Source organism: Setaria viridis, chromosome 6, assembly GCF_005286985.2.
Source record: "Setaria viridis chromosome 6, Setaria_viridis_v4.0, whole genome shotgun sequence".
NCBI lineage: Eukaryota > Viridiplantae > Streptophyta > Magnoliopsida > Poales > Poaceae > Setaria > Setaria viridis.
Genome location: NC_048268.2, coordinates 24,209,861 through 24,343,420, shown reverse-complemented (window position 1 = coordinate 24,343,420; position 133,560 = coordinate 24,209,861). Strand labels below are relative to the sequence as shown.

Below are 133,560 nucleotides of genomic sequence, written 5' to 3'. Positions count from 1 at the left end.
TTCACTTAAGCGCATGGAAATGTGATGCTAGTTTTGCTAGAAACAACGAGGTAAAAAGTCTATCACGGAAATGTGACAGCACCTCATGAAATGTGAAGGGAAACAAAGAGTCAAATCGTGAAATGCGAAGTTGCACGCAAAAATTGAAGTCGGGCTGATGGGTCACTTCTTGTATTCTCACCAAGGTACAACATGACTTAGAAATCTCCGGTTGAGAAGTCAAATAGAAAATCGGGGGGAGGCGCTTCATGATGAGCAATTTTTTCTCCGATTCACAACATAAGATTTCTTTATTAAAAAAATAAGTTTTATAACAACATCAACAATGTCGTTTGCAGCCGAGCGAAGAAAATTTTCATCAATTATAACACCTGAAAATATAAAGTGAAGAGAATTAATGAAGAGCAAAATTACAACCCGATGCGTTTATTCATGAGAACGCTTGTGAATAAACTCAAAGGTACAATCTTCAACAAAGTCAAGGGGTTCAGGCTTTGCATCAAGCATATTGAATCATCCAACGAACGGATGTCCATGGCTAATGCCATCAAGATGGCGAAGTCCTCTCTCAACATACCAGTGATGGAGAACATAATCATGCTCATGTTGATTACGAGTGAATTCATGGAAGAATGACTTCGCAGATGCATTTCGTTTGTCATGCTTTCGAGTCTTATAAGACCAAAACTCATCAAACGAAGCAGTGTGAAATTTAGTGTGGAATTTGCGCCATAACGAACCAGACATAAAGTAGTCACCATGATTCATAGTCACAAGTAACACACCTTCGGTAACCTGCGCAGGGACCAACTTCGGCACCTGCACAGGAACCATGATTGTTTTAGTACAAAAAGAAGTGACATCCAGCCATAATGTTTACAACATAAAAAGCCCAAATAAAATCCCTCACACCTCTCCTCTATTGTCTAGATCGGTAGAAGTTCCTGTAGGAGCAGCAGCGATGGTGGCGGCATGGGCTCCTTGTGAAGAAGTAGTTGCAGGGTTTGTAGATGTTGTAACGGATGGATCAGCTCTAGTGCTTTGACTTTGTTGCTATAAAAAGGAAACAATATTTAGTTAAGTAAATAAGAACAAAAAGTCACATACAAAGGCAAAACTAAAAAGAAGAGAAAACCTGATGGAAGAGACGTTGTCCTTCTCAACAATAAGAGCATAACCAGCTCATTGAAAGAAACCCCTCATAAATTTCTTCATGATAAACCTTAGATTGCAAGTTTATATTTTGGATGAATTGGATTAGGATTTATTTCTGTGGTATGATATTTAGGACCTGGTCATTCCTTTGTGTAACTATTTCTTGCTAGCCTTTCTGTCCATGCATTGTGACTTTTCTACATTGAAAATTTCGCAAACCTCGCTGGGCATCCAACCAAAAACTCAAATATTTTTTTGTGATTACCCTCCTTGACCACAACCCAATATGAGTATGGAATAAATTCTCGAAGTCAATTTAGAAGATCCATTGGAACCTTTTCATGATAAACAAGATTAATTTGGAGGCCGTCAGCCATGTGTAGGATAAAAATCAAAGGAAAAAGAGGCAAGAAGAGGCTAGGCCGATCGGCCTGTGCGGTTCCCTCCCCTGGAAGCTCCAACTTTTAGCTTGGATGACCTCCCTCAAGAATCAAGATTTATACTTACAACAATAATCATTTTATTCTCTATTTCATGCTCGAGGACGAGCATCGTTCAAGCATGGGGGATGGAGTCATCACATTATCTTAAAAAGAATGAAGAAAAAGAAAAAAATGAGATGAGAAAAAAGAAGAAAAAGAGCAAAAACAAATGAAGAAAAATGAGAATAAAATTGCTCCTCAGTTCTTTAAGCTTTATAAGATTTCTAGTGCTCTAAAATGTTAGTCCATACACATTTTCCAACCTTGTGCAATCCGATAATGAGGACTTCATTTCTACCTCGGGATCATTCATTTGCCACTTGCACATGTCCACCTATCTAAAAAGTGTGTGTTCCATTCTCTCCCTCTCCATAAGCAATTATTTCTCTATGACCTTTTTGACAAGTCTCAGTAAGCCCAATAGAAGTTTTTCCTAGTTTGGTAATATGCTGAATATAATACTTTGCTAGGACTATTTCTACCTACCAAGCTCCAGATAAAGCATTCCACTTATTTATATGAGTAGAATAGGTTGGTAATGTTCTAGCACATGCTTTGAGAGACTTGATCAGCTGAGAGTTTCCATTGAGCAATTGAAAGAATTTTGTTGCTGATGTTGATCTAGCTCCTTTTTGAAAATTGTGCTCTATAAAAAGAAAATTTTGAAGTTGATTTAAATTTGAGAGCACTATTCTAAATTCTTTGTGGCTTGTTCATCATCGAATAATGTCTATCCTCCATAATGATAAGCTGGCTACAACTTGAATATTAATTGAACATCTAAATGGAGCACCATGTCTTGCTATGTATGATTAAGTGCAGGGTTAACACTGAAGGGCAATGCTAATTTCTATTGAGGACTTGCTCGAGGACGAGCAAGGTTTAAGCATAGGGGGATTGTTGACGCTCGTTATTTACACACTTTTATCCCTATTTATCTTCAATATTAGCATACAAATAATATCATAACTATCGATTCTACTCAATAATTGGGCTATTTTCGCATATGCATTTATTTTGGAAGACATTCTATTTTTGCAGACAATTGGACTATAATGGAGTATAATTGGAAAAGGCCCTGGACAAACAACAACCCAGAGAAAGATGAAGGTCAATGGGTCCAAAAAGGGCCTAGGCCGATCGGCCTTGGGTCCCCTAGGCCCCATTCATGCTCATCTTCAGTGAGGACTCCTCCAAGAATACTTAGGGGCTAAGTTTCGCAAGATATGGAAAGTTCACTTCAGGATCAAAGATTGAAGCAAGCAGGACTCTGGAAAGATATCAAGACATATACTTATCCTGAGGCTATCAACGTGCCTAGCCTGCATGCAAGTAAAAATATGTTTCCTAAACATTAGAGAATACTTGGTGACGAAGCTGGATGCGAGGGGGTAAAGGGAAGGGCCAAGCCGATTGGCCTTAACCCCCTTAGGCCAATCGGCCTACCCCTTTCCTTCGCCCGTTTGCCTTCCAATTTAAACCACGGGTCCTCCAGACTATAAATACCCTCATATTTCATCGAGCAACAAGATGGGATTGAAGATTTGAAGCAGAAGGAGCTGAGGAACTTGAGGGACAACCATCTATGGAGAGCTGAAAGCCGTGTAGTTGTTCGGAGGCTAGCTTAGGCTAGGCTCTAGCTGGCGTGATCACCGTCCGAGAAAGATCCATGTGGGAGTTTTGGAGCTAGGATTCACAAGTCGCGGTATGGCCTCGGTGGAGATCATGTGATGAACAATCATTCATGGTAAAGTAATAGATTGGTTCTGATTCAATAGTGATCTATATGTTTCCTTTTATGATTTCTCCTACTATGAGTTTGCTTATTCCAATCTATTTACGTAGTAGATTGCATAGGGTGTTCTTGTAGTCATGTTGACTAGAATTGCATGCCTGATGTATCATAACAGCTAGACGTGTGTTTTATGTTCATGCCCTTAGACTTCCTGTGCTGATAGGTAGGATCATGACAAGATCTGATGTTGTGTAAGGTGGGGGTTTTCGGGAGTCAGATCGGAGTTGGAGGTTTAAAGATGTTTTGAATGAGAACCATATATTTGCTTGTCATCTAGTTAGAACTACAACATATGCAAAGTCTAGGCTTTGCTTTAGATGAGTTACCTCTTGTTCATATCTGCTCATACTTCTTATCGATCCATGTCTATTCATGCCTATTCACAATCACTTTGCAACTCAAATCATGTTTCTTGATGCTTAGTTAATCTAGATCCTGTGACCTTGTTTCCACGGATTGATAAACCTTGGGGAATACTCTAAAGGAAAAGCTATAACTGATCTGTGCACTTGCAGTTCACAAATTGGCACGCTTAATGCCATCAACATTTATTATCCCAACCTATGGCTCTGATACTAGCTGTGGAGAAACTGACCAACTTAAAATAGCTTAAGTGCACCTAATCACTGTCTGAATAGTAATTATCCATAAGTGCACTTAAAACGATTTAAATCCGGTAGTCCGTCAAGTGTCCCCGGGATAACCCCAATTGTCCACGTTCAACTTGAATATTAGCCATACATTAGGATCGCTTCCATGACAGGAAAGCATCAACAAACATTATCTTTTTACATAAATACTAAAGGTATGAATTATTACAACTGTAGATTGAAACAAACTTAAGTGCAAGTCAAACCATTATAAAGAGTTATCAAACTTTAATACAAGCCAGGGACGGTAATGTTATAAAGTAGTTAAACATCTGTGGTCCAACACCAGGGTATTTGTAGACTCATAAAAATACCCTAGTTCTTTGGGTGCTCCTCTTCGAACGACGACTTCAGGCCTTCTGAAAACAAGTTAAAAGGATTCCCTGAGTACGAAGGTACTCAACAAGACTTACTCAACTAACCAGTACAAAAATAACTAAGACTTCAAGGAGTATGAAATCTTTTTGTGGACTGGCTGACTCAACATTTTGCGAAAAGCTTACTACTTGTGGATCCTAGTTTTATTATTTTAACACAATTTAGTTTTTACTTAATCAATCTAGGTGAATAAATTATTTTGCTCAAACAAGTGGTACTAATCATCATACACAATATTAATTCAAGTAAAAACATCATATTCAACTTGTTACTTTTACAATGCTTAAGCGGTGATCAAGTGCATACATAACCAAGAATTGCGGTGATCCGGACCAATTTACATCCTGCACGAGATACCTTATCACCATCCATGCACAACTGCGCGGGTTGTACAAAATGACCTTTCGATTAGTCGTACCCAAAGATTGGAAATATAATTACCCGAACCTAGGAACGCACCCCCACATGAGACCCCACGTCTGGCTTGATCACCATGTCATTTTCAGGCTACGTCCCCACCATACACCCACGCCAAGTAGGGTAAATATATTTCCACCCTATGTGCCAACTAACCTACCGGGCTTGCTAGTTCCCAATGGCAGTAAGCAACCAAGTAAAATCACTTGATCAAAGGTTAAAACAACGAACGGGCCTTAACCTAATTAATCACAGTAGACGGAACTACAGAACTCAAGACTCCTTTCTTTGTCCCATCCAAGCTTCTGTCTACATCTTTCAAAACTAGGCCATTTCATTGTTTTAAAAGTGTATGAACCATATTACCTTAGGTTGCGAAGCAACAAAAGTTACTAAGGAAGGTTGCAAGTCTAAGCAATGATAAGCGTAGGACATTACTAAATATTTTGAACAAGTGGCAAAGATGTCCTATAACAAGGTTGAATTGTGCATAAAATAAGGCTTCAATCAACTCCTAAACGTAATGCATCGATAAAGAAATAACCAATAATTTGGACGCATGAAATATGAATTCATAAAATTTTTGGATACTTCTACAAATTTCGGTGAATAAAATAAGAAAACTGAAATTTAAATCTATTTTTTAAACACCTAAAACCATTTTCACCCGAAACCCCCTAGAGACACTCTTCTCACCGGCACCCTAGCTAGCCATTACTCGCTGACACGCAGGCCCAACCCAACGCACAGTGTGCTCGGCCCAAACTGCGGGTATCCTGGCAGGTAACTGCGACGGCTAGTCGTCGGTGAGGCCTCCGGCGACGATGACACCATGGCTGGACTCCGTACGACCGTGCACACCTACTGGGGTGTTTTTGGGGTGGTTCGACTGGCGAGCGGTGATGGACGGTGGCGACAGTGGATGGAGCGGGCGGCGCTAGGGTTGATGGTGACATGTAGCTCAACGGTGGCTAACCGACGGCCACAAATGTCTCCACCACTACGACCTACACTATCTAGCGCGTCCCCAAACCCGGGCAGACCGTGGCTAGAGTAATGCTCTCCGTTGCGGCGGCCAAGACAGAGGCGTGCGCGTGGCAACGCAGGAGCGCCGGCCCACCAGACCATGCTCCCGGCCAACAGACGATGACTACACCATCTAGGACACCTATGCGACACACTCAAACGCCTAGACATCTACGGCAGGGTAGGACTCATCGGCGGCGGCTTACCTAAAAAAAAATAGAGCAGACGGCCGGTGTTGAAGAAGATAGTGGCGGGTGGCTCTGTGGTGGATGGGACATCTTGACGACTAGAAGAAAGGGGCTAGGATGTTCTGGCGGTGGTTCTGGTGGAGGGAAACGGCAGGTGATGGCCGGATGGCGGCAGATTTCACCGGCGACCGAGGCGCAGCTCTGCTTTTGCTGTGGGGAAAAGAAAGAGAAAGGCTGCTGTGGCTTGGAATTTATAGGCCGGAGGAGGCAGTTGTGACTAGGTTAGCTTGGGCGCGACGCGGAGAAAGGCTTCAGTGGCAAGGCTGTACCTGTGTGGTGGCCACGCGAAGTAGGGTGGTGGTGCCAGCAAGCAGGCAGACAAGCTGCTGACTATGGTGGTTACAGGGCAAGATTGGGTTGGAAACAGGCAAGTTCTTTGATGCAATCTGACCAAACCATCCTACAATTCGCCCCGAGCCTTTAACCAAAATTGAAGATGGTTCCAACGGCTACAAGCAATAGATAGGACTTTTGTTTCCCAGCTCAACAGATTTGGAGATCGAAGCTTCTGAACTTAAACTGAACCCTTTGAACACATTCTTCAGTTAATCAGTCAATACGAAAACAGTGCAAGATTTGAACTTTGAGCTCATAATTAAATACTTAAACCTCCTTTTCCTTGTACAAGAGCTACTGATATTGGTTAACAATAGACTAGAGATTCCATTTCGCATATCTTGTCCAATGTGTTAATGTAAACTTCCTCAAAATAAGTTGAAAACTGCACAACTTTCAAACTTTGAGCCTCAGTTTAAAAGTGAAATCTATCTTTCCTTTATCCAACAATATGTCCAAAATACTCATTGGATACCCAAGATCATTTGTAGTATAAAAACCTCCAAGGTCTCTATGTGATTTTCTTCAGAAAAAAAATCAAAAAATGGTCACTTGATCATATTTTCAGAAAGGAATTTTTCCTGATTTTGTTCAAGTTGACTCTAGTCAACTACTTTGACTATGCCATTGAGGTCCTTATGACTTGAATTTCCTCTCAAACTTGATTCCACTAGATTATAAACACTTTCAACTTAAGATTCCAAATTTTTTCAAATTTGAATCTTTAATTTGAATTTTTGGTCAAATTTTGCTCAAATTGAACTTGTCTCCTAATACCTATTTTTAAACCAAATTTATTTAGTGACCTAACAATGATCTTCTTAGGTCTTAAACACACTTGGTGTTACAGAAAATGCATCGATGCATGGAAGGACGTGCGACATCCAATCTAGATGCAATGAGCGGCGCATTATCAAAGCAGTGGCAGCTGGTGGGATCTCGCGAGCGGCCCCCAGACCTCCCGGATCCTTTTCTCCGACGTGGCGATGCCTCCACCACCAGCGCCAAATCCACAGCCACCAGCTAGCGATGAAGCCCGAGCACTGAGCCGCTAGCCACCAGCCGCGCCGCTGTGGAAGCATGGGCGAGGAGGTGCCGGTCACTAGTTGCGCTGCTGATTCCTACTGCTTGTGCCGGGCGGAGAGGAAATGGAAAATGATGGGGAAGGAGAAAAGATCGAAGGGATACGCCCTCATAAACAGTGGCAAGCGGGTAATTCTAAGGTAAAACTACCCTTCACAGCCGGTAGAAGTATGTCCAGAGCTACTGTGAGAAATGAATGGGGAAAAGCTGCTTTTGTTGTAGAACCTGGTATGCATGCAGCCCATCTCTTTGGTTGGCTTTTGGCTTTTCTTTAAGCAAAAGCAGTTTTGAAAGCCAAACCAAAGGGACCCTAAACCTGACAAACTACACATAGTTACAGAAGTTTATCTCTTTATTTTGTCGACAATTTACAGAAGCTTATGTCTTCATTTCGTGAACAATTCAAAAACTGAGGGAGTTTCGAGGCAGTGTCATTATGAAACATCATAGCTTGTTCTATGTTTTCTAGGATCAATTTAGCACAGTTTCCCTAGAACCTGAAAGTTTGAAAGTACAATGGTGCAGTACTAGCTAGCCTAACACAACTAAAGAAATTTGAAAGTTACCGATTCTAATTATTGGAGTCAAAATCATTTCTAGTGGTAGGCTAAACTCAAATTAAATTAGTTTTTAATTGAATTAGGAACAGCTACATAGAAACTATACATACTGAAATTTAGAAATAAGCTATGTCCTAATCGGATAAATGTAGCATCTGCATTTACGATAGAGTAAAATGCACCAGAGGTCCATCAGTAGGGTGGGAGGCGAAGCGGTAGTGTTCCATGTTGCCGACACCGCCAACATGTTTGGTGAAATGCCAAAGGGAGAGAGAAAGGGACAGAGAGGAAGGTGAGAGGGATGAGAGAGAAGGTACCAAGTTAGTGCTAGATGCTAATGTAGAGGGGTATGGATCTAGAGTCAACAACATAACAAGTTTATGGACCCAAATATGCTCTTTCAGATGAAAATGACAATACATATCTAATAACCATTTTCAATACAACTGCATGTTGAAGATTTCATTTCACAAGTCACGTGATTTTTCACACAAAATATGCGCGCGAGCGATGCATGGGATTCGAACCCACAACCTCTTGCCTCGTGCATAACTTCCTTACCATCTCATTTCTACAACACATCTGATCGAGTAGGGGATGTTTTCCTTTTGTAGTCACCAATGGGAAACCTTCTAGTCCTTTTGTGTTGCGAACCTCGACTAAAGAGGTCTCCAAGGACTATGAAATTTAGACCTGTGGATAATGTCTCTTTAGTTCCGGATCCAATTCATCCGAGACTTTGGTCCAAGAATCGAAGGTGAGTTGTCCACTGGTGTTAGTGTAGTACCATATTTTATTACTTGTCCATGAAATTGTTTGCTAGAACTTCTATTGTAAGTAGAAGAGATTTAGTGGCTACTTTTACACAAACATTCTTGGATTTCCACATAGGTCTCAATTTCCTCCATAACTTTATAATGTTGATAGGGCCTGAAGCTAAGTGCAAGAAACTTTGCGTGCAGATTAAAGCATCTACTGTGGTAGCTGACAATGATGTCCAAATAAATCTACAATTGTTCCTCCTGTACTGAATGTAGATTTTGAAACTACTGTGGAAACAGATATTGCTAAAATGTCTTTTGCCAACTTACGTAATATGCGGTACTTGCTAATATGTGGAAGACGAGGGCGAGTAGGGGCGAGTAGGTGATGTAGGAGGTATGCCCTAGAGGCAATCATAGAGATGATGATATTCCATTTGTATCCATGATTTGTATATTGTGTTCATTGAATATCCATTAAAGGCTACTTGAATTGATTTGCAATTATGTGAATTGTATGTGAAACTCTTTACTTGTATGGTTATTCTAAAAGTTGTCCCTAGTCGGAGTTCATGTGAGGACACACATGAATATTAGACCAGCACATGTATTAGCTGATGACTATGTTTCACAAGTCATGGACATGGAGATGTTGAACTAATAATTTGGACACATGTGGAGACATGTGCTAGGACTGACCCAACACGAGAAGTAGTTCTCTCTTTAAACAACATATACGCTTTGTCCTTAGACCTGAGATTGTCGCATGTATTCTAGATGTGGATCGACCTACTTAGGGGCTATCAAACGCTACGCCGTAATAGGGTAGTTATAAAGGTAGCTTTCGGGTTTGTCAAGAAGCATGCTATGAGACATGGTCAATCAAGATGGGATTTGCCCCTCTCTGATTGAGAGTGATATCTCTGGGCCCCTCGAGTGATCGGATCCGAAAATGCATGGCCATGCTACGTACGGTTAAGAGTTAACCTACAAAGGGATTCCGAATCACAGGATCGAGAAAGAGCGGTCGGCTTGAAGCTAGACCAAATATCGTGAGGCAAAGGGAATAGCATGTATATTATGTTGTGATGGTTCATCTGATATGATCTTCGTGTGCGTATAGGAGTTGGCACGTCTTGCTAGAGGCCGCTACCGACTATTGGGCCGAGTAGGAGTACTCGGGCCATGTCTATACGTATCCGAACCCATAGGGTCACACACTTAAGGGGCTGGAAGCCCAATTCGGATCTGATCCGAGTTGGATTAGGTTTAGGAGTACTAATGGGCCTCGGATCCAGAGGCCCATCAGGAACCTCTATAAATAGAGGGGTGGGGGCGCCCTAGGGTTTACACCTTTTGGCGAAACACACCTGTCGCGCCTCCCACGCCCTCACCTGTTGCAACTCGCGGATCTAGCAGTCCGGCTTGCGACGCTTCCTCCCTGCACGTGTGGATACCTTGGAGGTGTTGCGCCTGCAGCACTTGGACGAGCCATCGACGAGCCGCCGACGAGCCACAACGAGCCGCGGTACCGGAGGCGATCCTGCTGTGCACGTGGACGAGCTGCTGAGGAGCTGCTGGACGTGATCGACTACGTACGACTACGTTGATCGACTACGTACGACTACGTGATCGTCTTCACTGCATCGACGCATATCTACATCTTCCGCACCAGTAGTGCGTCGAGTGGTAATCCCGTGATTCTTATACGACAGTTCTTCCTGGTTATACGCGGTAGAAATTTTGATTTGCGCTAGTGTAGCCTACCTCGTATCCCAACAGGTGAGGGGCTCGGCTTCTTATAGCCCGCGGCGGGTTTGCGATGGAATGGATGGTGGGGACTCATCGGTGTCCGTGCCCTTGACCACGCGGCGCGCATCCGTGAGCGGATGCAGCTACGCGCTATGGTGGTGCGGAGGCAGGTCGAAAAAGGAGGGCATAGCATCGCAAGGGCATCCGAGGCGTGAGGCGGTCAAAGGGGTGTTGGAGGTATGCCCTAGAGGCAATCATAGAGATGATGATATTCCTTTGTATCCATGTTATATATTGTGTTCCTTGAATATCCATTAAAGGCTACTTGAATTGATTTGCAATTATGTGAATTGTGTGTGAAACTCTTTACTTGTATGGTTACTCTAAAAGTTGTGCCTAATCGGAGTTCATGTGAGGACACACATGAATATTAGACTAGCACATGTATTAGTTGATGACTATATTTCACAAGTCATGGACATGGAGATGTCAAACTAATAATGTGGGCACGTGTAGAGACATGTGGTAGGACTGACCCAACACGAGTTACGTAGTTCTCTCTTCACACAACATGTACGCTTTGTCCTTAGACCTGAGACTGTCGCATGTACTCAAGATATGGATCGACATACTTAGGGGCTATCAAACACTACACCGTAACTGGGTAGTCATAAAGGTAGCTTTCAGGTTTGTCAAGAAGCATGCTGTGAGGCATAGTCAGTCAAGATGGCATTTGCCCCTCTCTATTTGAGAGAGATATCTCTAGGCCCCTCGAGTGATCGGAACCAGAAATGCATGGCCATGCTACGTGAGGTTAAGAGTTAACCTAGAAAGGGATTCCGAATCACAACATCGAGAAGAGTGGTTGGCTTGGAGCCAGACCAAATATAGTGAGGCAAAGGGAATAGCATGTACGTGATGTTGTGATGGTTTGTCTGATATGATGTCCGTGTGCGTATAGGAGTTAGTATGTCTTGCTAGAGGCTGCTACTAACTATTGGCTAAGTAGGAGTACTTGGGCCATGTCTATACATATATGAACCTATAGGGTTACACAATTAAAGGGCTAGAAGCCCAATTCAGATGTGATCTGAATTAGATCAGGTTTAGGAGTACTAATGGGCCTTAGACCTAGAGGCCCATTAGGAACCTCTATATATTGAGGGGTGGGGGGTGCCCTAGGGTTTCATCATTTTCGCACCAGTAGCAACCGCGCCTCCCACGCCCTCACCTTGTTGCAACTCGCGGACCTAGCACTTTAGCTTGCGACGCTTCCTCCCAACACGTGTGAATACCTTGGAGGTGTTGCATCTGCAGCACTTGGATGAGCCGCTGCACGAGAGTTTCGACGAGGAACCTGACGAGCTGACAACGAGCCGACGACGAGCCTGACAAGCCGCAACACGAGAAGGGAGTCTGCTGCACGTGGATGAGCTGCTGAGGAGCTGCTCGACGTCAACGTGTTCGACAACACTGCGTCGATGTGAGATCAACTTTGCTGCCCCGATGCGTATCTAGAACTTCCGCACCTGTGCGTCGAGTGTTAATCCCGTCATCTATAACAGCAGTTATTCCTGGTTTACGTGGTAGAAGATTTTTATTTTGCGCTAGCGTAGCCTACCTCATATTCCAACAAGGGGACCTACTTGGTCATGGCGCACTGGCGTGCGAACCACGCGAGGCCGCGGTGGGCCATTCAGCATGACAGAACGGAGAGCAGCAGCACCGGCAAGTGGAAAAGCAGCAGAGCAGCACCGTGCACACGAAGGAGAAAGGGGAACAGGAAGGAGATCGAGGCGTGCGTTGGGCTGATCCACAATGCAGGCCGAGCTGGGCTGGTGCATGCGTGCGGGTCAACAGGCCCTGTGAGCTAGTTGCCGTGCACGCTGGGCTGACTTGCTCATGAAGGGAGCTAGGCTGGATCACATGGTTGATGGGCTCGCGTGAAAGAACAGGGAGAAGCTTGAGCTAGTCTGTGTGTGTTGCATTGATGAATTTATTTTAATTTTATGTATTTTTTTGATTTTGCAGAAATATATAGTCGGATGAAAAAATTACAAATCTAGGCTATTGCCGCTGGCTGGGCCGGCAATAAGGCCTTACAGCCACCTCAGCCGGCGGTAAGGTGCCGACACCGCGGGCGCGTGTCCTTACTGCCGCCTGGGCTGGCAATAAAGCCCTACCACCGCCTGGGCCGGTGGTAAGGACCTGGCCTCCTGCACCGCTGCAATACGACCAGTGCACCCGCCGCCTGGGCCGGCAATAAGGCCCCTTACCGCCACCTGGGCCGGCGGAGGTTCCCCCTATAAACCTCCCCCACCCCCCCAACCAGGCCTCAAGCCTCCCAACTCTTGAGCCAGACCTGTTGTTTTTTAGAGGAACCAGAGAGGGAGAGAAGGAAGAGAAGGAAGAAACAAAGAGAGGAAAGAAGGGAAGAAGCCTCCTAGTCATCAGGTAAGTTTTTCAATGTCGTAGTATAGATCTAAAAATATCTTGTGCTTTTAGATGCTAAAAATCTAGCTTAGCTTGTACAATAGATTCGATATTTAGTTCATAGTTTAGTATTAAGATCTACAGATATGTTGTGTGGTTTTAGATGTTAAAAATGTAGCTTAGTTAGTATAGTAGATTTGGTTTTTAGTTCATAGTTTAGTATTTAGATCTAGAAGTATTTAGTAGTATAGTTTCATGAAATTTTAATATTTTTATTATACAACCGTAGGATGCCAAGGCGTGGAAAAGCTAGGAAACCAAGGTAATCTCAGTACACGTTATTACGTAAACTGCTAGTCATATGATTTAATCTTAGTTGCTTCCGGTTCTTACAATAAAAATGGTAAAGATGGAGTGGTGTTTCATTGATCGGAAATACCTTCAACCCTTTGCCTCTTCCTAGTGGTGTTCGAGTGCCCATGTGCTTTTGTGGCGATCCTAGTAAGGTAGCCAAGTCCGATGAAGAGGACACGTATTGGCAGAGATATTGGATTTTTTCTAACTTTCAATTTGAGCCTACGCTTCGTCAACACCGGATCAACAAGATGGTGAGTATTTGATGCTGTTTGTTAATTTTTTTACTGTCCTATGACATCCTGCATTTTTTTTTGTTTTGTAACTATTCTGTTTGTTGCAGACCCCTCCACCGCTCTGTGATTTTGAGCAGTGGATTGACACTAAGATGAAGCCTGAGGACAAAGAGGAGATGCAGTACATGTTGCGTTGGGCGGCAGAGAACAAGGAGAGGATGGAGAAGAGGCTCAGAGAGGAGGTTGTAGAGGAGGAGCACAAGGAAGAGGAGGAAAGGAGGTGTCTTGCTGCGGAGAGGGAGGAGAGGGAGAGGAAGCTTGAGCGTGCACGCCGAGCGAAAGCAGCGATCGAGGAAAACCCCGATGCCCTGAGGAAGGAAAAGTGGCCTCGTTGTACTCAGTAGGCTCTGTTATTGGCTAGTACTCCGTTGTGTGTGGTTGGACCTTTCATTGTGTTTCCATGGTTTATTCATGGATAATATTGTGTACTGTTGGACCTTTCATTGTGTTGTACTTAGGTCATGTACTCCGTTATTTGCCGCACAATTTTCATTCGTACTGATCGATTATTTTAATTGTGTGCTTTAATTCTTAATTAGGAAATGTTTAGACTTGTATAGTGAGCGCACGCGAACAATGAAAAGCATTTAACTTCTTATCTAGATAGAGCATTCCTTGCACATAAAGATAATCGTACACATCATAATCCTACAAATGATAAAAAAAATAACAAGTCGTCCTACGCACTAAATGCGTCCTCGCTTGAAACGAAGCTCGCCGGCACCACGACCACACCTCGCTACCTGCTGTGCTACTCCGGTCTGCTGCCAGTCGTACGTCCAGGGCTCTGGCGCGTGAACGTTGCGAGTCGGACGTCCTCCCGCTCCCTCCGCAGGTGGTGTCACGAGGTACTGGGTCGCGCCCTGTGTAGGACCCTGTGGTGTCCCGAGGTACTGGGTCGCACCCTGTGTAGGACCCTGCGGGGCGTCTGCCAGCTGGGAGGGATCGAGCAGGTCGAGGTCCACTCTAAAAAGCTCATCGAACCAAGCCTGGCCGGTTGATCTCGCTGCCTCATCATCTGTGTCCTCCTAAACCCATCCCTAGTCTGCGTAGCCTGTTATAATCACAAAGGAAATGGTTTTGTTAGTTTCGTTGCGTACTTAAAATGGAGTATACACAATGTATGCATCACGCACCTGCTAGTCGTATCTCCGGTGCAACTGAAGATGGACAAGAGGACGATGGACAAGAGGACCATGCGGATTGCATCTGCGGGGTAGGTAGCAAGACATTTCGCGGAACGTTCTGCGGGACGGTGGACAGACCTGCTGTGGAGTGCCAAGACGGTGGTGGTGGTGGTGGTGGTGGTGGTGTGGCGTAGGATGTCCCGGCTGCTGGCGGACGAACGGGCGGGTGAGAGGACGTACCAGCCTGCTGTGTAGGAGCTGGAGAGGACGCACAGCGGTAGGGAGCTTGTGGTGGAAGGAAGACATCCCTGTGCCCGCCACGACAGCTGACAGCACTGATAAACCTCCTGCAGATGTCTCTAGCCCTCGTAAGCAACGAACGGTGCTGAACGGCATTCAACACGTCGAAGTGCTCGATGCCGTACGTCAGCTGTGTGTCCAAATCCCCAATAATGTCGAACTGTTGGGGAGCGAAAAAATTTGAAGTTAGTCACACCAAATGATGCAAGTTTAGTAACAACAAAAATTACAGTAGCTTACAGCGTGGTCGTAGCTGACGTCTCTCGTGCGAGGGTACGTCTACGTGACTGGAGCGGTCTCCGTTGGTGGCTTGGCCGGAACGAACAGGACCCACATCCTGGTCCTCAGTAAGAACCAGCGAAGGTATGCTGCGAAAGCATCAACGTCGTGTGCCCGGGCCTCCTGGACCACCTTGTCTAATGCGGTTGCCCACAGGGTGACCCAAGGAACCATCCTCGGAGCCCATAGGACTCCAGGCCCACCACCACCACCACCCTGACGGCTAGCCCTAATGGAACCATCGTTATATGAGTTACATAAACGAAAAATTCTTAATGCAAGGAGAATGAAAATGCTGGATTGTACCTGTGAACGGAAGCCGGAACAGCAGACGTTGCCGGAAGCAGGGAGTGCTGGTACAGCCCGAACTGCCTCATCACATGGTGAACCGCGTAGTCCTCGACATGGATGTCGTAGACTACTAGCTTCCTCGTCCTCTAGTACGCCATGTCTTGATAGCATAGCGAAGACAGGCCATGCGGGGCACGAGCCTCCCCCGTCTCGAAGCATGCAGCAATGACATGGGTGTAAGGCCTGTGAAGCAACCTTGGCTTGTGGCAAGAGCAAACACACCCTTCATTCCTGAGGATGCATTCATGTGTGTGTCTCTCGCGCCTCCCGCCCATTCGAACTTTGTCCCTGCAAATAACTTCGAACTAGCGTTCCACGGCTCCCACTTATTTCACATGATGCAAATGAGCTTTCTTAATTGCTTCCTCCATGTACTATGTCATCTTGTACCCAAATATTATATGGTTGTTGTGCATTGAGTTATCAGCCAATTGATACCTTTCCCTGAAATACTTCATGGTGCGGTAAATGTAAAATTCCATAATACCAACAAGGGGTAGGCCACGAACAACGTGCAGGACCCAATTGTAAACCTCAGCCCAGTTTGTCGTCATTATACCCCACCGTGCACCTCCGTCATCAAAGAGTAATGCCCACTTTTCCTTCGATTCATTCTCAATCCACTGTGAGAAGGTCTTGATGGATCTTCCCCGTCTTCGCCTAACATTTGGACCGTCGAGCCCGACGTCCTCCAGAGACACAGATTGGTCGGCCTCACTATTGACCATCCTCTTCGCTAGTTCCTCACATTTCTTATTTCTGAGATCCTCATGTTTCTTCCACAGTAGGTTGAACTTCTTCTCCTGATTCTGGCTGCACAGGCACTTGAACAATTTCATTAGGGTCTTGTTCTTGAATTGGCTGTGAAAGTTCGCACCCATATGCCTCATGCACCACCTACTCTTCAAGTTCGGCCATATCGGCGCCCTGAAATGCTCTTGACTTCCATTCTGTAGGTCGTCGATTGCTTGTATAATACCTTCGTGCCGATCGTGAATGAGACAGACCCCCTCGACATCCAACACAATCATGTTCTTCACCCTCTCGAGGAACCAGTACTAGCTATCTCCAGACTCCTTCTCCACAAAAGCGATCGCAAGCGGCAACACCTGATTGTTGCCATCGGTCCCAATAGCTATTAATATTGTCCCTTTGTACCTTCCAGTCAGAAATGTGCCATCAATGCAAATGACTGGTCGACAAAGCCGGAAAGCCTGAATGCAAGGACCCAACGCAAGGAATGATCGTTGTAGGACCTGTTTGCCTAGAAACTGAAGAACTGGATATGCTTTCAAGTCGTAGAAGTATAAGCTTCTAGGATTTCTCTAGCAAATGGTGTGCAATAAGGCAGGGAGGTTGTCGTAGGATGCTTCGAACGTACCCCACTTCATCTCAAGCGCCTTCTGCTTAGCACGGTAAGCTTTGTTGTAGCTGATCTTGTACTTGAACTTCTCCTCTATGGCACAGATAATGGACTTGGGCTCGAAGCTTGGATTCTCCACTATCTGAGGGTACATGTATTGAGCAAAAAATTTAGTAGTGAGGTTGCAGTGTGTTCCTTCCAATTCAGCCACCAAGCATTGGTGCTCAACCACTATGGTCATCTCGCAGTAATCCTTCCATTTGCCCTTGTATGCATGCACCCTGAATGGGCAATCATTTCGCACACACCAGACATCATACACCTTCGGGCTACTCTTTTCCACCCTAAACTGACGCTGCAAACACAAAGTGGACGATCTCTTAATAGCCACCTTCACTTCATCCCCACTTTGGTACAAGCCCCCACGCATACCTCATTCTCCCAGTACTCCCAAGGAATATTTTCCCCAACATTGACCTGTAGGGCGGAATGGTCCTAATTTGACCAATTTCGCGGTACAGGATAATCGTCTTCCTCATTGGATGAGCCTTCATCCATGGCACTATTGGCCTCCCCTCCTTCCATCTCCATCTGCTCTACTAACTCAGGAATTTCTTCCCCCTCATCAGCCTCTCCATTTGGTTCCTGAGATGCTACATCATGTTCTGCATCTCCACCTTCTTGTTCTTCGTAATCAAGTTCTTCGTTTCCACCCGCATTACTCTGCACATCTTCTTCCACTTCAACTTCATCACCTCCGACTTATTCTTCAATATGAGTGCTAGGTCCACCCTTCATGAAAAATTGGACATACCATATGATTGGTAAACCTCTTCTCATGAAACCATTTATGTAAGCCCGATACCTCGGAGTTCCTTCAAGCGGAACCAACTCCCAAAAGTTTATGTCGGGCCATCTTTTCACTACAACCCTCACAAACACATCCACTTGATCTCTGTCAACACCTAGGTCCCTACAAAGCCACTTGCATATGCCCCCCCAAGTTCTCTCTCTTGCTCTTGGAACACACTTGGTGAAACTGGAAAATCCACTCAAATCTACCCCTTCTAGACCATATCTAACCTCCCCGGGCCCATAGTACACTTGAATATTTACACTATCCGACATGCCTGGCAACATACATGAAACGGGCGGTCCAAATTAATCTCAGCATTCTACATAAGTTAACTAGAATAACAACCTCAATTGAATATACAAACAACTATGTAACACTAAACCAAGCTTACTAAGTAATTTTATCATAGGCATGCACCACAACAAATAAATCTAATACCGGTACCGAAAAACTATATTGTAATACCTAACCAAAAAATCATAATTTACTAACTACATTTATCACAGTGATTTACCAGAACAAACAAATCCAATATTATTACTGAAAAACTATATTCGAATGCCTAACCAAAAAATCATAATTTACTAACTAGGTTTATCATAGTCATTTACCAGAACAAACAAATCTAATATTGTTACCTAAAAATACAGTTATACTAATTAAGCTACATTTTCCTATATCTAAATACAGCTAAAAGTTTCTAAGCATAAATCTGGATCCACTATTATTTCTAAATCTAGATCTACTAATATTTCTAAATCTCAGATCCACTAATATTTCTAAATCTAGATCTAAACTAAACTAACTATACTATACTATACTTAACTAAACTATGAGATTAAAAAGATTTACCTGAGAAAGACGGAAGAAATTCCTTCCCTCTTCCCCCTCCTCCTCCTCTCTTCCCTCCTCCTCCTCCTTTCTTTCTTTTTTTTTTCTTCCCTCCTCCTCCTCTCCTCTCTTTCTTTTTTTTTCCTTCCCTCCTTTCCTCTTTCTCTTCTCTAGCTCGCGCTGCCTAGCGCTCACTCTGGTGCGGGGGGAGGGGAGGGGCGCGGGTAGCTTTTGTAGGGGCGACTGTCGCCGGCCCAGGCGGCGGAAAGGGTGTTATCGCTAGCTGAGGTGACGGTAAGGGCCTTACCACCGCCTGGGCCGGCGACAGTGCCTCGAATCGCACGCGGTAGTTACGGCGCCTGCTGACGGTTGGGCGGGAGGGCCTTACCACCGGCTGAGGCGGCGGTAAGGCCTTATCGCCGGCCCAGCCGGCGACAATAGCCTAAATTTGCAATTTTTTCATCTGACTATATATTTCTGCAAAATAGAAAAAAAAATATAAAAATATAAAAATTTCCGCATGGATCAACTGGGAGTTAGTAGATCAGGCACAAATTAATTGGTGAGAGAGAAAATATAAAAGAGATTGAACAGAGAGAGATTGTTAGCAGGCCAGGCCGAGCTGATGGGCTAGTGACCACCTCGGGGTGCAAAGTTAGACCAATTAAGTTTGTTACATTATATTATGTTAGCTTTAGTTTGTACTTGATGAAAAATTAGACAACTGCATGATTAATTTTCGAACTAGATTTATCATGATAAGAATAAAACCTAGCATGCAATTCTCGAACATACTAGGCAACAGCAAGCACAACTTGATTATCTCAGAAAACATGCTGAAATAACAGATCGGATCACGGCGTACAAACTCAACGGGTGCAGCCGTGATGACAAGCGGTGATGACGGAACGACAACTGTGTTGTGGACGGAGTGCAGTAGATGACGCCGAAGATGATGAGCTGTCGTACCGCTGGATTAGGACGGAAGACAAGCCATGGTGAAGACCTTGAGTAGTCGTGCGGAGCGCTTCCCAAAAACCTTATTCGCCCTCTCCCGGTGCAGGATCACAAGAGCAAGAGGTTCTGGAGACCTGCTCACCCGTTCACCTGTGCACGCCAGCACTTGGGATAGAGTAGACTACGGTGGTGGCGCAACAGCGAGAAGAGGCAAAAACCCTAGCTCGATTAGATGATTTTTGGTAGAGGCCGATAGGTTGTATATATAGGAGAGCCCATGATCTCATGTCGCGATCGTGATCCAAACTGATTAGGCTTTCATATATATTGCTGACTTAAAGGCTAAGTAACCAAAAAATAAAATAGCAAAAGGAAACCGCGCGCCCCCGCAAGGCGAGGGGCCTGATTTCGGCGGACCATTCACGCAGCTGTCGCATACCCGCGCCATTCACCCCGCCCCGCCCCACATGGCAAAAGGAAACTGCGCACCCCCACAAGGTGAGGGGTTGGATTTTGGCAGACCATTCATGCAGGTGTCGCACACCCGCATTTGCCCCGCCTGGCCCGGCGAGGCGTGACGTGGCGTGGCGAGGTGAGCGAGCGCGCGCGTGTGGAGGTTTCCTTTTCTCCCCACACATATAGCTTGGAGGAGTGGAGACAACCTCCATATTTAAGTTGGCCATCCTCCTCCTCCACTAGTAATGTGGGACTAAAAGTTTGCACCACTCCAACCACTTGCTCATGTCCACATGGGCCTTTGAGATTTATTTAGAATTTGTGAAATTGGAATGGGCCAAGCCTATTATTTCATCAGTACTTTGGATTAGTTCCAAAAATACAATCTCATCTTTGAGATCCAAATAAACTAAATAAAATCCAAATCACTGTGGCGAAATCTTCCGACTTAAACTAACTGAAGTGCGCCTAATCACTGTTGGGACAGCCATTATTCATAATGCAAAATTTGGTAGTCCGTCTAGTGTCCCCAGGACAACCCAAATCATCTACGATTTGAATCTTAGCCATACATCAGGATCGCTTCCATGAAGGGAAAGCATTAAGCTGTTGAGCAAGAAAAGTTACTCCAAGGTGAAGCTAAGCATTGCTAAGCATAGGATAATTACTAATTATTCTAAACAGGTGGCAAAGATGTCCTACGAACGAGGTTGGATTATGTATAAAAGTAAGGTTTCAATCAACTCCTAGACTTAATGTTGGATTATGTATAAAAGTAAGGTTTCAATCAACTCCTAGACTTAATGCATATATAGAGGAAATAACCAATAATTTTGACACATGAATAAGAATTTCTGAAATTAATATGTGTAGATACTCTGCGGCTTGCCTTGGGTCACAAAAAAGTTAGTTCCTTCGGCAGATCCTTCAACAAAAGGAACAACTTCAACAACCTCCTCGAATTCATTCCTAGGGTTATTCAGATAATTCCACGAAATCCACTTAAGGAGCTTCAGGTTCTACGATATGATGCATGCCACAGTTAGAATATGCAAAACCTTTTGAAACACTGACTATACAACTTATCGTCATGATAAAGTTGCAAGCCAACACTAATCTACCCATAAAAGATTAACCCTCAATTATTTTCTTAAGTAACCTAACTTAAGCCTTTTCTTTTATTTAGAAAAGCATTATAAATAATTTCTAATCTTAAAATCTAATTGCTGTGGATTACGAAGCATTTGTAAATAATAAAATATTTGGGATAGCTCCACTCTATGTTTTAGGATAGCTCCACTTTATGTTTTCCAGCTCCACTCCTAAATCTCCTAGCCAAACACCTTTAGATCCACCAACTCAAGCTCCAGAAAAAATATAGATCTGGGGCCAACTCTAGGGATTTTGTTGAGCTTCTCAAGAGGTGCTCTAGAAAACAACAATTCAAATATCCACATGGAGTTGTGGAGTAATTACCCACTAGTACCACTAGTTGCATAGTTTCCGATGTAACTTCGCAAAGGAAAAGAGAACGAGCTCGTCCGCCCTTTCTTCTCCCTCGCGTGTCCCATCGCGTTCTGCCATTGCCGTCACCTTTGGCCTCGTTCGATTGAACTGCTACTAGTCGTCAAAACCAGCGAAACAGATCCCCATTGGCTCTCTCTAGAAGATGCAACCAGGGCAAGACAGGTTATTCCCACCAAATCGTACAATTTGTAGAGCTGGAGTAACATTGACAGCCAAATAGATTGACCAGCTCCATGTTTTTTTGGAGTTGGTATAGTGGAGCTGAAGAAATGTGGAGTTGATGAGGTGGAGCTATTTTTTCTGAAGTAGAGCAATCCCAAACATGCCCTTATTATGACAAGATTCCAAAAATAAGACTGCAATTAAATATGTTTGGATAATTTTTTAAAAAATTGTATGAAGCTAGAACATTTTTACCGGTGTAACTTGAATAATAGGAATAAATGTTTGTTCTTTGCAAACTAAATATTAAATAGAATGTACAAATAATTTAACATCCAGAATAAATTAGTCTACAAAAGTGAAAAATGGCTACACATGCGAATAAGCTGTTTTACATTGAGAACAAACGTGTGAACGTTGCAAACAAAATTATTATCATAGGCGAAAAATTTAGTCCACAAAGTAACATATATTTAATTGCTAAGATCAGACATAAGAACAAACATATATTTGCTAAGATTCAGACATAAGAACAAAGATAAATGATACAAAATTAAGAAAATAAAAGAAATAAGATAGAGAAGAGAAGAGAAAGAAAAAGAAAAGGAAAAAGAAAAGAAAACAAACAGGAAATAGAAAAATAAATAAGATAAAGAAAAAGAAAAAGAAAAAGAAAAGATGTTGGTCAGCTTCGATAAGAGAGAAAAAATAAGAAAATAAGTAGAAAATCTTGGACCAAGTAGACAAATATATAAAACATTCCTTGTGGAATGGAAGTGGCATAACTAAGGGAAATGGCTGACTTGTGGCCTGGAAGCATGCATGTCGGTCTAGGAAGGGGGCCTTGGAATTATGAACGTGAGAACCCAGAACACAGCCTTGCTACTCAAGTTCTTGGATAAGTTCTACAAAAAGGCAAACCTGCCTTGGTGTTCACGCTCGTTATTGATACACTTTTAGTGCTATTTAACTAGTGAAGGACTATAAATACCCTCTCATGGATTACAATGAAGAGGAGTTGGAGAGGAGAGGAAACACCAAGCAAACATCATCCGCCGCCGCCATAAGGTCGGGAAACGGAGAGAAGATTGGATCTATAGGAGGCCACGCGAAGCGAAGCACTAGAGGAGGCAGAAACCTCCCAAGCCAATCGGCTTGGAGGTGCCTAGGCCGACGCCTGGGGCTTTTCTGCTCCCATTTGTCATCGTCTTTGGTTCAGCTGATCTACATGGCATCCTTTACCCCAAATTGTGTCAACATGTGTAAGATCATGGGGTAAAGTCTTTGTTTGACCTCGGGGTTGTATGGAGATCTTTATTTGTAATCGCTTAATCTCTTGTTTAAGATCTATTTGTTATCAATCATATCTTAACTATGCTCTTTCATGTAATGGCTGACCAGCCCTACTTTGGGTTGCTTTATTGCCTACCTAGAAGTATCATCATGCCATGGTCTTATTGTCCGATAGTTGAGGACCCTTGTGTAGTGACAGTATGTGAGAGGAAAAGTTTTGGGCATGGTTCACATCCACTCATGATAACACTTAGATCTAGTTCTTTCATGCATGGCGATTTCATCTTCAGGTGATCCTATATCCCTAGGACCAGCGTTCGACCTATCTTGTTTGCACCCTTTACTCTCTATCTACTTTGATCTAGACTACTTAGTTTTTTTGTTAGCATAACCTTATCCTATACAAAGAGCTTTTGGTTATATAGATTAGTGATTAGTTAAGCATGCAAATCTCTTATTCCATGGATTGAGGGAAAACCTACAACGGATCCATGCGCTTGCGGTTCACAACTTGATGTAATAACTGCCGTCAACACTTTTGCGCACCTGACATGGAACTGCCTTAAGCCACCTGATGCTAGGCATAATGTAGGCTCTTTTTGGTGGAGGTATCTTATGAATCTCTCGGATAACTTCCATATGATTGCCTCCTGCAAAAACCTTGGCAACTCTCTTGTATTTTGGAAAGATCTTTGGGACTTGGGTATACTTCAGTAGAAATTCCCTCAACTTTTCTCCTTTGTCAGAAATCTAAATATCTCAGTTAAAACATTCCTGTCAAATACAATTGGTAGGAATTTTTGGTTGCCTCTCTCGTCCGAGGCTTCAACGCAGATGACTGTTCTCCAGGAGATGATTGAAGGGCTGAATCTTGTTGAGCAACACTTTGATTAGTGGACCTATATTTGGAGCTCTACTGTCTTCACGTCTAAAAAAGCATATGGCAAACTTCGTGGATCATTGCTAGCATCGCCTCTCTTTAAATGGATGTGAAAATCCAAGGTACAAAATAAACACAAATTCTTCTTCTAGCTATTCCTTGTAGATCACGAATATATTGCATCGCAAGCATATGTTCTTGGAACTTTTTGAGTGCAATGTGTGGAACGTGCGGAAGGATCAAGGTTCCACTTATTCGTTGACTGCCCTTTCAGTTAAGCTTGCTGGATTTTTTTGTGAATTCACTGGAATACCTCTCTTGATTCACTAGACATGATTATACAGGCTAGGCAGCAGTTTGGAAATATGATTTTCAGGGAAGTGATCATTATACCTGCTGGTCTATCTGGTACCACAGAAATGCTATCATTTTTTATGGAGAAGTTCTTTCGTTTGCTAGATCACGCCATTTGCTTGAGAAGGAGGTGAAGTTGGTTAGGTGAATTTGATGTTCAGGGATTCCATCTTGGTTTGGCTGAGTAGTCTCTAATGTATATTTTCCTTTTCTTTTAGGTTTAATTCCTGTGTATCACACGCCTGTACATATTCCATCTTTATATATGAAAAAATAGGTAGGGGCTCCCCGGCTAATTCCGTCAAAATAAAAATAAGTAGAAAATGAAAATAGACTAAAAGAAAACAAGTAACGGAGGGAAAAAGAAACTGAAGCAGCAGCATAGCACATCGCAGCAGGCCAGCGGTAGAAGACCGACGCTCGGCTGACACCCACATTGGGCCACCGAACCGATATTAGGTCGAATTAATTCATAACATAGATGCACACGGGAAATCTTCAGGCAACAAAAAATGTTCCAACACATATCCGATGTATAGCCATTACCATAGTCCAAACGTTCATGCCATGCAGAGCGCAATAGGCCAAGACTTGCCCAAGCACCTCGATCAGTCGAAAGGGACAACGACAGCACGCTGGGGACGAAGCGGTCCACTTGCACGACTGTATCTGCTAAGCCAGATTGACCGCCTGGGCTAAGCGTCGCCGTCTGTTGTGGTTGTGGTCACCACCTTGTCATGGCAACCTGTTGTGCCATTGACGGACCAAGTAATTAAGATTACTACGCGCCGCTGCTGAAGTGGCCAAGATCATGCTACAATCCCTGAACCCTGATGCCGACCGCCACAACCTCCTCTATCCGTCGTCCGGCAAGCGCTTTGCAGATATCAAGCACCTTGTATGCATAATCATGAGCACTAGTGATAGGCGTGCATCTATGGTCCGGGCTTTCCACAGCAAAGCCGCCGTCGTGATCCAATGCGTATGATAGCTGCTGGTCTTTCTCTCCTACTTTTTGGGGGAACCATGGGAATGTACTCTACTGGACCAACCTATCAATTTGCAAGAATTGAGTGGAGACAGTGCTTGCAATCATACAACAGAGTAAAAGAAAGGGAGAGGGATGATGCAAACAATGATCGCCTCAATATTTAACTCTGATGACCGTAATGCCCCCAGCAGTAAGCGCTCAACACTCGTGCTGGTTGAAAAACTAGAGTGTGATCAGTAGCTGCCAAAGATAAATGGAAAATAACAACTACTACTGTAAATGATTGTTGATCATCGATTTAAGTCCAGATCAGAGTAGAAAACAGAGTAGTCTAATTCCAAAACAGAGTAGTGCAGTTTCTTTTAGCTCTTACTATTTATGTGACTACGGATTCTGTTGAATTTGTTTTGTGATCTATGCATCTAGGACTGAAACATGACAAAAAAGAAATAAACAAAAGGGCACAAAAAATGCAATGTTGTACGTAGTTTACAGGAGCAGCTATGCTACCAATACCATCGTCGTCGTCAAGAAACCCAGCAACGCGAGTAGCACGAGTGCCGGCGCCGAGACTCTGGCCGTGTCTGCCGCCCGTGAGATCGTCCTGCTTAACGGGGGCGATCCATCGCCGCTACCCTCGCCGGAGCTGGACGGGCCGCCGGCGAGCGCGGGAGGGCTCGCCGCGGCCCCGTCGGAGAGGACCAACTTGCCCCTGGCGGCGAGGTTTTCAGCATCCATGGCGTGTATGTCGGGCGCCCCTCTGGTCACGGAGGACCCGACCTGCCACACGTGGTTCACCACCTTCTTCATCCCCGTGTCCAGCCGCAGCGTGGCGTACAACCGGACCTTCCCGCCAACGCCCACGTCGGCGGCGAGGCCGGTGGCCTGGAACGCGATGGGCGTCGAGGCCTTGCCGAGCGGCGCGTAGCCGGTGATGTTGTAGGTCCTGACGGCCGACGCCGCGGAGGTGGCGGCGTCGCCCGCGAGCACCAGTAGCGCCTGCGCGCCGACCATGCCGCCGCCGCTGGGGTTGATGCCCCACGCCACCCACCCGCCGGGCGCCGCCGGCGCGGCCACGAACGCCAGCGACAGCGAGGGCACGGACGCGTCGTAGGTCCAGTGCAGCGCGGCTCCGAGGGACGGGAGGTCCTCGCACGTCACGTAGGTCCTCCCTGATGGGAAGTGCTCACCGGCGCACGACGCGGACATGGCCGCCGGCAAGGCCACGACGAGGAGGAGCAGCGCGAGCTGCAGCGGCGGCGTTGAAGCCATGTGCAATTGGAGTTGATCCGCTCACTCCTCCAGCCGCCGCCGCCTGTGCTGCTTTGTTGTAGTGTGGAGGATTTGTATCAACTATCAAGGAGTGGACTGAGCTTAATTCTTTTTCTTGGAAGTAGGTGATTAATTTGAATGGATTGGGGGTAATGAACTGTGGCGACAAAAAACGGAACACGAGTGGGGACTCGGTCGCATCAGTTGCAGCTTGCAATGTTCCATCAAAAATCAATGGTTGATGATTCCTGTCAAGGATATGTGGCCAAATTTCCGTGGAAAACGAGCCGGGACGTTGACAGTCACGTCAACGCAAAGCTCGAAAGAGAGCAGATAGATGATGCTCGTTGCAAGCATCTCTGTAGTGAATGTCGAAGAGAATTTTCTATGATGGGTATGTGCAAACGCGGTGCTGGAAACGTGAATATTACATCGAAGCCACTTTTGACCTGTACTTTCCTATTCTATCTTTGCTATTACTAATATATTTTGTTCCTAGTTCATCACATGGATTGTTGTGAATAAAAGAAGTTGGTACCTTAGTCTAAATGATGTAGACAAAACAATAAGAATTAAAAAATCGAAATAAGATCAATTGAATAAATTTATTTCATGTAAAACAAGAGCAAAATTGTTAGTATGAAAACTACCCACGCTATTTGCACGGGGTACTTGCTAGTTATTTTAATACAATAGTGTTAAAAGAAATCATCACGTTCGTCGAGAGGATCTGAAATTACCACATTATAATCGAAAAAGATAAGAATATACACTATTGGATTTTATGAAGTTTTATGAAGATCTAAAGGTCTAGATCAGCCCAACAGTCAATATCCAATACAACTATATAATAATTAATTTCGGAATTAAAATATGATGAATCCCCACATGCATACACCTACCAAATATATTGATCGAACAGTTTAATTGCCGCAATATACAAGATATTGCCTAAACATGAGCTCTCAGTCCGGAGACGAGGCAGAAAGAATTACAGCAAGGCAAAAATAAAATCACGCCAAACACGCAAGTAAGGCTTACAATTCCCAAATCTACACATCCAAGAGTAAATGTCACGCGACCGGCCTAGAGCCAGTGATTAATGGAAGGTAATCTTTCCATTTCAAAAAAGAAGTGTCAATGTCACGGAGGATTCTTCCAATGATCTCAGTAGAAGTAGAGGACCTCTTGTCTAAGATGAGGCTGTTTCGGGCCTTCCAAAGTTGCCAGAGAAAAAGCACCATGACCTCCAAGCGAACTTGATCAGGTAGGGACACAGCTCGGTGCCGAAAATCCAAGGCATGGCGTAGCTTCCATTGCGAACCAAAATACCAAGGTGTTGCCATTTGCCAAACATCCACAGCGATGGGACAAACCGTGAAGATATGATCCGCAGTCTCGAGTTCACCATGACAAACTTCGCAAAAGGATTCTTCAAGGGTGCGAATATTCTTATGGTAAAGAATAGCTCGAGTATTAAGCCGACTGGGATGGAGGAGCCATCGGAAGAACTTAACATTGGTAGGCAGTTTGGTGTTCCAAAAGCGGTTGGCAACTTGGCATCCGGGTCGGGAGGGTCGTCTTGGTGGAGAGTTTTGTATGCATTGCTCGAAGTGACAGGCGTGGATCGGTTCAGGAGGCGAGTGACAGGAGTATTTGAGAGGGCAATAATATTGTGTAAACAGTCCTGAAGCATAGAGCACTCAGCTGCAGCCGCTGAGGAGAGGCGTGGTCGAACAATAAGTATTTGATTCCTATATATGGAGCGGTTGATTTTTGATGATCTAATGGAAAAGATTTTAACTAGAGAGTCCGTGTGGAAATACAGCTATATATTTGATTTCTTTTCATCTCATCAATATCTCCTGCGCTCCATTTCTAGAAGTTTTATTAGGAAAAGATGATTAAAGATGATAAGCCCTAGAAATAATAGCACACAAGTGCTTCCTATTCCCAATGAGTACGTTGGTTTGCAGTGGAAGCACAAAATTTTTCTCTCGAATTCCCCCATTATTTCAGCTGCTACAGAGATTTAAGTCTGTTATCATGATAGCCTCACATGTTTGGCTTACGCAACGTACACGAGTACGGCCTCCCGGTCCGCGAGGAGTTCGCGGAGTTCATCCAGAGTAGACTGTAGAATCCCTGTGCGTGGGCAAGGTGGTGCGTTGCGCTGGTCCAAAATTTTATCGAAGGCGTTGAGTGACTTGAAAGCCTATCTCCACGTGACTCCACGATGACCAAGCCGAATTAACTGCGAGGTGCTAATGTATGCATGCCACCACAAAATCAAAAATAATAAAACAATATTATTTAAAAAGCGGATCAAGCGAGATCAAGCGGATCAAGCAAGATGAAGAACCGGAGTAGTCGCTTGACATGGTCGAATGTTACTCTGACCAGCAGCCTGTTCAAGTATATTCTGTCTCGATCGACGGCTTGATCAGGAGCACTGTGCAGCTTGCCTGGGTGGCCGTGGTCAGCATTTGTGTGTGCGGCTGCAATAAGCAGGATTGAACGAAGGCAGAGTAATACGAACAGAGTCTAAAGGTGTGTTTGGTTGGTTGTATCATTTGATTCATGTATGAAATGATTCAAAATAATAATGATCATTTTGTTTGGTTGGGTGAATTGGACCAACTCATCCAGGATGAGACCATCCCACTTAATACATTATTCTACTAATTAGAGTGAACCATATGGTACAAGTAAATTGGTTGAACCATCCCATCCAAGATCATCCATGCATGCATCATGTGGTGCATGCAACCAAACACACTCTAAAAGAGATGTCAAGACAAGGAACATTAGAACGTGCCTTAAGCCGCTTGCCATCCTTTTGTTTTGATTTTGCTTCGAAATAGCAATTGGCCATGGCCAGCAGCACCACTGTAGATTTGGCAATGATTCAATCTCAAATTTTGCTATTTTATTTTACAACAGATTCCTTTCTTCATAAATAACGCAATCGTTCAAAAAAATAAATTATTCTCCTATAATTACAATTACTAATTGTCTTTACCAAGACATCCCTGCGAGATTGTTTGCTTCCAACATTTACAGATCCAGAGGAAAATAAAAAACAGATTGGCAATACACACAATGATTATACGGAAACTTTGTGCAAATATAAGGGCTGTTTGGAATGCAGGAATACAAAACAGAGTAATGGAAAAAAACGCAGGAATAAGAATGGGGTATTGGTCAAAAACAGGATTGGAAAAATACAGGAAATAGACAGGAAGAGACGCTTGGAATGGATGAATTTGAGACACAGGAACCAGAAAACCTGAAAATCATTCAAGATGGATTGCACTTTTTATACTTTAGTTACAGATCAATTAACAGATGCATTCACGATGGCATAAGGTATTTTATCTCCTCCAACTCTCGCTTACATGCGGGACCTACAGTCCACGGTCTTAGTCCAGCCATAGTTCGTAACATAACATCCTTATCCACTCGTATCGTTCTCCTGTCCATCCCTTTGCTCTGGTCCATGAGTCATCTTCCTTCTCTCTCTCTCTGATCGTCTGTAGCCTCGAGCAGCAGCACTGTCTCGAGCCAACGCGCGACCGAGAAGACATTAGCAGCCACGAGTCGTTGGCCTCGCCACAGGGGCGGGCCCAGGATTTGGAGCATTGGTATTCAAAATGATAACGGGGTAAAAAAAATTTGAACAGTCCTAATCCTAGTTTATGGCATACCTCTATCCAATAAAGAACTAAAATCAGTTGCGAATCTGTTCATGTAAAAATAAAATCACTTAAGTTTCAGGATACTATTTCATGTAATGATCACTGCCTCACAGTCACTGCCATGGTTGACACAAATTCATAGACATTTCTAAATTGCAGCCACTAACATGTTGAAATAAGATGTCAATTTAGCAATATTAACTTACAAATTCACAACTCAGCTAATGGCAGTCCTACAAAATGACCGGCTTGCTGCTGCCGTGCTGGAGGATGGGAGAATGGGATAAGGAGCTGCTTGCCGCCGTGCTGAGTTTCCTCGATGCCGGTCGCTTGCCGGCCTGCTGCGCACTGCCTTAGCGGCCGGTGCCCCCACGGCCGGCGCCCTCGGCCCTTCGCGGCTCCGAAGCTCCACCATGGTGCTCGTCACCTCCAGCCGCTGGCCTACTGAATCTGCCCTCCGCGGCACCGCTTGATACTGCTGCCGCCGGCCGTCTAGGTGTAGGGTTCACCGGTTCGGGATTCGGGGAGTCGGGCCGTCGGGGACGAACGACCGAATGAGAGGGAGTCAGGACTTGGGAGGATTGGAGGATGCAGCGACTCGACGAATGGTGGAGGTGCTGAGAGGCCTCTGAGCTAAATTTAGGCCACGTTTGGGCCTTCGGGAGGGACTGGAAGTGGGCTAGTAAGCTTGGTGAGATGATATGTATTTTTAGAATTTATATATATATGTTATAGACTATATATACAAATGTTTGTAAAAAAATAATGGGTATCCAACTGAATCCCTTGAATACTCTTGAATACATGTAGGCCCACCCCTACTCGTCACAATGTCACAAGAAGCCTTCATTGAGGGAAGAGACGGCCAACAAAGGAGCTTTGGAGGCCATGATGAAATCTGCTCGCCAGCTCTGGAGGACGGCGGTGCGGAAGCAGGTCACCGGCGGCAGTGCTCAACTGCTTCTTCCTGCTTCGTGCAACATAGAGACTCGGCAACAGCTCCAGTCCCTCTCTTCCTTCTCGCTCACCTCGGGCTTCAGCGAAAAAATTGCATTGGAGTGGATGTTTAGAGTCCTGCGTTCTGTGAAGGAGAGCAAAACTTTCCATAGGAACGGGAAGTTGCATTCCTCCATCCCAAACGCACCATGACATCAGCAAAACGCAGGAATGGAATTCCTTCAAAATTCCTTTGAAAAGCCTCCGTTGCAAACAGACCCTAAAATGGTGCATTTACCATCCTGGATTGAAAGCATGCAAGATAATTTCATTCACATCCATAGAATACCAGAAAAGGTGGATGGTCCAATCTCTAGCTGGGTGGGAAGCATGATGCCCCTAATAAAGTTACGACAGACTAAACCTCGGCAACAAGACGGGCCATGTAAATTGCACTAAATATCCTATTAGAGAAGGTGATGATGTTCAAAGTGTCATCAGAGAAGAGGAAAAGCAAACAAGATTGGAAACTCAAACCAGACCTCCTAGACTCTCCATATGAGCTCCAAGAATATTTATAGTAATAAAGTTGCAGGGCAGCTTAATTACCGAAGAAGGAAGAAGAATCTAAGGAGATAAAAATAATGGATAAATTTTTGGGTCTAGGTTAATGGATAAAAATAACTATATTGGAGAGAATCAAAAAAATATTTGACTACTCATTTAAAATTATACTAAAATATCACTAAGATACATATTACAATAATCTTTTTCTAAAATAATATAGTACTATTACAACTAGAATCCTACCGAATCTAGCCGGGTTAGGGAAAGGAGAGGGGGAGAAGGAAGCCGAATGGAGAGAGAAAACAAAGGTACCAATTTCAATGGTCAGTTTGGTAAAAGATCATATTATGATATGAAATAAATTTGTATGGATAGCTATGATAGGACTATCATAATGTGGGAACTTAGATTATATAATCTAAATTATAATTATATACTCTAGATTATAATGTGGACTATTTTTTACTACTTGAGATTATTATATAAGCTTGGTTATACAACCTAGGGTAATCTAGGGTAAAAAAAAAGGCCGTAGTCCATGTACAACCATTTGCGGTGGTCATAGCACAAACACGAGCCATGACTGGGAGATACACTTGAAGTGGCAAAGCAAGCATAGAGTACCCACATTAGGACATTGGCAATGAGGACGCCGGAGAGGTTGGGCGCAAACAATTTTTTAGATATCCTTTTGTCATGAATATATATTTTGTGCCACAAAATATGATGATAAAAGAAGTTGATACCTTGGGCAAATGTAGACAAAACAATGAGAATTAAAAAATCAAAATAAAATCATTTGAATAAATTTACTTCATGTAAAACAAGCTACCCGCGACTATTTGCAGGGCACCTTGCTAGTTAGAGATATCTCAGGAGAAACAGTCACCCGGCGATGTACTGCACCTAGACGAGGCAACGAGTAGAAACTAACGCAAAATGTGGCAGCTCATTTAGCTAGGTTCATGGGATTGGCCCGGATCCAAGTCTGAGTCTTGTTGGTAATCCTACTTTGTTCAGGGTCGTGTCAGGTCTGTTTTTGCTTCCAATAACTTGAGCTCGTGTGCGAGCACGTCTTAGGTAGCCTGATGCATGCGAGAGTTCATGAAGTGGCTTAGATCGTTCCTGTTTTTCAGAGTCCGTAGCGCACGGCATGTGACCATGTCGTGGGATGGCGCGACAAGTTTAGGCAGCATGGCGTGCGTGCGTTCATGGAGTTAGCGGCTACGGCCATTAGTTTGCTTCCTCTATTTAAGCAATGAAAGAGTCAGAAAACGTCGCACGGTTGCGGCACAATAGTTCTTGGCGTTCCAGAGTTGTTCGTGTGTTCCAGGAGTGTTCCTCATCGTCTCCGGCGAGCGTTGCCGGCGGTGAGGGCTAAGTCTTTGGACTCAGAACGGATGCTTATACTTCTAGCTTATTATTATTCATTCATGTGTGTTGACACTTGAGAGTGAGGTCCCGGACACGGTGCCCCCACGAACGCCAGCGACATCGAGGGTCCGAATGCGTCATAGGTCCCGAACAATTGCTACAATAGACACATATTAGGAGGAGAAACAGAGTCACCTGTTGATATACTGCGCCTTGATGAGGAAACACATTGTAACGCAAAACGAGGGCGCGATCATATAGTTAGGTTTTTCATATTTTGAGCCTCATTATCAGGTTTAAGATCTCAACTTAGTACGAGTGCTCATGTTTATGCATATAATTGTTATTTATACCACTCGATCAAAAGATGCATTTTGTGGTGACTTACTAGCACAATCTGTTGAAAATGCTCACATGATAGGTTACGCGTTGACTCATACATTGTGAGCATCTTCGAAGGACACCTAGATATTGCCGCTAAAAGAGTAGCAACGCTAAGAGCACCCATTCTGAGTGTTGAACCCGGTTGAACATCTCTCACCAAAAGGAACACCTAACTAACTGAGCTAAACTCAGTTCACACCTTTGTAGTAATAGGTTTAAAGCAGCTAAGAGCATCCGTGCTGAGTGTTGAACCCGCTTGAAAGTTCTCACAAGAAGGTACACAACTCAGCTCATACCTTTGCAATAGTTTTAAATATAATTACAAAATGGTAAATAACAGAGTCCTCATTATAATTTAGAAATGTCAAACTTTTATAGAAGTTAACCTGGATCGCTGCCTCAGTCACCCATTGTTGCCATCTCAATCACTCTTTGTTTAAAAGTGACGTTAGTAAATGAAGGCAGAAAACAAGTTGGAAAAGTTTCGTTTAAGAATGCTTCTATAGTGACACAGAGCCATCCGTGCTCCTAAAGTCCGAACCGGCGTAAACCCTGTAGAAAACCATGCGCATGGAGAAAACCGGCCGCGTCCTATCCTTCCTGCGCACTGGCATCAACCGACAAGCAAGCAGTATGGCTCCACGTTTCGCTGGTGCAACCTGGTGCGCCTCCGAACAGGGGGCTCTAGTTCGGAGGCTCCTATCTGGCTCACGGAAGCAAGATAAGAGGATGGATTTCACACATCAAACCTATTTCTACATCATCTTCCTCCTCCACGGCTATCCTCCACCCCGTCCTCTCATCCTCCACCCCAGTTGGCGGCTGCCTCGCCATAGCGCTGCCCGCCCACGACCCATCGCTGGCTTTCGACCCAACCCTTCCTAATTTAACTGCTCCTTGCCCCCAGCACCGGCCACTACCCACCGGTTATCCCACCTTACATGGGCCCTGTTTGTATACGCTTTTCTGGAACTCGCTTATCTGGCAAGCAGGCCTGCTGTCTGGAGAATCTGCTGTCTAAATAAGCAGGGTGTTTGGCAATCCTGATTATTTTGTGTCGATTGTCTGTCCTGGTTCGTAAATTGACCGGAATGCCCCTGAGGCTGATAATAGCTCATTTTTATTGTGAATTTGAGGAGAAGACAATAATTCTAATGCCTTTGGAATTTGTTAAATAGAAATTACATTACAATAATATGAAATTCATATGATAGATCGGTCTAGTATGGAAACATCTATCATGGGTACAACAACGAATCACGAAACCATAGCGACAGCAATAGCATCACACAATGCACCCATATCAATGTCATCTCCTAAAGCACAAAAGCAAACAGGGTGCGGCATTAAGAGCAAGTGATGACAATGCAAGCACCAAAGCAACAGTAATCCCCCGATTTTGCACTTCCATAATACTGCAAGAGCAAACAATGAACAAAGAGCAGCAAGACTAGAGTTGCAATTGTCTCGGCGGCAACTGCGGCGACCGACCTGCAATGGAGTCCTGGTGCTCGGTGAGGGTGCGGAGGAAGGTGGGCAGGGGAGGAAGGCGGCGGGGGCCAAGCCGCCAGGGGCCAAGCTTGGCGGATGGGACCCGGCGATGGGATCTGCAGGCGCGGCATCGGTTGCAGGGGCGGCGGCGGTGGACGGGAACTGGCGGCGGACGGGAGCCGGCGGCGGTCGCGAGAGGCGCGGGGGCGGTGGCGGCGGACGGGAACCGAGCGGCGGCGGCGGACGAGAACCGAGCGGCGGCGGCGGCAGGATCGGCAGGCGGACGGGAGCCGGCGATGGGATCTGGTGGCGGACAGGAGCTGGCGGCGAATGGGAGCCGACGGCGGTCGCGGGAGGCGTGGGGGCGGACGGCTGGAGGCGTCGGTGGGTGAGGGTAGCGTGGGAAAAAATGGTTCGCTTGCCCCAGAAGCGCCTCCCGGCCCGCGTACAGGATAAGCCGGACGCTAGTTGTTTCCCAGATTGTGAACTAAGTGGCTTACGTAGTAAGCAGGAAATAATCAAGGCATTTGGGTGGGCTTATGGCTTATTTCCACCGATAAGCGGGAAATAAGCGGATACAAACAAGGCCTATAATCAACTAGGGCCTATAATCAACTGGTTCTCAAGCAAAAAAATCAAATCAATTTGTTCTTAAGCAAAAACAATGTATAATGGGCCCAAGTGAAGTTGTTTTATTTAGTTATGTACACTATTTGCATGTCCCATAATACTATTTATTTTTGCATATTTATTTAGGCTATAGCTTCTCTATGGTGCAAAAGATGCAGAAGCCATCGGCCCCACCATCGCCACTTCCTCCAGTAGCAGAAGCTATCTATGTACAAAAATTCTTACCTTAGCACTGCAGAAGTTGTTCAACTTGAAGACCATGATCATCTTGCGAGCATGTCCTCAATTGGGCCGCACCGCACTTCGTCATGAAAGAGGTTCGATTCTACGGAAAAGGGGACACGGTCACGATGTCCGTATCCACTCTTTCTCGTAGAATCGAACCTCCTTCTTGACATACGTTGCTGCTCGGCGGAGAACATCCTCGCAGAAGATGAACACGTTATGCAAGTTCAACAAGTATGGATTTGAAAAACCATATTGAATTTGATTAGATAAACCGTCTAGACAAGGTAGTATCATTCTTAACCCACTGCAAGAATACATACTATATATGACACATCAATCTCCCTCGCATTCTAGCTCAAAATACCTCTCCATTTTCTACTTCATCACATTCTAGCAAATAAACTTTCCATCTCCAAAGCATAAATCAAAGCGTAACAAGAGGATGAAGTAGCAAACCTTCACAACACTTGTGTTGGCTGAGTGAAATTCCCACGAAAATGAGGGAAAAAAATTCGGGCAGCACCTCCCTTGCTTCGGCACCACCGGAGAGTGGTGAAGCTCAGCTCTCTGTCTATGTGGTGGACTGGCTCGGGCTGAAGGAGAAAGAAAGGCCTCTGTCTTGGTATATAATGGGGATGAGTTTTTATCCCGGTTAAAAACTCCAACCGAGACAAAAAGGAACACCTTTTGTCCCGGTTGAAAGTTTACTCCCAGTTGGAGGCTCCAACCGGGATAAAAGGGTGGCCCTTTTGTCCCGGTTGGAATTACCAACCGAAAGTAAACTTTTTGTCCCGGTTGGTAACACCAACCGGGACAAAAGGGTCACCCTTTTATCCTGGTTGGAGCCTCACACCGGGACAAAAGGGTCACACCACCGACACCCCGGAACTAGCCGTTACAACCGGGACTAAAGGGAGGCCTTTAATCCCGGTTGCAGATACCAACCGGGAGTAAATCTTCCCTCCTTTTTTGCCTACCGTGGCGCACCCCCTTTTGTTCCGGGTCAACTTTAAACCGGGACAAAAGGGGCGCATCGAAAGTTAGTTCTCTACAAGTGATGGTATTTATTTAGGCTATATATAGCTTCTATATAAGCTTGGGCTAAACATTCGTTCCAAGGTTGAAAACTAAAATGGTTTTAGTAGTTGAGGGTTGAAAGTAAACAATTTAGACAATGTTTTCACAAGGCACAAATTCAGACAAATCCATCAAATCAATAAAAGGATCTCAGATCATGCTACGTTGGTCCGACGAATACATATCGTAACCTCCAAATATATAAAAGTAGCAGACAGAATTAGTCAAGGTCCATTCAACCGAAAATCAGGAATGATCACTGAATGATTAGCGAACCCAACCTATTATATTGAGGTGGCTTCTGAGACAAGAAAGCAAACCCGGTCATGTTATTGGCGTGGTATGAAATAAGTTATCAAGAAAGCTGGTTGTACCATCAAAGTGTAGGATGGTTCGTTGGTTAGAGGCTCAGAGCATGTTGTTAATACTTGGATGTGATCATCATGTGAATAGACAATGGAAACAACACCTAAAATACACTAAGCATAGTTTACCCGTCCAACCATCTCGATCATATCTGGATATGAATAGGACAGAGCTAGCCAAGGTTTCTCTTCTCGGTCAAATCCGGCCGGTTGGTGCAACGTCCGCTCATGCACGGAGCCACATTGTGTCCACATCAATAAATTGAAGGGACCTCGAGGGAAAAAGGTACATAGAGACAAAACGTGCATACCAATTCAGCGTAAACTTTCTCGATAAAATCCAGCCTACTATATCCACGTGATGGATATATACAACTAAGGGTTACAAAGAGTTTTTAGACTCTAATCCTCAAAAAAGAGGAGCTCTATCCTGCCCTGCCACGCCTTGGTGCAGTAAACTTTACTGGGTTGCTCTGCGTCGTTTTCAGAACATGCATTAAGGATAACGTCCATTGGTATCGCCTTGGTCGTCGTCCCCTCCGGCGGTTTCGAATTTCTTGCCACTGTCAACTTGTCAAGGAACACAAGGCTCGCCAATTCCACGAAGGAAGACCAGTAGTCGAGAGAATTCATTTTTGCTGTCGCGAAGCCTAAGTTTCTCACCTCAGTCATCAATCATTTGTTATACCATGCCGCCGGTTGAACGGTCCAGCTAGCGTTTGAACGAATAGGGAGCTGCTATATTATCTCAGAAGACAAGAGGCTCCAAAAAGTATACGCATGCTCTTGCATGTGCAATGCAATAATATACTATATGCCTTGATGATATTGTTTATAACGATATCTGCCTTAATATTGGGTTCGCACAGTGTACTTCTCAACGGGTGTTATTCACTGATCTTCCTTCGTGGCTTGACCGGTTCCAGCTTTACACAGTATACTTCTCAACGTGTATCTGTTGATCTCTAGCTTCTGCTCCTCTGAATCAGCTTCAGGCGGCTAGAGAATACTTCCTCCTTCCCAAATAACTATTCGTCTTGGTTTTTCTAGATACATAGTATTACATAGTATTTGATATGCACCTAGATATATATTATGTCTAGATATGTAGTAAAAGTTATGTATCTAGAAAAACCAACACGAATAGTAATTTGGGACGGAGGGAATACAACTGATGTTTGAGAAGAGAAAACTCACTAAACAGTGAAAGGAAAATCATGTTTCAGCAATGTTTGAGAAAAGAAATCGCAAAATATGTAGAGACTAGCCCTAGTGCAGATAATCCAACAATCCATGCATCGGCTGCTACTGCTATCAGGTCTAAGCTCGGAAGCTCGCAGGACGTGAAGGATCGACAACGCCTACCACGTTCCCAGGCTGCGTCGCCATCGTCTTTGTCGCCAAAGAAACAAATACGAACTTGGTTGTCTCGACTAGTCGTCACCACGCTCTACTCCATTGGACAGTAAGGCGCTGCCACTTTCCTTGAACGGCAGCTGGTGCAAGCAGATAGGCATAATTTGTACACTGGAAAATACTGGACCTGCTAATTTTCCACACTTTGTAGGTGATGTTGTCGCACAGCAAATATAGAAGAAGCACATCAATCCATTCATAGTGCAAACGAGATTCGAGCCCTCGCGCAACTGCGCTTAGTAATCCGACATATAATTTTATTTCAACACCATAAGGTTCGTTTACATACTCTGTATCCTGTAAGATAGTAGCACATACAAAAAAAGACACAATTATCGGAAAAAAGGCGGAGACCAGCTCATCAGAAACATGGATCGTACTTCAAATTACCGGATGAAATGAGCCATACGGTACTCATATTTCCCTGGGAATGGCCTTGAGGGGGGTGACTAGAGTCAAGACGACCCCACACTTCTCTTTCATGTCGATCCCGCTCTCCTTGACCTCGGCCGGGAGCTCCCAGTCGAAGCGATGGAGCAGCGTGCCAAGGATGAGGGGTATCATCTTCATCGCAAGCGGCATCCCGGGGCAGATGCGGCGGCCGAGACCGAACGGGATCATGTCAAAATCCTGGCCCACGTGGCTCCTGGTCTCGCCGTCAAGGAACCTCTCCGGGATGAACTTGTGCGGGTCGGGCCATGCCTGGGCGTTGCGGTTGATGGCCCACGCGTTGACGAGCACGTTGGTGTTCTTAGGGATCCTGTAGCCGTTGACCTCGATGTCGGCCTCTGTCTTGCGAGGCATCAATGGCAGCGCCACTCGAAGACGAAGCATCTCCTTGATGACGGCTTGGAGGTATGGGAGCCTGGCGACGTCGGACTCTTCAATGAATGGCTTGTCGCCAAGAACCCTTTTGAGCTCCTCCTTGGCCTTGTGCATTGTCTCTGGGTTCTGAATGAGATCCACCATTCCCCACTCCATGAGAGCCGCGGTCGAGCTTCCTCCGGCGCCGTATATGTCCTACATATAATCAACAAGATCAATTCAGTAATTGTTATATACTTATATATAACATAGTTAATGCATGCATCTGATATGATTATTGAAGTTGAAGGAGCTGAGATAGAGAGAGGTAGAGGACGTACCGAGAGGAGTACTCTGATAACCTCCGGGCTGAGCAGGGACCCCTCCTTCTCCCACTCGCTCTCCTTATCGAGGACGGTGTCCAGCACGTCGTTCTTGCGTGGCTCCCCAGCTTCCCGGCTGCGCCGCCGCAGAACGACCTGCTCGTCGAAGGGGCGGTACACGATGCCTAGCAGGGTCTTGGTCCTGCGGCGAAGGCCCTCGAGGTCGAGGGGGGCGATCGCCGGGAACATGTCGGAGACGTTGCCGGTCCCGAGTATCTCGACGATCTCCTCGATGGTGTCCCTGAACATGGCCCTCTCCTTGGGCTCCAGGTCGATGGAGTAGAGCAGGCCCAGCAGCAGGCTCAGGATGGGGTCCATCACCGCGTTCCTGATCGCGACGGGGGTGCCGCGCGCTGCGTGGTCCGACAGGTCCCGGTACAGCGACTCCACGATCCTGGCCTGCATCATCGCGCCGGCGCCGGCGATCCGCCTGGGCGCGAGCATCTCCGCGGCGGCGAACTTGCGGACGGCGCGCCACTTGTCGTCCAGGCTCGGGAGCGCGAAGATGGTGTGGGAGTCGTGGCCCCAGGCGGTGAGCACGTCCAGGCTCGGGATGCCGGCGATGTTGTCCACCTTCTTGCCGTTTTCCCCGGCGTGGAAGACCGCGCGGAGCGCCTCCGGCGAGGAGACGATCACGTGGGGCACCGAGCCGAAGCGGAGGCACATCAGGTCACCGTAGCGTTCGGAGAGTTTCTGGAAGGTGCGGTGCTGCTGCCCGGGCTCCCCGAGGTCGAGGAGGTCGCCGATGATCGGCTTGGACGGCCAGGGGCCAGGGGGGAGAGGCCGGCGAGAGTCGCGGATCAGCTGGAAGATGTACAGGGAGAAGAGGCCGACGACAAGCCATCCTAGGCCTTCAAGGATGAAGGAAGCCATCTTAGTTGCAGCTAGCTACACTAGGTGCTCGATCTCAAGCAAAATGATTCGTGCTTCGGAATGAGTTGCTTGGGACATACACGCACTTCGACACCTATTTATAGTGCAAAGTAGTTGTTGGAGGATTTCTTGGAAGCAATATGAAAAGGTAGATATCTCCAGTTCATAGACGGAAACAAAGCAGTTGTTGGAGTCCAAGCCTGGATAAGAGACTAGAAAAGTCCATGCATGCATGAAGCTACTTGTATCGACATTTAAGTTCGTTCCTATCGTGTCTTGTAATCATATTGTAACAACTTATTGGCCAAAGAGTCTTGTTGTAGATAGAGTTGTAACTAGGACTCTTTGGCCAGCTCTCCCAGGTTGTTACTTGTGTAAATCTTGTGCCAATTGTGCACCTATATAAACACGAAGGGCGGCTCCTAACGGGCTAAGACATGCTTTCCCTATTGCCCTCTGATTTTACACAACCAACTGAAGGCACCAGGAGGAAAAACATTGTCAGCCATCTTGTGGTGAAACGGAAAAAAATTGGGTAGGGACGGTCCGTAGAGTCCCTTCCGTGCAGCTCGTCCCTGGATTGGTGATGTGTGGCTGCTCGAGGGATCCGACACTTGCGCTCGTCAGCACTCATTTCTACCTGGGAAAGGCTTGCAACTCGGCTTCCTCCGATGCTTGCGGCTCAGGCCATCGGCTCCCATGCGGAATTTGATCTGGCTTCCATCACCGTAATGTCCGGAGCCCTTCACGCCCGCGAGGTCAGGAGAGGACGTATTTGTGCGATCCTAGATAGTGGCAAGGAAGGACAGCCGCCATAGAAGTCTTCAACGAGCATCGTAGCCATAGCAGCCGTCATGGGAGAAGGAGGCTAGGAGTCTGCACTTCATGGCAGGAGAAGCCTCCCCACATGTCATAGCTGCAATGGCGGTAGGAAGCCAGGAGAAGGACAATGTTCTCGACTCATCGCCTATGGTATCGTCTATGCCTGCCCTAGCACACAACGGAATGCAGCCAACGCAAGTACATATTTTTTTTCACATACTTTGATCATCATGAGTTTTCACGTGTGTGTTTGACCATGTTACATGACCTCCACCTCCACTGATTTGTGACCATATATATGCTAGATTGCATAGAACTACTCCGGCAATGACATCAGAGTTTGTTGCATGATAGCTAAAGAAATAGCAGATAAATCACAAGATAAGGTAACTAAATTACAAATAATTTATTTAACTAAGAGCATAATATTTCGTACCGTAAAGGTAAGTAACATTAATTCTCGACTTAATGTACAACAGATGGCTGATGAAGTTGTGCAACCTATGATCGTTACTGAAGTTCGAATGGCTTTCGAATCAGAGGATAAAGCTTATGAGATGTACAACACCTATGCTGGAAAGATTGGGTTTAGTATTAGAAAGAGCCATACAAAGCAACAAGGAGATAGGACAGATTGGGTTTAGTATTAGAAAGAGCCATACAAAGCAACGAGGAGATAGGACTCTACGTCAGAAATATTTGGTTTGTAGTAACAAAGGTCATCGAGAAACTGAGTCATCAAGGGACACTACAAGGACACGATTGCGATGCTCGTGTTCAGTTTAGTATTTCGATAATGAAAAAGGTTGCACTTGATCACAACCATTATCTTGCTAGTTCAAATAAAAGGGAGAAGCTGAGGTCCCAACAAAGTGTTCAAGAAGTGGACAGGAAGCTAATTGGGCAGATAAGGGAATCCGGGATGAAGCCAGCCCAAGTTTTTGAGTTTTTGAAGGAATTTTATGGAGGAGTGGACAAAGTGCCATTATCACAAATGGATTGCAATAATGAGATTGGCCATGAGCGCATGAAGTACTTGGAATCCAATGACGCGGAAACACTACTAGAATACTTGAAGTATAAGCAGATAGAGGATCCAATATTTTTTATGCCATGCAAATAGACAAGAAAGATGGTCGGATAGCTAATTTCTTTTGGGAAAATAGCCAATCTATCATGGATTATGCATGCTTTGGTGATGCTGTGTCATTTGACATAACATTTCAGACTAATAAGTTTGAAATGCCTTTTGCTCCATTCCTCGAAACCAACCATCACAAGCAAACTATAATTTTTGGGGCTGCATTGATGTTTAACGAGACTATACCATCATTTGTTTGGTTCTTTGAAACCTTTCTAACAGCAATGTCAAGCAAACATCCTAGCACAATCTTCATTGATCAAGATGCGGCCATGGCAGGAGCAATTGCTTATGTATTTCCAAACACAAATCATCGCCTCTGTTTGTGGCATATTTACCTTAATGCTGCTAAATATCTCGGCCACATAATTCAAAAGCATCTTGAGAAATTTCTACCTGATTTTAAGAGATGTGTCTATGAAGACAGATCGGAGTTTTACTTCAAAAAGAAGTGGGATGAATTGTTGCGTGAGTACAATCTTGAGGACAACAAATGGATGGCAAATCTATATGATTTGAGGGCGAAATGGGCTACCGTGTATCATGACTCATTTACAGCTGATATGAACTCGACCCAAAGGAGCAAAAGTATGAATAATGTACTCAAGAAAAGATTTCATAGAAAACTAGGTCTTTCGGAACTCCTTGAAGAATGTGAGAAGGTTCCAGTAGTCCTCGTAATAATAAGTTGGATGAAGATTTTAATTCACGTCGAAAGAGCCCAGTTACTCATATTCCTCTGTTGAAGACCGCAGCTGAGTCATATACAGGGAAGATGTATAAAGAGTTTGAGGAAGAATTTAACAAACATTTTTCATTCTCTTATAAGTTGTTGCAAACCGAAGGCTCAATTTTGACATATACGGTTACGTATATGCATTCTGATTATGGAGCAACTGTCATATTCAACAAAGCAGATAGTACCATTACATGTGCTTGCAAGAAGTATGAATCCATAGGTACGTATATATACAAATTTGAAATTACAATAATACAGCATCTAATACAAATTGATGAAACATGGCATCCATATCTGATAAGTATATTTTGCAAGCATGCCTTCAAAGTCTTCAATGTGAACGATGTTTTCATTTTGCCTTCGCAATATATACTGCATAGATGGACAAAATATGCAAAGAGAGGATTTTATATTAAGAAATAAGGACCTGAGGAGGAAAATTTAAAAACGCATGCCGCACGTATCTCATGGAAGGCAACATCTATTGCATTGAAGTGTTCAAAGTCAAAAGAACTTCTTGATCTTTTGGAGAAATCCATGGATAAGTTGGATTTGGATGCAGATAATTCTCTAAGCAAGATGGAAGAACAATCCAATGAGGCTCCTCTTGTTTCAGCTGACTTCGCAACAGATACATTTAAATGTACAATATCGTTTAGAGTTCCTGAGGTGGTAAAAGGTGCACAGAGTAAACGAGGGACCACCTCCCTTGAAAAGAATACAGGCAAGAAGAAGAAAGTGCTAAAAAGAAAGGTTTTTATTGTACCAATTCTAGCATTATTTTTTATTCTATGCTTGTATTATTAACTTTATGTGTTTGACTACAGGAGAAGAATCAAAGAACGTAGCGGAAAATAGTTATGAAGGTGCTGGTCCAAAGAAATTTATTGTTAGACTTTTGACTTCGACTGCATTCATTTTTCATATTATTTGCTTACATGCTATTTTTATGAACATTTTCATATTGTATGACAGGATCTAAATGATGGTAGCATTGATGCTAATAGTACAATGCCACACTTGGCAACTGATGCCTATGGGAAGACTTAGACTGTGGCTGCTCCATTGATCGAAGATATATTTGCTAATACCACAATGCCACACTTCAATAGGTATGGGAATTCTTCTTTTATGAGTGTTCCATATATTAGAGGAGGATACACAAGTCTCTTACTTGGGGTTGATCAAGCTGCTACACTGCTGTTGCCTGCTAGGAAATTGAATTTTGATGGACCGACAAATAAAGAAAATATGTAACCTTATTGTGTTACAGCAGAAATTTGTTTTTACTGATGCTTATTTTTCATCTAAGTTGTGTCGGTTGGAACATGTGAACTTATCTATATTGTTTTAGAAGAACCAGCTATTTAAGGGACCATATAATCTATATCGTTTGCCATTTATTAATTTTTGTCATGAACCGGTCATTCGCAATGTTATTCTTTTGCCATGAAGGAATCAACAATTTCTGAAAAAAAAATTCAGATTACCATATTCCACTCTATTATGAATCTATCATTTTTCTTTTTTTATACCACATAAGAGGATTACTGAACCAGATTCACACTTTAAGGTAGTATATATTTTTTTCAACACATCCAAATAAGGCATGCATGTTTATATTTTGCAAAAAAGTTAGAGATCATTTTTTTTAACATAGCCATCACATTCCAGAATTTGAAACATCCATATATATTTCATATCAAAAGAAAAGGTGATACATTGATCATGTCAAACCATCTACATATCATTGCACAGATCCTACATGGACACTTGATCTTGTCAACAAAAAATCTCTATACATCTGTGATTACTACAAAGTACAAACTACAACATCAAACATTTACACTCCGGATTGCTCCAAGAACATGACTTCCAACTAGGTAGTGATCTTGATCTCGTCGAGGACCTCTTTGGGCAGTTGGATATTTCTCTTTTTCTCTTCCTCTGCAGCTTCCAAAAGGCTCTAGCAGTGCGAGCCAATCACCAGGACGAAATAAACTGACATATACTCTAATGTCCATATGCATTGTAAATGTATTGCCACCGGTCCACCACGATTCACTGCATCGGCGAAATCAACTAGATCCCCACAGTCTACTCTCTGCGTCTCTTGTGCTCAGGAAAAAATTCAGTCACGGGAGGGTCATAACCTGAAGCATCAAAACGAGAATATAAAATTTAGAGTAAAAACAATATCGATTGACCAGACATTGGTACCTGTAATCTCCTGAGGGGCTCATTGATTAGTCATTGCTTCATTTTTCACTAGCCCCATACCCTGCAAAACCAGCATCTTTCATCTTGATTCAAGAAGTGAACAGGTTATATCTAACTGATTGCAAAGGGAGCAAGCAACTAATAAGGGATAAGTGGATTGATGCGAGACTTATGTTTGAAGCAAAGAATCGAACCGATACGGGCTGTTGCACTCAAGATTGGAACCGCGATTGATAGGACCTTTCGGCAGCACGCGGAGGCCAGAGATGCCTGCAGATGGTGGCATCAAAGCGGACAGGAAAAAGGAGAAGCGAGAGAGATGAATGGAGAGGGTATGAGCACGAGTGGTGGCCCCTCGCGGAGGAGGGGGACAATGGAGGGCGGCGGCGGCCGGCGGGCTCGACCACAAGTCCACGAGTGGATAAAGGATGTGTTTCTGCGCTGGAAGCCAAGCTGCGGTGTGGCCGGTGTTCATCTCGCCTGGAGCCAGTTCACGTTTATCGGAGGAAGCCGAGCTGCAAGCCTTTCCCAGGTGGAAACGAGTGCTGACAAGCGCAAGCGTCGGATCCCTCGAGCAGTCACGCGTCGCCAATCCAGGGATGGGCCGCATGGAAGGGACTCTATGGACCATCCCCACCCAATTTTTTTCCGGTGAAACAGGCATACCAATTCAGATTCGCCGCTTCCTACTTGACAAGTGAAAAGTCAGAGTTCGGAGTTGGTTGTGGTTGAATATTTATTTTCCACCGGGTGTTCATTTTTCTTTTTTTTATATAGTCGATGGCAGAATGAAAATAATACTGGCGCAGTTTGTCTATGCAAAAAAAGTCCAAACCGAAAAGAAAAGAAAAGAACTGTTGGACTAATCAGCCGATCTTGAATTCGCGACTATTCCTTCAAGTACACCTAAAGCAATCTACAATAATCTGCTTATGCGTCATACCTCATAAAGAATGAAATTCTGTGAAGAAAAGAGAGGAAAATATAGGGTTAATTATGCCTGTACGTGCCACCAAATTTCTGGGGTGGGCGTATGAACATGTTGCCACCAATAAGCTAAGGTACTGCAGGATTGTTTCTCACAGTCAGCGTTGACAGTGCATGGATACGGACAGGGGATCAAGACGGCCAGCTAGCCATAGTCTAATTTCTCGGCCACTACGTCTTTATGGTAATACTCCCTCCATCCCAAATTATAGGTTCGTTTCAACTTTTCTTAATATATGGATATTTTTATACATCTAGGCATATGGTACATCTGTGCATAACAAACTCTATAAATTTAAAAAAACTAAAACAACCTATAATTTGGAACGGAGGGAGTAGTATACAATCTTGCTGATAAATTTTTTATTTGGCATGAGATGTACACTGTATATGTTACGAGTATTAATTAGAACAAAAAATGTAAAAATTTGCTTTAAAAGAAAACATGTAACAGGAGTCTAGCGGACCCCGAAGAATCAGTTTGATGCTCAGTACGTATCAGTCAGCCTTATACTCGATAGCATGTAACAATTTAAAACAGGAGCACGCATACCATGTTCATGAACGGAAGAAAAAAAAGGTTGTTGGGAGTCAAATTCCATTGGTAGAGACCCAGACTGAAGCATACTAAAAAGAGTATATCTATGAAGCTAATACTACCAGCATGTTATCAGTTGAAGGAAAATGGGCGTAGAAAAAACGCCGTGTGCTGACCAAACATGCAGACCAATTCAGAGTCCACTTTCCCCTTGGTAAAAGAGAATTTTAGAGTTCAGTCACTGATCTACCTAATTATATTTAAAAAGGCCAACCATTTTGTATAATAGTAGTGTAAAATTCTACTCATGCAAACAGTTTCTATATATCTCTACCTATAATAATTGGAGGTTCTTTGAGAAATCCCATGTGCTGAGTACTGAAGAACACCTATTAACAAAGGGTTTAAATTTAAAGCGTGGGAAAATAGGGTGGTTACAAATCAATGCTGACCTAGAAACACAAATCCTTAAATCACCTACCCTGGTCATTAGATGTATGTTCCGACGGTTTATTGGTCCACTTCACTCCAGACTAATCACACACTATTTCTAGAAACACACCCTATATTTCACTAGCTTGCAAAAGTGATAAACCATTTATTCCCATTTCCTTGAGGTTTAGATTTTTCACTATAATTCTAGAAAATGACAGTCGTGCATAGTTGTATTTAAAATTAGAATCAACTGGTTCTGAAGGGGGGAAAAGCAATATCAAATCAATTTGTTGTGAAGCAAAAACAATGTATAATGGGGCCATGTGAGTTGTTTTATATCTAGTTCTGTGCACTAGTTGGATGTCCGATCATGCTATTTTTGCATATTTATTTAGGTTATAGCTTCTCTATAGTGCAACTGATGGTATTTCAGTTTTTCTTAAGATTGATTTTAAAAAAAAATTGATAAGTCGATAACTATCATGGATGGAGAAAGTTGTTGGAGTCCAAGCGTGGATCAGACTATTAGAAGTCCATATGCATTGAGCTAATACGCAATCAATTGAAGGCACGAGGACTCCAAATTAATATCAAGTAGAAAGCGGACACTGAATAATTAATTAAATCTTATCTCCAAAATACAAGCTATATTAGTAGGCAAAAAAATAAATGAATCATTTACCATCCTATCCGATTATCTATGTTTAGATATGCCATGGTAGCGTATTAGATGGATGGTAGGCTAGCTAGTTAATCCAACACACAACATGCCTACACTTGGATTTGGTTATTTTGTTGAATATTTATTTTTCAGGGTTTTGATTTCTGCTCTCTAGAACACGTCGGTGTGTTATTTATTGAGCTAATTTTTCAACGTGGATAGGAGTGTATATAGTAGTAGACTATCACAATGTGGAAATACTGATGCAGTATTTTTTTCGACAAAATACTGATGCAGTTTGTCTATGCAAACACTGCTCAGCTGATGAATGCTAATCCTTGTAGTAGACCTTGAAGAAACTCATGATAATCAGTTGATGTCATCCCTCATAAAGAAAGAAATCCAGTAAAGAAATAGTAAGGAAAATAGGGTTATGCCTGTGCCACCATGTTTCTCGGGTGGGTGTTTCAAAAAAAAAAGTTTCTGGGGTGGGCGTACGAGCATGTTGCCACCAATAAGTTACCGTAGGATTGTTTCTCCATCAGTGTACATATATGGATGTGGACAGAAGACGGCCAGGACGTCCAACTAACCATGGTTTAATTTCTCAGTCAAAACGTCTCTATAATAATATACATTATTTCTGCTGAGGATTTTTTATAGACATGAATGTAAAGTATGTATATTACAATATTACAACAAAACATGACAATTTGCTTCAAAAGAAGACATGTAACAATTACTCTAGCGGATCCTGAAGAATCAGTTTGATGCTCAATATAAGGCACCTTTACACCTGATAACATGTAACAATTAAAAACAGGAGCATGCATCATGAACGGGAGAGAGAAAAGTTTTTGGAAGTCACTCTATTGGTGGAGACCAAGCCTGAATTAATCATACTATAAAATTATGGCAAAATCTAGAGGGAGAGGCCTCTCGATTTTGGCTTAAATTGAGAGTCCGTCCCGCATGTATATCGCTTCAGCAAAATAAAAGTACCTTCTTCCTCTTCTCCTACCTTACTTGAAGATCACTGGCGACAATGGCTGACAGCGGCGGCATAGGGTTCGGGTTTGGGGTTTCAGGTTCGGGTTGGGAAGGGATCTAGTAGCTGCGGGGACTAGAGGGATGGCCCGGGAGGTGGCCGGCCCCGCGGTGGAGGCGAGGCGGCGATGGCGTTGGCGGCTAACGCGGCGGAGGACAACCATTGGACGGTGTTGGGGTGAGGGCATCACGGTAACATCCTGGCGAAACCAGGTTAGCACGGCAGCGGTCGGCAACGGTGGATCTGGTGGTGGAAGCCGCCGGAGACGAAGCAGGTGGGTGGGGCGGGGGCGCTCACTAGAGATGAGGTCTGGACACTGCTGAAGATTAAAACAATGGCAAGAGTGGTGGAGGACGGAGGGGAGGGGGAGGGGATAGAGGAGGGCGGTGCTCGTGGCACCGGCAAGGCAGAGAATGGCCATGGGGGAGGCATCAGCAGCGGATCCGAAGGGAGCGACACAAATGCGAGAAATCGAGAGACGGAGGAGGAGGAAGATAACGAGGGTGGGACCCACGTGTGAATATATTCCTTTTTCGCGGCAGTATGTGCGGACTGCGGAAGGCGGCTGGGCCGGAGGGGTCTCGACGGATCGTTATCCGGAGACCCCTCTCGGGGTAGTTGCCTCCTAAAATTATACTCCCTCCGTCCAAAAAGAATACAATTCTGGAACAGTGTCATGATTTACTGTGTCAAGTTTGACCTATTATAGATGAAAAAATATAAATATATATAATATCAAATAAATATCATTAGATTAATTATGAAATGTATTTTCATAATAAATTAATTTGGAGCCATAAATGTGAATACTATTTACTACAAACCTGGTCAAACGTGAAGCACTTTAAGTGGCACGCATACCATAGTTGCATCCTTTTCAGGACAAAGGGACTATATATGAAGCTAATGGTACCAACATGTTATCAGGTGAAGGCAAGTGGGCAGTGGAAAAACCCATATGTGGTGACGAAACCAAACCTGCATACCAACTCAGAGTCCACTTTGGTTCTCCTTAGTAAAAGAGAATTTAGAGTTCATTCACTAGTGAACCAACTATATTTAGAAAAAAAAGGCCTATCATTTAAGATAAGATTGTAAAATTCTACTCATGCAAGCGATTTTTATCTTTTCTATAATAATTGGACGTTCTTTGACAAATATCCTGAGGTCATTCTATGTTTGTCTGACAGACACGTACGATTCGGCCATATATCATACATACCCTCCAAGTATATAGAAGGTTTCACTATAAAAAACGGTTTCCAGGGCCGTTTAAACAACATTTGCAGGGGCAGGCACGCTACCCACTTCTAGCTTTTGCAGCTACAAATAGCTGTTTGCAGGAGCGAGTAACAGACGTGCCCCTTTCCACATCACCCGCCCCTAGAAACCCCATCTGCAGGAGTGGGTGACGGGGTGACCTGCACCTGCAAATAGCATTTGCAGGGGCAGGTCACCCCGTCACCCGCTCCTACTAATTGATTAAAAAACAAAAAGAGAAAAGAAAAAAAAGAAATTGGAACGCAGGGGTCGGGGCCGCCCGCGCCGGCAGGCATCGCCTGGGCCACGACAGCTGTCCCTACCGTGGAGGTGGAGCCGCCTGCGTCGGCTGGCCTCACTTGGGCCGTGCCGGCCATTCCTGCCATGGAGTTGGAGCCGCTCGCGCCGGCCAGCCTCAACGTCGGGGTTGGGGCCACCCACGCCGGGGTCGAGCCGCCCACGCCGACCGGCCTTGCCTAGGCTGTGCCGTCTGTCGCCGGCGTGGACCTAGAGCCGGCCGGCCACCCGCGCCGCTAGTGGATGCGCCGGCCACCTCCGCCGCTGGAGTCGGGCCGAGTTGGCCACGCCGGCCGCTTCTACTGCCGAAGTCAGGCCAAGGTGGCCGCCGGGGCTCCTCCGCGGGCGGGGGGGGGGCGTCGGAGAGGTGGGAGAGGAGAGAGAGAGGAGAGGTGGGAGAGAAGAGAGAGAGGAGATAGGGCTAGGAGAGAGAGGAGAGGTGGGAGAGAAGAGAGAGGTTGGAGATAAGGTTGGCTGGTTGAGAGGGAAGGGTTGGTGGAGAGTTCGGCCAAAGGAAATGCTCGGTTTCTGAGTTGTGGATCGATGATGTGGCAAATGTGTTTCTTCTCTAAACTTGTAACACATTTTGGGACCACTTAACGATCTTGAATAAAAAAGTTGTCAACTACAAATTTTAAAATCATATCGAGCTCTACAATTTTGATATGAAGTTTGTACTCATTCGAGATTGTATGCAAAAGTTTGTATTAAAAAAAATACAGCCTTTAAACTTAATCATTCCCATCCTTGGATGGCTTTAAATGAAAATTTGTATGTTTGTGACCACTAAATGATCTCAAATAAAAAATTTGTTAACTGCAAAGTTTTAGATCTCATCGAGCTCTACTACTTTGATGTAGAGCTTTTTTACATTTGAGGTCATTTGAAAAATTTTAAAATTCACGATTTCAAAATTAGAGAGCTTAAAATGACATTTTGAACTACAAAATGATTTCAAATGAAAAGTTGTCAACTACAAAATTTTAGATCTGATATAAATCTACAACTTTGATATAAAGTTTGTATTCATCCGAGATCGTATAAAAAAGTTTGTATTCAAAAAAATACATCCTTTAAACTTAATCCTTCCAATCCTCCGATGAAAAACTTGTATATTTGTGACCACATATACTCGCATACTCACGTATATGCTCATTTATTTACTCATATATATTTAGATCTCATTGATAGTTACCACTTTCATATTGAGCTTCTTTTCTATATCGAAGTTATTTGAAAAATTCAAAAAGTGTAGATTTCAAAACTAGAGAAGGTGTAATAACATTTTGAAGTATTAAACCATCTTAAATTGAAAACTTGTCAACTTTAAAATTTTAGGTCTCGTCGAACTCTACAAGTTTGATGTAGATGTAGAGCTTATCTATAGCCCAAGTCATTTGAAAGTTCAAAAATTGTAGATTTCAAAACTAGAGAACGTATAATAACATTTTGAAGCATTAAACAATCTTCAATTGAAAGATCTCATCGAGCTATACAATTTTGATATAAAGTTTATCTTCAGCCAAGATCATATGAAAAAGTTACGAATTTATTTTGACGTGACCATTTTTAGGAGCGGGTCATGCCATCACCCGCCCCCACCCCCATGACCCACCCCTGGAAAAGGATTTCCAGGGGCGAGTAACAGCATCACCCGCCCCTCGAAATGCATCTCCAGGGGCGGGCCGGATTCTACAGTAACCCGTCCCGTTTTGTAGGTGCAGGTGGTAATTTCGCTCGCCCCTAGGGTGTCCCTATTTTTAGTAGTGTTTAGCGGACAGAATTAGTCAGCGTTCATTCAACAAAAGATCAGGAAAGATCGTTGAATGATTGGCCAGCTTATCCTATAATATTTAGGTGGCTTCTGAGACAGGAAGGGCAACCCGTTCCTTTTATTGGCGTGGTTTTTCTGAAAAACATAAGACGTACACCCCATGTGCATTTAGTTTAGATAGGTCATGGTAGCTCAGCTGGTTAGGTATGTACTTAGTCCAGCAAGCAGTATGATCCATGCCTATTCTTGATGATTGTTATTTGTTCACCATATTTTTTCATTTGTTATATATCGTCTATTGAGAATTGAGCCAAGTAAACATTTTTTTGGTGTGGTTTTGTGACCTCTATGATAGAGAACCATTGCAATTCTATTGATCAACCAAAGACCATTGCAATGAAATAAGTTATCCAGAAATTCAGCTGGCCAATTCTAACTCAGAGCTTCCGATCAATCGATGGCATCCCAGTAAGCAAAGAAAATTATAATAGAAATGTGAGAAGCGAGAGGCTATGGCACGGGGTAGCATTTAATTTGTTCATGTAAGTTGAGAATGTAGCCATCCAAGTGTAGGATGGTTCCTCGGTCAGTGCATGTTTCTCGTACTTGGATGTGTGACAATGATATATAGCTGGAACTAGTTATCATGGTTTAGAGGGTGTTTGGATCTTTAGTCTGGACTAAGGGTCTGTTTGGCATGGCTCCACTCCACAACTCCAACAACTCCAGCAAAAAATTTAGCCAAACACCCCAACTCTAAAACTCCATAGAGCTGCTAACTCCATGGAGCTGTAGTGCAAATGGGGGTGGAGTTTTGGAGCACCTCTTTTGCTGCTCCAAAACTCCATCTTTTGAACCTTCTCGTAGAGTTGGTGGGTACGCCACTCGTTACACAAAAATAACGATTCGTTCTTTTCCTCCCGAGATCCTCACGCGCCCCATCTCTCCTCCCGCGCCTATCTTCCTCCCCTACGGACGCCGCCATCTTCCTCCCCCGTGGCCGCCGTCCACCGCCGCCGCCCGTAGCCTTGCCTCCTGCGCATCTGCGCCATGCCTCTTCCCTCAGCGGCTCGCGAGCTCCGCCGTCGGGCATGCCGCCGTGGCCCTACCGCGAGGCGGCCAAGGCGCGCGGCGCGGAACTCCTTGTGTGCGAGGTTCGCGAAGGTGTTGAGCACGAAGGCCTTGACCAGAAGGTCGCAGATCTGGTGAAGGGCAGGCAACCGCTAGCTAGGGAGCCCGACCCGCGCCGCCGTTCCTGTGGGAGCCGCCCACCGGGGAGCCCGCCTACGCGGTCCACCTGCTTTGCCTGGGCCCCACCACCCCTATCAGCGCCGTGCTACAACGCCTCATGCGCGCGTTCCTCCGCGCGGGCCACCTGGAGGACGCGCTGCACCTATCCGTCGAAATGCTCGACGAGGCTTCCATCTGGTCGGACTAGCACACGGTCGCCTGCGCCTTCAAGTCATGCTCCCGGATGTGGTCTCTTTATGCAGGGCGCGGCGTCAAGACTACGCTGTCAAACGTGGGCTCATGGTGCATGATGTTTTTTTTCTCGCTGCTGCCTAGGAATTTGATTCTTTACGCAGCATCTTGTATGTGGTTGGAAATTTAGAGCTGTTATGATGATTGTAAGATCACGAAAACAAAGCTGGGCAACGAAGATGGGATAGGAAGGATGACAAGTGGGGCTTGAATTGGGGGGCAACAATGGCAATCCACACTGAAATCGGTCTTTTTGGAACTGAGAGTACCCATCTAGCCAAACACCCCATTTTATTTCTGGAGTTTTGGAGTGGAGCTGGCTCCACCTAGAGTTCTGGAGGGGAGTAGCTCCACCCAGAGCTAGAGCCATGCCAAAAAGGGTCTAAAATTCATGTCACATCAAATATTCGAAGGCTAATTAGGAGGAGTAAACATGAGCTAATTATAAAACTAATTACACGGATGGAGGCTAATTCCCGAGATGAATTTATTAAGCCTAATTAATCTATCATTAATCTATCATTAGTACATGTTTACTATAGCACCACATTGTCAAATCATGAACTAATTAGGCTTAATAGATTCGTCTCGCAAATTAGCCTCCATCTGTGCAATTTGTTATCTGTGCAATTTGTTTTGTAATTAGTCTATATTTAATACTCCTAATTACTATCTAAACGTTTGATGTGATAGAAATTTTAGGACCTCCTGAAAAACCAATACCTTATATTTTATATATGCGTCCAATCATGCATCTCGATCATATCTTGAATATGAAAAGGACTTCAAGGACACAGAGGTAGCCACGATTTTTCAGTCAAATCCGGGTTGGTGTAGACCATATCTTGAATAGAAAAGTCCGTTCTCGCACGGCGGAGCTACATTGTGCCACATGCAATAAAGTGAAGGGACCTAGAGGAAAAAGGCCATATAACGACAAACACATGCATACCAATGCAGAGTCCAATTTCCCCCTAAGAACAAAGAAAGCATTAGAATTTTAATTTACAGGCTACTCTTGAACGTGAATTTCCAAGAATCTGATCGATGAAATGCATCTTCTGTTTCCTGCCCTGTCAGATTTTACATGACTTGTTTGATGAAAATGATGCATGGTTACTGTGTTGCTCGCTCTTTATTATATGCACCATTACAGAACATGCATTCAGGATAGCGTATCTTCTTGATGGTCATCGTTCTCCAGCAGTTCGGAATTTCCCTTTACCCACTATTTAAGAGAACACGAGGCTCGCAAGTTCCACGAAGGAAGCAGAGTCGGGAGAGTACATTTTTGCTGTCGCCAAGGCTAAGTTTCTCATGCATCTCAGGCATCAAATCATTTGTTGAACCATGCGGCCGGTTCTACGGTCCAGCGTTTGAACGGATGGGTGCCGCGGGCCTGTTCGCTTCAGCTTATAAGCCGGCTGAAAAGCTAAAACGGCTGATTTGTTGTGAAAGGAAAACACTGTTTGGTGATAAGCTGGCTGAATAAGCTGAAGCGAACAGACCCGATCGTTTTCAGAAGACAAAAGGCTCCAAATTCAAATGGTGTATGAAATATCGCATGTGTGAATGCAATATGAATGATATGGACGGGACTCGCCTGCAGTACTGCCCTACAGGTTGGGCCCACCTACAGAGGGCAGTACTGCAGGATGTTTCCAAATGATATGCCTTAATATATTAACATTTGGTTTGCACAGTATACTTCTTATTGGTACAGTTTTCTATAGCCTTCCTTCTTTGACTCGACCGATTCAGACTTTTGAATATGTTTGCGGCCCGTTGATCTTTGTCTAGGATTTGTTTATCTAGCGCATGAGATGATCCCTTGATTCGGCTTCGTCAAGTAAGCGGCTAATTAAAGTTCCAAGTTTAACCTTCCAGGACCGTACTACTCCCAAAATTTACCATGAACGAGGGCAAACTATTTTTTATAAGGACAAACTAGTTAAATACTTAAATAGTATCATTAAGGAACGAAGGGAAAATCATGTTTCAGCATTATTTTAAAAAAAGGAATATAAAATTGTATAGAGACCTAGGCCCCATGCGGATCACGGAGAGACAGTAGTCATCGGCTGCTACTGCAGTCAGGTCCCAGCCCGGCAGCTCGCTGCATGTGAAAGGTTCGACCAGGATGCCCACATGGTCAAAGAAGGAAACAAATATCAACTTGCTGTGTGGACGAGTCAGATCCTAAGTTGAGATTGCTCTTGAAGTTCTCGATCCGGTTGTCAAACAGTGAGCGCCTTCATGAAGCCGTCTGCCACTTGATCGCCTGAAGGAATGAAGTCAATATGTGGAAGATTCTTGTTTACTCAGTTCTCTTGTAAAGTTGAAATCAACCTCAATATGTTATGTGCTAGCATGAAAAACATGATTAGAAGCTAAATACTTAGCATCCATGTTATCACACCAAAAGAGCCATAGGATGACTAGCAACTCTAAGTTCATGTAATAAAGTCTGCACCCACATGATATGAGCGGTAGCATTGGCTAGGGCTTTGTATTCAGATTCAGTGCTCGACCGAGATACTGTAGCTTGTTTCTTTGCATTCCAGGAAACAAGATTAGTTTCTAAAAACAATGCAAAACCACCGGTTGACTTTCTATCATCCATACAACCAGCTCAATCTACATCAGAATATGCACTTACTACCATGGACATTGACTTGCTCAACTTAAGCCCCAGCTTTGTACATGACTTCAAATACCATAGAATTCTCTTGACTGCAGCCCAATGTTTAGTAGTAGGAGCATGTAAATCACATACCTTGTTCACTGGAAAGGCAATATCTGGTCTAGTCAATGTTAAATATTGTAGAGCGCCTACTACACTTCTATATTGAGTTTCATCATTCGGTCCAAGCAAAGATCCTTCATGAAGAAACAATTTCTCACTAGTGGACAAGGGAGAGCTTACTGGTTTGCAATGAGCCATATTTACTTTCTTTAGTAGATCGCACACATACTTCTCTTGTGTCAAAATAATGCCACCATCAGATACTTTAGTTACCTCAATGCCAAGAAAGTAGTGTAGATTCCCAAGTCATTTAGTGCAAAGTCCTTCTGCAAATCTCATAGCAATGTCGTGATAGCTTCTTAACTCAAGCTTGCTACAATTATATCATCTACATAGATGAGAAAAAAAAGATAATTACATTGCCTTGATTATAGAAGAATATGAGGTGTCAGCCTTGGAACCTTTGAAACCAAGACCAACAAATTTCTTGTTTTATCCATCTTGCAAACATAATTAGGAAGAGACTTGCTTTCATATCCAAGTGGTTGCTTCATATACACTTCTTCAAAAATCCTATGAAGGAAGGCATTCTGAACATCTAATTGTCGAAGAACCCAACCCTTGGAAACAGCTATGGAAAGAACAATCCTAATGGTCGCCACCTTAACCACTGGACTGAAGGTGTCCTCATAATCTATGCCATATCTTTGTTTGAACCCCTTTGCAACCAACCGAGCCTTGTATCTATCCAAACTCCCACCCTGTTTCCTTTTAATCTTATAAACTCATTTACAGTCAATAACATTTGTACCTTTTTGTGGTGGAACGAGATGCTAGGTATTGTTTCTTTGCAAGGCCAAGTACTCATCATCCATAGCACTCTTCCAATTATCATCTCCTAGTGCTTCTTCTAGATTATGTGGCTCTCCGATGTGCGTAAGAAAGCCATATTTAATCATACCGTCAGTGTAGACTCGTTCCTTGCGAATGCCATGTTGTAGGCGTGTTACAGGGCGTGAAGGAGCTGGCGGCGGAGCTGCTTGTAATTCTACCGCAGAGGATCCAGGCGCCATAGAAGATCCAGGCAATGCTGGTGTCGAGGAAGATTCTGCCTGCATCCCTGGCGCATGTGGGCTGTCCCCCGCCTGTGTCGGAGCAGGTGAGGACGAACGAGGCGCGGCCGCATGGACACCGGATCGACCCAGTCAGGTGCGGCACGGGTAGTGCGCCGCACATGGTGGACACTGATGCGCCAATGGAGGGATGCAGTGCGGTAGGCTGCGCCGCCACCTGAGCTCGAGATCCCAAGGGCGATCTTGTTGCCGTTGGCGCAGGCAAATCTGCCCCGGGAGCCATGCCTGTTGTTGCTGGTGTAGAGGACGTATTATTGGATGTAGAATCTGCCTGTAAAACGCCTGTTTCTTCAACAAAATCATCAGTAACATTAGGAGAATTAATCACATGATCATTCGGTTGATATACCCCATGGCCAAATGTGTTGGGATTCAGAAGGGAGGGTGGCAAAAGATTGATTTCAGTTTGTAGTCTCCTGCCAGCATTATCATGTAAAGAGGCAAAGGGAAATATAGGCTCGGGCGCAGGAGGGATCTAAACATTTAAACCCTTTATGGGATGGACTATAACCTAAGGTGCATTTTTTTTAACAAAGTTGAAGATTATGAGAGTTGTATGGTCTTAAGTTAGGCCAACATGCACAGCAAAAAAGATGTAAGGAGGAATTCTCTGGCTTTTGATGGAAGAGGCGTCCTAGGGGCGTCTCATATTGGACTAGGTGGCTAGGAGTTCTGTTGATAAGATATACTCCAAAAATGAATGCATCTTCCCAGAATTTTAGGGCCATAGAAGTATGAGCAAGAAGAGAATGCCCGACTTCAACTATGTGACGGTGCTTTCGTTCAGCAGATCCATTATCTGTTGGTGAGCGTATGGGCAAGACACATGGTGTGTTATACCAATTTTGCTAAAAAAGGAGTGGAACCTTTGATACTCGCCTCCTCAGTCAGTCTGCATGGTGAGATTTTTCTGTCAAACAGACGTTCAACTAGATTCTAAAATTCATGAAATTTTTGAAAGACTCCAGATTTAAATTTCAAGATATAAACCCAAGTGAACTTGCTATAATCATCAATAAAACTAATATAATATTTCTTGCTTCCAGTGGAGGTGGGCGCAGGGCCCCAAACATATGAGAATATAAGTTTCAAAGGATGAGATGACATACTTTGGGATCTAAAATAAGGTAACTGATGGCTCTTGGACCTTTGACATGCATCACAGAGTGACTGAACAAGCAAGACTAAAACTACTGATAAATTTTGCGACGATTGTTGCCTAGCCGACTATGCCACGGCTCAAGGGATGGTCAAACAGCTGCATAGGCTTGTTTTATTGGCGATGCAGAAAGTATAGGGTAGAGCCCTTTGCGGCAAGGTCCTTTAAGAAAAGTTTTCTTTGTTTTCTTTGTGGCCTGATCCTTGATAAAAAAAAATCAAGGTGAAATTCTAAAAAAGCAGAGTTACCAGTAGCTAAGCGGTGAACAGATGCTAGATTTTTATTAGCTTTTAGAACATAAAAGATGTTATTTAGACACAAATCACGACTAGGGGTTTTAACAACTGAATGACAAATGTGACTAATCTCCATACTTGCACCACTTGTCGCGTGAACTTGATCTTGCCCTTGTACTTGTCCCGCACAGTCAGCTTCTCCAGATCTCCAGTGAAATGATCAGTGGCACCAGTATCGGTGTACCAATTAGTATCAACTCCATAGGATGTAGTAACTGCGCCTGCATACCTTTCATCAGGAACAAAATTCTCATCAAACCTGTACCAACAGCCCATCACCGTGTGGCCCTTCTTGAGGCACAGCTGGCACTTGGGCCTAGTGTTGGTGTTGTTCCTATTGTCGCCGTAGTTCTAGCGAGGGGCACTGTTGCCACGCCCTTTGCCACCACGGTTGTCGCGGCTTCCTCCATTGTTGCCTCCACAGCCACGCTAACTCCCACATCCCCGACTCGCCATGTTGGTGGAGGAGTGAGAGTCGGTGCCACCGTGAAGCAACTCCATGCGTTGTTCGAAGCTGAGCAGTTGGGCATACACCCCACCCACAGCCACCGGTTCTGCCCGTGCGATCAGGGCGGTCACGATGGGGTTGTAGTCGTCATCGTCGAGGCCGGTCAGGATGTAGGAGACGAGCTCGTCGTTGACGATCAGCTTGCCAGAGTTGGCCATCTCATCTCCCAGCGAGCGCATATTGCCGACGTAGTTGACGATGGAGAGATCGCCTTTCTTCGTTGTGGCGAGGGCGATCCGAGTGTTGATGGAGCGAGCTTTCATGATCAATGAGAACATTTCCTCGACAACAGCAGCCATCCTAGTACTTGCTGATTAGTAGCAGCTCATTCTCCATAGGCTGGGTTAGGAACATCAACTTCTTTATCACCTTGCTTTTCCTTCACCATGAGAGCGGGGCCTTGTTTGCGCCGGTAAGGAATAAGCCCTCCAGATGCGCATCCCTCATCATGGCGATGACTTGCTTTCCATAGCGCGTGATTGGCTTTGATCAGCTTCTCGAAGATCGCCTGGCCGATCCGGGTGTTGACAATGGGAGTGGAGGAGCTTGCCATTGTTGGAAGGTGGATTGGATCTATTTGTGTTTGTGGTAGGCTCTGGTACCATGTGAAAACCGGAGGCTCTCGAAGGTTTGGTGGAATTGTCGTTGCCCTTTCCTGGGTTGACACCTTCGTGTTATACAGGGGCATGGTGGCAACAGCCGCCACCATGGCTTACATTGTTGAGATCCTGAGATAAGGTTGTTGCCAAGATATTTAGGGTTACAACAAACTACAACAACTACTAGATATGCACAGCTAAGATCTACACGGCAACAACCTTATCCTTGACAGCTTGGTTACAGGATCTTGTTACATATCAAGTTTATCTAACATTCTTCAGCTTACCGTGAATGACTTCGTAACCAATGCACTGGCCTGGCTCACCTCCTCAACCTTCTGAACTGATTCCTTCACAAAGTGATGGAGTGCTGCAGTTAACATGGAGTAACACTGTAACAGCATGATCAGATAGATGTATGCACTCAGTAATTACATGTCCTTGGAAACACCTCAGAATCACTTATGGTTATGTTTACCTTTACCTATGTACCGAAACCTTGTCAGGTCCAATGATCAAATATAACCCATGTACTGAAATCTTGCCAGGCCTGAAGATCCTGAGGCTACCAGGGCTGCCATCACCTTCCAGTTGGTACTCTCACTCTTAGAAAACTGAGTATTAATCCTGGTTGGGAAGGACCATATCTCTTCAATGCCCAACCGGGATTAATTTTTTGAGACAAAAGGGGAGGTCCTTTAGTCCTATGTCATCCATGCCCCACGCCCGCCGGCTACCCGCGCTGCCCACCCACCGCCAGCCGCCAGCCGCCTACGGCCGCTCGCCCGCCCGCTTGGCCTCCGCTGCCGCTTGGCCTCCCGCTGCTCAGCTCTGCCTGCTCAGCCTCCGCCGCCGCTTGGCCTCTCGCCCGCCCGCTTGGCCTCCGCCGCCACTCAGCCTCCCGCCCGTGCCCACCCGCTTGGCCGCCCTACCCTCGCCCCGCTGTCGCTCCTCACTCCCAGTGAGGGGTGAGCAGAGGGGGAAGGGGACGGGCAGCAGCAGGGGCGGGCCCACTTAGATTCAATGGTATTCAATTGAATACCCATTATTTTTGCAAAAACATTTCATATATATAGTGTAGTTTAGGTATATGTATGAAAAAATAAAAATATAGAAGTAGCACAGATATTTCACTCAAAAAGGCCCACCGGAGGCCAACTTCGCTCTTTGGCCCAACTGGCCAACTGGCCAATCTGGCCTATCCGCCCCACTCGAGTGCTCCCCCCAGTCCCCCCACGCCTGAGCACGCACACACCAGGCAGCCACCGCTAGGGCTTCATGGCGCGCGAACCCTAGCCTGCGGCGGCGCAGCGCCCGGCAATAAGCGGCGGCTGGGGGCGGAGGCGCATTGGCGGCGGGCCGTGGGCGGCCGGCGCGGTGCGCGCGGCGCGCCTCGACGCCTGGCGCCTGCAGCCCTGCACGCACACGGACCCCGGAGCGGCGGGCCGGCGGCTCCGCGGCGGGCTAGCAGTCGGCGAGCAAGCGGCGGTGGGCACGCTACGGCCTACTGGCCGCCGTCCGACCCGGCACGGGCACGCGGCGACCGGCAAGCCGGCGCCAACAGTACTGCCCCCAAACCTGTGAATCTGTGATTCTGTGAACTGCTGATTGTTTCTGAAATTGAGGTAAGCATTTTCAATTGTTTGTCAAATTGGAATAGCACATCAACTTGCAAAATGTGGATGCTCATGAATTTAGTTCAATGTGAAATTGTAAATATCTGATAACTTGAAATTGTGTAACTTTTAGGTTTGAACCATGAAGAGGAAGGGTAGTGCCGCTACTGATTTGAGGATTTTCATGGCAAGGGCTGCTGCAAAGAAGAGACAACCTGAACCGGAGAATGTTAATGAATCTTGCAATGAAAGTCAAATGCAAGTAGTGTTATTCCAAGGACAAAGTGGTAGTGAAACAAGCACAGTACCACCTGAACCTGTGAGATCTAATCAGCCACCAAAGCACGGTACAACAGAAATTGGTTAATCCATACCCGTGGAAGAAAATGATTCTAGTGATGAAGACAAGAATGATTATGGTATTGAGCATGATCCTGGATTGAGGGCTCCGATCTCAAGCTATGATGTCAATGACCAAGATTCAGTTAGAAGGGCATACATTGCATTGGGGCCATGTCAACCAAAGATGAAGAGGGATGCTTTTCTGCAACATGATTGTGGAGGTATGCGCCGCTTCCAACATAAGTGGTTTGCTGAATTTAAGTGGATTGAGTACAGTGTGGATAAAGATGTTGCATTTTGCTTTGTTTGCTATTTGTTCAAAGATAGCTGCAAATTTCCTGGTGGAGATGCTTTTGTTGTTGAAGGGTTTAGAAATTGGAATATGAAAAGGAGAATTCATAGGCATGTTGGTGCTATCGATAGTGCTCATAGTGAAGCTGAAGAGAAATATAGATTGTTCACGAGACCTAAGGCATCAATCCGTGAATCTATTGCGTCAAACACTGCACAATTCAAGGCTAAGTATCTAGCTCGCTTGACATGGTCACTTAAGTGCATAAGATTTCTGTTGCGTCAAGGGTTGGCTTTTAGGGGTCATGATGAAACAAAGGATTCACTCAACAAGGGGAATTTTTGGGAACTTTTAGCATGGCTAGCAGGAAACTTTGAAGAGGTTAATCTGGTGGTACTAGAGAATGCACCACAAAACTATCAGATGATAGATCACAAGATCCAGAAACAACTTATTGATGCTTGTGCTCATGAAACAACCAAATTTATCATAGACGAACTTGGTGATGAGTGTTTTGCAATTCTTGCTGATGAGTCAAGTGATGCATACCTATTGGAACAATTGGCTCTTTGTTTGCGTTTTGTCAATAAAAAAGGAGAACCAGTTGAGCGGTTTCTAGGTCTTGTCCAAGTTGAAGATACTACATCATTAACTCTTAAAGAAGCAATTCAGTCCTTGCTTATGAAATATCAATTGCCCCTATCCAAGGTACGTGGTCAAGGGTATGATGGAGCTAGTAATATGAAGGGTCATGTTAATGGTTTGAAGAAACTAATTATGGATGAGTCCCCTTCTGCTTATTATGTTCATTGCTTCGTCCATCAACTTCATCTAACACTTGTAGCAGTTGCTAAGGAGAATACTGATTGTGATTGGTTCTTTGGGCAACTTGCTTATTTTTTGAATGTTCTAGGGATGTCTTGTAAAAAGATCCATATGCTTCGCATTGCTCAAGCTGAATACATGATTGAAGCATTGAAATTGGGTGAAATTGAAACTGGGCAAGGATTGAATTAAGAGATGGGCTTAGCAAGGCCAGGTGATACACGATGGGGATCTCACTACAGAACTGTAATGCATGTTATGTTCTTATATCCTTCAATCAACAAAGTTCTCTTTAGGATTGGGAATGAAAGTAAAGGGGGCTGAGGCTAATGGGGCTCAAACTATGCTCACAGTATTTAAGTCCTTTGAGTTTGTTTTCCTGCTACACTTGATGAATGAAATATTTGGATACACCAATGACTTGTGCAATGCTTTGCAAAAGAGGGAGCAAGATATCGTAAATGCAATGGATCTTCTGGAGTTCACAAAGGTAGAACTGGATGTTTTGAGACAAGATTCTAGATGGCAAGAATTTCTTACCAAGGTCACTTCTTTTTGTGAGAAGCACAATGTTAAAGTTGTTGACATGAATGGGAAGTGTATTCCTATGCAAAGATCAAGGCAGTTCTACAGAGGTGCCATTAATTATCACCGGTTTCATGCTGATATGTTTTTGGGTGTCATTGATAGACAAGTTCAAGAGCTCAATAATAGGTTTGATGAGGTAAACACAGAGCTACTTAGATGCATGGCATCATTCAGTCCAGCTAATTCCTTTTCTGCTTTTAATGTTGAGAACTTGGTTAAGCTTGCTGGGTTCTATCCACATGACTTTGAATTTCAAGAAATAAACCAGCTTCATTTTCAGTTGCACCACTATATCAATGATGTCAGAAATGATGAAAACTTCAAAAATTTGAGAAGTCTAGCAGAGTTGTCTATGATGCTAGTTAAAGAAGGAAAGGTTTCTCGGTATGACATTGTTTATAAACTTCTCAAATTGGTGCTTGTTCTCCCTGTTGCAACTGCTGGTGTTGAGAAGGTCTTTTCTATAATGAATTTGATAAAGAACAAGAGAAGAAGTAAGATGGGATAGAAATATTTGAATGGTTGCCTGGTCACATTGATTGAAAGGAAATTCTTCATGCAAGCTAAGGATAAGGACATCATCGCTCATTTTCAAAGCATTGCAGAACGGAAAGTTATCCTATAGCTTGTAAGTTGTAATCTTTGTTACCATTTTACTGTTTTAGCCTCTATTTATTTCACATGTTGCCACTTTGATATGTTGATCATTAGTAGCTGGACAATTTCAATTTCTGATAAATTTTATTAATCAATGATGCTGCTACCACTTAATTATTATGTGTTATAAAACTATAATTTAGTCTGTCATTTTTTTTCTTACCATCTTCAATTTTGAATACCCATAGTCCAAATCCTGCGCCCGCCACTGGGCAGCAGAGGGGGAGGGGGAGGGGGCGGCGCAAGGAGAGGAGGAGAGGGAGAGGGAAGGAGAGGAGGAGATGGAGAAATAAGGGTGAGCAGCTAGCTGCATGGAGAGAAATTAAACTCGGGCTGCGCACGTGGAGGGTCCCTTTTATCCCGGTTGGAGCCACCAACCAGGATAGAAAGGTTTTTCCCGGTTGGAATTACCAACCGGGACAAAAAGGGGGGTGTCGCTGCCAGATCTTTTCAACCGGGACTAAAGCCCCTCCCGCCGGTGTCCTTCCAGTCCCTCATTTTTAACTCGGGACTAAAGGCCCTTTAGTCTCGAATAGTCCCGGGTCCAAAGTCAACCGGGATAAAAGTACTAGATGGAAGGTGAGTTCTCGAGTAGTGTCTGCACCGGTAAGCATGGGGTTATCGTTGCTCACAATCTCATTGGTGGCGAACATCTCCCATGCCTTGCTTGTCGGGATGTTCAGTAGACCTCACCCTGAAGGCTCTTCATCCTACCTGCTCTCAGTGACACTCACATGATGTCTGTTTATACTTAGCGCCACTTGCTATATCGCTGATGTACCTGCATTCTGTTGTGGCATTCACCTGCTTCTTTTATAGTAGCACATGAGCTGCCATTTGGTGAGCACAGTGGTCACAGGGCTATTCATCCTGTAATATTGAAACGTATCCTTGATAAGGATGATCACATTGGGGGTTGGAAAATGAGAGCTTCTCACTGAAGAATCGATTACAATTATTATTATACTCCCTCCGTTCCAAATTATAGATCGTTTTAGCTTTTCTAGGTTTATAGATATTATTATGCATCTAGACATACACTATATCTAGATGCATAATAATATTTATATACCTAGAAAAGCATAAACGACGTACAATTTGGAACGGAAGGGGTATCGAATTACACCCAGATTTTAGCGTCTCTTTTTGATTGCTCAAACACCGAGTGGACTAACCTATCGCAGTAGTTGAAGCTTTATTCTCCACCATGTTCAAGGCCACTGCGAAGAAATCAAGAGTAAGCGAGTAGAAAACTCAAGATTTCTATTTGCTGGCTTTGGCGATGAAAAGGACTACTCGAGGTGGTCCTTAGCTAAGTAGTTCATATGATTTAAGACATCGTGCTGATTTTTCCCCGTAAACAAAGGATCTGTAAAATCTAGTATCTAGTTTTACAAAACATCATGAACCTATTATTGCAATCACTGCCCTAAGAGAAAGATATTATGGCCAATACGACAATGACACGATGAACACAAATTCATATGGAATTGTACTGGGAGATGATGTGAAGTGCATTTGAATCATGTACTGGGAATTGTACTCCCTGTGACTTTTTTGGACCAAATCTACAATTGTGGCTATCATATCTGCAGACTGCAGTAGCCTTATTAATTCAAGCATTGTTTTCAACTGTAGTTTTATGATTTATAAGATGGACTTATTTGTGCTAACATTTCTCCGCTCCATATTCTCTTAGAGATAACAAAACCTCACCTTTTAAACCGTATGGTAATCTAAACAGTTTTTTCTTCGTGAACTTCTTCCTAATACTCTGCTTGAAAATTAAACTTACACACATTTTCCATGTAAACGTATTCAAGCTCAAACATGCTGAGAAAGTTACTTGTGGATATCAAGACGCAATCAAATCTTGGCGCAAATATTATGAAACAAAAAGGGGACAAACGAACAATGAGAAAGGAGCAACAAGTATATGACCTAACCTTTCTCTAAATAGGTCTGGGCAACTAACAGCATTCCAATTTCTCATTGTCAGCTGGTTATGTATATCCCTGCCCATGTGAATTGTCGACGTCCAGCTGATTCTGGTGATAGAAAGGGGATGGAAAGAAGGGAATGCAGGACTTCTCCAAAAAGATCTCTTTTTTAAAAAAAATTATATGTTTTTTTTGAAGCTTCGATGAAAGAATGGAAACACACAATAATCAGTGATACTGACAAGCTTGCTACTACTAACATGTAGTTGGTGCAAACCATGCACCATATTCAGAATTTGTCCAGAGCAGACACAAAAGCACCACATCAATCATAATGAATCCTAATGAACCCTGCAAATGGACAGAAGGTAGCATTTGTTCATCGCACATTTTCCTGATTGTTCATGTGTTCAGCGACTGTCACACCAACTTATATTACATGACCGCTCCCGGCATTCACATAGCTCGGGCATGCTATGATCAGCTGCAGTTGCCTAATTGTCAGACAACGGGTCACCATTTTCACGCTTACATACACCTAGGGAAGTGGGTTTCACCAATATAACCTCCAGCCATCGCCCTCCGGACATTATTCTCAAACTTCTTCGGGTCGTCACGAAGAACAGCAGCTGCGTCATGGTTCAGGGGATCCTCGTCATTAGGTTGCTGCAAATGATATTTGGATTAGCAACCAAGATATCAAATGATGAAGAAAAATAACACAATTAGCTTCTGCTCCATAAAACAAGCGTGGGTAGAAAGAAAACAAGTAATTATCATACAGTCGAGCGAACTATACGCAAACCAGCTTCAAAATGATGCATCATAAGACTTTTATTCACATGAGTATACATGTTAGTAACTCACCGTGAAAAGAAGATTCAAGCCATAGACAATGGTGTTGATGTTCAAGACAGGCTTCCAATCTTCACGCAGAATGTTCAGGCAGACATTTCCCTCCAAGTCAATATTGGGATGGTAAACCTTATACATTACAAATATGAAAATTAGTACAAAGAACTATTACAACTTAGAAGGGTGGGCAGCTAGGTAGCAATGTTATACAGTCATCCGATTAATCACAATTAGTCGCGATTAATCGGGCTTATCACTTTTGCAGCACCGATTAGGCCGAGCGACTAGGCAGGAGCGATTAGGAACCTGATCGTCCAATTACTCATCGCCTAATCATGATTAGACGTCTGATTAGGAGAAAAACGATCAGGTTGAAACATTAGGTTTTGGCTGCCGGTGGGTGGTGGGCTACTGGGCTGCCAATTAGGCCCATTAGGTTTTAGTATATACTCCAGGAGATGCCGTGCCGAGCGCCAGTCTCCAGAAATCGCTCGCCCAAAATTCCCACTGCCGCCCGCCTGGCGCCTGGCCAAAATCGCACCGCCGCCGCCTAGAATCACCCCGCTGCATGCCCAGAGGCGCGTCCGTCAGCACCATCTAGCCACCCAGAAGGATGCCGTTGTCGGGGAGCCACCCAGGAGCTCCATCCCCACCTCCCCTCCCCTCTGCCCAAAGTCCGACATGCGGACACGCCTAGGAGCTCGCTGCTGCCCAGGAGGTTGTGCCGTTTGTGAATCGTGAGCAAGATGAGCTCCTCCGATGGTACGTTTTACCAACTGATCTGCTCAGTGCTCTCCTCTGCTCTGCTCTTGCTGCTCGCCTGCTCTTCTCTTCTCTTGCTCTGCTCTCCTCTGCTGCTGTTCTAATGCTTACATGTTGGCATGTGCAGATGTGGATGTGTATCAGAGGCAGGGAAATGTCGAAGTGCTGATGCCCGACAATGTAGAAGGTGCCACAGGTTCATCAGCTGTTGACACTGCTTCCTCAGCCGCTCCAGATGGTAAATCCATAGCAGAGAAGGCCATAGCTTTACTGCCACCAGAGTTTGCAGAGATGGCTCAAGATCCTAAGAGGAAAGCAAAATCTAATGACCCAGGATGGAAATATGGGTTCTGGTCAGATACTCCTGTGAGGAAGGAGTTTATACAAATTTGTGGTGTTGATGGGTGCTATATACTATGTACTATATAGTATACATATCATATCGGTCCTTGTATATATGGACGACTAGGTCTGACTAGAACCGCTAATCGGGCCTGATCGATGACTAATCACGACAATCACCTTATCGGTGCCATGGTTTGACTAGACGATTAGACGATCGTATAACATTGCTAGGTAGGAACTAAGAGGTGAAATACCAATAGAAGTAGCCTAGTTACCTTAGTCTTGCACTTGACTTTAGGAGGTTCATGAGGATAAGCTGGAGGAACTTGGAAGGTAAAAACAAATTTACCACCCCTGAGAAAAGAATTTGCACATTAGATGCACACTTAGATTTACAGGACTAATCAAGGGGGAAAAAAAGTTTAGAACTAAAAAGAAAAAAGTAGTCCTGAGTTTCACCTCAAAAAATTCTGCTTCAAATTTTGAGTCATGCTAATCTACGGATCAAACATTCTCAAACCCAAACAAAGAGAAAACAACAGAGACAATAGTGTGCGCAAAACAGATCCTCAATTTGCTTTGGCAGGACATTAGCAATGCTTTGCTAGGGAAGTGTTGCAAAAAGGTAAAAGATCTACATTTTCCCTGGCATTTACTTGCAAAACATTATTCACAGCAGAACCTATCCAGCACATCATCATTTATCCCTTTATCTGTATATTTGCCCATGTGGAAATATGTCAAACTTTTTAATGAAAACCACCTGACAGAGTATCTTTCCATGCTAGCAACTCTATCCGCAAACCCATTTCCTACTTATAAATATATATACAAGGCAGATTTACATCTATCATAATTGAATGTTTGTTTAAAATCTGTGGGCAAAATTTTTGATAAGATGGGTAGAGTATTTCTTAATTTCCTTTTTTTTCTCGAATTCGCAGGGAGATCTGTGCATTATTGCATTAAGGAGAAAGTATTCAGAATACAACCCCCACACACACCCAAAAAAAAACCTTGACATATATTAGCAGATTATAATTCAAATATGAATCCTCAGAAACACTTACACATAGTATCCTTCATCAGGCTTAATAGTGGCTTCAAAGTTCATCAGATCATCCTTGCCATTCGGAAAAGAGATCTTGGTGGTCTTGGGAAGGTTGAGTTCAGCAATATCTGACAAAAATAATGTAAAGTGACAGTAGTTAACAACATAGTACAACACAATATGCAGGGCAGCAAGTGAAAGTGACATGATAGATGTGCCAATGAAAGCTAAAAAGAATAGAAGGAAACAAAAAACCCTTCGGTAAGCAATTATGCAGAACCACATTGCAATCGTGTATGCGCAGGAACAAATAAGACACATAATGAAGAGTAGAAAAGGATTGCTTCCAAGATGACAAACCTTTATGGAGACGCAACTCCCCAGGACTTTGCTTCTTGACAGCAGGCTTTCCATTTGCAGTCGCTGCATCATCCTTCTTCTGGCCCTTAATCTTAAAAAGATTTATCATTTTCCCTACAAAAGAAACTAATCAGTTATGACACTCTACACCTACAAATAAGCATGGCTCAGCTTCATCTTAGTTCTCCTGGGTATTCATAATTAATGTACGGAAACCAGTTACTTGAGCATCATGATTTAACAGTTCCATGGTTACGAAAGCATGGTTCTTGAAGTATATCATTACTATCCTTTCCTGGTACTGAAATAATCAAATATCTTCCCCTAAAGTGTGAACTGATATAAATGAAACTTAACTCCGGTGAAACCTGGCAAATGTTCATACAAGCAGCACAAGGGTTATTCAGCACAAAATCTTTTTATGCATCTAAATGGAACTGCAGAGACAATCACCACCCTGAGCCCGCTATGGTTCAGGCAGAACTCCAAAATCATGTCTACATGAGTTCATGATCGGAAAGGGAGGCACAACCAACGCAGGTCTGGGTCAGACAAATCAAAGCCCAATAATCAAAACTACAGACAATAAGCCCTATCAAGTAACACTCAAAACCCTACTTAACAGTTTCACGTCAACAAACACCACATTTAGCTGAGTCCTAGCAAATTCTTTTTCCTTATTGTTCTCCTTCCGCTCAGCACAATAGCATGACATTTTCCTCTCTAATAATGGCTGATTCTTTCAACATGATCACTGCAGATATTTAATCATCCATCACATTTACTACAAGCAAACACAATCAGACAATCTGTGATTCCTAAAGGTCCAACCAAATCTCTGGAATATCAAACGCCTGGGCTTCTGAAGCCCAGGACCCCACCCAGGAGTCCAATCCAACGACCGCATCGAAAACACACTTTAAACTACACTAGATCGGACCCAACGTGGGACATGAGGATTCAATCTAACGAACCCCTAATCTCTGTTTTGGGAAGGGGAGGGGAAAAATTCAACTGTAATCTTCTTCCATGTACAGTGCCCACTGCCCCCTATCCCCCAACAAACAAATCCGCCGCAACCCGCGGATCGGGAATCGAACCACCTATATCCGCGTTCGACAAGGGCTCACATGAAACAAAAGATTCCGCTCGAAATCGAAAACGAACAAACAAACCAATCGTACGAGCGGGCTAGGTTAGGCTTTCCTCACCTCGAGATCGATCGACGCCCGGACGGGTCTCCGCCGAGGGGAGCGAGACCCCCTCGAGGCAGGCGGGCAGCGAGCCCTGCTTCTGCGGCGGGAGGAGGCGGCGCGCGCGTGCTCGGCGGCGGCGAGACCGTGCGGAGGGGATTAGCAGAAGGAAAAGGCTGGGGGAATTTGGACTTTCGGGGTGCGGGCGGCTATTTATGACGGTTGTATAATGTCGCTTTTGGCCTTTTCGTTTTCGAAATTCGAATACGGGAGGGGTGAGGTGAAGTTCCGTTCATCCGGGCCAGCTTTGGATACTTGCCGAGTCCGTCTACTTTCATCCTATTTGGCAGGGCTTTGCATCTGAAAGTAGCTTTAGTGGTTATAAGCCGGATCAGAGCCGCTCATCAAAATGAACTAGGCATCAGGAGCCGATACGATAATATCGTGTTATAAACTGCCGTATATTTACCGAGGATTGATACCAATACGGTGCAAAATACTTATATAAATTCAAGCCAATTATATCTAATATACTAAGCATTTTATTAAATCTTCTATATTATAGTGTGCAACCAAATCGTTTCAAATGTACATGCGAACAAGAACCAAACTTTTTTACTTCTTTCTCTACCCATCGTAATAAACAAAATAATAAACAAAATTATGCATACCATAGAAATATGGGCGGATGAAGTGAAAAGAGAGGAAGGAAAACGGGAAGACAAGCTCCTTGGTTGTGAGTATGGCTCCTAATTTAAATCTACTCCCTTAGTTTCAAATTGTAGTTCATTTTGACTTTTTAGATTCATGAATATTGTTATGCATTTAGATATACACTCTATTTAGATGTATAATAATATCTATAAACCTGAAAAAACTAAAATGACCTACAATTTGGAACTAAGGGAGTTAAATGACCTACAATTTGGAACTGAAGGAGTTGGTATTAAGTATGTAAACCGTAAATGATAGCTTCAGCATCCACCCTCTGCTTCCTCTAAATCACCCACCTCCTCTGTATATCTCTCTTCTCAGATTGGAGGGTGGTGGTGCCTGCTAAGAACTCAGGGTCTGCCTTCATTCATTCATTATAAGGATGTTTTATTCTCCGTCTTTGCTGGTTCAAGTCAAAGCTGGTAATTTCTCTATAGTTTTTTCCTGCAAGTAGACCTCTAATTGGATTGTAATCCAACTTTAACTTACACTAATCCACATCAAGTTAATTTATTTTTTCAACCCAACTCACCCCATATTTATATTATCTAAACCCAAGCCAATCCACCCTACTAGTTGATAGAACCTATGGGTTTGCTATAAAAAACCATAGTTTGCTATATAAACCTATAGGCTCATATAAAAAAACCCGTATATATTTGAAATAAATGTGATTCCGACATGTGGGTCCTACGTCAAGAGCCGGACTCTAAAACTAAAACGTAGTGTTCACACCTTAAAATTTTAGCGAAATTGATCGAAATTTGTTGGAGATGGCAGAGTTTGACTACCCGCTACTTTGTGCTAAATAGTATGGTTAAACATACATTTGGACCCCGCATTAAGAGCTAGACCCTATAATTAAAACCTCACGTTCACACCTTAAAGTTTTAGCGAAATTCATCAAAAATTATTAGAGATGACTTAATTTGACTGCCCACTACTTTGTGTAAAATAGTATGGCTAAACATACATGTGGGTCCCGCGTCAAGAGCCGGACCCTAGAATTAAAACCTCACGTTCACACTTTAAAATTTTAGCAAATTGATCGAAATTTGTTGGAGATGACTCAGTTTAAGTGTCCGCTACTTTGTGCAAAATAGTATAGCTGGACATACATATGGGCCCCACGTCAAGAGTTGGACCCTCGAACTAAAACCTCCCTTTCACACTTTAAAATTTTAATGAAATTGATTGAAATTTGTTGGAGATGATTTAATTTAATAATTAGCTACTTCATACGGAAAAAGTATAGCCCACATTAAGAATCGGATCCTTAAATTGTTTTGTGAATCAACTCAATGCAACCCAACTCTAAACCACTCCCAAATTATTTCCTGTTAGGAAGAATCCAAACCAAACTAAACCATTTGATGAATCAGCTTATTAATAACCAATCTAAACAACTTCCAAAAGAAACCTAATCCATTAAAACCAATAACCCAATCCAATTAGTAAGCCTAGCTGCAAGTGAGTTCTCTCTATTTTTTTAAAGTCACAAAAAATCTCTTACTCCAGCAATAACCCCATATAGAGGATTTCCTATAGACCCAATTCAGGCTTCTCAAAACGAGGAGAGTACATTTTTTAGCTTGGTCCTCTAAATTTAGGGTAGGAGGCTACGTAGAGGTACGTTGAAGTTGCTCTTAGAATTTTAGCTGCATTCTTCTTGCACAGGTACACTATTAATTTATTTTGGAGTAGAGTTTTCTGTCTCCCCGAAACACCTGGGGCTGGTTACGCCAACGGGTGGTCGGGGTGGCGCAGAAAGCATACAAGTATACTGTACGTGTTTTTTCACACGCATTCGTATAGATTTCTTGTGCTTCCTTGGTACTCAGCTTGCGACTAGTTGGGCTTGACTAGCGTTGTTCTCATCACAATCTAAAAGATGTCACTGGTAATCTCCAGAATGCCTCAATTTGTTCCATAGCAAAATATAGTCAAAAGTTTTCAGAAAGCAAAAGTTTTCAGAAAGCAGGTTCGAATAATTCTTTTTTTTCTTTCTTCTTATTCCACGAGTTGACCTTTCCCAGGCATCGTACCAGCTAGGAGAATAGTATCCCCACCTATGTAGCTAGGTCAACCGTATACGTATACATGATCATCAACTGTTCGTCGAGGCTCATGAAAAAATTCAAAATTTAAACACCGTTTCTCCATATTATAGTTACTTCAAAAAAAATCAGAAATCTGAAGGTGTTTCGGAGGGCTACGTTGCCATACTTATACATGTAGAAGTGGTTGAATCTTATTCCCTTCTCTTTCAACAACCCATACAACAAGCATAAAGTGCAGAAAAGGAAATTATTCTAAACAAGAGGACAACTGGAGTCTGACCATTCATACAAGAATAGGGCCGTACAACTCAAGGAACCGTCATAAAAAATATAATGAATGAAATCAAATGCAAAAGGAGAAAGAAGCTAACTATTTATCAGCTGCGAAGATAATCAAATTAACAATAGATTGTGCAAGCGCATTCTCTGGACCGAATATTTCTTTTCATCACTACTTGTGATAAGCACACTCTTTTTTCCAATTTTGTAAGCTCGAGCCCTCCAGTTGTTACTTTAAATGTGAACACAATCCTCAGCTCAAACTTAGGTCAGTCTGGTGGGGGTGCTGGTGGCCCACTATAGGTCACTTTGCAAAGGAGCAAACTATCCCAAAATTCCTATCAGATTGTGTCATCAAAATGGATAGTTGGATGATGTTCCGTATTGGATAAACCAAATGAATGTACCTAAAATCCACGCTATCACTAATGTTTATAATACTACGTAAATCTAAGTCAGGTTTCCTATTTTGCTACATCAGTGTAAAATGAAGTCCATTTTGAAGGATAATGCTTCAATTCTTTGGCATATCCATGCTTCTGAATCTGCAAGGATAATTCCATCAGATGGGAGAAGATTGATATCAGGAAATGTGCAAAAATTAGAAACTGTGACAGCTAAATTATAAACAGGACATGCTAATAGTTAGGAAACTTAAATGCAGAATGTTTGATCGCAATTGCTTCTGCACACTCAAATAATCTTGGAGGAATTTACAAATGAACAAAACAGGGAGCACATGAGATTTTTTCCTTCGAGCTGGATTTTTTGACAAATCAAATTTGTCAAGCACTCAAGCTCCTTATCAGACATTCTATAATAATTAACTCCAATTAAATTTACAAAATTTTGTTTTATGCTTTGAAAAACTATTTAACTGGAGACAGTAAATGAATTTCTTTATCAAAGGCACAAAAGTACTCAAACAAATTGTCAAATGATGATAACAAATTTGGGACTTTTTTATGACAGTAGAAAATAGCCAGCATGATTTTGTACTAAACTGTTCCCTTACCAGGCATAAAGGTGCTGAGTGATCACATGATGTGATCAACTCTCCCAATCCATACATGGCAGCCTCATTGAAGCTGGGAATAATCAGAAGGCCCTCCTTTTCTGGTACCACAGGGTGGTAAGTGATTTTTTGTTTAATCTGGAGATAGAATTCTTCGACAGATATCCTGAGTCTAGAGATGTAATTCTTGGACAGAATATCTGGAGCAATCAACACTACAAGAATGAGGAGTTGTATTCAGCACAATAAGCTGATGGATTCATGTAAGGGAAAAAAGGAAGGTTTGTAAACAACACCTACTTTTGTATCAATGTTGAAATCTTCAAGATATCTTTGGTACCACATAAGTGATATCAAACAAATTGAACACCATCAATTCAGATGGTCAACTATGTGTATTTCCTGTACAGTCATTGGTCAATTGACAGCATCTTTTGTTCCGTACACTTGCATCAGTTGTATTCACCAATAATCTTCACAGGAGCACTTTCCACCCTTAAACTTATGCAAACAATTTGAATCCTTGATCAGTATTTGCCGCTTGTATTTTTCTGAAACAAGTTTGGCAAAGGTGTGGCAATGGCGACACATCCTTACATTTTTTATTATCCGTATGGTTCTGAAAGGAGGGGAATTTGAAATTGCAAATGCAATTGCTAGCTTCTCACAATGTATTGCAGATAATTCTTCCTCCTCTTCTTCAACATCTGGAATCCCGTTGCTGATATTCAGCTTTGAGATTCCAATCTGAATCATAATCAACTTCAGTTCGGCTACTGTACGCTCTAACACAAAATTGTCACCAGTTGAGAACAAATAGACCTTGTTCTTAATTTCAACAGAACAGCTATCAACCTCTTCCAACTCTCTTCCTTTGTTGGATAACATCGTCTGTGGCAAATCAACAAACTTTCCAGCTAGGTCCTGCAGATTATAAACCAGCCTTTGAATTCTAGGGTCGCTGGACTCAATTGACAACAGCTCTCTTGCAGCCAGGTTTGCCAGCCTTACATTTCCATGAACTGTTGCAGCAGTAAGCAATGCCTCCCAGATTGCTAAATTGGGTATGAGTGGCATCTCATCAATAAGCTCATATGCTTCTTCTAATCTCCCTAAGCGGCCAAGAAGATCAACCATAGCTACATAATGATCTAAATCTGGAGTAATGTTGTAATCGTGAGTCATGTTGTAAAATATTCCTTTGGCTTCAGATACCTTTCCCTTGAGGCCATAGGCCTTGATTACGGCAGTCAAGGTTGTATGATCTGGCAGCACACCTTCTTGTTTCATTTGACAGAAGCGATCCAATGCTTCATTTGGAGAACCATGCAACAAGTGTGCAAGAATGATACAATTCCAAGAAATAGTGTTCCTTGATGAGTGCCTATCAAAAACAGCACAAGCACCAGCAAGATCGCCAGATTTTGAATAGGCATGGATGAGTGCATTTTCAATTTTGCCATCCATTTCTAAATTGTGGTGAAAAATGCAGGCATGGATCTCCCGTACTTTCCAAGCTGCAACTAAGTTCGCAAATGCTGGAATGATACTTAGGATTGTAATGTAATCTGGCCTCACCAGAAGTGCTTGCATCTGCCGAAATATTCTTAGGGCTCTATCCAAATGACCATTATGCACTGAACCCGCAATGAGTATGTTCCACGAAGCTGTATCCCTTTTTACTCCACAGCTTTCCATCATCTGGAATAGTTCAAAGGCTCTCTCATCATCCCCATTTCGTATGTATCCTGAGATCATTATATTCCATGTAATCACATTGCGCCGAACACCAAGGCTCTCCATCTTACAGAAAAGCTCATATGCTTTGCCACAATAGCCTGCTTGTGCATACCCTGCAACCATTGAATTCCAGGAGAAGATATCCTTTTCAGGTATCTCATTAAATATTCTCATAGCAGCAACAATTTCTCCACATTTCGCATACATGTCAACCAAGGAGTTCCCCGAGAGCACATTGTTCACACTCCCAACCTTAATTGCATGGCAATGGAGCTCCATTCCCTGACTGAGTAACCTCAAACTTGCACAAGCTGAGATGGCACTTGCAATTGTCATACCATTTGGTTCGACTCCAGCAAGACGCATCCGGATGAAACACTGAAGTGCCTCATCCCCCCTATCACTGTGGACAAATGCAGACACAAGGCTAGTCCAGGTGACAACATCTGGAGCAACTCCAGACTCCTCCATCTGCTCCAGCAGCTCCATGGCCACATCAAGATCCCCAGACCTTGCATAGCTCGAAATCAATGTATTCCACGTGACAACCCCAGGCTCTGTACCTTCACTCCTCATATCATCAAGCAGCCTCCGCGCCTCCTCCCATTCATTGGACCGGCAACACCCAAAAATCATCGAGTTCCATGTGCCCAAGTCCCGCTGCCTCATTTTCTCAAACACCCTACGTGCACGCCCCAATTCTCCGCACTTCACATACATTGCGAGCACCGAGTTACCGACTGGCACATCCCTTACTCTCCCCATGAACCCTTTCCGAATAGCCAGGGAATGCATCGCCATCCCGAGCTCCAAGTCCTCGGTGTACGCACATGCTTGTAAAATCCGGGTAATCAAGAATCTGTCCGGAATGACCCCTTCCCTGACCATAGTCACTGCGAGCGCAATGACCTCGCTGTACATACCCCTGATGGCGTAGGCCCCGATCATGGCCGACCAGGAGAGCAGATCCCGCCGCGCCATTCCGTCGAAAACCATGCGGGCGTCGACCAGACGCCCGGCGCAGGAGTGCATCGTGATGAGCTTCGTATCCGAGACAATCCGGGGCTCGCTGCGAAGTGAAAGACCAGGCGGCGAGTGGGTTCTTGGCTCTTGGGCGGGGGGACGGGTGCTGTGGCGAGGGGCTTGGGAGCTGCTTCTTGCTTCTTGAAGTGGAAACGCGAGGGGAGGAGCTTGCGCGAACGCCATGATGGGTTCTTGGAGGCGGCCATGACGGGGCCTGGAGGCGGGTTGGGGCGGGAATTGATGTGGTCTGGGGAGGACGGAGGGGAGGGGAGCCGGGAGGAGCTCCATGGGAGGGGAAAGGAGAGGACAGGTTCTTGGGAGGGTTGGGTTTTTGCATGTTATCCTCTCGTTTTTCTTTGGCGTCTTCTGTTCTTGTGATTTTTCCAGCAGACTCACAGACGCCCACACGATTTGCCCTTAATCGCGAGATTTGCTTTCACAGGGAGGGTAAATAAGTCTACTAAAAATAGTCAATGACATATAAACAGTTATGCTGATCACGAATATAACTATTTGGGGACTGTACCAAGGAAAAAATATATTTTCATCCTAAAGTATAGTACAAGCGTGACTTTCAATCCTAATGTTATCGATCGGTGCAAATTAATATTTTTTTTAATTTTAACCCCTTTTAATCTAAAATGTTATAAATAATTCCTCCCGATCTATATTTCCAAAAAATAGCCCTTTTGATCGCCCCGAGTTCTGTGACGCGATTCAATTGGTGTGACTAAAATACCATATTAGTGTAACACAAAATTGATTTCCACGTGATGCGGACGTGTCCAAATGAGACGGTGCTGGTCATGCCAAGCAATTTGGCATGACTCACAAAGGAGTCACGCCATGCATCCTGGCGTGACAAGCAACAGTCAGGTTGCTAGCTTAAGTGCACAAAATTTCAGTTAATTAAGTCTTATTCAGTTCTCTGTTTTAACTAGCTAATGAGCTTTTAAATTCTTGAAACTTGACAAATATAATATATATGCGTTTGCACTCTAAAATTTGACGTTGAAAATAAAAAATCTAATTTCAAAATAGGCTAAGTGCTATTGGACTCATACTAATAGCTTGGTTTGTACTAGAATATATGAGACCATATGAAATTACGATTTCAAAACTTGGAGTTTTAAGTGCTCTAAGATGTTATTTTACATGTACAAGTCCATTTTTTACTAGAATATATAATAATTGTCATTTAGAATTTTAGTACATAAAAATACAGATCACTTTGCCAATTTTGTTCCCCATTTTAATTAGCTAATGACCTTGTAAATTCATTACACTTGACAAGTATGATCCATAGAATGCATACGTTCCATTTTAAATGTTTGCACTCCAAAATATAGTGTAATAAATAATAAATAATTTCTAAAAGGCTAATTGTCCGGTTCTTACAAAATTGAGGGATTCTTAGGAAGGAGTTTATCGATACTAGATTCTAATCATGAGCTTACTTCATGAAAACAAAGGAAGACAAGAAATAGGATGGGCACATACCTATATTTGTGAGAGATACATTTCATTAATTTCGTGATGATACAAAATTATAAATACATGGCATGTGAAAATTTTATCTTCTTCCATTTTCAGCATCAATACTTAAGGATATAACTTGTAGAGAATGTCTAGTTTGTCAATTCCTGAGGCTTTCTTCCGTTTTCAGTGTCAATACTTAAGGATATAACTTGTAGAGAATGTCCAGTTTGTCAATCCCTGAGGTCTGTTGGGTGCGTACAGTTATTTACATCCACAAAGTATGTTTGATAAACCTCCAGTTAAGCTGCGTTGGTTGTTACGTTTGTTGTTGTCATCCATATACAATATGGAGCTAGTGTAGATATAATATGGGTGGAACATATGAGTTATCGGTGGCTTTAATTTGCGGAGACCCCGTGACGATAGCGTCATCGCCGTGTCATAGTAAATTATTGCTTTGATATTATTTCGAGTTAATGTTTTGATAGCTGGTGAAGATGCTGATTCAGAGAAACTAACACACATAATTACGAAGATTTCCAGAAGCGGGTCTTAGGCCCTATTTTTGGATCCACCCATCTAAAGTTTGGGGACTTTTTTAGCCAGGTAATGGGTGCTTGGATCCACTATCTAAATGCTAGTTGAAGAGAGATTTATCTATACTACCCCTCCCTCCAACCTCCCACCACTCCTCTCCTCGTTCCCCTGCCCCCTTCCTTGGCTGCTGTTGGCTCACCTCTGCTGGCTCGCCCCTCACCTCCACCGGCCCGTGCCTCTTCCCCTCCGGGCGCAGGCTCCTGTCAAAATTCCTTGTGGCCAAGATGGGCCTCCTGCAGCCGCCCCTCATCCTGCAGTGAGGAGGACACTGTCGCTATGTAGAAATATAGCTATTTAGATCCGAGCATTGTTGCTACAAACGTAGCCGGCTGTCGTTATGAATTGTAACCGTCTACACCTGATGAAACTGATGCTACAAACTGTAAAGATCTACACCTAAGGACACTGTTGCTACGAATTGTAGTCGTCTACACCTAAGGACATTGTTGCATCGAATTGTAGCCATCACCTAAGAAAGATAGCAAGAGCTTGGACGATGTAGGCGTATGTGCGGCATGCGTTTGGACATGGGGTGGTTAACGAGCCGGCTCGGCTCAACTTGATGTGGCTTGTTGTCTAAAAGAGCTAGCTCCATTCGGCTCATTAACGAGCAGAAAAGCTAGTTTGGCTTGGCTCGATCCACCTCGACCACATCAATTTTGTTCAACGTACGATCACATCGACAAATCACAATTCACAAAGATCATTCATACCAACTTAATCCACTACAACTCTTAATTACGATTCACAAGCAATAAATATGATTTCCTTCCCAGTTAAGAACACAAAATACTTCCCAAAAAGATAAAAAAAAATACCAAACAAACACCATGAGATGTTTACAGATGATACAAATGATGTGCACTAGAGCCGTAGAGCGTGGACGAATAACTGAATCAAAGTTTCCATCACTTGATTTTGATCTCTATAGGTACAACTAATAACACTTTGTTTATTTAGAAATTGGATTTCCAAATTTTCACACCATGTTTTGGAGTGCAAACACTTAAAATGGAATGTATGCGCTCTATAGATTATAGTTTGAGTTTAGCGAATTTAGAAGGTCATTAGCTAATAAAAATGGGAGAACGAAATAGGCAAAGTGATATGTATGTTGATGCCCTTGATGGTGCAGGCAGGCAGCTAGCAGCTCAAAGAGCTGGTCACGCCATGTTATCTGGTGTGACCGTGCCTTTAGTCATGCCAGATGGTGTGGTGTGAATAGCTCGCCACATCAACTCTACATTGTAGTCGATTTTTGTTTATGCCATTGTGGCATATTGGTCATGCCATTGCAGGTGGCGTGACCTAAGTATTAGTCGCGATAAAGAGTTTGCGTGACCAAAAGAGCTACTTCTTGGAAATATAGATCAGGAGGGGTTATTTATAAAATTTTAGATTTAAAAGGGTTGAAATAAAATAAAAATTCGCAAATTAACCCCTTAAATAAGTGAATGGATGCACTAGTCATCCCCCACCTCAACTTAACAACAGTTTAGCACTAAGTGAATATAGGTTAGGCTGCGTAATTATTTGACTTATCACTACTTAGCCATGTCATATGCTAACTAATCCACAATGCCATAAACTTGTTAACTTAAATACAAGCCAAAGCTTTTTGACATTTTTTGGTGATTCATTTATCTTTATGTTGGTCTTTTTTGTTAAATCATACATGTGTTTTGATATGTTTGTTAACTCTTTTGTCCAGTACAAAGTGTTTGTTCATACATATTGTTGATTGCTTTGCTATGTAAAACCAAAATAGATGCATTAAATTGACTGTCTTATAAAATTTGAGATTCATGGTAAAATCATGTAGAATTGAAGTGCGTGCATTTGAACAATTCACACGACATGAGGAAGCTATGCCCTCTTATCCCGCACCTAAACCGTTATCATATGGCATTACATCTTTATTTAAGTTGAGATTAAGATGGGATGATTAGTGTACCGATTTAACTAGTCCGGGAATTGATTTGCACCTATTGATATATAAATGATAAAAGTTGTTTTTGCCATACTTAAGGAATGGCCCCCTCACCTTAGCTCTTGTGACATGCTATGTTCCCTTCTTCCATTCTCCACTCAAGGGTGCATCCCATGCGTCAGTTTTTGGATCGCAATTCACGCACTAATTCCTAGAGGTGCATATAGTTGACCAGCCACCCTACCAAAACCAATCATCAAATCATACCCTCGACTTTAGAACGGTACGTGGAGCTTCTGACTTATACAGCTCTAGTGATGAGGTAGGTCCTGTTAAGGTTGTTGTACACGACCTCATTTGAACATTTAGTTAGAGACAGCGATTGCGGGTTCGTTGGATGAGAGGGCGTACCAGTGTACCTTTTCTTTAAGCTATCTTACAAATTTTTTATGATCACCTCATGAATCCTTCTGAACTAGTGTGCAACTCGTGAATGAAAGGAATACTTACTTCTAAATCATTTGAGCTAATTCCTTAAAAATTTGATTTTCCTCTTTGCTCATTGAAAAATCGACCTCTCAATTCCACCACTTGTCCGAAATCCTATTTCATTTCTTCATGTCGGCAGTTGGCAAAACACTCCTGGGATCAAGGACTGTGTTGACAGCTGTTAGCACACCAATTGTGAACCGAAAGCATATGGATCAGTTGTAGCTCTTCCTTTAAAGTATTCCTCCAAGATTTATCAATCCGTGGAACTTATATCACAAGATCTATTTCAACTAGCACTAGTAGAGAAATTGCCTCTAGTACCGGTCCGTAAACCCCCTCTAGTAATGGTTGTGCAACCGGTACTAGCAATCCGATACTAGAGGGGGGTCCTTTAGTACCGGTACTAAAGGGTATTAAAAAATTAAAAAAAACAAATCCCCCCACCGGCTCCCGCCAGCCCCGGCCTCCTTCCACCATCGGCCCCACCATCCTTCTCCGCCTCCTCCGCCCCTTCTCCGCCGCCACCGGCCCCCTCCGCCTTCTCCACCTCCGCCGGCCTCCTCCGCCCCCGCCGCTGGCCTCCACGCCCGCTCCCGCCCACCCGCCGCTGCTCTGACGGCCGCTCCCCGCCACCCTGATGGCCGCCACCACCTCACCTCACCTCGCCCCGATGGCGCGCGGAGGGGGGAGGGGAGGGGAGGCAGAGGGTGGCGCTGCGTCGCACTGCTGCGAGAGAGGAGATGAAGTGTGGGGAGGACAAGGGAGGGGAGCAGACGGGAGAGAGAGAAAGAGAGATAGAGAATGCGCAGATGGGAGCAGCAGGATAAGAATTATTGATGAGAGAGAGGGAGAGAGGGGGGAGGGGCTGGCGGTTTAGTACCGGGTGGTGCCACCCGGTACTAAAGCCTTTAGTACCTGGTGGGAGCTCCACCCGGTACTAAAGGGCCTCCAGGCGATCTCAAATTTGAAGTCGGTACTAATGCTAATATTAGTACCGGGTCCAAATGTGACCGGTACTGAGGTTGTGGATGAGAGGTCATTTTTCTAGTGGTGTAGCATTCTTAGTATTAACTTGTTTATGAGAGATTCAGATCCAATCTACTAAGCATGTACAGACAGATAATAGGGAGAGCCAGATAACCAATATAGAGCAACTTAGACTATGTATATGTTGTAATTCTGAGCATGGATAGCAAAGCAACACAGATATGATCCTAGTAAAAAGCATCTTTAAATCTATACCTCCGGTCCAGATCCCAAAACCCCTCACCTTACACAAGAAAGATCATGTCATGATCACGTCGGCCATACATCTATGGAGCCACCGAAAGGTTTGGACAATCGTATAATACGGGACTGTACACCGAGATGTGTTAGACATGGAGACTAAGGTGCAAGACGGCGTGGTCTATGTGGAGGACAAGAACTAGTCGAGGCTTAGGAAACTACTCGAACGAATTAGAGTAGGACTCTCTAGTCGAATCTGAATAGTATTCTTGTAAACAACCGACCTGTAACCCTACCCCCGGCAATATAAGGTGAGGCAGGGACCCCCTCCAAACAACTTTAATCAATACAATCCAACCAACACACAGGACGTAGGGTATTACGCAACATAAATGGCCCGAACCTGTCTAAATCGTGTATTTGAGTTCACCATCGAGTTCTTGATCTTCAGCGAGCCCCACGCATAAAACACTACCTCGGGTACCCCCTCGGTAGGTTGCTGGGTTTAAACATTGACAGTTGGCGCGCCAGGTAGGGGATCTCGCTAAAGATCCACTGGCGAGCTCGATGGCTCCAGTCATCATCAAGCCCACCATCGCGTTCGAAGCGGGCGTGACATTCATATTTGGCTCCTTGGTTTGCATCGCAAACGGCGTTGGAAGTTTCGAGCGCCACATCGCGTCGACCCCGGAGGAGAAGCAGTCCGACATCAACCTCCATCGCCAAGATCTGGAGGGTTTCATTGAAAAATTCAATGAAATTTTTGACCTCTTTCGAGGATCCAGGGATGAGTTTGAGTACAACTTGGCTTCTCCCAATAGTTGGACTAGTTCCCACGACCGGGCGCTCAGGCCATCGTGTGAATCGGCCTACAACACAAGTCGATTCCCATTAAGACTCCAAAACTCGAGGGCTGTCTACCAAGACACCCTATCCAGATCACAATTCAACTCGAATTTGGTCGAGGACCCCGACTACTACTTGGATCAAGATGAAGAGACTCCTTTATCAGGTCCACAGCAGGGCCTAGTAATTATGTCCACTCTACAAGGCAGATTCATCTACTGGCCCAACATGAAGCCACCTACTCTCACCAAGGATGACAAGTCACGCCTTGTCGCCTACCTCGACACTCTCCTGTACTAGGAAGGAACATCTCTGTCACCTATCTATGAAGAAGATGGCTCCACAAAGGTCATCACATCAAGTTCAGGTAGTTTCTCTCTGGAGCAGGGTCTACTCGCCATCGTTACTGCTCAAGATGGTGACGGCAAAGAACCACCAGAAAGGCACCCATGACGCGAGCACCATCCAGACGACATGTCGGCGGACGAGCTCACTACCAACGTAGAAGGAGAAGAAACTAAAAGTCAAAGGAACTGACGGTGAGCAAGAAACGCGGCACGAGCAGATCGTCGCTGCCGCCTTGCGTCTGACCTACCCATCATGAACTTGGACCATATATTTGAAGCAGTTTAATCGCGTCAACACCATACCCCTCTCGCCACCATCGCTTCCATTGACCTGATTACCCGGGCAATGACACAAGATAAGTACACCAGACAATTGGCCCAGCTGGCGGAGCGTGCGTATGAATAACTCGATCAGTGGAGCCCGATACACTCAGTTCGACACACTTCATCCTATGACGACAGTACTGCCAGACCAAGTCAAAATGAGGTTCCAAGAATCGAGAACCCCAGACCAAGTCAGCACAGGGCTGAAAGTAGTTGGGTAGAACCCTCAAGAGGCCGACGCCATCGTGGGCCCCATCCTGAGCCTGAACTCCCAGCATGTGACCTCTGTTAGAAGCTCAACAACAACCGCGACGCCCGTATAATCATTGAAGGGCTCCGTCGCGAGCGTGAACAAGAAGTTGAACTTGGGAGAAGATTCTAACGGGTTCCCCGCCTTCTCAAGATGAGTATGCAAGATGGTTCTACCTGACAAGTTCAAACCTCTGGGCATCACCAAATATGACGACAAGCAGGACCCAGTCCAATGGCTGTGGTGCTACTTGTTGTCAGTTCAGGCGGCGGGAGGAAACGATGACACCAAAGTCATCTACTTCCCCATCTGCATGGAGGCAGGGCCACTCACATGGCTTGAATCCTTAAAAGGGAACTCCATCAACACATGGAGTCAACTCAAGGCAGCGTTCACAAACAACTTCGCAGGAGCAATGCAGTGTCCTGGCAACAGGATCGACTTGTCTCAAGCCAAACAACAACAAGGCGAGACCTTGCGTAGTTATCTACGCCGTTTCTTCGACAAGAAGGCCACTATCGTGGACATCACGGAACGGGACGCTATAGATTGCTTCCAGAACGGTCTCTATGATCACCGGATGTTCCAAAATTTTGGCAGGAGAAGCCTGGAAGATATCAAGTCTCTAAAGATTATGATACAAGACTAGGCGGATGAAGAAGATAAGGAGATCGAGTGGTTTGAGTCTAGTCGCAACAGAGGCCAGAACAACAACAATCAGAGCAATAGCCAGCGCAATGACAAGACAATCGCCCCAATGACAACTGAGGTAACTACTCCGGTGGTCCAAGTTGCAAAAGAAAGCCAGACAATACTGTCACGGCGATGTCCCAGTCCTCCAAGAAAAGCAATAAGAATTAAGAAAGGACTCCATTCAAGGAGCTCTTGAAAAAGTAGTGCCCATGGCACCCCCACTCTAAGCACTCTGTGATGGATTGCTATAGCCTTCGCAGAGTCATGAAAGATCTGTCGGAACCTTCTGAAGCAAAGGAAAAGGGCAAGGCCAAAGAAGATGAAGACGATGACGACAACGGAAAATTCCAGGACCCGTCCAACACTGTCAACGTCATCTTCGGCGGCACACCGGGTACTGCTACAAAGCGGTCCTAGAAACTAGCCCTCCGGGAGATTATGTCCATTAAACCAGCAACGCCTACATTTCTCAAGTGGTCCGAGTGCCAATCACCTTCTCAAGGCAGGATCAGTGGACTAGTTTCTCAGATCTAGGACGCTACCCTCTCATCCTAGATCCAGTAGTCGCAGGCTCTTGACTCACCAAGGTCCTCATCGATGGCGGTAGTGGTCTTAACTTACTCTTCACCAAGACTTTGAGGAAAATGGGCCTAGACATTACGGATATGCTTACCCCGATCAACTCTCTATTCTATGGTATTGTCCTAGGCAACGCGGTTGTACCCCTTGGTCAGTTGGTTTTGCTAGTTACCTTCAAGACCAAGGAACACTACCGGACAAAGTATATCCATTTTGAGGTAGCTAATTTTGAAACTTCGTATCACGTTATCCTCGGAAGACCTGCATTGCCAAGTTCATGGCCATCCCGCATTATGTGTACTTAGTACTCAAAATGTCGGGACCCAAGGGAGTACTCTCCCTGCGCGGAGACTTGAAAAGATCCTACGACTGCGACACAGAAGCCATGGAGTTGGTAGCGACCACTCAAGTGCGAAATTCCATGATGCAAGTCTTCGCCACCTCCAAGAAACTGTCCCCGACAAAACTCGAGATTCCAGAGAAGAAGTCAGGGGCAACCAAGGTCAAGCCAGCAAATGAAGTCGATCTTAAAGCCATTGACCTTGAGACTGGCGATAGCTCCAAGACCACCCTGATTGGCTTAGGGCTGGACCCCAAATAGGAAGACAAGCTTGTCAGCTTCCTCCGGGGCAATTGAGACATCTTTGCATGGAAGTCATCTGATATGCTGGGGGTACCTAGGGAGTTGATCGAGCATTCACTAAATGTGGATCCCAAAGATACGCCAAAGCAATAATGACTACGTCGATTCGCCCAAGACAGAAGGGATGCAATGAAAAAAGAGTTGGCCAAACTACTCGCGACTGGTTTCATCAAAGAAGTTTATCATCCAGAGTGGCTGGCTAATCCTGACTTGGTGCGGAAGAAAAACAACAACGAGTGGAGGATGTGTGTCGACTACACAGACCTCAACAAGCATTGTCTAAAGGATCACTTCGAGCTCCCTAGGATTGATCAAGTCATCAACTTGATGGCTGGATGCATTCTACTTTGTTTTCTTGATTGCTACTCGGGGTATCACCAGATAGCTCTCAAGGAAGAAGACCAAATCAAGACCGCATTCATCACCCCTTACGGAGCATTCTGCTACACTACAATGTCCTTCGGGTTGAAGAATGTAGGAGCCACATATCAACGAGCCATCCAGGAGTGCTTCAAGAAACAATTCCACTGCAATGTAGAGGCGTATATGGATGATGTGGTCGTAAAGACCAGAAATCACGATGACTTGATTGCAGATCTAAAAGAAACCTTCGCAAGCTTACGAGCATACAGGTGGAAACTGAACCCAACAAAATGCGTGTTCGATGTTCCCTCCGAAAAACTACTTGGGTTCATCATCAGTCATTGAGGAATCGAGGCTAATCCCGAGGAAATCACTGCCATCACAAATTTGCACACCCCATCGTGCATCAAAGACATCTAGAAGCTGACTGGATGCATGGCTTCCCTCAACAGATTCATCTCAAAACTTGGGGAACGAGGACTACCCTTCTTCAAACTACTCAAGCAGCAAGAAAAATTTCAGTGGACCGAGGAGGCAGATCAAGCACTTCAACAACTAAAGGACTTCTTATCAAAGCCACCGGTCCTCATAGCACCTACTCCCAATGAAGACTTGCTGCTCTACATTGCCACGATTACTAATGTCGTTAGCACGGCGATCATGGTCGAAAGACCAGAACCAAGCCATGTATACAAAGTACAGAGGCTCGTCTACTTCGTTAGCAAGGTGTTTTGAGATTCCAAAACTAGATACCCGCTAGTTTAGAAGTTGCTATACGCAATACTACTCATGTCACGGAAGCTACAACACTACTTCTAGGAACACAACATTTTTTGTCATCACAGACTTCCCCTTGGGAGACATCCTCAACAATACAGATGCAACAGGAAGAATTTCCAAGTAAGAAGTAGAACTCAGAGCCTTGTCCTTGGAATTTAAGTTAAGAACTGCCATCAAGTCACAAGCACTAGTTGATTTCATGGCAAAGTGGCGGGAAAATCAAGTACCCACACTGGCAGAATGTCCAGAGGATTGGGTCATGTCCTTTGATGGATCACTCAAGCTCGAGGGCGCTAGTGCAGGAGTACTCTTAATCTCTCCCAAAGGTGAATAACTCAAATATGTGTTGCAAATCTTCTGGGAGGTATCCAACAATGATGCAGAATATGAAGTGCTTCTGCACGGGCTCCGCCTTGAAGTCTCGCTAGAAATCAAGCGGCTGTTGGTCTACAACGACTTGCTGGTAGTCATAAATTAAGTCAATAACGAGTGGGACCACCACAAGGACAACATGGATGTGTACTGCCTAGAAGAACGCAAGCTAGACAACAAGTTCTTTGGTCTAGAGTTTCATCATGTGGCTCGTGATTACAACGTAGCCGCAGATGTCTTATCCAAGCTTGGATCTACTCGTGCTCAAGCCCCAGCTAGGGTCTTCGTCCATGAGCTACACAAGTTATCCATAGTGGAGACGGCGCCACCAAAAACCACCGATTGGGGCAATAATGCGCCAGACCGGGAGGTCATGATGATTGATATAGATTGGAGAAACCCCTTCATCGACTACATCAAGGAGCACAAATTACCTCTAGACAAAATAGAAGCAGAGCAAGTCTCGCGGCGTTACAAGAACTACATTATAGTCGCGGATAAGCTCTACAGATGAGGTGCATCATCAAGAGTACTCATGAAGTGCATCTCACGAGAAGATGGCAAGGTCATACTGGAGGAAATACACAAGGGTATCTGTGGCAACCACGCATCCTCAATAATGATCGTGGGCAAAGCTTTCAAAGCAGGTTTCTACTACCCTACAGCTCTCGCTGACGCCGAAGAACTAGTTCGCCGATGCCAAGGGTGTCAATTCTTCGCCAAGCAACAACACGTCCCTACCTACAAGTTAATCACCATAATACCCTCGTGGCCCTTAGCATGCTAGGGGCTAGACATGATTGGTCCTCTACCTACAACGCCCGAGGACTTCAACTGAGTACTCGTGGCGATTAACAAGTTCACCAAGTGGATCAAGGTAAAGCCGGTGACTTGCCCCAAGGCAGACAAGGTACTCGACTTTCTCGACAAAATTGTCCATCGCTACGACTTTTCAAACCGCATTATCACAGACCTGGGCTCAATTCAACAACCACGAGTTCTGGGAGTATTGTGAGAATAGCAGGATCGACGTCCGGTATGTCTCTATCGCTCATCCATGGGCCAACGGCCAAGTTGAGCGTGCCAACAGGATGTTACTAGAAGCTGTGAAGAAAAGACTATACGACATTGGAAACATCAAGGGTGGAAAATGGCTCAAAGAGCTACCCAACATCCTTTGGGGACTTCGCACACAACCGTGCAAGTCTATAGGGTATTCACCCTGCTTCCTTGTCTACGGATCAAAAGCCGTCCTCCCTGCCAACGTCTTGTGAAAATATCCAGTAGTCGAGCAATACGAGGAGGGTGCGATAGAAGAAACAAGGCGTCTAGACCTAGACAGCCCCGAAGAAGCTCGTTGTGCAGCACTCGTCCAATCAGCAAGGTACCTTGAAGGAATTCGCTGCTATCACGATCACAACATCAAAGAATGTTCGTTCAACACAAGCGACATGGTTCTCAAGCGTATCCAAGACACCAAGGGGCTACACAAACTAAATATGCCTTGGGAGGGTTCCTTCATCGTTTCCAAGGTCACTGGGCCTGGATTGTATAGGCTCCAAACTCTCACTAGTGAAGAAGTCGACAACTCGTGAAACATCGAACACCTGTGTCAATTTTACCCATAGTTTACATATTCATGTAAATTGGCCATCGGCCTTAGTTTTATATTTACAATTCAATAAAGCAGAGTTATTTTTTATTGTAAAATGACTAGTCTCTACGTGATTGCGACTTGCAAAAGTAAGATCATCAAGCTATTCAGCTCCCACGGGTACTTTCGCCCAACTCGCGGCTTGTATTCACAAGTCTACACATATATTTTTCGAGTTATTCAACTCGTTTGGAAAAAAATCGTCCTCATGCAGCCGCACACATCTTTCAGGTTATTCAACCTATTGGATAAGTAGTGACTTGCAAAAAAGCAAGCCTGTACACAAAATCCTAAGCTAACCAGCTCCTGGAACAACTCTCTCCATCGATGGTCTTTGAAAGAAGAAGCTGTTAGTAACTTGGGAGTTATCTATACTACCCAAAATCTTATCTAGACAATTCTATCTAGTCGCAGCTTGTAATAAACAAATCTGTAGTTCTAGGTCTTCGGAGCACAACACCCAAACACTCCAGAGAGGTTGCAAAGGTAGACTCGAGCTAATGAAGTCTTGAAGAGTCTACTCGCCTAAAGAGTCTGACTATTCAGATACTCGAGTACTTGCACTCAGCAAAAAGGGGTTGCATCCTAAGAGTACTCTACATCACGTATCTGAAGAGGCTCACAAGAAGCAGCCTTGTGCGCAGACACTCATGACTACCACACGAGCAACTATCAAGGTAGTTCAGGAGATGCACTAAAACCGAAACTAAAACAAGTTGACAAGCAATAAAATTTGCGACAAGACTTCAAATAATGCAATTTCATTTCAATTATGAGCAACTATCAAGGTAGTTCGGGAGATGCACTAAAACCGAAACTAAAACAAGTCGACAAGCAATAAAATTTGAGACAAGACTTCAAATAATTCAAATTTTATTTCAATTATGATATGTTTATCTTACAATAACTTCATGTTTTTTACATTACAGCTACTCAAGGTCTATCTAACCGGCTACTTCCATAGCGATGGGAGCCATTTCCTCCAGATACTGTTGGAACTGCTCATCAGAGCAGTCCTTTGCAATTCCCTTCGCAATGGGAGCTAAGTTGGCTTGCGGGTAGAAAGACTTAACCATTGACAACAGTTGCTTGGAAATAGACTATGCCATCATCAAAATGTAGCCGGTGATCTTCACGGGTACTTCCTTGAGTAACTTTGCCAAAGGATGGGGCTCCACACCTTCTTTTGGGGGCTCCACCATATCAGCGACAGGCTGAGTGGCTTCTGTTAGCTCCTTCATAGCTAGTTTGGTTGCCGCCAACTCAACTTCTTGTGCTCGGAGTTTCGTCATAAGATCTACCATTTGGACTTCTCCGTCGACGCGCAACTTCTTCTTCTTCTCCAGTTTGTGCTCCAGAGTCTTGTACTGGGCAGTCAACTTGTCGTGTTAATCCATCACTCAGTAGTTCTGCCAGTTCGTGGCGTGACCCTGGAGATCCTCTTTTTCCTTGGTAAGCGCTACAAGAGCAACATAAAGAGAAAGTCGGATTCATCAAGTGCAAATCAGTACTCGAAGATCAGCCGGAGGTGACAACTTACCTTCCAATTGATTCTTCAATTCTTTGTTGCGCTTCCGAAGGTAGTTTTTCTCCTCTGTGACGCTCTGCGTAAGATTCTGGTACTGGGCAGCTTGGCCGTAGTACTTCGTAAGTAGCCTGGAGGAGTACTGCCGCTCCTTGGCTAGCTCATGTTCAAGTGCTTGAGCCCGCATGATGGTATCTCCATAACCTTGGATGATTTTTTACTTTTCGTGGGAGCGCTCGATCAGTTTCTACAAAAACAGAACAACTACTCATATAGGAACGAGTACTAATTTCAAATTTGAAGACAACACAAAAGAAAAAACTTACTTCTGTGAACTCTCCTAGACTGCGATGCATCTCCATGACCGTGGCCTCCATCTCTATGGTGGTCAGAGGGTCAGCTAGCAGCTGGATCTTCTCCAGGTCCACCATGGGAGCAATCCATGTTTCGTCACGCTCCTTGTGCTCCTCAGCATTTAGTGCACCGAGAGGGACCAACACCCGGCTAATCTATGGGCCGGCTTCCGAACACGCAAGGGAGGCTTCATCGCAACTAGTTAGCGGCCCCACCTCAAACAATGGGATGATAGCTAGCACTGGCAGTGCATCGTCGGCATTGACTTTAACTTCTGGTTCGGGGGCTACAGGTGCAGCCTCGACTCCAGTAGTAGTCGCCATCGCTGTCTCGGTCTCTGCCTTCGGCTCGGGGGTTACCAGAGTCGCCACCATTGCGGAAGTAGTCGCCACCACGGGCTCGACCACAGGTGGCTTGGGGGCTGGCACTACAACAACATTAAGCGATGGTATAACATCATGCATAAGGGTTGCGACAAGGGATATTGCACCTAGGGAGATTTCAGGTGTGGGCTACTCTTTTGGCGGTGGAATAATGGGCTTCAGGGCAAGTTCTAGGGCTGAGCGGCTACTGCCATCAGCTCCAGGCTTTGGGCTTAGACCCCCAATGTCCACGCTGGCGGATTTCCTGAAACAAGACAAGTGTCATTGGTATCACAATGTAAAATGATGGCTCACAATTAGTACTCGGGTACTTACTTATTGGACTGCCTTATCTTCAACTTGATCCTTGCCAGCCTTAGCTTCCGTCTCTACTCCTTGAGTAGTCTACGCCACAACAGGGTCGGCCCTGGCAACATGAGGTTCCTCGCTCTCCCTTATTGCTAGCAGCCGCTCCTGCCGCATGACTTCTGTAGTCGTTCTTTCCGCCTTTGTCTCCTCCTCGACTACTTGCAATTCACATGACAGAAAGCAATACAACTTACAAGTACTCGATCGCCAGGATCTTGTCCTTCTTCGAATGTTATTATCAGAGGTGGGACTTCATCAGTGGATGACTTCTTCACCACCCACTTGACGGTGACAGTACGTGCCTTCTTTAGGGGTGGTGCAAATTCAGCTTCCAAGACGTCCTTAGCTTCACACTTGGACGTCCCGGAAGATGATCCCGCCTTGTCCAACAGATGGGGCTTGACAACAAATTTTTTAGCAGCATCTAAATCAGAGCTGCTGAAGGAGGACCAATCCTCTGATTCCTCTTTCTTCTCCTCCTCCTCATGTTCTCATACAATCATCAGGATGCCCCTGACATGCTTGAAGAAGTGCTTCAGCCATGGCATCACTTCATCCGTAGACAAGTCCTGTGACGTCATCTGCGATGAGTCATTGGAACCCGAGTAGTCGTACCCCCATCTGCAGCGCAACTGCAAGGGTTGGACGCCTGCTCATGAAGCTGAAGGCCACAGCGATGCCAGTCAGACCTTTCCTCTTGAGCGTGATAATTTTCTCTATAAGCTTTGGCAGCTGGAAGCTGTCTGCAGTACTCGGCTCGTCCAACCATTGGTTGTTCCAGACTGGATGGTGGCCAGTACTTGGATGTCGAACCATCGTTGCTTCCAGCCCGAGTGGGAGTCTATGAGTTCATAATCCAAGTACTAGCCTTTGATTTGCTCCCACAGCTAGATTCCTACCCCCCCTCCCCCCCGCTCCGGACTACCTCAGTATGGTCCATTTTAGGCTGGAGCTTAACTTTGAAAAACTTCCTAAATAACTGGAAGTGTGGTTGAATGCCAAGGAAATCTTCGCAGAGATGCATGAAAATGGCGACGTGCAAGATGGAATTAGGGTTGAGATGGACTAGTTCCAGATTGTAATACCTCGAGAGCCCACGGAAGAAATCGGATGAGAGGAGAGCTAGACCTCGTTCGATGAAGTGTGCAAAGATGACTGTCTCATTGGAGAAGCTCTCCATGGGCCATGGGTTGCCATGGGCCTCCCTCCAGTAGGTGAAGTTTTGCTCCTGGAGAAGATCAGCACCTACCAAAGCCTGGATGTCTGCCTCCTTCATCACAGATTTCTTCTAGGCGCAAGACTGATTTGACGCTGCCGTTTGGTCGGTTTTGCCGTACTTTGGTGCTGGCAATTGGATCTCCTTCTCCTTCTTCACGGCCTTCCGCTTCTTGGTCTTTGCCGCCTTGCTGGAGGATGCTTTCTTCCCCATTGTCACAAGGGCCTTCTTGTGCATGAGCTCGCGGGCTACGCAATGGGAGACGGTGGCACTCGAGCTCAAGAATGGCAAGCGGCGGCGCTAGGGCTACAGTGAGGAAGATGAAAGGGCACAATGGCTTAGGTAAAATGGAAGGGATGAATTCCTCTATTATTTATAATCACGGCACAATTAATTGCGAGGTGAGATTAATGGGGAATATTCTATTTTTAAAAGCCCACAGTTATCGCTGGACGGTTTCCAATTTTTTCGGAAGAGATAAGGTTACTGTCGGCTAAAAAGTTTTTTCTTTAGGTTTTAAGGTAAAAGAGATGTGAAATTACAAGATTGACCCTCAGCCTAATTCTTCGATTCAACCAAAGGCTCGGGGGCTGAGGGATATGGGTTACCCATGGGTCCCCACCGACCAGGATACTAGCCGATCATGAGAAGTGGGCCGTCTCAATCAGAACGTGCAGGCCAAGGACGTGATGATACTTGGAGCGCAAGTCAAGGAGTCTGGGCGATTCAAATCAGCCCAGATATTGCAGGATACTTGTTGTAATCTGATTTGGATTTCTTTCCATGTGACAACCGACTAGGTTAGATTCAAACCGACTTGTAACCCTAGGTCGTCAGCCTATATAAGGTGGCCAGGGATGCCTCCCAAGGGCATCCCAACTCTTTCATACCATACCAGCAATATAATCCACAATAACACAGGGCGTAGGGTATTACTCTCCGGAGGCCCGAACTTGTCTAAACCTTCATGTTCTCGTGATTACCTTCAAGTTCTTGATCTCGCAATCCTCCCTGCCTACAAATTTACCACTTGGGTAACCCCTTGTTGGACTGCCGGGCTACTAAATTCGACAGTTGGCACGCGAGGTATAGGCGATTGTGAGATCCTCCCTAGTGAGCTCGACGGCATCTCACCCTAGCTTCATCTTCCCCAAGAGCATGAAGGACATCCTCGCAATCTTGATCCAGCTTCACTACAGGACCATGCCGGTGGATCCCGATTCCACCGTTTTCTTCATCGACTCGGCGTCCATTGCCCGCTCGGCATCCGTTGGATCTACACCAGCAGAACAAGACCTCCACCCGAAGACCTTCGTGCCACTCGCCAACAAATCGACGACCTCTCCGTCTCCGAGAGGATTCCCAACATCCCTGCTGCAACCTGCCCACCCACACCCTCCGATCTGATTGTGGAGATAGATCGCATCAGTAACACCATTGTTGAGTGCATCAACCTCTTCGAGAGGGCACTACGCCCAACAAGGTCAGCGTAGGATCCTTACCGCGCCCACTTTGGTCTGAGGAACTTGACTACCGTGTTTTCCACAAAACTCGCGCAGTCTCTTCAGATCCAATCTGAAGGCCCACCAGGACCCGCCCAGTTTCTTGACTGTGGTGAGTTCCAGATCCCCTGCATCATCCTGGCTCTGAATCCTTATGGAAACGATGTTGAGAGCAACTCTACCATGCTAGATCGTGTAGCCCTCATGGTCTCCACCGACGATCCACCCAGGGATGGTGAACCCTCTTCTCAGGAAGAAGGTTGCAACGCCAAGTACTGGGACCGTGCAGTACGACGCCAATGAGCAAGCCAACGCCCAACAACGTCAACAATCTGCTGCTAACATGGGAGCCGAGGCGGTAGGCAACCAGTGCCGACCACTGCCTGCTGCCAACGCTGACCCACCACACGCCAACGATGGTGACAACACCGATCAGGACGGTTTTCGGGGCAGACGCAGGCGCCCTATGCGTGCCTGCAATCTACAAGCTGACCTTGAGGAGGCCGGCCACAACGTCTTCACTACACCCTAGGCTACCCTGGGGGCTGCCTTCACCGATCTGGAAAACCTCCCAAACTCAGAGCCACTTCGGCGGATCTGGGCACGTGTCTGCATCGCTAATGCCCATATCGAAGAGTGGGCCCAAAGCTGGGCAACACACTCCCGGTCCACATCTACCCAGCACTCTCGAAGCTGATCCGCTCATAGCAGATCCGGTCACCACTGAGGCGACTGCAGTAACCACATGGGAGGTCGGCTGAAGCTCATCCATGAAGAGGAGGTGGAGCAACCTGCCAACCCAACCGCCAACAATGCCCATCAACTCGACAACCATGACAACCGCCGCGGTGGTAGGAGAGGCGATGGCAAGAACCGTGGCAGGCAAGATCGGCAATATGACCTCCGCGAACAGTTACGCAACTGCCGTGACCTCCACACTGACCTCAACAACTGCCACCAAGAGTGGGAAGAGGCTGAGCTCTGCTGCCTTGCTGAGTACGACCGCGACTACGATGCTCCTGGACCCGATGGCAGGCTAACTCATGACGCAGAATAGGAGGATCGCCAATGCCAAGAAGAGGAGATGTGTCACCGTGCTGACTATGAACGCATGTACGGCACCCCTGAAGATGCCCACGTCCGACCCTGGCACAACAACAGTGGACGCCCCAGGGTGCCACCCGTCGAATACAACCTCGAGGACGATGACAACACGGCGATCGATGGTTTCGCTCCCTTCACTTCCCACCTCAGGGTCGTTGAGTGGCCTGCCTCGTTCAAGCCGGCTATTAACGAAAAGTACGACAGCCGCTCCGACCCCACTATATGGCTCAAAATGTACAACACCGCGGTGAAAGCCACCAACAGCACCTACGACCAGATGTCCGCCTATTTCCCTGTGGCAATAGGTCCCACCCCTCTCCTGTGGCTAGTGAACCTCTCGCCGAGCAGCATCGACACCTGGGGTCAGCTTGTTAGGGCTTTCACCCAGAACTACCAGGCCACTTACAGCCGACCTGGAAACACAGAGAATCTTGGGCAAGTCTGCCAGCAGAAGAACAAAACTCTCTAAGAGTATGTGAACCGCTTATTCAAGAACCACAATAGGCTGGCTCGCGTCAAGGACCGCGACATCATCTGGTACTTCCGCTCTAGCCTGATGAACCGCAACATGTTCTGCAAGCTATTTAAGGCTGCCCTCATGCCCCTTCCATAAGGATGCACGTCACAATCTCCAGGACTGCACAATCCTCAAGAAAGAGCTCAGCACCCCGATGGAGTACAAGCGACCCCGCCGGAATGACTACCGCTGGGATGACAATCATTGCGACAAATGCTGCCGCGATGAACATGATGACCGCAGCAACCATTGCCGTGACGACTGCCACCTCAACGACCGTGACCACCCTCGTGATGATCGCGACGATTGTGACCACCGCCACGATGATGACCGCGGAAACCGCCAATTCGACGACCACAATGATCAGCACATAGAGGAGCATCTTGACCAGCCAAAGCTAGACACCCACCGGACCGGCACCAACCAGAACGGAGAGTTCCAGTGACCGAATTATCAAGTCAACATCATCATGGGTGGCCCAACGGCGTTCTGCAGCGACCGCAAACATAGGCTGCACCAGCGAGAGGAGCACCATGATCAAATAGCGGGCTGCACTAACTCTAATAATGTCTTGCAAAATTTTTCTAGTTTTTCCCATATGCAACAGGGTAAGACCAAAGAAGGAGAGCATTACCGGTTGTGGCCATGGAGCATGGTCGTCGCTTCGTGCTCCAACATCAAAGCAAGCAACTTAGAATGCCATTGGAGCAAGTCGAGGACGACTTGCAGCCAAGAAGGGGAGAATGATGAGGACATCACATGCTCGGATACAACCATATTGGCATCTTTTGACTCCGAGGTGAAACAATTCTTTATCATAATTATATGTGATACATTTGATGAATTGATGCTGCACCATGATGTGTATTCGTTGTCAATTTCAGAAATACATACATATATCAAAAATAGTGTTAAACACACATGGAAGGCATGGAGGACCAAAGAAGTTGATTGGGGGCCAAGCCCAAGTATTCCTAACGTCCTCCACCAGGCCACCACGTCACTTTTGGTCCAAGAAAAGAAAGAGTTCCAATCCAACACGTTTTGGGGCTGGATTCGGACTGCAGCTCTGTGTCAACTTGCAACGGCCGCCACGACCTCCTCCGGACTCCGTTTTAGGCGTTCAAGTACTCCTTGGAATTCTTATAATATCTATTTTCATATGGATCTGGACTCATATCCATATCTATTCGGAGTCGGCCGCAATCATCAAAATACTACCGAGAGGTTTTCTGTCCAGAGGTGCTGCGTCGACCTATTTTGGCCCGATGGGCCGTGTATCAAGTTGGGTCCATTAGGGACATGTCCTAGGGTTGGAGCACGACCCCAACACCCCCCTGGTCGTCCTCCTAGGTATTAATAAGGATTAGAGCCACCACAAACAGATTGGGTTTTGTTTTGATGAAAGTTTAGCCATTGCTACTTCCTTGTAGACGTGTGTGTCGACTAGACCATCCATTCTACTCGATTCAGAACCCCAACTTTGTGAGTTCAGATTGGTTTCCATCTCTATATTTGCAATTGAGTTGTTTGTTATACTTGTTCTTGCTTGTTCTTCGATTGCTTGCAGGACGAGTGCCCTAGTGGCCGGGTGACGCGCTCCACAAGATCGCGGCAGCCATTGGAGGTGGTGTATCGGTTGCTAAGGCGCAGCTTGGAAGGCTGTAGTCGAGCCGTGAACATCATCTCCATCAACCAATCGAGTTATCCTACGCCTCTCATCGAAAGATCGGGAATCAACCCTAGCGGGTTCATATCACTGGGTCCACATTTCGGATCCCGGGTCCTACCCGTTGGTGGTCTGCCTGACCATAGACCGGGCTCTCCTCCCAAAAGTGCTAATTGAAGGTGGCAGCGGGCTTAACAACATCTTCACCAAAACCCTAAAGCACATGGACTTCAATTTCGACCACCTCCAACCCTGTGAAGACCCCTTCTACGGCATCATGCCCGGCAAAAGATCCTATCCTATCGGCCCAGTTGTTTTGCCAGTTACCATTGGAACGCCCGACAACTACTGTACGGAGCACCTCACCTTCGAGGTGGCCAACTTCAAAACTTCCTACCATGCCATCTTTGGTAGACCCATGCTCGCGAGGTTCATGGCGGTTCCGCATAACACCTACCTCATCCTCAAGATGCCGGCTCCAAACGGTGTCCTCTCCATCTATGGTGACATTGAGACATCATACAAGTGTGACATGGAGGTGGTACAACTTGCTGAAGCCCTGGAGTACTCGACCAATGCCACTGCCATGCTCGCCAAGGCCCAGAAGGTGGGCCAGAACCAACTCATGATCCTAGAGATAGAGCCAATGACCACAACACTACAACCCGAACCAAAGTTCAAGAAGATCTGCCTCGGCCTAGAAGACCCCTCCAAGATGGCCCTCATTGGGTCTGACCTCTCCCCCAAATAGGAACTCGCGCTCACTAGTTTCCTCTGGGACAACTCGGACATATTCGGGTGGAAGCCATCCGATATGTCCGGTGTCCCGCGGGAGCTGGCTGAGCACTCCTTGGAATTGAGCAAGACAGCAAGGCCGGTCAAACAAAAGCTTCGCCGTTTCGCCCAAGATCGCAAGGAGGCCATTAGGGTAGAACTCAATAAGCTCTTAGCTGCTAGTTTCATCCGTGAATGTAAGCACCCCGGTCGACGAGCGCCTAGATGCGCTCCTCCATCATCACAGACTTTACCCAAACTGAGGATGGATATGGTGCCTGTTCTTGGGCCATCTCCTTGGTTTCAATCCCTCACGATTTGGATCTAATGGTCGCTAGGGTTTTGGTTCGCATACGACGGTGCGGCGGCTAACTTGGGTGGCGGCGGAGGGGTACGTGCGAGCAGATTGGAAAGCACGACAGTGCGGCCTAGGGTTCATGGGTGCAGCGGTGGTGTGCTCCGTGGACTGCGACGGCGATGATGCGAGTGTGGCTAACTGAAATGAAAATGGAACCGCACCCCTTTGGCTTTTGAAGACAACGGCGTGACCTAGCGACAGAATCTATGGATTTTCCGTTATTGCGGCACACGCGCTGGACGGAGTCTGCGGGTTTTCTGTTATTGTGGCGCATGCGCTGGACGGAGTCCGTGGGTTTTCCGTTATGTTTTTCACGGTGTGCCTCTATTGCTCCGCTAGTCCTCACGCTCACGCTCGGGGGCTGAGCACCTACTTCAGGTTGGCATGCCTCCGTGGCTCCACAGTTCTCGCGCTCACGCTTGGGGGCTGGGCGCCTATTTTAGGTTGGCGTGCCTCTGTGGCTCCGCCAGTCCTTGTACTCGGGGGCTGACCACCTATTACAGGTCGGTGTGCCTCCGTGGCTCCGCCAGTCCTCATACTCGGGGGTTGGGCGCCTATTTCGGGTCGGCGTGCCTCCGTGGCTTCGCCTATCCTTGTGCTCGGGTACTAGGACTTGCTTCTGGGATCAATTTTTTCTTCATTTTTGACCATTGGACCGATTATACTAATCGGTTCAATGCTCGGGGGCTACTCCATATGGAGTGCATCTTGCGATGCGCTCCATGTCCTTCGCTTTGACTTACTAGATGCTCGCCATCCATCAATTCAGCACTCGACTTCGCTCTGCGTGTATAGCTCTACGTTCACTCGGATTTTCTTCTTTTCGAGAACTGCGTAGCCTCTCCGTCACTATGACACCATCGCAGCTTCAGCCGACCATATTCCAAGTTCACTGCGATGTCCTCAGGTTCCTGTTCACCTTCACATCGCTCGGGGGCTTGAGGGATATGGGTACCCCATGGGTCCCCACCAACCAGAATACTGGCTGGTCCTGACAAGTGAGCCCGCTCGATCAGAATGTGCAGGCCAAGGATGTGAAGATACTTGGAGCGCAAGTCAAGGAGGCTGGACGATTCAAATTAGCCTGGATATTGCAGGATACTTGTTGTAATCCGACTTGGATTGCTTTCCATGTAACAACTGCTAGGTTAGATCCAAACCGACTTGTAACCCTAGTTTGCAGCCTATATAAGGCAGCTAGGGACGCCTCCTAAGGGCATCCCAACTCTCCACATACCATACCAGCAATACAATCCACAATAACATAGGATGTAGGGTATTACTCTCCAGAGGCCCGAACCTATCTAAACCTTAGTGTTCTCGTGATTACCTTCGAGTTCTTGATCTTGCAATCCTTCCTGCCTACAAACCTACTACTTGGGTAACCCCCTGGTGGACTACCGGGCTATTAAATTCGACAGAGGCTACTCCATATGGAGTGCGATTTTCATCGCACTTCCATCTAAGATTCAAGACCAAGTTAAGTGAGGCTTGAGCACATTCTAGCTGCATGGCAGTACTTGATTTCCTTCGAAGACTCAATCCAATGGAGTCCTCAAAGGAGCAGCACAAACTAGTCGGAGACATCTACCGAAGTACTCGGGACTGCTAAATTTGACTAAAAAGTACTCAGGGCTTGTCGGCCATACATATATGGGCCCACCGGCAGGTTTGGACAGTCTTATATTACGGGGTTGTACACTGAGATGTGTTAGACATGGAGGCTATGGTGCAAGACAGCATGGTTTACGTGGATGACAAGAACTAGTTGAGGATTAGGAAACTACTTGTACGACCTGTAACCCTGCCCCCGACAATATAAGGCGAGGCAGGGACCCCGTCCAAACAACTTCAATCAATACAATCCAACCAACACAAAGGACGTAGGGTATTACGCGATATAAACGGTCCAAACCTATCTAAATTGTGTGTTCGATTTCACCTTCGAGTTCCTGATCTTCGGTGAGCTCCACGCATAAAACACTACCCCGGGTACCCCCTCGGTAGGTTGTCGGGTCTAAACACCGATAATCACCTCTATCAGCGCAAGCAGGTTAAAGGCACGATCAAGAGAGCGTTGTGACATCCATAGTGATTAAAAGGATAAACTAAGAGGAATTAAGAAAGAGATTAGAAACAAATCAAATTTGCCAAGTGTCAAATTCAAAAACACTTCAGATTTTTCTAAGTGTTAAAAACACCCCCTAAATGGCACTCACTTGGGCAGGAAAATAAAAATAGATTTTGTATAAAAACTTGAATTTTGGCCAATATAAATGTGGTAGAAATTTGTAAATTGAACAAATTTTATAATTTGCACTTTCTTTGATTTTGAGTGGAAGGCATTCAAAAATTGGGTCAAAGTTGGGTCAAATTCAAATCAAATTCAAAATTAGCTTTGCCCGGTGTTCTACCAAAGTTTACACTATTTTATCTCCAAATCTGTTGCAATTTTCACCCATCAGCCTTTGTAGAAGTTGGAGTCCATAGTTCAAACTCAAACTTTTATATTTGAAGTTTTCATCATTTAGTTCAAAAAGTTGAAGAAAATCTAGCACAAAGATCCTATCTTCGCACGCCACACGCGAACGCACGTGCGCTCGGAGCGCAGTTACCACGCGCGGCGAACATGTCATTGCCACACGGCGCCGCCCATCTGGCTCCGCCCCATCGCCCAACCGCTGGCGGTGAAGAGATAGCACGCGCGCCGCGCTGCCCAACCGAGCGCGCACGCAATCTCCCCCGACGCACGCCTTATTTCGCTCGGCCAACCCCGGTCAGCCTTTGACACCCCTCCGTCGACCTCTTGCCTCCGAGTCACACCGCCACCACGCGAACCCTCCAGAGCGCCACTAGAGCCACATTCCACCTTCCCGAGCCCTCCCTCGGCCTCCTCCGCCATCACCTTCGCCGGAGACGAAGCTCCCGCGGCTGCGCCGCCACTGCCTTGCAGAGCACCACCGCCGGACCTCCTCCGCCCTCGACCCTCACAACCCGATGACCACTGGTGAGCTGCTCGTCGCGCCTGAGCCCTCACCCCACACCCACCTCGCCGGATTTTTCCAGAGCGCTGCCGGCCGAGCCCCCAAGGATGACATTGCAAAGCCAAATATATTCCTAGGGTCTAAGGTGTAAATGCAAGGACCTCGTTGCGAATGTTTAAAAACTTCAAGGGTCGTTCTGTAAAATAGCTGAAACTTGGAAATGCATAGGAAATGGCAGAAAAATGAGAAAAATATGAAACTTGTTTTGCTAGGTTCCTTATGATGTCTAGTTTAATTTAGAAATATTCATGTGCATGTTACTGTCCTATATCTAGCCCTAGAATTTATTTTATATAAAAGCCATTAAATGCTTAATAAATCATAGGATGCTCTGGAAAATATGAAACCACTTTGGTTAGCTTCCTTTGACATGCATGTTTTGGATATGTAATTTGTGTCACTAGAATCCATGATGTTCCTACTGTTTTGAATACAAATGCTTAAATCCTCTCTTTATATTGTTATTTGCATGATAAATAGTGGAAAGTAGATAAAAATGAAAGATAAATTTTGTTAGATTCCTGATGTACTTGTATCACTAGTAAGAATACTTGTTTCTGTAAAGTATGTATTTTCCATTGCTTAAGAAAATACATATTGTTTAATCTCCTTATTACGCAATAAATAGTTTTCATGCTCATAAAACCCTGAACAATTTACAGTAGCATATGTTAGTGTTGGTAACCCTTCTGTAAAATTTGTGGAACCAAACTGAGGATATAACACTAGTTAAAAATCTATCTTCACGTTCTACAATTTAACACTGTTTGATTTTTGGTAAATTTTGTAGATGTCAATTTCATCTCAAATTTTTTACAGTAGATATCTTGTGTAGAGGGAAAGCTCTTGTAAAAATTTCATGATCATATCTTAACAGATGCTTCCTAAAACATTTATTCCTGTTTAGAAGCTAGTTCAATTATTAATAATAATTGCTACTAGGAATGGTAGACTAACAGATGATTAATTATGCTTTTCATCAAAACATGATCACTCCAAAAAAGATGGCTAAACAGTACCACATGACACCACCTTTCTTTTATGAATTCTAAGTTGTTAGAATCTTATATGTGTACACAATCACCATTAGAGTAAAAACCAGGTTTTCTTCACAACCCACCTTGTTTTACGAAGAAAAGATTTGTTAAAGTCTTGTCTAGGTGAATGTGGCCAAAAAGAAAGAAAGGGTTAAAATCTTGTCTAGGTGTATGTGGTCGAAAATGCAACCTATGCTTCTGCAGCGATTCACGAAATGCAACCTACACCATGAAAGCGTGTAATTGAAATCTTATGTATATGCATCTCGTGTAGAAGCTAATCTTGCTGACGGCAAGTATGAGTTGGTTCTGGACGCTGAAGAGGAACACTGGCTACTGCGTTGAACTTGCTTGAGATCGCTCAAGACCCGAGCCAAGCTTCGAAAGAGCCACAGGCTAGTGTATGACAAGAAGGCAAGCCTCGGAGCATAACCTTAGTTTCTAAAATTATGCAATACTTTTGTTACTTATGTTTGTGCATTAAGTTCATAGGAGTTACTTGAAACCTTAGTTGCATGCTCATAGTAACCATGTGTTGAATACTAGCATGATAAGTCGAGTAGTTGCTATGCTAAATAGGGACATGGTAAAAGTCAAGTGATTTCCTATCACTCGCGAGTTATAGGAGTTTCCTATTTAGTTATGTTGGAATCATAAGGTTGACGAGCGGGGCTTGGTAATATGTTTTGCAATTGGTGGATGCCCCATCTGTTTAGAGGAAAACTGCTAAGGTCAAAATGTGTTAGAGTTGTGGTCAAGTGTTTGCATGTACTAGACACATACCGAGTATGGGATCGGGAAGCCTAGTACCTAACTGAACCGGAGCGTGAACATACTCCCCGCTCTCTCTGGAACCAGGTTCCCCTGATGCATCATGTGGGTACAAGTGCAACCTCGGTACAGCGTCATTTCGGAACTGGTGGGGCCTTGTATCCAAGGGAAGTGGGAACTGGACATGTGCCGGGGATCGATGGGGACGGTTGATGTATGTGAACCCGATGTGGTACGTATATGTTGTGTGTTTAGGTCCACCTTGCAAGGTTAATAAACTCGATTCGAATTGTCTGCTTCTCATAGTTTGGGACTATTTGACCGCCTTTCTGCACTGAGTAAGTAGAGGAACAAAGGTTGATGATTAATATGGATGCTTGATTAATTTGCTTGTTTCACCATGCTTTCTTAGAAGAAGTGCTTACCTAGAATGGTTAATCAACTAGAACTTGATGCTAAAACTTGAAAATAAGGATCCACTTTAGAAGCTTTCGGCAAAACAAACCCCTCAGCCAAAAAGCCTCGCATGTCTAGGAGTTGGTGGATTAGATACAACCTGACGGGTAAGTCTTGCGGAGTATTAGTATACTCAGCCTTGTTTGTGGCTATGTTTTCAGGTAATGTTGATTTTGAGGATATGATTGCTAGTGTGATTTGGCCGTCTCATCTCCCTTTGGGTTGGACAGTTGAGTGGGACCCATCCTCAGTCGGCGAGGATCATAGTGAGTGATATCATGGCAGACTTCACCATGGTATTATGTATTGTCGTTAGAACCATTATTTTCTTTTTCCACTGCTATGAACTCTGAACTACTCTTTTATGCAATTGAACACTTGGTTGTAATAACTTAACGTGGGACCTGTAATATGTTATCTGGATTGTTGTAATCTCTGGACTCGTGTTCGTGCGAGCTTTGTATGCTTGTTTTGATAAGAAACACGTGGTTGTATAGGGTGAAACCTGACAAACTACCATTTTAATTCGATGAAAGTGTTTATTCGCATTTGAGACGATGTTGAGAACACTTTAGCCGGGTTAATTTGGATGGTTCTGCCACAAACGTGTCATACTCATCGGTAGATCAGGCATGCAAATCTGGTCACCATGACCACAAGAACACCCTAAGCAATCTATCATCGATTCATATATTGAAAAGCAAGCAAACCCGATAAAACATAAAACCATCAAAAGAGATACTTAGATCGCTAAGAACATGAACACATTTACTACTTCACCAAGAATGATTGTACATCACAACATCACCACTGGGATCCTACCTTGATCTTAATGACTCCTAGCTCCAGAACTCCAATGTGATCTTCCTCGCAGGGTGATCACACCGGTAGAGGTTCAGCTACGCTAACCCATGACAACTGCACGGCCCTCGGCTCTCTGGAGAGGTGTCCCTCAAGCTCATTCTGCTTCTCTACTACTTCACGTCGAGTATGTCATCTTGGATATCGGACTCGGTGGATTTTTGGGGTATTTATAGTCCAGAGAGCGCGTGGTAAAAATTGAAAGGTGAGGGGGCGAAGGAAACCCCCAGGTCGATCGGCCTGGGAGGGTCCAGACTGATCGGCCTGGGAGGGTCCAGACTGATCAGCTTGGGCCTTCCTTTTGCCCTCTCGCATCCTGTTCGTCCCCAAGTCTTCTTAGATGCTCAGAAGTTTTATTTTCACTTGCATGTGGCTTGGCACGTCGGTAGCTTCGGGATGAGATTGATCTTCAATAACTTTGCAAATTTCCGCTTGATCCTCTTTGATCCCAAAGTCATCCTTGCCATATCTTCACAAACATAGTCCTTAAGTCATCTCGGAGGATTGCTTGCCAAAGATGGTCGTCAGGGGGCGCCAGAGGACCCTAGGCCGATTAGCCTGGGCTCCTCTGGGCCGATTAGCCTGGGCTCCTCTGGGCCGATCAGCCTAAGCGCTTCCTGGGCCCGTTAGCTTTCGTCTTTGTCTAGTTCGATGCTCATTTAGTGCTTTATCTAAATGTGCTTTTAGGTCCAATTCCCTATAAAAAGAGAATATTCTCCAAATTAGGTGTGATCATTAGTTTAGGTATTAAATTCTTGTTATTATTTAAAATAAAAGAGGGTAAAAGTGTGTCAATAACGATCGTCAATGGACTGGTAAATACATAGGTGTCCCATATTATTTTCCGTGCTCTACCTTAGTACTCTTATGAAGCCGGAGGAGAGTTAGCCTTTGAGGCTAATTCGATACAAATTAGCACGGGAATGTATATGCCCATCCCTCCTACAATGGCACCGAAGATAGAATAGAGTACCGAATATCCTTGTGGTAGTGGAGAAGAGCCATTGGACCAGATTTTTTTTTTTCGTTTTGAAAACTTTCAAATTATTGGAGAATAACACACTTTTTTCCCTTATTCTAATAAAAATTTTAATTTTGATCAATAATATATGTAAAAAGTCATTTCAATAAAGAGTTACATGTTATGATGTTTTTTTATTACGTTATTAATCTTTACGATTACTTTTGCTATTTATTTATCAAAGTTTAAAATATTTGACAAGAACATTTAAAGTGTTTATTCTTTAAAATATTTTACAAGAACATTTAAAGTGTTTATTCTCGTGGACGGAGGGAGTATTAAATTATAGGAGCTCTCTTGAATGCTCAGTTGATTTCTTTAAAATTTTGACGCACACACGCATTTTATGGAAGTGGTTCCTCTAACTTTGGGGCCTCCACCGAATCTGGGTCCTCATGACAGAATCTAAATCCACGTGACAGGGATTCAAATGTAAAGGTTCAGAGGCAGAGGATCTCATTCCCATTTCATAATGCATACACACATGGCTACTGCTACTCACAAGTCACAAATGCACGCCCAGACGTCCCAACTCCCAATCACGTCTGGCCATGGACAGGCCAAATTTGAATCAACATATTAAAAGTTATTCTAAAGGTTTGTAACCATTTTTTTGACAACCTGATGTACTATTGGCAAGCTCGGCAGCCATCCAAACAGCATGCCCAGCTCCAAATTCTCGCTCGGAAGCTTTGCTGGAGGATCTAAAGGCTTCAGACACAGACAATCTCACATTAATGGCGTTTTCTAATTTATACTCATGGTAAAGGGCGAATTAGTTCTTTGGAACAGAAAGGTACCTAATCAGTTCAAATAAAAAAATGACAGCATAATCTAGCAGAAAATAATTTCCATACATTATGTTGGACATAATACATGCTGAAACGGAAGCAGGCAACCAGAAAACTGCAGACAAACTTCACTAAATATTCTGTCAACAAGCTTCCAATAACTAAAATATGAGAAACAAACGCAGCCAAGTTAGATTTCCAGGGGGTTCGTCCTTTGTTCCAAGAAGCTAGTGCAACAATGCTTCAGTGCAGCTGATGATGAAGACTAGTTCATTGGTTGCCAACATTTCGGCCACCATATCCTCTGCCCCGCCTTTGCTGCTGCTGAACACGTCGCTGCTGGTTGAACTGACACCCAGGGGCAGGATTTGCTTGCTGTTGTGGCACGGTCCTCATGCGTTGCGCCTTCATCTGTGCGAAGAGCGCATCCATCGTCCTTGGTGCTCCCTGGTTCTGTGTCTCTTTGGCCTACAAATAGATTTAGGGGATATGAAGTAATCAGCTTTAGTGACAACTAACAGAATGACAAGAATAATTCAACAAACATTAAACAAGTCAGTTTCATGTAACATGCAAATTATAAAAACAAATATGAATATAACCATGCAAGTTCCCAGGTCCTGAAACTACTATGGCTGGTTATGAAGTGACATTCGGATAATACTACAAGGAAAAGATGGATAAAGCTATGCAAGAAAACTATAGTCGACATACATAAGAAAACAAGAGAAATTGCAATAGAAATGGTTGTCCAAGAGAAGCAACCAAATTGATAAACAAAACAGTCATACTCATCTACAGGTTAAGTTGGTTATGCATCAGATACAACACACTGATAAACGAAAAGAGAGAAATTACAATAGAAACGGTTGTCCAAGAGAAGCAACCAAATTGATAAACAAATGATCATCACCATCTACATCTTAAGTTGGTTATGCATCAGATACAACACACTGGGTAGCAATTTACTTTTCAAGCTGGTTTATCTTATTTACTCCGAACCAAGGTCAACATTTGACCAGTACATACCTTGCCATTCTGAAAAGCATCGCCTACAGGCCGCCTCTGCACTAAGGTACTCGCACTGCATCAAAATCAAAACATTAGTGTCATGAGTGGGAGTGCTCAAGTACCAAGAGTAATATGCAACCGAGGACCAACAGCCATATTGTTTTCCGAGCATGTATGCAGTAAACTCACCATAACCCCTCAAGACTAGGATACAATTTTCGGGTAAGTCAGGGTGTACATACCATACCATACTTTGAAATAAAATCAAACATAAATACATTGCAAATATATAGTGCATCCTCTTGGTTTAAGGCCCTCAAAAATCTAGACTGTTTACTCATGCTGTTTACTTCCACCAAATTTGAACGCATAAGGTTCAACAATGTCTCCAAGTTGACATAATTTACTGATTGAATGGACTGATAAACTCATGTCATGTAATTAAAAACCATTTATCCAGAACCAACAAGGCGACATATGGAATCATGAAAATAGATTCCATCAGTTGACCTTGAAAAGATAGCATCCATACAGCTGAGCATACTGGGAGAACTCTTTACCAAGACAAATCACAAGATACCATGATTTACTCTTATCCAGTTGAAATGCAGGCAGACATTGCAAATATCTTTGTGGGAACCAGTGAACACTGGGAAGCATATAGCACTTGATGAGAGGGGAGCTCAAAATTGGCATGCTGCTATGGATATGGCCGACTTGGATAGGAGGAAGCAGCAGAATTTAGCCACCAGATGCATACCACAAAATTAGCTTGTGAGCAGCACTACCCTAGGTTCACACTGCATTCATGCAAACAAATATACACTGAGCAATTGTGCCAAGGAGCAGGCCAAAACTAGTTCCATCTCAGCCGTATACCATCCCAGCATCTGGATGACCAGTGGCATAAGAAGCTAGTGGTTATCACATCTCCTTCCTATCAAAGTCGACAAACAAAACTAAGGTACCCTCACAAACAGTTAATGCCATTCTCCAAAAAATAGCATTAGTCCAGCAGCTATAGCATGAATTGCATTGTCAAATCTCTGGAAGCAGCAGATACATATTGAGGGTGCTCCAGCAGGTTCACAAATTTGACCAGCTCAACCAGAATAAAAATAACTGCCATAACTTTTAGCAAAGCTTTAACCTTCTTATGTAACCATGCAATGAACTATGATCTGCCGAAATTACTTCAACTTCTATTCACCGTATACTTGTAGCATCTCAACCAATAAGACAGGCCTTGTGCCACAAGATTTTGAAGTTGTTTGTTCTCTAAACTTGCGTGTGTTTGTATACCAATGGAATACCAATAGCAGAGAAGTTAAGACAGTTCCATGCAAACATCGGCATCATAATCATTCTCAGCCAATATAACCCAAGGTGCACGAGTCAACAAATATAATGAGCCCTTGAATGCAGTAAACCTTCTCATAAGCAATAAGAGAATCATTGTTTACCTGCCCATAACGATTTATTGAGATGAAAACATGGCTACAAAAGGAACAAGAAAACAACATAGTGTTTGGTTGATACCTTGGCTTGTTCCATTTGACAGCCTTGTTGCGCATTGGCATAGCAGCAGCCTTCTTCGCAGCCTGCTTTGTAACAGGGAACTGATTTCCACCAAGGTTTGACCTCCTTTGTGCAAGAAAACCCTAAACACCCACCAGAGAACATTAGAAAATGCAACATGAAACAAGCTGCAAAACACAATCTATAGTAGTATTGCAACATACTTGTCTAATGGCCGATCTAGATTCCATAAACCGTTGAACCTTGGCATTCCCTTGATTAGAGTTCCCACTCTGGAATGGGTGTTTTTTGATCTATGTAAAAAAGAAGGGTAATTACAAACTTCCGCAGGGTTCTGTGCAACAGAGTAATCCGACAAGTTAGTATGTTTACCGGCTGTCTAGGGGGTTTCTTGCCTCCAGGATTCTTTTTCTTTGACATCTTGATGATATCCTCTGCATAATAAACAAAGTACCTAAGCTGAATGAATACTGAAATATGAATTCATGTAATTAAACAAGAAAAACTGGTTTAGATACCATACCCAAAGTCATGTCCATCTTTTTCTCGGTAAAAGCAATAGCTTCAGCTGTGAGTGGAAGTGACTCCATCTCTATACAAAGAAATGATATAATTAGAGCAAGAAAACCCTATCAGAATGCGAAACAGAAACTATAACAATCTAACACAACATACAGCATGTCATTTAACTAAAGAAGTAATGCCAAACACCAGCAAAGTTAAGCTTGCATTAAACAACAGCAATTGATAAGGAGACATTTAATTCCAATGAAAAAAAAGCAACAACACAAACAATAGACCATTTTACAAGCAAAACCAGCTACAGTAATTTTAAATGCAGACACAACCATAAGCTGAATGGCACTACTCTCACACATGACAACAACAATCATAAGATTTGCATGAGAAACAAAACTGAGGTAAACAAACACCAAAGATCCATTTTGTCCAAATCTGAACAACAATGCTCAGAAGGGAAATATATTGGGAGGATATCTGACTAACCCTATTTATAACAGCAAAACAATCTCTTACCAGACGCCAAATGCTAGCTTCAAGTTAATCGTTGCCTGCACAACAGCTCTTTCAACCTAAATAGCCCCTTCCTATACACAGTAAGGGTGACACCAACAAGTTTGCACGGCAAAACTTGCTCCCCAAAACTGAAGAACAAAGTGATGCAGACAAACTAGCAAATATAGGTATATTCCTTCTAAACCTTATGACTGAATAATAAGTATCAGGAAAACAAGCTGATCCACAAGGACCGCAGCCAAACCACGGTTCCTGGCATTGATAGGGCCACAATATCCTAACTGAATCAAATAACCAGCAAACTATGCAAAATGTGACACACAGGACGTTCACAAACCAGGAACCTACCCTACAAAAATCACACCATCAGAGCTAATCACCCCAGGTTCAATCTCCACACAAACACCTAGGCACGCAGGTTTCACTAATAGGCCGAAAAAGATACCACCAACGCCAACCGTGTGGAACGCACCAATCCCATCCCACAAACCAACCATCCGGCACAATCGATTTCCCATAGGGGGCGCAATAACAACCTAGTATCCACGCGATCCCTACTCCACCTAGCCCCACGCAGCCAGGCGCCGTCGAGTATCCGTCGATTTGAGGAGGGGAGGGGGCTTACCGGATCCGAGCGGCGGCGGATGGAGACTCGGCGAGGCGGTAGTCGACGCGTGCGGGGACCACGCGGCGGGCGATCCCGCGAGGAGCAGTGGGAGGGGCGGGCGGGCGGCGGCCTAGGGTTCGGCGGTGGGACGCGCGTGTGCGTCGCGGGGGAAGATGATGGCGCCGGCCGGATGTGTACGACCGACCGGGATGAGGTGGACTTGGGATTTTTGACGAAGGCGTGTGGGTGGGTGGATATGCGCTGCGGGCTGCGGCGGTTTGGTGACGAGGACGAGAGGAGAGGCCGAGAGGGTCGGTTGTCGTGCACCAAGATTCGTGCAATCGTGCGGATTAATTTGATGGCCTCCCTGTTGCTGTGACAACCGCCGCCGCCGAGTTTTGAGAATTTTTTTTATACTTTTTCTATTACGGAATCTACGTAGATAAATAGCCGATCCAAAAATCAGCGGAAATAGACCTCTACCGCCCGTAGGTAAAAAAATATTAAAAGGTCGCTACCACCAGTTAAAACGGCGATTGGAGCGGAGTGGGTAGCTACCGAAGTTTCACTCACTCTTACCATTCCGCCGATAGCAAGGTGGAGCCAGCTATAGCCGGTTGAAACAGCTATAAGTTAGATTATTTTTATTATTATTTTATTTTCATGTAATTTTTTCTCCAAGTTAAAAAAATATAAATTTACATTGGAAGCACTAAATATTCGAATATGTCACTATTGGTTGCAATATGAAACTTCCTAATTTGAGAGAGATAGAGCGCTTTGAGGAACTAATTAAAAATGAATTAACTCCTGGTCATTAAATACATAGCTGTTTTCAGCGAAATTACAACAGATAGAAATGAAATTCATGCACAACATACGAACACCAACGACTCTAGAGTGAACAATTAATTATAGATTGCAGTTGTATGTGTGGCACGGATGCTATCCTAAACATGTGTCATTGCTAAACCTAACATACCTTAGGTAATTGAAATAGCCGGGGATAAAGCCATCTCTACTTTCTAGTAGAACTGGCTTTACGAGAGCTGGGAGGGCCCAGCCTCATAGCAGCCAGCACTCCTAGAGGAAGGCAGAGACGGGGGGCGATCCTTGTTGTGGTGGTAGGGGCACTTGCACCACGGATCGGTACAAATCAAGTCACCTGTGATGTTAACCGCCCAAGGATTTGGATCAACTTCGGATTGAAAATCCTCCATCTTACGCTCGAGGTCCAAGATCTTGCACTTGAGGTAGTTGATGTACTTTTGGGTTAGCTTAGGAAGTGGAGGATCGACCCACTTCGCATAGCGGCTGTTTCCTTCATCAAAATAAGACTGAACGTGATGTTAGTTTGTAGCACGAAAAGTTTAGCAAGAGTAAGGAAGTAATAACTTGACTCACCAAGCCATATGGGCATCGAAAAAACGCCGGCTTTCATCATTGTAGCCATCAAACAGTTGCACGACACAAGCCATGCCATGGTGACACATTGGCCACGCATCATGGCGATCGTCATAAGGCTTAAGGCAGTTTGGAGGGGCATAGTTAGCCTTGTCATACAGAGGGAAGTCGTCGAGGGGTGCCTCATACTCCGTTGGGCCAAAAGAACCTGACCAAGTGATTGTGGGAATAGGAGCATCCCCTCCTCTTCCCCTCCTCCCACGACCTCTCCCTCTTGCGGATGACATTGTTCTTCCTCCTACTCAGTGGTGTAGAAGGATATGGGAGAGGGAGATCCATATAAGGAGTGTTGAATGGAGATGCACTGTGCCCCCATGTGTTTAGTACCCCGTCGTGTTCAGTCATCCTGAAAAATGTTATATATAGGCTTTGCAGGTGCAGGGACGTAGGGCTTAGTGTCGAGTCCCATCTGCTTGAGAAGGCTCACATTTAGGGTCTTTGCAGTCTATAGTGTAGGCTTTTTAGTGATGATTCACATCAATGGTGGATTAGCACTATCTGAGTATTGTACTGGCAGTAGAGTAGTATAATGGGAATAGTGTGGAATCTGAGTACTTGAAGCATGGAGACAAAATGTTATCACAGTACAAACAATAGTACAATGGCATGACAAATATGACAAACCTAGAGAGCACCTTCCCTAGTATAAAATGCCTTAGGTAATGTAAATTGGTGGATCACAACTAATGTTCTACTGGGTGAACTAGGGAAGTTTCCCCTTCCTCGCTGTTTTGGAGGAACATTCTGCCTTCTGCTTCTTCATCTTCTTCTGTCGCTCTTCTTCTTGGAGGAGTTGCGCCTAACGAGCTTCGAATTCTTCCTCCTGCCGTTTCAGTGCTGCCTCTGGAGCCCCTAACTGGTCGCACCGCCTCTGCAGTTCATCCTCTTTGCCCTTCCAACGGATATGTTGTTGGCGGATGCATCGCTCTTGCTTGAGCCGAGTAAGACGTGCCACATCTCGAGCTGCTTCCAGGCTGCCATAGTATTGGGCTTTGGTCTCTAGCACCACTGGGATTATGCCCACCTCCCCTAAAGGCCTAGGATTGATCCATTCCATAAATGTGCAAGCCTCATTCGTGACTAGTTCTAGGTACCGGTATGTAGAAAATATATTTAAAATGTTTATGAACGGACTGACCTTGAAATCATCATCAATGTCGGGACACTTGAAGTACGTACACCCCTTCTTCCCCCAAGGTACTCGATCCTCCCATACTTGCAACCATGCACAAAAGCCACGGTGGCATTTAGGGCGCTCATTGCATGGTGGAATCCCATTTTGCTCATCCCTCCATGACGATATTTCTTAGAATGAGATGCAACCTCACTACAAGCGTTGCATTCAGGTTGGGAAGTGGTAGTAGTGCGTTTGAACGTTCAAGCAACGTCTGATATATAGAACACTAGTGACATGGTCCATGGACCATGTCCATCATGGCAAAAGGAAAAGGACATGCATGGACATCATAGTCTGCACCAGCGTACCTATCAAAGTCTCTGCACCGGCCTACATAATATAGTCTGCAAAGGAACAAAAACATCATAGTCTACAGCATCATACACATCATAGCCTGCACCGGCCTACAAAAGATAAAGGAGGCCCTATAGACTAAATGCGTCCTCGCTTGTGACGCACAACACTAGAACCACGTCTTGCGGCCCGCTGCGCTGCTCTGGTCTACAGCTGGTCATACGTAAAGGGCTCTAGAGGGGCAACCTCATGAGCCGGACGTCCTGGTGCATCTGCAGCTGGTGTCGCAAACTCTTGGGTGTAGCCTTGTGTCGGAGGCACTAGCGCTTCACCCAACTGCGAAGGACCTGTCTCCTCAGCGTCGTAGCTGAAAAAGGAGTCCACCCAGCTTGTACTCGTCCTCTGGATCTTGTCCTCTACAAACTCGTCATTGGTCCCTCCACGGCCTATGTACGCTGTTATCAAACCAAGAAGTGTTATTGTTAATTTCGATCCGTAGTTGTAATGGAATAGAATGCATGTATTGATGACACACCTAAGTCATCCACACGGAGTCCACATGAAGACGGTCCTCCTCCACTAAGTCCTCCGAAGTGCTGCAGAACTGTGTCACGAAATTATAAGTTAGTACGACCAATTAGAGAACACTTGGTGAATGGAAAATAAGAAAGTAACGAACACATACTTGTGGGGTCAAATACTGTGGACCCAGCGCATAAGTAGAAGGACCTGCTGCAACTGCTACCCAAGAAGGTGCACATGGAGGAGTCCACGCCCCGGGAGGGCTGCATGTGCCTGTGGTGCACAAGACGCCTTGTGGTACGCCGGACATGTGGGTGCAGCAGAAGATGAACCGAGGTGCTGCGTAGGTGGTGCTGAAGACGTACTGGGATGCTGCGTAGGTGGTGCTGAAGATGACATGGGGTAGGCAGCCCGTGGTAGAAGTAGAACGTCGGCATCACCACCACGATAGCTGTCGATGTTTAGATCCAACAACCTACCGAGGGGGTACCTGAGGTAGTGTTTTGAGCGTGGGGCTCGCTGAAGACCAGGAACTCAAAGGTGAACTCGAACACACGATTTAGACAGGTTCGGACCGCTTATGTCGCGTAATACCCTACGTCCTGTGTGTTGGTTGATTGTATTGATTGATCAGATGTTTGGAAGGGGTCCCTGCCTTGCCTGATATTGCCGGGGGTAGGGTTACAGGTCGGTTGTTGTACAAGAGTACTAGTTGGATTCGACCAAAGAGTCCTACTCTAATTGCTACAAGTAGTTTTTCCTAATCTTTGACCAGTCCTTGTCCACAACGTAGGCCACGCCGTCCTGTACAACAGTCTCCATGTCTTATACGTCTTGGTGTACAGTCCAATATTGTAGGACTGCCCAAGCCTCCCGGTGGGCCTATAGGTGTATGGCCGACAAGCCCCCGAGTACTTTTTAGCCAAATGCAGTAGTTTCAAGTACTTTTGTAGATGTCTCCGACTACCTTGTGGTGCTCTTTTGAGTACTCCATCGAATTGAGTCTTCGAATGTGCTCGAGTACTGCCATGTGGCTAGAAGGTGCTCAAGCCTCATTTAACTTAGTCTTGAATCTTATATGGAAGTACGATTTGAAAAAATCGCACTCCATATGGAGTAGCCTCCGAGCCTTAGGTTGAATCGAAGAATCAGGCTAAGGGTCAATCTTGTAATTTCACATCCTTTCCCCTTAAAACCTGGAGAAATTTTTTTTGTCCAACGGCCACGTGGCACACAGCCCCTATGCCGTTAGACGACTAGTTTGGGTATAAGGGTCAACCGCTGGTCCAATGCGACCGTTTGTCTTCCGAAAAACTTGATAATCGTTCCAGCGATAACTGATGGCTTAAATGATGGAATATTCTCCATAATCTTCGCCGCTCAGTTACCTTGTGCTGCAATTATAAATGACGGAGGAATCTTATCCCTTCTGTTTGCTCGAGCTAGTGCACCCGAGCCATTCATCTTCTCCACTGTCGCCCTAGCATCGCCACTTGCGCTTCCCGAGCACTGTAGCCTTAGCGCCGTCGCTTGCCACCCCAGAGCGCCGCCACTCCCCACTGTGTGGCCACCCAGCTGATGCGCCAGAAGACCATCGGAGCAATGGCGCCCAAGAAGGCATTCTCAAGCAAGGCAGTGGTGTCCAAGAAGCGCAAGGCCACCAAGAAGGAGAAGGAGTTCCAGCTACCGGCACCCAAGTATGGGAAGACAGACTAGACGGTGCCACTGAACCAACCCATGGCTTGGAAGCCATCCACGTTGAAAGAAGCGGAGATCTAGGTACTGGTGCATGCCAATCTGCTCTAGGAGAAGGAATTCCTAGATTGGAAGGAAGCAGCCAGAAATGCGTGGCCTTTCGAGAACTACCCGGATGAGACAGTGATCTTCATCACTTCATCGAGCGCGGGCTGGCACTGCTGTCGTCCGAGTTTTTTAGGGAATTGCTGAGGTACTACCATCTGGAGCTAGTCCACCTCAATCCCAACTCAATCTTGCAGATTGCCATCTTCGTGCACCTTTGCAAGGTCTACTTGGGAATTCAGCCGCATTTCCAGCTCTTTAGGAAATTCTTTAGAGTGAAACCCCACCCTTGGATGGATCACACGCTATTAGTCGGAGGGGCGGGGATCCAGCTTCGGGATCAGTACAAAAGTCAATACCTCGAGTACGAGTTGGTAGACTCCCATTCTAGATGGAAGCCACGGTGGTTCTACATTGCAAATCACGAGCCCCGTCTTCTCAAGGTCACCGACCATCGTCCAGTGTGGAACAACCTTTGGCTAGATGAGCCGAGTAGTTCCGACGACTTTCAGCTGCCGGACTTGATTAAGAAGATCTCGCACCTCAAGAGTAATGCCCTGACAAGCATCAGTGTGGCCTTCAGCTTCATGAGAAGGCACATCCGACCCCTGCAGCTGCGTTGCACTGTGGGGTATGACTACTCGGGTTCCAACGACCCGTCAAGGATGACGTCAGAGGAGCTGTCTCCTGACGAGGTGATGGCACGCCTGAAGCATTTCTTCAAGCACGTCATGGGTATCCCCGCGGTCTGGCGAGAGCACTGCATGGCATGCAGCCCCCAAGTACTAATTTTAACTTCTACCATTGTGCTGACTAGTCTGTTGTTGCTTGCAGGAGGATTTGAACTTGTACATTTCCAACCCTCCTCCACTAGGCGTTGATGTCATGCCCCGTATGCAGTCCCTTGAGGCTGTGCAGAGGGCGCTCAAGGAGGAGGAGGAGAAAGAAGGAGAAAAGGAGGAGTCGGTGGACTGGTCCTCCCTCAGCAGCTCTGATAAAACCTTCTCGTAGAAGTATTTTCACAAAGTTTTCGGTAATATTAGTAGATGCTATTCGAACCCTTCCTTTTATTAAGATTAGAATTCTTATTCTTATAATTATATAATTATTTTCTTTTTTCATGTATATGCGTCAGACACAATCTACTAATTGATCTATATTCTGGTACCCTACTATATCATAGTCTCCACTACTAGTATTTTTAATACCTCAGGAGCTCATGAGACTCTTTTAGTGAAATTCATTAGTCTCAATTCCCGAGCGATCGCACCTCGAGTTCCTTTTGGATTTCATTTCCTTCTTGATCAATGACAATCATCATCATATCGTATTATCATACCGTTGTCACGTTTGAGTTCTTTACATGTACGTACAATTACAACTTGTCTTACTTCTGTCTGATCTTTCTGGAGGCATTTTGGGCACTGCTTCTTTCATTACAGCAACAATAACGTCACCAATATGAGCATATCAGTGATTACCAGCTCCTAAGATTTGAATCCATATCAATTTGATAGCCCCGCTCCGTTGTTATCCGCTACATTCAAAAGGGTCTGAGTGAGATGGATCTTGGAAGTCTGGTTTTTGATTGGATAGTGAGGAGGCATTTTGTCATACAATGTATGGGAGACATTGTTGATCATGTTCTCGAGGACTATGAAGACCAAGGAGTCATGAGTTGTGATCCCGTACTTAGTGTACTGGTTTAGTAGGGAAGCCTTGTGTTAAGGCACCGTTAAGAAAGGGGTCGTCCCAAACTTGTGGAGTGTGATGGGGGACTTGGATATAGATTGTGTGCCAAGTGAGGAGCTTTGCAGAGCGTACTCCGGTAGACATATTCCGCTGCGAGATATTGAGTGCTGTCCGTGCTAAGGACAGGTTAGGTTAGCTCAGATGGTGGGACATGCGGAGCGCAGCACGGGGAGATATCCCGAAAGTGTTGGATCTGGTTCCACCATCATTGGAAAAGGCAGGCATTTAAAAAAAAGTACCAGGAGACCACTACTAGAGAAAAAGGTAAAAGCACAGCCGAGCGAAAGGATGGAGCGAGCCTATTCCAAACAATAGAGCTCAACATTTCCAAATTTTAGTATGTACTTCATTGATAGTAGAATGCTCAATTTTTATATTTTAAAGTCGATATATAATACAACCGACCAAATCCAGAAGAATAATACACATCCAAGGAAATTTTAATACTTCTTTGAACCAATGGGCAAAACCTGTTGTCCCTTTTTGTATGGGCATAAATGAAAAATTATGTTAAAGGTTTTCCCCGCACCTTCCCCCAGCATCTTCACCTCTTGTCAATATCTTTGATTGTCCATCTGTAACTAAATCAAACAAAAGACTGGCTTTCGAGGACTAGAAGGATGAGAGGAACCGTGGAGTTGGACCAATACGTTGGAATAGATAGCTCTATTGCTTACTTTCAAGCTTTAGATAGCTCTGTTTGTTACAAGCAAAGAAGAAAAGATATAGCTTTTGTTTTACACCAGCTACGCCCTTCCCCATTGCAACGTTGTTGAATTGTTGGTTTTAGTTTTCTTTTTGGATCCATGCAAGCCATTTCCTGTTGATAGGAAGGTAGAGTAACAAGTTGATTTCGAGTACCGTACCTCCTTTCCGGTTCACAGACAGATCGAGGGTCACACCTTACACTTGCGTCACCTGCCTGCCTTTCTCGGTTTAATTGAATAAGACCGGCCCGAGTAGGACCCAGGATTCATTTTCTAAATGGAGTCTTCCTGGAACCGGGATTGACACCAGGTCAAAGCTTCCGAGCTAACTGGACCAATACCCTAACCCTACCCTTTTTTTTGAGAATCATTCCTCCCCCACTCTCTGCCCTTCTAAAAAGAAAATGCATTCCTTCGCACTGTGCTTTACTTTAGCTCTTATAGCACTCTTTTCCTTAATGCCTGTTGGCTTTAGCACTGTGCTCTTTGCTTTTAGTATCGCTCGGTCCATCCTAAGAGATCGGCATCATACTAAGGACTGTGTCGAGCAAGGTTCGAAGGGATTTGAATTCCACCGATTCCCGGGTAAAAAGGTTAGTGGCAACACCACCATTCGAAAGAATGAGCACCTGTCATGCACGAAAAGAGCAAGCTGGCGGACTGATTTTGTAGAGGACCAAGAACCTCAAATTCCCCTCCTGCTGATCTCGGTACGAAAACAGAAGTTATCCGAACCGAGCACTTCCCGTCGACAGGAGAACCCGAGTGAAACCAGATAAGAGTTCGCTTTCGAAAAACGACAATGGCAAGTCTCAATCAACTGTCATTAGATCATTAGTAAACAGGAGATTTCTTTGCGTATCACGGATCGAACACACAATAGAATGCTCAAACTACACTCTCCTAGCATCAGGCCTATGGTCCATCCAAGGATAGAGCTGTAATCAGCGCCTTTCTCAGATCTTCAGATAGACTGAATTCGTCGTACACGCTTAGCCATCTCGCCCGAGGGACCCTTCCCCATAGTCCCGGCATTTATAGTTCCGGCTAACCAAGGCAAAGGAAGCACTCTCAATCAAGACCTAAAAGCACACCCTCGAACTGGCATTCGAGATACCCAGAGAAAAGGATGTTTTTTTTATACAAGAGCTCCTGCCTTTCACTTTCATAGGAACCCAGTCTTGTTCGAGTCAATCTTATTGATGGTTAGAAGCAGAGTTCACGCTTTGCTCTAAACTGAGGTCTAGCCAGTAGATAGTAGAGAGGAGGGCTAAATCCAGGTTGGTTAATGTCCCGTCGCTCAATCCATCTATTTTTCTTTCTTTTCTTTTGATAAGAAATTGCCACCTCCATGTCTTTGGAGAAAATGCATCAAGCTTACTGCCTTCATTGCCATGACAAGGTCTTTGGTGTCTTCCCTCAAGCAGGCAGTGAGAAAATAGTGCTAAGGTAAGTCAGGAGATTCCAAGCTAAGGCCCTTGATTTTACCCTTCTGTGTGGAATCTTGACCATTATGGACTTGGTACAATCTCTTCCATTCCTTAGCAGCAGTGAGGTGAGGCTGCTAGCATCTGGGAATACCCTCTGAACCTGTTCAATTAGATCAGGGGTGATCTCATCTCATCTTGCTTCGAGAGAGGAAGCTGACGGACCAAAGACAGATAGACAGCATGAACTCAGCAATCAGACCGGCAGGAATCAGTACCTATCCCTTACGGGAATCGAACCCGTGTCTTCGACATGAAAAGACGAGATCTTGAACCGCTAGACGAAAGGGACAATACTTTAGTACTTACTATAGTACTATATATTATATTGATATTGGGTCACTGAACACTGTCTAATACCGGTTTCGGAAGGTTCAAATGCATGTTCCCAATCTTTGATTCTCGTCTTGTTTCACTTGCATTTTCTTTCGTTCAGTCTCACTCTTGTTCATGAGTGGAATCGAACCACTTACTCCGTTTGGATTTACAATCCAAAGGGCCCAGGCCTAGCGAATGATTCAGAGTCTGCTGAGAAGTATGTTGTGAAGCCCCACCTTTCTAACAAGGCAGGATCGTCGTTGGGGACGTCTAAGCGTGCGGGGAACGACGTTCCAGAAGTCGATGTGGCGCCACCCCCCAAGAAGGCGCACACTATCGCTGTCAAACGGGTGGTGAGGAAGATGTTAGCCGATGAAGTCCCCCTCAGGTAACATGATCCTGAGGATTGAGTACCCGTTCGCTATTTGTTTTATCATCAGAATCTGACTTTGATCTTGCTGATGTGCATGTAGTTGAGGAGGAGACAGAGGTGGAAGAACCGACTACTCTGATTCTGCAGTGGCAAAGGCTACCAACGATACAAGAAGTCCCGGCGCCGAGTACCCAACGGGAGGAGATGATCGTGAAGGCTGGCAAGGATCTGCCTGTGATCCAGCAAGTCATGCCAAAAAGTCGTCACCTACCATTAAGGCACTGTGCCTGGGAACCGGGCCCTCCATCAAGATAAGGAGGTCCACCCAGTAAGTATCTATGTACCAATGTTAGCTTGATGTCATTGAGTAGTATGTCATAATACTTGTCTTGTTGTAGGAGATCTGCCAGCGTGGACACTGAGGGCCCGAGTACGACATCTAGTGCTGATGGCAATAGCCACTCAGCCTAGGGAGTCGCCCTGGGTTATGGTGCTGATGGCAGTAGCCACTCAGCCTCTGAGCTCGCCTTGACACCCGTAGTTCCGCCGCTGCAAGATTAGCCCACGCCCGAGGTTGCCCTAGGCATGGTATCTTCTATTGCAGCTCTTATGTATGATTTGTTATCAGCGCCTGACATGTTTGCAGTGCCAGCCCTCGAGCTGCCGGAGGCCGAACCCATCGCGGAGAGTACTTCTGCGATGGTAACGGAGTTGGTGGCAATGATGCTCAATCCGGATGCTGAGCCGAAATCGGAGGCCAGGGTGGAGTTAGAAGCCAAAGTTGAAGTGGCTGCTGCCAGCGTAGTCGAGGCTGCACGTGTAGCCTCTGAGCCAGGAGCTGGCGTGGAGGCTGCCGGGGTGTTGCAGGTGTTGCCTGTTGTCTTGCCATCCGAGGCGAGACCGTCGACTAGTCACGCGGTGACTACCTCCTTGTCATTAGAGGCTGGTCCATCGACTAGCTAAGCGATGGTTCATCTAGTGCGCTGGGTGCCGGGAAACATGATGGGGTCCCTCCTACGGCGACCTGGGAGAGAGACTGACTAATATCTGACCCCCTAGCCACCGCAGATTTCGAGACCACGCTCATGGATGTGTATCACCAAGTAGGCGAGTACACGCAGGTAAGTTTACTGTTATGCTTGATCTTCATCTTGAAGTTGGTACTCAATGCTTAATATGAGTACTTGCTCTGTTGTTGTAGACACTGATCTAGCGCTCCTGGGAGAAGTCTAGAGTTCTTAAGGAAGTTGGAGACATTATCCAGCGGGCCGAGGCACTGAAGCAGCAACTAATCGAAGAGCGGCAATACTCCTCCCGACTACTAATGAAGTACGATGGGCAAGCCATCCAGTACCGGAATGTTGTGCAGAGCGCCGCAGAGGAGAAGGACCGCCTTCAGAAGCTCAACAAAGGGTTGAGAAATAGGAACGAAGGTAAGTTGTTAACCTCCATTGTCTCCGGGTACTTGTCTAGCCCTTGCTGATATTAACTTGTTCTTTGATTTTGTGCTTGCAGAGCTCTCCAAGGAAAATAGTGATCTCTAGATCATGTCATTGACTGGCAGAACGCGTACTACTGGGGTACTGATGAATTTGATAAGGTGACCAAGAAGTACGAAACCCTGGAGCACAGGTTCGACAAGGAGAAATAGCTGCACAAGGATGGGGAGGTCCAGCTTGTCCATCTGATGTAGAAACTCCGAGCGCAGTAGGCTCAGCTGGAGGCAAAGGATCTTGCTCTCAGGGAGCTAACAGAAGCTGCCTAGCCATTCGCTGGCATGGTGGAGCCCCCAGAGGAAGGTGTGGAGCCCCGGTCCTTGGTTGAGAGACTCAAGGATGTACCCCAGAAGTTCACCGACTACATGAAGAAGACTGTGGAGTCTGTCTCCAAGCAACTGCTGACGATGATGAAGTCGTTCTACCCACAAGAAAACATGACGCCTATGGCAGAAGGCATTGCCGAGGACTGCTCTGATAAGCAGTTCCAATAGTACTTGGAGGAGATGGCTCCCATAGCTCAGGAAGTAGCCGATCAGATAGACCTTGAGTGAATCTACAAAAACAATTATTTGTAATGTAAACAAGTTATGTTAATGCAATTTGTTTGAAGTCTTGTTGCAATATGAGGTTGCTTGTCAACTTGCTTGAATTCCTTTGGTTTAATGCACCTCACAGACTACCTAGATGTTTACTCGTTTGGTAGTCATGAGTGTTCGCACACAAGGGGTCTCTTGGGAGCCTCTTCAAATACACTATGTAGAGTACCTTTAGGATGTGACTCCTGTTTGCGGAGCTCTAGTACTTGTGTATCTGGGTAGTCAAACTGTTTAGGCGAGTACACTCTTCAGGACTTCATGGATTGGAGTTTTCCTTTGCAACCTCTTTGGGTTGTTTGGGTGCTATGCTCCAAAGACCTAGAATTTGCAAATTTGTTATTACAAGCCGCGGCTAGACATGCTTGTCTAGGTGAGGATTCGGGTAGTGTAGGTGGACAGATTCATCCAAGGAGTTGATTAGCTCAGGATTTGTGTGTGCAGGCTTGCTTTTACGCAAGTTGCTGCTATCTGACGAGTTGAATAACCTGAGGTGGCAGAGACTGTGGCCGATGGCTGATTTTACATGAGTGTGTAGACTATGGGTAGAATTGACACAAGTGTTCAATGTTCCACGAGTTGTCAACTTTTTCGCCAGTGAGAGTTTGGAGCCTGTACGACCCAGGTCCAGTGACCTTGGAGACGATGTAAAGCCCCTCCCAAGGCGAGTTTAGCTTGTGCAGCCCCTTAGTGTCTTGAATACGCTTGAGGACCATGTCGCCTGTGTTGAACAAACATTCCTTGACGTTGCGATCATGATAGCGGCGAATTCCTTCAAGGTATCTTGCTGATAGGACAAGTGCTGCACAACGAGCATCTTTGAGACTGTCTAAGTTTAGACGCCTAGTTTCTTCAACCGCACCCTCCTCGTAGTGCTCGACTACTGGAGATTTTCACATGACATCGCAGGGAGGACGGCTTCTGATCCATAGACCAGGAAGTAGGGTGAGTACCCTGTAGGCTTGCACGATTGTGTGTGCAGCGCCCAGAAGACATTGGGTAGCTCCTTGAGCCACTTGCCTCCTTTGATGTTGCCAATGTCGTGTAGTCTCTTCTTGATAGCTTCTAGTACTATCCGTTGGCGCGCTCAACCTAGCCGTTGTCCCTCAGATGAGCAACAGAGATGTACTGGACGTTGGTCCCGCTATTTTTGCAGTACTCCCAGAACTCGTGATTGTTGAAATTCAAGCCCAGGTTCGTGATGATACGATTAGGGGTGAACTTGCTGTTGGAGGTATGCCCTAGAGGCAATCATAGAGATGATGATATTCCATTTGTATCCATGATTTATATTGTGTTCCTTGAATATCCATCAAAGGCTACTTGAATTGATTTGCAATTATGTGAATTGTGTGTGAAACTCTTTACTTGTATGGTTATTCTAAAGATGTCCCTAGTCGGAGTTCATATGAGGACACACATGAATATTAGACTAGCACATGTATTAGTTGATGACTATGTTTCACAAGTCATGGACATGGAGATGTTGAACTAATAATGTGGGCACATGTGGAGACATGTGCTAGGACTGACCCAACACGAGAAGTAGTTCTCTCTTTAAACAACATATATGCTTTGTCCTTAGACCTGAGATTGTCGCATGTATTCAAGATGTGGATCGACCTACTTAGGGGCTATCAAACGCTACGCCGTAACAGGGTAGTTATAAAGGTAGCTTTCGGGTTTGTCAAGAAACATGCTTTGAGACATGGTCAATCAAGATGGGATTTGCCCCTCTCTGATTGAGAGTGATATCTCTGGGCCCCTCGAGTGATCGGATCCGAAAATGCATGGCCATGCTACATACGGTTAAGAGTTAATCTACAAAGGGATTCCGAATCACAGGATCGAGAAAGAGCGGTCGGCTTGAAGCTAGACCAAATATTGTGAGGCAAAGGGAGTTGGCACGTCTTGCTAGAGGCCGCTACCGACTATTGGGCCGAGTAGGAGTACTCGGGCCATGTCTATACGTATCCGAACCCATAGGGTCACACACTTAAGGGGCTGGAAGCCCAACTCAGATGTGATCCAAGTTGGATTAGGTTTAGAAGTACTAATGGGCCGCGGACCCAGAGGCCCATTAGGAACCTCTATAAATAGAGGGGTGGGGGCGCCCTAGGGTTTACACCTTTTTGGCGAAACACATCCGCCGCGCCTCCCACGCCCTCGCCTGTTGCAACTCGCGGATTTAGCAATCCGGCTTGCGATGCTTCCTCCCTACACGTGTGGATACCTTGGAGGTGTTGTGCCTGCAGCACTTGGACGAGCCGCCGACGAGCCACGACGAGCCGCCAACGAGCCACGACGAGCCGATGACGAGCCACGGCACAAGGATGATCTTGCTGCACGTGGACGAGCTGCTGAGGAGCTGCTGGACGTCGACGTGATCGACTACGTACGACTACGTTGATCGACTTCGCTGCATCGACGCAAATCTACATCTTCCGGACCAGTAGTGCGTCGAGTGGTAATCCCGTGATCCTTATACGACAGTTTTCCTGGTTTACGCGGTAGAAATTTTTGTTTTGCGCTAGTGTAGCCTACCTCGTATCCCTACAGTGGTATCAGAGCTGTAGCTGCTTTGTTTTGGATTCGGGATGTGTGCATATGGAGATATGCGAGTTTTCAGTTTGATCTATGTCCTGGTTTCGTGTTCTTGCTGCAATGGTAGTGTAACGACATTCTCCTACCGGTCGGTTTCCGCCATCGGAGTTAAGTGATACACGTAATTCCAGTTGCAGTGAGCGAAGATCAATGTGATTGGTCGAATCGAAATCCAGGTTCATACGCCATGCGCATGAGATGTGCAATAGTAGATGGGATCTACTACCGGGGTCGGGATTTTTTTGCCGTGTGCGTATGCTTCGGTAAATTAAAATCAGCCGTAACTTTTCGGTACGATGTCGGATTGGGGCGAATTTTATATGAAAATTGATCTACAGAAAAAGTTACACATGAAATTCAACCGCTTCGCCATTTTCGGCGAAATTAGATTTCCCAAATTTGGCTTGGAAGATGGAGTTTCGGGCATCCGAAGTTTGGTACGTTTGAACGCCTAACTCTGTTTTGCAGGATGTATGTATGTATCTTGTGATTAGTATGGCCCCTTTGTGTATGTGATGCATGTGTGTAACTCATTCGTGACCTGCGTGTCGCCGTACAGCAACACGGCATGAGCCATATGTGTTGTCACCTTAATGTATTTAATGGTCTGCGTACCAATCTATGATGATCCAAGCAACTATGTAATCTTCATTACTAGCTTCCTTACTAGCTATTAGGCGTAATAGCATGTTCTAGTTCTTGGAGGACTCATCACCAAGAGGATGGCGCACATGGAACATGGAGATGGAGATCACCATGGTGAACAGGTTCTATGGAGATGGAGATCACCATATGAAAACGGGTCATACTGTGTCACAACTGTGTGAATGCTATTCTGTTTATGTTTTACTTTCTGCATGCTGTGATGTTAGAAGTAGAACGATCCCTCACAATGTTTAAGTTAGTATGCTCTCCCAACTAAAACTTGCACTGTCCCATGTCTTGTACAATTAGTGGTGGGTCTATGAAATTAGGGTGCCACTAGTTTTCCTTGACTAGACGGGTTTGTGTCGGACACTTACACGCATAAGGGTTGGTTTGCTTAACAAGGTTATCTTAACGGTTAAGGACCTTGGGGCATAAAGGTTGGGTGCGAGACATGGAGATGTCACCCAACAACAGGAGTCATATGTGATATGATTAGCAAAAGTTGCTTACAGATCTACCTTGTTTTGCTAGCGGTGATGCTAAAGCTCACTAGTAGACTTGTTAGTTGTGGATCCTGAATCACTAAGTATCAATAGAGGGATATTGATTTTAGTGGGAGTAGATTCTGTTAAAATAGTTTAATGTGATTTGCTCTATCATGGATACATTTGTCTTAGTGTATTTTGCATTACTTTTGTTGTAGATTAAATGGCACCTAGCAACACCACACCGTTTGCTTTACGTTCGGTCCTTGAGAAGGACAAGTTGAATGGAACAAACTAGTAGGATTGGATCCGTAACCTGAGAATTGTTCTCAGGGCTGATAAAAAGGAAGATGTTCTAGACACCCCACTACGACCAGTACCTGCTGATGATACATCTGCTGCCGTTAAGGCTGCTTACAAGAAGGCATTTGATACTCATCTTGAGGTAAGCTGCCTTATGCTTGCTTGCATGGAACCCGAGCTGCAGATGCAGTTCGAAACAAATCATGAGGCACATGATATGATCGTGGCGCTCAAGGACATGTTCCAGACACAGGCTAGGACTGAAAGGTTCAATGTGTCCAAAGCCTTTCTGGAGTGCAAGCTAGCAGAAGGCGCAGCAGTAGGACCACATGTAATCAAGATGGTTGGTTACACTCAGCGATTGGAGAAGCTGGGCTTCCCAATGGGCAAAGAGTTGGCCACTAACTTCATTCTTTCATCTCTTCCGCCTAGCTATGGGAACTTCATCTCGAACTACCATATGCATGGGACGGAGAAGGGTCTGAATGAACTGTGTGGTATGCTCAAGACAGCAGAGGTAGACATTAAGAAAAGCGCTAGTACCAGCCATGTGATGGCTGTACAGAACAAGCCTACCTTCAAGAAGAAGGGCAATTCTTGGAAGAAGAAGGGTAAGGCTGGAGTGTCCAAGCCAAATCCAGCGCCCAAGGCTAAAGCTGGACCTGCTCCAGATAAAGAGTGCTTTTATTGTCACGAACCTGGTCACTGGAAGAGAAACTGCAAGCAGTACCTAGCTTCGTTGAAGAATGGCAGAAGTAAGAGTACTTCTACCTCAGGTACGCTTGTTGTTAATGTTATAGACAACATTTTTCTCGCTGATACAATTATTAATTCTTGGGTATTTGATACCGGATCGGTTGCTCATATTTGCAATTCGATGCAGGGAATGATAAGAAGTAGAAGCGTGGAAAGAGGAGAAGTTGATTTCTGCGTGGGCAATAATGCAAGAGTTGCTGCGTTGACCGTCGGGACGATGCAACTCCACCTACCGTCAGGATTTATTATGGAGTTGAATAATTGTTATTTCGTTCCTAGTTTAAGTCGAAACATTTTGTCTCCTTCATGCTTGGTGAAGGATGGTTATTCATTTGCGAGTGAAAACAATGGTTGTGTGATCTCTAAGAATGATATGTTTATGGATTTCGCACCCATTGTGAATGGATTATTTGTTTTAAATCTTGATGGTTCACCTGTCTGTAACGTAAGTGTTAAAAGGCCTCGGCCTAATGATTTGAGTCCTACCTACTTATGGCATTGTCGTTTGGGTCATATAAGTGAAAAGCGCATGAAGAAGCTCCATTCTGATGGACTTCTAACTTCGTTTGATTTTGAATCATACGAGACATGTGAGGCTTGCTTGCTAGGCAAGATGACCAAGACGCCTTTCACAGGATTTCCTGAGAGAGCAGTAGACTTGTTGGAACTCGTACATAGTGATGTATGCGGACCAATGAGCACGACGGCTAGAGGAGGATTCCAATACTTCATAACTTTCACTGATGATTTTAGTAGATATGGCTATGTCTACTTGATGAGGCATAAGTCTGAAACCTTTGAAAAGTTCAAGAAATTTCAGAATGAAGTTGAAAATCAGCGTGGCAAGAAAATTAAGGCCTTACGATCTGATCGTGGAGGCGAGTATTTGAGCCACGAGTTTAGCAATCATCTAAAGAGTTGCGGAATTGTTCCACAACTTACGCCGCCTGGAACACCTCAGAGAAACGGTGTATCCGAGCGACATAATCGAACTTTGTTAGACATGGTTCGATCAATGATGAGCCAGTCGGACCTACCATTGTTATTTTGGGGATATGCTCTAGAAGCAGCAGCTTTCACACTTAATAGGGTACCATCTAAATCCGTAGTTAAGACACCATATGAGATGTGGACTGGAAAGGTTCCCAGTTTGTCTTTTCTAAAGATTTGGGGATGTGAAGTGTTTGTCAAGCGACTTCAGTCGGACAAGATCACACCCAAGTCGGATAAGTGCATTTTCGTGGGATATCCAAAGGAAACTTTGGGATATTATTTCTACAACCGGTCAGAGGGCAAAGTGTTTGTCGCTCGGAACGGGGTTTTCCTAGAGAAAGAGTTTCTCAAAGGAGAAAAGAGTGGAAAGACAGTGCATCTTGAAGAAGTTCAAGATGAGCCGATTGGGCAAGAATCAATGAGTGATGCTAATGTAGCAGAACAAGAGATACCCATGGCAAGAGAAGCACCGCCACAACCACGAAGGTCGGCAAGGCTCCACGAAATGCAGGAAATATTATTGTTGGACAATGATGAGCCTGCGACATATGCAGAAGCAATGATGGACCTAGACTCCGAAAAATGGCAGAGTGCCATGCAATCCGAAATAGAGTCCATGGGAGACAATCAAGTTTGGAACTTGGTTGACCCGCCTGATGGTGTTAAAGCCATAGAGTGCAAGTGGATCTATAAGAACAAAAAGGACATGGATGGAAATGTTCACATCTATAAAGCACGACTTGTCGCAAAAGGTTTTCGACAAGTTCAAGGAGTTTACTATGACGAGACTTTCTCGCCCGTAGTGATGCTTAAGTCCATTCGGATTATTCTAGCTATAGCTGCATATTTCGATTATGAGATATGGCAGATGGATGTCAAGACAGCTTTCCTGAATGGAAACCTAGGTGAGGACGTGTATATGATACAGCCTGAGGGTTTTGTCGATCCGAAAAATGCTGGAAAGGTATGCAAGCTTCAAAGATCCATTTATGGATTGAAGCAAGCATCTAGGAGTTGGAACATTCGTTTTGATGAAGTGGTCAAAGGGTTTGACTTCATCAAGAACGAAGAAGAGTCTTGTGTTTACAAGAAGGTTAGTGGGAGCTCTGTAGTATTTCTAATCTTATATGTGGATGACATATTGCTGATTGGAAATAACATTCCTATGCTTGAGTCCGTAAAGACTTCACTGAAAAATAGTTTTTCGATGAAGGACTTAGGGGAAGCGGCATATATTCTGGGCATTAAGATCTATAGAGATAGATCGAGAAGGCTTATAGGATTAAGCCAAGATACTTACATTGACAAAGTGTTGAAGCGGTTCAGCATGGAAGAGCAAAGAAAGGGTTCTTGCCTATGTCACATGGCATTCATCTCAGCAAGACTCAGTGTCCTTCGACTGCTGATGAGCGGGATCGCATGAGTAGAGTGCCATATGCCTCGGCTATTGGATCTATCATGTATGCAATGATAAGTACTCGTCCAGATGTTTCATATGCGCTAAGTATGACAAGCAGACACCAGTCTGATCCAGGTGAGAGTCACTGGACAGCAGTGAAAAACATTCTCAAGTACTTGAGAAGGACTAAAGATATGTTCCTCGTCTATGGAGGTGAGGAGGAGCTCGTTGTAACAGGTTACACCAATGCTAGTTTCCAAACCGACAGAGATGATTCAAAGTTACAATCAGGATTTATGTTCATGCTAAATGGTGGTGCTGTTAGTTGGAAGAGTTCCAAGCAGGAGACGGTGGCTGATTCTACGACAGAAGCCGAGTACATCGCGGCTTCGGAAGCCGCGAAGGAGGGTGTTTGGATAAGGAATTTTCTCATTGAGCTTGGTGTGTTCCCGAATGCGTCCAACCCATTGAATCTCTACTGTGATAACAATGGGGCAATTGCGCAAGCAAAGGAGCCAAGGAACCACCAGAAGAACAAACACGTAATACGGCGATTTCATCTCATTCGAGACTTCGTTAACTGGGGTGAGATCAAGATATGCAAAATACACATGGATCTAAACATTTCTGATCCGTTGACAAAACCACTCCCGCAGGCTAAGCATGATGCGCATGTAAGAGCTATAGGTATTAGGTACCTTCAAGATTGACTCTAGTGCAAGTGAGAGACTGTTGGAGGTATGCCCTAGAGGCAATCATAGAGATGATGATATTCCATTTCTATCCATGATTTATATTGTGTTCCTTGAATATCTATCAAAGGCTACTTGAATTGATTTGCAATTATGTGAATTGTGTGTGAAACTCTTTACTTGTATGGTTATTCTAAAGTTGTCCCTAGTCGGAGTTCATATGAGGACACACATGAATATTAGACTAGCACATGTATTAGTTGATGACTATGTTTCACAAGTCATGGACATGGAGATGTTGAACTAATAATGTGGGCACATGTGGAGACATGTGCTAGGACTGACCTAACACGAGAAGTAGTTCTCTCTTTAAACAACATATACGCTTTGTCCTTAGACCTGAGATTGTCGCATGTATTCAAGATGTGGATTGACCTACTTAGGAGCTATCAAACGCTACGCCGTAACAGGGTAGTTATAAAGGTAGCTTTCGGGTTTGTCAAGAAGCATGCTATGAGACATGGTCAATCAAGATGGGATTTGCCCCTCTCTGATTGAGAGTGATATCTCTGGGCCCCTCGAGTGATCGGATCCGAAAATGCATGGCCATGCTACATACGGTTAAGAGTTAATCTACAAAGGGATTCCGAATCACAGGATCGAGAAAGAGCGGTCGGCTTGAAGCTAGACCAAATATCATGAGGCCAAGGGAATAGCATTTATATTATGTTGTGATGGTTCG

The 133,560-nt window shown here is 44.8% G+C and overlaps 7 protein-coding genes, 1 non-coding gene and 1 pseudogene across 9 annotated transcripts; 3 read left to right on the top strand and 6 right to left on the bottom strand.

The window, feature by feature from the left end:
- Positions 1–25,703: 25,703 nt before the first annotated feature.
- On the bottom strand, positions 25,704–27,102 carry LOC117860298 (auxin-induced in root cultures protein 12). Its single transcript, XM_034743566.2, has one exon. It carries the CDS (start codon positions 26,723–26,725, stop codon positions 25,955–25,957), a length of 771 nt encoding a protein of 256 aa, XP_034599457.1. The 5' UTR covers positions 26,726–27,102; the 3' UTR covers positions 25,704–25,954.
- Positions 27,103–39,104: 12,002 nt separating this feature from the next.
- Positions 39,105–41,040, bottom strand: LOC117859999 (cytochrome P450 76C2). The gene is made up of 2 exons (XM_034743207.1): positions 40,037–41,040; positions 39,105–39,911 (listed from the first exon to the last, which is right to left on the bottom strand). The coding sequence occupies exons 1-2, from the start codon at positions 40,949–40,951 to the stop codon at positions 39,306–39,308; spliced, it is 1,521 nt and encodes a 506-aa protein (XP_034599098.1). The 5' UTR covers positions 40,952–41,040; the 3' UTR covers positions 39,105–39,305.
- A 19,155-nt stretch (positions 41,041–60,195) lies between these two features.
- Positions 60,196–60,337, bottom strand: LOC117862327 (small nucleolar RNA Z247). Its single transcript, XR_004641975.1, has one exon. It is a non-coding gene; the product is annotated as a small nucleolar RNA Z247 (small nucleolar RNA).
- Positions 60,338–62,554: 2,217 nt separating this feature from the next.
- LOC140223145 (uncharacterized) lies at positions 62,555–63,900 on the top strand (annotated as a pseudogene).
- A 224-nt stretch (positions 63,901–64,124) lies between these two features.
- LOC140223146 (uncharacterized) lies at positions 64,125–64,967 on the top strand. Its single transcript, XM_072294658.1, has one exon. The coding sequence runs from the start codon at positions 64,125–64,127 to the stop codon at positions 64,965–64,967; it is 843 nt and encodes a 280-aa protein (XP_072150759.1).
- Positions 64,968–67,414: 2,447 nt separating this feature from the next.
- LOC117861239 (NEDD8-conjugating enzyme Ubc12) lies at positions 67,415–71,805 on the bottom strand. Its single transcript, XM_034744762.2, has 6 exons — positions 71,641–71,805; positions 70,430–70,543; positions 70,089–70,197; positions 69,294–69,372; positions 67,924–68,040; positions 67,415–67,722 (listed from the first exon to the last, which is right to left on the bottom strand). The coding sequence occupies exons 2-6, from the start codon at positions 70,536–70,538 to the stop codon at positions 67,585–67,587; spliced, it is 552 nt and encodes a 183-aa protein (XP_034600653.1). The 5' UTR covers positions 70,539–70,543; positions 71,641–71,805; the 3' UTR covers positions 67,415–67,584.
- A 2,757-nt stretch (positions 71,806–74,562) lies between these two features.
- On the bottom strand, positions 74,563–78,799 carry LOC117860906 (pentatricopeptide repeat-containing protein At1g19720). 2 transcript variants are annotated; one of them, XM_034744330.2, is made up of 3 exons: positions 75,991–78,799; positions 75,691–75,905; positions 74,563–75,220 (listed from the first exon to the last, which is right to left on the bottom strand). In XM_034744330.2, the coding sequence occupies exon 1, from the start codon at positions 78,739–78,741 to the stop codon at positions 76,153–76,155; it is 2,589 nt and encodes an 862-aa protein (XP_034600221.1). In that variant the 5' UTR covers positions 78,742–78,799; the 3' UTR covers positions 74,563–75,220; positions 75,691–75,905; positions 75,991–76,152. The 2 variants fall into 2 exon arrangements, with proteins under 2 accessions (XP_034600221.1, XP_034600223.1); XM_034744332.2 differs by having other exon boundaries at positions 75,691–75,890.
- Positions 78,800–100,065: 21,266 nt separating this feature from the next.
- On the top strand, positions 100,066–100,398 carry LOC117861831 (uncharacterized). Its single transcript, XM_034745363.1, has one exon. It carries the CDS (start codon positions 100,066–100,068, stop codon positions 100,396–100,398), a length of 333 nt encoding a protein of 110 aa, XP_034601254.1.
- Positions 100,399–108,804: 8,406 nt separating this feature from the next.
- LOC117860885 (uncharacterized) lies at positions 108,805–113,173 on the bottom strand. Its single transcript, XM_034744306.2, has 7 exons — positions 112,971–113,173; positions 111,834–111,902; positions 111,683–111,744; positions 111,514–111,603; positions 111,311–111,432; positions 109,790–109,844; positions 108,805–109,228 (listed from the first exon to the last, which is right to left on the bottom strand). The coding sequence occupies exons 2-7, from the start codon at positions 111,898–111,900 to the stop codon at positions 109,031–109,033; spliced, it is 594 nt and encodes a 197-aa protein (XP_034600197.1). The 5' UTR covers positions 111,901–111,902; positions 112,971–113,173; the 3' UTR covers positions 108,805–109,030.
- Positions 113,174–133,560: the final 20,387 nt, after the last annotated feature.

Bases quoted from the DNA above. Each gene is read 5' to 3' on its own strand.
- LOC117860298 (XM_034743566.2), bottom strand. From the start codon at position 26,725: ATGGCTTCAACGCCGCCGCTGCAGCTCGCGCTGCTCCTCCTCGTCGTG.
- LOC117859999 (XM_034743207.1), bottom strand. From the start codon at position 40,951: ATGGCTTCCTTCATCCTTGAAGGCCTAGGATGGCTTGTCGTCGGCCTC. The intron at 39,912-40,036 runs GTACGTCCTCTA...GATTATATGTAG, and splicing joins TTATCAGAGTACTCCTCTCG to GACATATACGGCGCCGGAGG.
- LOC140223146 (XM_072294658.1), top strand. From the start codon at position 64,125: ATGTTATGTTCTTATATCCTTCAATCAACAAAGTTCTCTTTAGGATTG.
- LOC117861239 (XM_034744762.2), bottom strand. From the start codon at position 70,538: ATGATAAATCTTTTTAAGATTAAGGGCCAGAAGAAGGATGATGCAGCG. The intron at 69,373-70,088 runs GTAAGTGTTTCT...TTCTTTTCTCAG, and splicing joins CCTGATGAAGGATACTATGT to GGGTGGTAAATTTGTTTTTA. The intron at 67,723-67,923 runs GTGAGTTACTAA...TATCATTTGCAG, and splicing joins GCTTGAATCTTCTTTTCACG to CAACCTAATGACGAGGATCC.
- LOC117860906 (XM_034744330.2), bottom strand. From the start codon at position 78,741: ATGGAGCTCCTCCCGGCTCCCCTCCCCTCCGTCCTCCCCAGACCACAT.
- LOC117861831 (XM_034745363.1), top strand. From the start codon at position 100,066: ATGCTCGCGAGGTTCATGGCGGTTCCGCATAACACCTACCTCATCCTC.
- LOC117860885 (XM_034744306.2), bottom strand. From the start codon at position 111,900: ATGGAGTCACTTCCACTCACAGCTGAAGCTATTGCTTTTACCGAGAAA. The intron at 111,433-111,513 runs GTATGTTGCAAT...GTGGGTGTTTAG, and splicing joins CTAGATCGGCCATTAGACAA to GGTTTTCTTGCACAAAGGAG. The intron at 109,845-111,310 runs GTATCAACCAAA...ATTTTGATGCAG, and splicing joins GTCAAATGGAACAAGCCAAG to TGCGAGTACCTTAGTGCAGA.